This window comes from Macaca thibetana, chromosome 9 (assembly GCF_024542745.1).
Source record: "Macaca thibetana thibetana isolate TM-01 chromosome 9, ASM2454274v1, whole genome shotgun sequence".
Taxonomy (NCBI): domain Eukaryota; kingdom Metazoa; phylum Chordata; class Mammalia; order Primates; family Cercopithecidae; genus Macaca; species Macaca thibetana.
Window position 1 is genome coordinate 106,337,117 of NC_065586.1, and position 144,179 is coordinate 106,481,295.

Here is a 144,179-nt window from a genome sequence, read left to right on the forward strand (position 1 = left end):
CAGCAGTTAAGGGGCCTGCTTTTGTATATGCATCTGCATGTGTATGCCTGGGTATGAAATAAGTCCTATGAGGTTGGAAGGTTTTGGCTGTTTGCTCACTGCTGTGTCCCTGCACCTAGAACAAGCCTGGCACACAGGAGACTCTCAATATCCTCTGATGGAATGAATTAACGTATATGTAGAGTATGTGCTCCTGGATCTGTTATCCCTGATAAACATACTCACTTCAGTGCTCATCAACTTTTTCACCCATGAAAATTGTGCTTTGGATAAGGAAAGGGAGAGGGACAACTTATAGGCTACTGGTAGGAGAGACAGAAAAAAGAAAGAGAACATAGACTTCAGAGGTGAGGACAGGGTGGGTGGTAGGCAGGTGTCCAGGCAGAAGGTCAGGAACTAGAAGCAGCAGATTTTGTATATCCTCCAAAGTTGGATGGGGGGCTGTCTTCCAGATTATTCAGTCCAGGCGTCCTGGGCCCCTAGACTAGAAATGAGGCTACTTCAACTTTCCTTTCTTTCTTTTTTTTCTTTCCAAAAAAGAACCAATGGGAAGCAGTCTTTTCCAGAGATAAGGCAGATTGGGTGACCTAAAATGCCAATCTTTTTGCCTTGGGCTAGAATTTTACCAGCTCGGTGTGGTCACAATGGTTCTCCCATGCTGTTCCAAATACTTCTGGGCAGTGACATCCCAGTCTGTGATTCATGAACATAGGAGAGATGAATTAATGAAGCTTTCTGGAATAGTGGAGAGAGGCAGACTCTGTGGCAATGGAATACCCTCTTCATCAGCAAGGACACTGAGGCACCAGATGATGAGATTGTTTATTCAAAATTACACAGTAGTTCAGTAGAAGAGTTGGCCCAAAGCCCTGGTCTTCTAATTTCTTCTCCCATCTTCTTGTCATTTTTGGTTTTGTTTTCCCTAAAAATCCTCCAGGACTTTTGTAGCCTGATTCTATCCTGACATGCGAACCTTTGTGTTTTTGTTTTTTGTTTTTTGAGACACAGTCTAGCTCTGTTGCCCAGGCTGGAGTGCGGTGGTGTGATCTCGGCTCACTGCAACCTCTGCTTCCCGGGTTCAAGCAATTCTCCTGCCTCAGCCTCCCGAGTAGCTGCGATTATAGGTGCATGCCACTATACCTGGCTAATTTTTTTTGCATTTTTAGTAGAGATGGGGTTTCACCATCTTGGCCAAGCTGGTCTCAAACTCCTGACCTTGTGATCCGCCCCCCTCAGCCTCCCAAAGTGCTGGGATTACAGGCATGAGCCACCACGCCCAGCCACGCACACTACTCTTTACAGTTTCAAAAGTTTCTTCATGTATACCCCTTCAGCAAGGCAAGCATTGTTCTTCCCACTTCGTCGATGATAACACGGATTATCTGAGAGGTTAAGTGACTTATACAAGTTCAGCTAGCTAATAATCAGGAGGAAAACCCTTTGCCACTTGCAAACTACCTTGCCCTTTCATCTCTTGATGCCTAATATTTTACCATTAGAACGTTATTCCTTAAAGCTTAAGGCACTGGTCATCTTTAATTCCAAATGCCTCCAGGGAAAGTCATATTTAAGCTAGTCTGTCACTGATACCTGCCACTTTAATGTACACAAATTTAGAAACTTTTGCTGAATTAATTAAAAAATAAGGAGATGTTAAAGGAACCGGGTCCTGAAAGACTGAGAAGACACCCTAGAATGGGGGAGATGTGAGAAAAGCTCCATCTGACTTCTAATTTAGTCTCAGGCCACTGCCTTCACCGCCTGGTGATTCCTGAAAATTCTCCATTAGAGGCATCTTATAACACAGGAGACCCATGTTGTCACCAGATCTGTCACCAGCAGTAAGGACAGGGGAAAGGGCAGCTGAGTCTCTGCACTTTTTTGTAATGGAACCTCAACCATCTGGCTCAATGGGTTTCTGGCTTCTCCACGGAGACAGCATTTAGATATTTAAACTTTAATGTGAGTGACTCAGGAATAGTTTTGCAGACAGCATCAAATGCCTCTTCTCACCACTGGAGCAAGAAGCCATGAACGGCCAGCACCGAGGCTCTGACCAGGCAGGGAAGGGCATTCAAGCCTTTGACTTGTGACCTAAGCCCCAGTATTGTGCCATGCATGTGCTAGGTGCCAGGGCCTGGGGATTCTAGGAGGAGCAAGGCGTGCTTCCTGCCCTTGATGAGCTCATAGTCTAATGAGCCCTCTAAGTACTGGGTGTTGGACAGGAGAAGCCCAGGAGTCTGCTGAACCAGGAAGAGACTGCCAGACTCACAGTTCTAGAAGAAAGGAGGGCAGAGTCCAGGAGAGCTGAGATAATGCCTCCAGGAGCAGGTGACACCCAGTGAACACCACTGTAGGGTGGAGGCTACTTATTGCCTGCCCATGTCTATACCCACTGGTGAGTGTGTGGGTGGTGGTGGGGGGTATGGGGAGTGGTTAGAGGAGGCCTGGTCAGCACTTTTAGGCCAGTGGGAGAGAGTCTCACTTGCTCCTGCCATTCTGCTTGTGTCTTACAGTTCCTAACCCTCTATTCTTGGGCTTTCTACGGGGCCACTCCTTTCTAACAAATGAAGGCAAGAGTCAGACCTCCAAGGAGAAGGAGCTGTGAGCCAGTTCCTCATCTAACTGCTGGATGTTTCTTTTCCAAAGGGGAAAGGTACCCTGGAAAACTGTGACTGGGAAAGCTGTGAGAATTAGGACTCAAGTGACAAGGGAGGGGACAGAAGAGCTCTTCATGGTGTTTGCCAAGTCTGAGTACAAAGACCACAGGGCAGAGAGCAAGAAAAAACCTGACTAGGACATTTTGGCAAGGTCCAAAGGAAAACTAGAGGGTGGAAGAGTGATAGATTTAGGCAGAAAAGGCTGGTGAGCGGGGAATAGATGAGGCAGGAAGAGCAACACTAACGAACCCAAGAGAGCCAAAATGGTCCATGACAGAGGGAAGAGCATCCCATCCCAACGCAAGGTGGGGAGGTCTCAATGGCAACGCATCCATCACCTTCTCAGTAATTAACCAGCCTCTGTGTACATAAAGACATAATTATAGGCAAAACAACTCCTTTGATGTAAGAGTATAGAATGTCTGGGGGGAAAGGGGCAAATAAAAGAATGAACAATCTTGCTTTAATATACAAACAAGGTCCACGGAAAGGTATTACCAAACAAGCAAATAAGCCAAACAAACAAATGAACAGAATGTTGGGAAAGGAGGACCCAGGCTGACTGGGCACCCAAGATATCCTGGGCCCTCTGAGAGCATTCTAGCTGACCTCATTGGGCATTTCTGCTTTTCTTTCAAAGAGTTCATGTCTTTTCATTAGAGTGGCTGTATTCGCATCCCCTACCTGTTCTATGCAGAAATTATCAGCATTTCCAAAGGGGCTGGTTTCCTTCTGGAATGAAAGCCCCAAAGAAAGGGGGGTTGCAAAGGGTTTGAATGGCTCCTCCTGGGAAGCAAATCTAATCGGGAATGGAGCTGAGCTTGTAACCCAGCATCCTGGATGCCTGTCCTGTGATATAACCCCTGAAACACCACTCTTTCTGTTGTGGCCAACTTTATTAGAGAAATCTGTTAATTGGGGAACGGAGGGGGAGAAGGGAGAGAGCAATGGGACGTTAATATGATTTAACACTTGATGGGCTCTGAAAACAAATAAGGAGGGGGCTTGGCACATTCGTCATTCCACATATGTGTTACCAAAATGAATATATGCAAGTAAACTATATGCGAGACTCTGGGGGCACAGTAACACAGACTTTATGAAACAAAAAGGCATTTCTCCTGCTTCCACTGTGTCTCTTGTGGTGCCATTGTCTGATGCTAAGAACTCACATAATAACAAAAAACAATGCCCCTATGATGGGGGGAAAACTTGATTTGGCACCAGCCGTGGTGTTTTCCATGGGAATGATGGTGGGGGCTGTGGCCGACTGTGGGAATAGTGCAAATCAGCACTTTTTTGTAGATTTTCTTCAAGCCATTGTTTATTTTGGCTTTGGTCAGATCCGTGGCCCAGCTTGAAGATTCCCACTGGGCTTTCTGAAACTCGCAGACCTATGAGAGATGGAACAGGCATAAATAAATAATTACAAAACACCCTTCCCCCACCATGCCACTCATGCACGCGTGTGCCTGCCTTGGTGGTGCATATATGTTGCAGTACTATATATCTGACCCATGCCACCACTGGGCAATTAAAGAGAAAGCAAGGTTTTGTCTGGGCTTAGCTGGTTCATTGTCTCAGTACCATCTTTCATTTGGGGCAAGAGAGATCAGAGCTGTTTCACACAAGGGCCAGTTTTTGCAAAAATGGCATTGGAGAAAGCTGGTTTGAAACTGTGCATACATGAGGTCTTCCTAACATTTATAGATGTTTACAGGCGTTTCAACATGAATAACTCAGGTTGTGGTTCTCACAGAAACAAAAAAGTCAGTCATTGTTCTAATAATGGAAGATAAACTTTTATCTCCAACACTTAGAAGGTTCTACCCTATCGTAGCTAAAGGATGCAGCGATCACCCAGGCAAAATTTGTCACAAGATGGAAAATGAGCAAAGAGTATGTGTGGTATAATTATATTATGGTCCAAAATGAGAATACGTCGGCTTTAAAATGACAATTGCTAATTGTTCCTCTCATAGCAGCAACACGTTATTATGTTTTTAAAAGTGCACAAAGGCTTTCTTGAAGGCTCTGGGAGAGTGTGTGCATGTATACATATTCTGTAAGTTTTATACAGAGTATTTCACAAAGAAATGTATTTTCCTTTTTTTAAAAGAAAAGTTTCCATGACCTGTAAGAGTTTTTCTTTCTTTCTTTCTTTCTTTTCTTTTGAGATGGAGTTTCACTCTTGTTGCCCAGACTGTAGTGCAATGGCGTAATCTTGGCTCACTGCAATCTCTGCCTCCTGGGTTCAAGAGATTCCCCTGCCTCAGCCTCCCGAGTAGCTGGGATTACAGGCATGCGCCACCACGCCTGGCTAATTTTGTATTTTTAGTAGAGACCGGGTTTCTCTATGTTGGTCAGGCTGGTCGCCAACTCCCAACCTCAGGTGATCCGCCCACCTCGGCCTCCCAAAGAGCTGGGATTACAGGCCTGCGCCACTGCGCCTGGCCATCAAGAGTTTTTATGACAATGTGTATGAAGCTGCCTCTGAGTAGGGTGGCTGCATCGCACACCTCCAGGGGGCAGCATTGTCTTTGTCCTTTATATAAATGGTTTCCCTGGAGGAAAACTCCAGGTGACCTTGCAAAGTAACCATATTTAGATGGGCTTGTCATAGAGATATTTTCCAAGGAAGTGCAGAAGAGTATTGTTCACTACATCTTGTTCCTTTCTTAGATACAAGTTACATCAGAATAGGGGACTCAGGCCCTTGCCTGGGTCTGGATTGGAAAAAAAAGATCTTACCATGGGCCAGTCTGTGCTAAGTCAGATACAATTTAGTATACAAGCATCTGTTTTTTTTTTTTTTTTTTTTTTTTGAGACGGAGTCTCGCTGTGTCTCCCAGGCTGGAGTGCAGTGGCGTGATCTCGGCTCACTGCAAGCTCCGCCTCCCGGGTTCACGCCATTCTCCCGCCTCAGCCTCCCAAGTAGCTGAGACTACAGGCGCCCGCCACCACGCCCGGCTAGTTTTTTGTATTTTTAGTAGAGACGGGGTTTCACCATGTTAGCCAGGATAGTCTCGATCTCCTGACCTCGTGATCCACCCGCCTCGGCCTCCCAAAGTGCTGGGATTACAGGCTTGAGCCACCGCGCCCGGCCGTATACAAGCATCTTATCAGACATTTCAGTGATGTGGAAACTTAGGCCAAGAGAAGTTAAGGGACTTGTCCAAGCTCACACAGTCTGTATGCAGGAGCGCTGGGATTTGAACCCTTTCCTATGGCACTCTAGAGCAGCCTTCAATTATCCCCTGCCGCCTCCAGTACTTCCCAGGGCTGGAAAGCATCCATGATTGCTGACAGCAGCGGCAGTGAAACAATGTCAGCTGGGGAAGGGGTCTTCAAAGGCAAAAGGTGGAATTCAGTTGGGGAGGAGGGTGGTTCCTGAGCTGCCACTTCTGCCTTTCAAATAAAAGGGAGCCAGGTGTGGAGGCATCCTGGTGTGAGCTTTGCACAGCTGAACCACGGCTGGGGAGACGAGTGTGGAGAGGGATGCTGACATCTCCTCCTACTTCTGAAAAATAACTTTGCATTTGAAGGAAGAAAGGAGTGAGTAAATCTGTAACTCGGATTTGGACGGCCTGGGATTTCATTTGGCTGTGTGAAGGCACACACAGGTGCCTGCAAGTGTGTGCATGATTACGTATGTATGTGTGTCTGTGTGTAGGAGTGTTTGTGTTGGGGGTGGGGAGATCTCCTGGTTACATACTGGTTCCCTTCTTCCCATTTGGATTGGGGGCTTTTATTTAAGTCATAGCAGCCACCATGTATGGAGACCTAACTATGTGCCAAGCATTGTGCTGGACAATTTTTGAGGTATTATTTTTCTGTGAAAAAAGTAGTTTGTTTTTTTGCAGGTGCACCCAGAGACATCAAATATTTTTTTCCATTCCGGTTAAAACAGTGTTCTACTCTGTGGTAAGTCTTGAAGAGAGGCAGGGAAGGCTGCGGGGACGGGCAGGGGCGGTCCCGGCCTCGCTAGTCTCCACCTTTTATTTTGACCGGTCCGATGGCGACAGTCTCGCACTAGGACCCAGGCGCCAGAGCGCCTCCGTCTGTCCTGTAGGTTCATTCAATCTCCCATACACACAGACCCACTGCGAGACCGACACACACTCCCATACACTCACACACACAACTGCAGGCAGCGAGGCTCGGGAAGTCAGGCCGGCTCCTCGCCCCGGCGCCTTCTCCTCTCCAGCCGGCCGGGTCTCCCTGGGGGCCCGGAGCTCGGCCGGGCAGCGCAGCCCCGTTAGAGGACGAGCTCGGCGGACCCCCGTTGCTCCATGGGCAAACGCGGGCGGCCGCGCAAGGAGGCGCGCTGCGAGGGCGCGGGGCTGGCCCCCACCGCGCCCCCGGTTGTGCCCCCCGCCACGGCCGCGCCCCAGCCCCCGGCCCTGCCCGAGGAGCCTGCGGGGGCCAAGCCCAGGTGCCCCTTCTCGGACATTTTCAACACCAGCGAGAACTCGATGGAGAAGCACATTAACACTTTTCTGCAGAACGTGCAGATTCTGCTCGAGGCCGCCAGCTACCTGGAGCAGATCGAGAAAGAAAACAAAAGTAAGTTTGGGGGCCCCTGCTCTTCCTCGGCGCCCGGCTCTTTCTTTCTCCCCCACTTGGGCGACCCCTGTCGCGAGCTCTGCCCGTGCCCCCCCCCCCCCCCCACCACACACATCCAGCCCTTGGCAGTAAAGCCGATGACACCGGAGAAAGGACACGCACGCACAAAGCTGCTAAAGATGTAACAAAGACGGGCAAGGGGGAGAGAGGGGCCTGTCGGTGCGTCGGTCTGTCCGTCTCCGGCGGGCTGGGGCTGGGAGGATGGCCCAGCGGAGGAGCGGGGGAGTGGTGTTGTTTGCTGACAACTGAGCCGAGAGCTCATCTCTTTGAGGTCGCCTTTCTTCCTTTTTTTTTTTTTTTCCGGAGCCTTCTCAGGCAGACAAGTGTTGTTTTTCTGTCGCTCGTTCCTGGGTGGGGTGGGGATTAGAAGCCGAAAGTTGGAAACCATAGGCAGAGCTCAGAGGTTCCAGAAAGAAAACACAGACACACACTACAACAATAACAACCAAACAGCTCTCTACGGCGTGGGCTCGGCTCTGTCTCTCTCTCTCTCTCCCTCCTACTTCGCCTTTTTCCTTCCCTCTCGCAGCAGGACTGGGCTCAGGCCATCACGTCCACAGACACAGTCCCCCAGTTGCCCTGGGGTGCCACCGCCGCCCCCCCAAAGAAAGAGGCCGGCGGGGCCAAGCAACGCCAGCAGCTCGCCCCGGACACGCCGTCCTGAGCCCGGGAAACTTGGCCGTGGGGACGCGGCTAGAAGGAAACTTTGGGATCTTGGAGAAACAATAGTTGGGGAACAAGGTGTGGGCTGTTGTGTGCTTTTTCTTTATTTTCCGGGAGACGGCTCCTGAGTGAGCGCGCAGGGCAAGCAAGGCAAACGCCTTCCTGGTCGATTTCTACCTCCCCCCCCAACCCGCCCACCCCCAGATTCACGTGGAGAATAGTGCGTGGGTGGGGGTGTGCTGGGAACCCCACCGTGGCCTGGCCTCTTTTTTTTGTATTTATTTGTTTCATTTTTGCCACTACCAGCCAGGTCCCCCAGCTTTCCCCAGGCAGTCGACTCAGCGCCCTAACGGGGGCACGCGTGTGCAGCGTATCCAGCACGGTCCTCAGAATAATAGCTGTGAAAAGGAGGAAGGGAACTAGGCAGACAGACCGACAGACAAGAGGAAACCGGGATGTTTAATGTGTCCGAACAAGTAGGAAGATCAGTGAGGTGCGATTGTGTGTGTGTGTGTGTGTGTGTGTGTGTGTGTGTGTGAGAGAGAGAGAGAGAAAGAAAGAAAGAAGGTCCCGATTGCAACGTGTCAGATCTTGCAACCTTCCCCCCACCCAACACAACAACCCTCAGACACAAAAACACCATTGCTGACCGACACCCCAGGTCTTTAGGGTTAAAGTAACCGTGTGTTGGCAGCGCAATTATGCAGACGCTGTAAGGCCAAAACAAGGATTTGTGTTGCGAGGTCGGTGGTGCGTTCTTTTCTTTCTCTTCTCGCCTGTTTTCCCGGAGTGCTTGGGTTGCGAGAGAGGCGCATCGCAGGCTATGCAGCCGAATCGCTTCGCAATTATTCATGGGGGGGGGGGGGGGGGGCGGGCGGCGGAGGGTGGGGGGAAGCTATGTGTGCATTTGTCTGGAGGGTAGTTTCTGAAAAGCCAGAGCTGGTGGGGAGCTGGGTGAAGACATGGTTTTGTTTGGTGTGTTTGCTTTTGTTGCAGGGGGGAGGGGCGCGATTTCTTTAGCTACCCCTATCCCCGGCTCCCAGTTCTCTGGAGTCTGTCCCGTGGCTTTGACTCTAACTAGGGGTACACCCCATGAGGGCACCTTGGCAGTGTGTGGCGAAGCTGGCTTGTCCCTCCACCCCAGCCCCCCACCCCCGCCCGCCAGCGAGGTGTATGGAGGAGGCGGTCGGAGCTTCCTCAGCGTCCCGCCCCCACTTCGCACCCGCTCCGCAGACAATCGGAGACCTCCCCCCGCCCCACCCCGCCGCCCTGGCCGCCGCCACCTCGTTGTTTACCCCGTGCCGGGGCTCCGGCGTGGCCACCAGTCACGTAAGCAGAGAGCCAGGCGCGCTGGGCTCGGGCTGCCCCGCGCGGGGCGGGCCCGTGGCGGCGTAACCGGGCTCCAGAGGCTGGTGAAGCCGAGAGGCTTCCTCCCAGCCCATCTCCCGAAGCGTCCGCCCTGCAAATCTGCCGGCCCCCGAGAGGGGTTTGGAACCTTAGCGCCCTAGTCTAAGTCAACTTCGTGTGCGTAATAAGTCCCTCGGCCCCGCAGCCCCCCTCCTCCGGCCGGCTCCCGGAGGGAGTATTTTTAGCTCTCTCGCCTCTTTTCGCCGCTGCTGTTTGGCTCTAAATGACGTGATACCAACGGCCCCCAGATTTCCCCGAGAGCTTGGGGCGCTGCGCTGTGCCCACTTTGGCTGCAGAGACCCTGCTCCAGGCTCTTGCCCGTCTCCAACAGCTCGGACAGGCTGGGGTGACCTCCGGCAAACTCCGTGCGACCACCCGCCAGGCCCTCCGTTGTTCCCCTCGCAAAGAGAGGCGGCCCACGGGGGCCACTTTATCCCACCCACCCCCTCTCCTCCCCTCCTTCTGCCCGGTCTAGGTCTCTGGGTACGGAAAACGGCGGGCCCTACATCTGCCTCGTTTTATGGGGGGCGCTTCTTCGCGCTGGCGGCGCTCGTCGTTGTTTTCTGCTCGCTGCACACAATGCCCGCGCGTCACGGCAATCCGCGTGTGCACAGCAATAACGCGAGTTGGGGGGCGGGTCGTGCGTGCGCCCGGCTCGGGCACTGCGGGTCGTTCTGCGCGCGCGGGGCTTGTTTTGCTCCAGAGCTCTGCTTTCCGAAACGCTTACATCATTCAGTCGTTGGGGGAGGGAGAGGGATCTGGGCGTTCCGATAGGATTCCAGCATCTACCGGGTCCCTGGTTTCTGGAAGGCAGCAAGGACCCTAGCTTTTTAGTTATTATTATTGGGGGTGGGGTGAGGTAGTTTGTTGTGTACTTTTTTATTTTTTTTAGGTCACTACTGCAAAAGGGCATCGCTGGCCGACTCAGGTGCACAACCTCCCCGCCTTCATTTCAGCGAGTTCCCCTATAATCACTTGATCTCGGTTTCTCCGCCTTCTCCTCCTCCCCCTCCCGGCTAGAGACACATGGTTTCCACATGGAGACAAACTTCTTTCCTCCGACTGGACTTGACCTAGCTGCGTCATTCAGCCAATCGGCAGCTCCAGCCTCTTCTGACGTCACGCGTTGCTGAGGCCGGAGGCTGCGGGGGTGGAGCCAGGATGCAAGCCAGGAAATCTCCCGGAGCTGTAGTGAGGCCAGCTGGTCCAGTCTCTTCTTAAAGGGACGCTTTTCTCTCCGGAGATGAGTGTCGGGCCCCGATTCTCCATTTCGGGTTCGGTGAGACCTTTCTGAGATGCACGGTGGACCCTGGTCACGAGTTAACACGTTCCATTTTTACTGCTGTTTGCAAAGTACTCACTTGGCAGGAGCTTGCCTTATTTTCCATCGTAGCCAGAACTGCTTTTCTTTCCCTTGTTGAGGTTTCCGTACTGGTAGTGTTCACCAAGTTGTGGCCACATTGCTGAATTATTTCTAGTGGAGAGGTTGAGTTTTCTTGGAGGAGGGGTTCAAATTAAGTCACCCGTTGTTGACTGCTGTGTGCAAGGCAGGGGGATTCCCTAGGAAAGGCAGGTACATTCTCCCAAAATTCCAACTGATGTGAATCTCTACGGATCACAAATTGAAGGCCTCCAGAAATATTAATCAAGAAGGCTGTGACCCTGTTACCATAAATTCAGAAATTATATGTAAATAATCTCTGACATCACCTATACGCATTTTGAGTCCAGTGGAAGGGTGGGAATTAAGGACTGACTCATAAGTAGAAAAAGATTTTGGAAAAGGTTAAAACTAAAAGAGAAGAAGAGATCCATAAAGGGATGTTATGTGCATAAGAGCTGACTGGCAGGTAAGTGAAAGAAGCTGTGAGAGCAGGTAAGGTCTGGAGGAGAGAAATGGGCTTCCTAGTGTCTGGGGGAGGTTGCTTTGGAGGCAACACTTAAGATAGGGAAGGGCGATCAGATGAGAGTAGAAAACCATAAGGCTCCTTGGAGTGGATCACCTGGGTTTGAGGGTGGGGTGCTTTCCTAGGGGCATGGAGAGCCCAAGAAGCAGCCTCTTCCTCCTGGCAGGGGAAGCTGCTGTTGTGTGGTGTCATTTGGCCCCACCCTGCCTTCCTGACTTCATCTCCTTTGCCTTGCCCTGAAACCTCTGTGTCTGTCCGGCAGATCCACCAGCAAGCAGGCTTCACAGTCGAACCTCTGTGCTCGACTTAGACTCTTCTACTGTCTAGAATGCCTTCATTCTCTTATTCCCCTAGGGATATCTGTATCCTACCTTCTCTTCAAGACTTAGGGCAGTTCCCACCTCCTCCAGGAAGCTGCCCCTAGGTATTTCAGCCCATTTGGCTCTATTTCTTAAGTCATTGTACTTGAGAGAATGAAACCTTTGCAGTCACATGGAGCAGGGCCCAGCTTGCTACTCTACTGCTTACTGGCTTTGTGACTTTGTACACAACTTACTTAGCCTGAGGTTCCATTTCCTTTTTGCAAAATGGGGACAACAATAGTATGACCCTCATATCATTGTCAAACAACTAAATGAGGCACTGCACTTAAATATTTAACATACCTGAAATATAATAGGTGCTCAATAAATAGCACCTTCTCTGAGCTTTGATAATCAGTACCATGCACTTCTCTACTTGCTTCCTGTGTGTTAGCTTTATCTTTACAAGGACATTATTAGTAACTTAAAAGATCACTTACAGTATTCAGTGTATGTTACCCATTGCATATAGCACACCACTGGGCATACAGTAGTAGATCCTTAACGTAAAGTTTTTGATTGGTTAGATTTGTCATTTACTAGCTATGGCACAAGGATCAGGTTTGGAGGCCAGGGAACACATGACAGCCTTTCTGAGATTTGGAGAAGAGTCAGAAATACTGTTCTCCAACTCCCTTGGGTGATGAGACCAATCCCTGTAAGAAGATGATAGTTGAGACCTGAAGAGCTGAGACTGCATCCTGTGAACAGCTGTGACCCTGAGAACAAATAAGAAAGTAGGAGACTAGAGTGACTTCTGCTGAAATTGAGGGCTTTGACGGCAACTAATGTTCAAGCTGGTTGCATTTTTGCATGGCAACAATCTTATGATGAATTCATACATTTTTCAAATGTACATTGCACGTCTACTATGTGCAGATGCTTCTTTCTGAAAACTCTGTAGGTTGAAATATGGTGGGAGTGGAGTAGGGTATTTGTCTTTAGTGGAGTTATGTGAAGAGCATTCTTACATCAGGCCCTATTTCCTCTGCATCCCAAATTATGTTCCCCAGATTTAACTTATTTTTTCCAGTTTTAAATATGATCTCTGCTAACTGGTAAATACCAGAAGGCGGCTTTTTTGAGGATATTGTTATGGCTTTCAGAGTCACAGAGCTCCCAAGGACTGCATGCCCTGGAAAAGGGGATCCAGGGAAAGGGGACAAGGCCTTGGAAGTTAGAGAAGCTGAATTGAGCCATTCCTGGTTTGGGAGCAAAAAGGAGGCTCCATTAGCTACCAAGGCAAAACAGTAGCTGCTCATCCATCTCTCGTCTCTGATCAAAACACTCTCCCACGGACACATCCAGAAATGGGGATTCATCTGGGGATGCCTGGGCAAAAGTCTAGAGGTGAAACTGAAGAAAATGAAGAGGGTGCCGGCATGCAGCAGCAGCAACTAATTGTATGGCATAATATCAATAATGGCTACCATTTATTGAACACTGACTATATTGCAAGTATGAGGCTATGCATTCATTATCTCCCTCGATCTTCATGCTAACCTTCTGATGGATGCAATTTTATTACCCCCTTTTACGGAGGAGGGAACTCAGGAGCTGGGATGCCAGGTAGTTTGCCCAAAGGACATATAGCTAGTAAGTGACAGAGCTGAGTTTTGAACTTAGGCCTCTAATTCCAGAGCCTGTGCTCTTAACCATATACACATGTACTCATTTTACAGCCAAGGAATGAAGTCCAGAGAGGTGAAGTGACTTACTCAAGGTCACCCAGGAACCTGAAGCAGAGCTGGTATTTGAAACACCTTGTTTATTGTCCAAGGTCTTCTTGTACACACCTTGCTTAGAAAAGGTTTAGAAGTGAGGCTGGAGACAGAATAGCCAACCAGAGAGTTTTTTTTTTTTTTTTTTTTTTTTTTTTTTTTTTTGGTCTTTCAGAGTTGTTCAACTCTCCTGGCCTTAACTCAAGTTTAGGGCTCCTAGGAAACACCACCCCCTCCTACTGCCTTTCCCAAGTCTGTCCTCTGGGCATATTAGAGGACTTGGGGCTGTTGCTATGGTACTGGGGCCAACAGCAGGTTCATCAAAAGCTGGGTCTTTTGCCTTTTGAAAAAAAAAACCAAGCCCTGCAGAAGCGAATTGGCCACAAAGATTTGCATCAGTCATTGTGGCTTGTTCTGTTTTAGATCCCCCTACCTCCCTACCCCACCCCCTCCTCTCTACCACTACCACTTTCTATAAATACAGTTGGATAAATATTGATTTAAACTGGGTTTCTGGAGGAGAAGCACATGCTTGCCTTGGCTTGGTCTTCACTTAGATACCACCAGTATGTCAGGCCTGACACACCTAACCCCTGACAGCTCTGGCTTCCAAATGTCCTGTTTTGGGGAGATGAATTGTGGTTTTGTGGCTTTTGAGTTTTTTTTTTTTTTTTTTAAGGAGAGAAAGAAAAAGAAATAAAAAAATAACAACCCAGCAAGAAATGGGAGTTTTCCTGCAGAATGAGGCAAGCAGTTTTCAGCATGCAGAAATGCAGGAGCTTTATGGTAATCTGGCCTCCTAAACTATTCTTCTCCCTTCCAATGTTTCTTTCCGGTCCACTTCAGGTTTTTTTTTTTTTTGAGATGGAATCTCACTCTGTTGCCCAGGCTGGAATGCATTGGCACAATCTCGGCTCACTGCAACCTCTGCCTCCTGGGTTCAAGCGATTCTCCTGCCTCAGCCTCTCAAGTAGCTGGGTCTACAGGTGGGTGCCACCGTGCCTGGCTAATTTTTGTATTTTTAGTAGAGATGGGTTTTCACCATGCTGGCTAGGCTGGTCTCGAACTCCTGACCTTGTGTTCTGCCCGTCTTGGCCTCCCAAAGTGCTAGGATTACAGGCATGAGCCACCGCTCTGGGTCCAGGTTTTGTTTTTAAAGGAGGCAGGTAGTACCACAGAGCATCAGGTCCAGAAGGAGCCCCAGAGGTCACAGAGCATCCATCATCTGTACAGTCATGGAGTCTGAGACCCAGAGAGGGACACTGGCTTGCCCAAGATGACACAGCAGAGGCAGAACCAGGTCTTTCTGGGCTGTGTTCCCTCCCACCTGATATGAGAATCAGTTCCAGGTAGAGTCCCAACCTGGGCATTTGTTTCACAGGTCCAGTGCTCGTAAAGTCAGCAATTTTCAAACCTGGTTTACTGATCCCAGGGTGTGTCTGGTTATTGCAAAGGTCGTTGCAACATTCTCAATAGTCTTTCAAAATGAAGCTAATTTCAATTTGCCATACTTAGAAAAATACTGTCTTTTACATTTGGGGGGTGGGAGGAGGGAGGAGCTAGAAGGTGGTGGCAGTGTCCAGATGGCTATCCCAAGCCTTGACTGAGGAGGAGGAATTCAAGTCTCAGGGGATCCTGCTGGAGGTCAAGAGTGGAGCTCTAGACTCACAGTGGGGAGAGAGAAAAAAAGAGAGGGAGGGAGGACGGAAGGGAATGGGAGAGGCTTCAATTCCCCAGGGACAGACACCTGCTCTCTGGCTCTTCTAACTTAAAGGAAGCAATTGTCTCTGATGTCATTGTATCCGAGTGGCCTGGCTAGAGGTGTTAAAGCTGTCAACAGCTGACTTGATCTTTGTGGTCAAAAATAATGGGCATTTGCCACCATCATGCTGAGCAGGAGGCTCCTTCTTTGCTTCCTCATCTTGGCAGAATGTGTGCTGGGCCCCTTGCTTATGAAATGTTTTGAAAGTTCAGGTGACCCTTGCTTTGAGCAATACACTCTAGGAAATATATGTAAACAGAATTCTTTTTCAAAAAAAATTTAGAGAAACCTCTTGAAAAGCCCTTGTGGCAACTATTTTAGTAAGATGTGGAATTACGTTGTGAGCCATTTTCCCTAAATTTGTGTTTATTCATTCATTTATTAATTAAAACATAAAGAGTACATACTTGCTTAATGGGAGGCACTGGGCTAGGTCTTGGAGGTAGAGTGCCTGCCCTCATGGAGTGTATTATTGTAGTGCCAGGTTTTAGAGGTAGAGTTCCTGTCCTCATGGAGTGTACGATTCCACTGCCAGGTTTTAGAATTTCACTTGTCTTAAAGTGAACCCCAACAATGCAGGATGGCATTTGACTTGAGGTTTTCTGTCTTTGGTTCTAGCCATCGTTATAGACTGAATAAAAATTTAGCCTGAGCTTCCTAAAGGAGTAGTTCCTTCCCTCCCTGTCTCTTCTATCTATGTTTAAAATATATACATATTTTTGGAGACAGGGTCTTGCTCTTTACCCAGGCTGGAGTACAGTGGCACAGTCTCAGCTCATTACAACCTCTACCTCCTGGGCTCAAGCAATCCTCCCTGCCTCAGCCTCCCGAGTAGGTGGGACTATAGGAGTGTGCCACCTTGCCCCACTGATTTTTTTACTTTCTGTAAATACAAGATTTTGCTATGTTGCCTAGGCTGGTCTCGAACTCCTGGGCTGAAGCAGTCCGCCAACCTCGGCCTCCAAAAGTGCTGGAATTACAGGCGGGAGCCACTGTGCCTGGCCTACAATCCTTTGTGTTTTTGTGTTTGTCCTTGTAATGTCTACAGATGTATTTTTTTTTTCTTTTACTGCCTGAGCTTAGGAAACTGTAAGCAACATTGTAAATAAATACATTCCACTCTCAGTTCTTTACAGATAGGGGCCTTCTGCACTTGGAGGATTGTCCACACCAGCATTCCTCCCAAGTCCACTCTCCTGTACAATATGCTCTTGGCCACAGACCTCTAATACCCAACTCCTGTGTCTGTAAGGAAATTTAGACACAGCAAAATTAGAAAGATAAACACACGGTCCTGAGGGAGAGGGAGATTGAGAAATTCAAACTAAAGCCAATAAAAGGGGATTTGGATTACCTACTATTTGAAATTTCTTTTTCTGTGTCTTTATTGCCATTAGCAAGGATACTTGAATAAAGATGATTTGGAAGTAGGAAGGCTATTGTATTGAAGTGGAGGGCATGCCCAGGGTTGCTCTGGGCAAGTGAAAGCTGGTGTGGACTTTGTTTTTATTTCTACAGGGGCCCAGAAGTACCTTATGGTGCCCGTGTGTTATTTCCCTCTTACCTCCACTACAGCCTGACCGTCCTGCCGTATTTCTTGGTGGCTCCCAAGACTGTGCGTGCCTTGCATACAACCTTCAATTTTTTCTACCAGTTGTAAAACTGAGCTAAGTTCAACAAATAATTTCTAAAACCTGCCAGAGAGCCAAGCTCTGTGCTTGGTGCTTCCAAAGTGAAGCATGTATGATCTCCAGTTCCATGTCTATATTCTAGTTCAAATGACAGACATAGAAATCAGTCAACAATTTTTGTCTGTCTTCTGGGAGTGTGATAACCTGTCCCCAAGAGAGCTGCTGACAAGCGCAATGTCTTCTCTGTTTTCCAAAGGAATGGTGATAATGGCCTTCTGTTATTGAGCATTTACTATGGGCCAGCACAATGCTACACGCTTTATATTAAATCCTCACAAACATCCAATATGCAGGTGCTGTAATAACCCTCATGTTGTAGATGAGGAAAGCCTTAGCTTTAGCAAGGCTGACTTTCCTAAGGCCACAGGCTAATAAATAGTGGAGTAGAGACTAAAACCTCAGGGTTTTCTTTCTTCCTAGAGAGACCTTAGGGCTCTGGGAAAAGCCCTGGGGAGTAAGAAATGTGCAAGAGGCAAGAATTGGAATCTGGAGGCCGGGCGCGGTGGTTCACGCCTATAATCCCAGCACTTTGGGAGGCTGAGGTGGGTGGATCACAAGGTCAGGAGATCAAGACCATCCTGGCTAACACGGTGAAATCCCGTCTCTACTAAAAATACAAAAGTTAGCCAGGCGTGGTGGTGGGCGCCTGTAATCCCAGCTACTCAGGAGGCTGAGGCAGGAGAATGGCGTGAACCCGGGAGGCGGAGCTTGCAGTGAGCCGAGATTGCGCCACTGCACTCCAGACTGGGTGACAGAGCAAGACTCCATTAAAAAAAAAAAAAAAAAAAAAAAGATTTGGAATGTGGAATGTTTTAACTTAGGCTGAGGGTCTCCTTGGGGATGCCTCCCTGGAGCGACTTCCTTTTCTCCCCACTCTTGCTAGGGTAGAGAGCAGGCTGTCAGAACCTCCAGGGCCCTTTGGGTGTTGACAGTGGAGCCAAATGGCTCCTTTCTCTAGACAGAGATGGTTTAGGGTGTCACTGCTTGCACGTGCAGTAGTACCTTGCCCAGCACCCCCTGGGGAACTCACCCAACCAGTAGGTCTCCTGTGGTTCTGCATACGAGGGTGTCAGGGTGTGAATCCACACCCTGTCAGGCTGTATTAGGCTTCTGGAGGCGCCCGAGCTTGTAGGGCAACTGGGCTGGCCCATACATGGAGCCAAGGGCTTCTGCCAGGGAAGCCAGAGGAGAGAGGCAAGTGTGAGCTGCAGAGATGAGCATTAGGTCCTCGCTGCCACTGTGACAGTGTGGGTCAGCTGGTTCCGGTCAGACAATGACATAGGCCAACCTCTTCCTCTCGCTGATCCAGAGCTAGGAGATAAGAGGGATCTTAAATATAACTGGGTTTGGCCGGGCATGGTGGCTCATGCCTGTAATCCCAGCACTTTGGGAGGCCGAAGTGGGTGGATCACCTGAGGTCAGGAGTTCGAGACCAGTCTGGCCAACATGGTGAAACCCCATCTCTACTAAAAAGTACAAAAATTAGCCGGGCATGGTGGCAGGTGCCTGTAATCCCAGGTACTCGGGAGGCTGAGGCAGGAGAATTGCTTGAACCTGAGAGGCGGAGGTTGCAGTGAGTCAAGGTCGTGCCACTGCACTCCAGCCTGGGCGACAGAGTGAGACTCTGTCTCAGAAAACAAAAACAAAAGCAAAAAAACCCAAAATGTAACTGGGTTTCTGTTACTTACTTTTTAAAGCCCTTCAGTAGTTTCTTTCCTGCCTCACTTAAAATCCGAACTCCTTGCCATGGCCTTCATCATTGCCGTTCAGAGTGAGTGTGATTGGAGGATGGAGAGCCTTGGTACCTGCTGGGAGCTTGTCAGAAATGAGACTCCAGATCTGCTGCAGCAGGATCTGCATTTGCCACAATACCCAGGTGATTTGTGTGCTCCTTAAAGTTTGAGAAGATGTCCTAAACAGTCTTTGTGATCATCCCAGAACTCCTCACCCACCCACCTAAACCTTACCCCACTTTTATCATTTATCCTGTATTCTACTCATCACAATTTACACTTACTCTACTTGCTTATTGTCAGTCTGGAGGGCTAGAATATAAGCACATAGAGGACAGGGACCATAAGTAGTTTTGTTCATTATTTTATCTTTGGCATCTAGCTTAGTGCCTGGCACATAATAGATGCTTAAGGAATATTTATTGAATAAATGATGAGTTTTCTGCCTTTATCTTTCTGACCTAGTGTTTCTCAACACAGGAGCTGTTGGTGTGACAGTTCTTGTACAGATTCGTCTGGAATATGGCAGGATTTAACATCCTTGGTTCCCACCCACTAAATGCCACTGGAAACCCCCTAGTCGTTGTGACAATAAAAAAGACACTCCTACAATGTTTCTAACACCTCTTAGTGTGATGGGATTGCCCTTGGTTGAGACCATTGCTTTAACCAATTTCGTCTGACCTTATGCGATTGAACATAACATGATGTATGCTGTAGGGTCCAAGAGTCAGAAAATTCAGGTTCAAATCTTTTCATAGCCTTTGTGACCTTGGGCAAATCACCTAACCTTTCTGGGTCTTATTTGTAAAACAGGAATCTCAGAGGCGTGCTGAGGATTAAATGAACCGACTAGAGGAGCAGCAACGTGCATGGCAGCCCTAGTTACGTGGCAGCTAGTAGGCAAATGGATGCGTGTTGTTCTAGGATCTAGGGACAATCCCAGCTTCCTCAAATCAAACCACTGTTGGCTGGAAGAGCTGGTGAGATCAGCTACACCTTGGACAGGCAAGAGAATGTTATTTTTATTATAAGTGCTGCATCTGAGACTGAGAGAACTCAGATACAAGGTGGCAGGAGCTGGTTGTGTGGTTTGGTGTTCAGGGCCTGGCTGGACCTAAGCGTGACCTCCACAAGTTTCTGCTGCCTGGAGAAGGGTGGTGATGCCAAGGGGTGGGGGCAGGGCAACTCAAGGCCAGCTCCTGGCAGGGGAGGGAAGGTTACCCAGGGCTTTGGCAAGAATGTGGGGCATCCTCTCAGCAGCAGGAGAAGGCCTCTGGCAGTCTTTTTTATTTTTTAAGGCTTTAAAAACGAGTTATATCTAACTTTGAAAGAACAGACTATTGCAATACCAACATCTAGTAAACACAAGAAAAAATACAGTTTACTTTTGCTTTCAAATATAGATGCAGAAATCCTAAACAAAAATATCAACTCTTGGAACTGAACAGTGCTTCAAAAGAATCACACACCATGACTGACCAGGTTATTTGCCAGATATTGCTGAAAGTCACAAAATCTACCAGCATAAATGATTACAGGCACAAATTAAAGAATAAATGTGATTACACTAATAAATGTTGAAAAGTATTTGGGAGGCATTTCTAATGAAGAAAACTACTTTGACACAGCAAAGATTGTTTCCTGTGGTGGTCTTTTAATTATAGTGGAAGGGTGAGGTTGGGCCCAAGGCTTGCGGTCATCACCAGGAGTGAAGGAGTTCACTCTGATGGCAACATTTCCTTGGGGAAGAATGAACCACGAACAGAGAAAACAGCACTCGGATCCTTTGGGAATGTAACTTGATCTTGATATTTAAAGGATTGGGCCCCACAGGTTTAAAAAGCTTGAGTTCTAACCCTTATTCCATCAGTTTGATAGACAGCTGTTGGCCTTCTGCCAGTTACCATACCTCTCTGAGCCTGAACTTTCTCAACTGAAAAATGGGGACTGTATTGAGAAACAAACTTAATAACACAAACTTCTATGACATAAACCTTGAAATGTTATTTGGGGAAATATTCACTTGGCATGGCCCTAGCAAACTCCTCCCAAATACCTTATCAGTAGCACCCTGGTGTCACCCCAAGTGGGGTGCTCCAGAGTAAGCAAGCCACTTAGATGTGCATGTTAATTGAGTCCTGCAATGCAGACGTCTTGGATCCAAGTTCATGCAAAAAAGAAGGAAAAGGACATTTGAGAGATTAACACATCCATTATAATCACTGAAATAGGCTGCTGTAATAAGGGCCATTTAATAAAATGTAAGAAGCCCTTTTCTAAGAGGGAAGAGATGGGTCAGGATGGAAGTCAAGTGCAGCTGTTTGAGCCTTTGCCAGTGGTCTGATCTCACCAGTAAAACTGGAGTTAAAAAACAACAAACTTCCAGATTCAGCCGTCTCAGATAAACACTGCCTCCCCCTGGCGTTCCACCCACCCCAAGTCCTTTCCCTTCCTCCCCAGCTCGGGCAGCACCTGAGTCGCTTGGTGCGTTTCCGTGTGGTTGGGATGTCAGCCGGCAGCCCTGGCGACCGGAGCCCTGGGAGGCGGCAGCTACCTCTCGGGTTTAGCATTACGTCATCCCTTCTAGGCCCAAATTTATCTCGGCTGCACAGAGACCCGCAGCTCTGAGCTGCCGCTGACTTGAGGAGAGCTTACGCATGAACTTAGGCAAGGCTGACTCACCGGGCGAGGGAAAGGTTTTCTGCTGTTCTTCACGTTTCTGGGCTCCGGGGGAAGAGGAGGGGAGGAGGCTGCGGTAGTCATTTTGGAGTGGGGGATGGAAAAATGTGTAACTGTTACGGTTCTCACTTAAGAGCTTGTAGTTCACCTCCCCTGTCCCCAATGTTGAGTATTTGAAAACGCCCATCCTTAAAGATAGTTGCAGAAAACAGTGCCCTAGTCAGTAAACACTTTGCAGTTTCAGGGAAGTTTTCCAGAGTGCAAGGTGTCATCAACACAGTGACTTTGGACTTGTAACTTAACCTCATGGCCCCTTCCTCTCTCCCCATCTCTCCTCCCTAAAGAAAAGATACAACACATCAGCCTCCATTGTTTATGAATCTGCAATAAATCACTTGGAAATTGTCACTAAGTAAACTGTGCTGAGAAAGGACCCTTAAGAATTGAGGGCTTTGCCTGCCTCCTTCAGAAGGCAGATTGTCCCCATCTGTGGCTGTGATCGTTATAGGCCTGGGGGATTCTGGGGGACTTTTTCCATTTTCAAATGACTCCCTTGAGAGAGATACATACTTTAGGGAGAGGGCAGAACAGAGACTATGGGTAGGATTCCAGGTTCTTATATCAGTAGACTTCGGAAGCCTTGCTTTTCCTGTTTCCCCATCTGCATTTGTAGTGGAAACTAATTCATTGGAGCAAAAGAAAGGCCATGGCTGCCTCTGGGTTCCTCTGGGTTGAGACCGTTGCTGAGGGATGGTTTGTGGGTAGCATTACTTTCCTGTGGATAGAGCCCTAAGCTTTGCGCTGGAGAGGCCCTTATAGCTGATATCGTAGGAAGGACTCCAGGAGGCAGCCAGAGCAGGGAGAAGGAAGTGGTACCTCAGTTGCTTTTGGAAAAGGCTGGAGATTTCTGTACATGAACCAGCCCTTAATACTGCCCACCATGATCATCATCTCTCCTCTTCTTCAATGCAGGTGGCCTTTTGGTGAGTCTCGCTCTACTTTCCATGTCCTCATCTCCCTCTTGGCCATGGCTCTAGAAGAAGGGCTCTAGATTAGTTCACCTGGAAGTCAACTGTGGAAGGCCATGCATAGGCCCCAGGCCTCTTGCATGTAGCCATCTCTTCCTGACCAGCTATGGCTCTGTGACCTCTGGAATTAAAGCCATCTTGAATTCATGTATATTTTCAGTTTGTACTACTTTTCTTGATTGCTTGTCACACAAGTTTACCTCCTATTAGGAAAAGTAGAGTTGTATTTGTCCTGACCAGGCGCAGTGACTCACGTCTGTAATCCCAGCACTTTGGGAGGCTGAGGCGGGCAGATCACGAGGTCAGGAGTTCGAGACCAGCATGGCCAACATGGTGAAACCCTGTCTCTACGAAAATACAAAAAATTAGCTGGGCATAGCGGCAGGTGCCTGTAATCCCAGCTACTTGGGAGGCTGTGTCAGGAGAATCGCTTAAACCCGGGAGGTAGAGGTTGCAATGAGCCGAGATCGCACCACTGCACTCCAGTCCCGGTGATAGAGTGAGACTCTGTCTCAAAAAAAAAAAAAAAAAAAAATTCTACCCTCAACTAACAGATGTTTTTTTTTTTTTTTTTTTTTTTTTTTTTGAGGCGGAGTCTCGCTCTGTCGTCCAGGCTGGAGTGCAGTGGCGCGATCTCGGCTCACTGCAAGCTCCGCCTCCCGGGTTCCCGCCATTCTCCTGCCTCAGCCTCCCGAGTAGCTGGGACTACAGGCGCCCCACCACGCCCGGCTAGTTTTTTGTATTTTTAGTAGAGACGGGGTTTCATTGTGTTAGCCAGGATGGTCTCAATCTCCTGACCTCGTGATCCGCCCGTCTCGGCCTCCCAAAGTGCTGGGATTACAGGCTTGAGCCACCGCGCCCGGCTAGATGTTCTAAATGAATGATATTTTCTGTAAAATAATCCACTCCCACCCCTACCCAACATGGCCCTTGTTAAGGGTGGAGGGTAGTTGTTACCAACACCCAATGGGAAAGCTCAGATCTGAAACGACCTAGTCAACAGCTAAAAAAACAGTCCCTTTTTCAAAGCCTTTACAAAAAAAAAAAAAGTGTGGCTTGTGAACACCTCTCATTTTGGGTCTTCTTGGATTTGATGGAATATCTATTTGGTTTTAAATGTGGTGCCAAGTGTAATATTTAAAAGGACTGGCAGAATTTTGCAGCTTGTGACCTCACTGGAGATTTTATTCACTTTAGAAAAAAAGAAAAAGAAAACAAAAGGTATGAGGGAAAGGTATGTTAAAATGCAGCATGAAGCCGTTAACATTTTTAAGAGGGTAAGAGTTCCGTCTCAAGATGGTATTTTCTGCAGGAGCCAATGGAATGACCACGGGAGGGGGAAATTCTTCCCTCACCAGGAGCTTCATGTTATTTTGGATGTGATATCAACCAGCAGGTTAAAACGATTGGGGTGGAGGCCCGGCGCAGTGGCTCACGCCTATAATCCCAGCACTCTGGGAGGCCTAGGCAGGCAGATCATGAGGTCAGGAGATCGAGACCATCCTGACTAACACGGTGAAACCCCGTCTCCACTACAAATACAAAAAATTAGCTGGGCATGGTGGTGGGTGCCTATAGTCCCAGCTACTCGGGAGACTGAGGTAGGAGAATGGCATGAACCCGGGAGGCGGAGCTTGCAGTGAACCGAGATCGTGCCACTGCACTCCAGCCTGGGTGACAGAGCGAGACTCCGTCTCAAAAAAAAAAAAAAATAAATAAATAAATAAAATAAATAATTGGGGTGGAGAACAAACAGTTATGGGTATGTTTGCATGGTTCCCAGCTTGCTCCTAGAGCATTCAACAAGTACGATCCTCTTGTCCTTCCTCTCCCTAGATCCCTTGTTCCCAACTGGGGGACAGGGGAGGGATTTTGTGCCCCAGGAGACATTTTTGGTTGTCACACCGGAGGGGTAGTGGTGTGCTACTGGCCTCTAGTGGGTAGAGGCCAGGGATGCTCCTAAGCATCCTGCAAAGCACGGAACAGAGCTCCTGCTCCAAGGAGGAATTACCCAGATCAAAATGTCAATGATGCTAAAGTTGAGAAACCCTAGTCTAGACTTTGAGAATTTTTTAGATGGAGGACTTAGAAAGAGAGTGGCCATGAGAGCAGTCAGGGGCTTTTTTTTTTTTTTTTCTTTTGAGACTGAGTCTTGCTCTGTTGCCCAGGCTGGAGTGCAGTGGCGTGATCTCGGCTCACTGCAACCTCCGCCTCCCAGGTTCAAGCGATTCTCCTGCCTCAGCCTCCCAAGTAGCTGGGATTACAGGCACCCGCCACCATGCCAGGCTAATTTTTGTATTTTTAGTAGAGACAGGGTTTCACCATGTTGGCAAAGCTGGTCTCGAACTCCTGACCTCAGGTTATCCGCCCACCTCAGCCTCCCAAAGTCCTGGGATTACAGGCGTGAGCCATCGTGCCCGGCCAGTGGCAGTCTTTTAATGTGGTCTCTGCTCTCTTTAACTAACTCCCCTTTTAGCTACAGAGGACAGCGTAAGAGAAAAACATCATCATCGCTTCTATTTACTGAGTGCCTAGTATATACTGAGTGCTGGAATTACTGCATTTAATCTTCGCAAAAAGCCCTACTGAATACATGAACCTCGAGAGCAGGTCTGCGTCTGTTTCTCTTTTACTATGCACACTAAGTCTAGTACAGTGCCTGGCACATGGCACGCGCTCAAGGTCGTGGCTATGATCATATCCATTTTATACATAAGGAAAATGAGACTGAAAGAGTTCACACTGTCAGTGTAAGTAGCAGAGTCAGGATTTGAATCAAACTCTGTTCAGCACCAGGGAGAATTTTCTGGCATCTAAAAGCATTAGTGAGGGACTGAGGGAGGAGAAAGTTTTTAAAAGTAAGATAACTACTTGTCTGTGTGCAAGCTGAGGTGGAAGAAGGGCTTCATGGAAACCCTCTCTAATGAAATCATCCCTCGTTTTTGAACAGCAATTTCGGCTTTTCCAGTTTCTGTGTGCGCTGTTGGTGCAGGTGTGTTACTCTTCTCATTTTGCAGATGAGGAAACTGAGGCACATACGTTACATGAGAAAGTAGGAGATAAACGACTGCAACATGATATTTGGAATAAAGCGTGTCTCAGCCCCTGGGCAACCGCAGGGAGTCGCTGAGAAACAAGTTTCCCCGGGAGTAGACTCCCAGCTTGCTCAAATCCTTCCCATTCCACATCGTGTCTGGAGGGGGAAAAAAAAATCCTTCCCTCCCAGAAGCAAAGTCCCACAACTTCTTAGGCTTCCCTAGAGACAGGAAAGGAAACCCAGCGGGACTACACCTTCCGACGACCTTTGCGAATCGTGCGGAACGCAGGCGCCCTGAAACGGCGTGCGCACTACGATTCCCGGCAGCCGCGGGCGGGGGCGGGACTACATTTCCCAGGGGGCAGAGGCAGGGGCGGGAGGGGGCGGGCCGCGGCGCTGCTCCCGCCCCTCCTCCGTGCTCGCGCGGAGAGGTAAACAAACCACGCGCGGGCTGCCGGTGGCACGGCGGGCGCGGCTGGCGCGGCTGGGGCGGCTGAGGCAGCGGAGAGCGCGCCGAGCCGCGGCCGGGCTGGCCCGCCCGCCTGCCGCACATGTTCCGGGACGGCGCCTCGCCGTAGCCGCCTGCGGCGCCTCCTGTCGGCCCGGGAAGGGAGTGCAGAGAGGCGCCGATCGCCACCCGCGGTGCCCATGGAGCGGGTAAGGATGATCAACGTGCAGCGTCTGCTGGAGGCTGCCGAGTTTTTGGAGCGCCGGGAGCGAGGTAATGGCTGGGCGCCGCTGCGTGAGCCCGAGCGCTACTAATCTTTATGGGGAGTGCGGTGCGGCCGGTGAGGGAGGGCACGCGTGTGAGGTGCGCGCATGTGAGGGAGAGGTGTGCGTGCGTGTAAGCGTAGGGGAGCGCGCGTGTGAGGGGTGGGGCGTGTGGGGAGGGGAGCGGGCGTGTGAGGGGTGGGGCGTGTGAGGGAGGGGTGCCCGCGTGTGAGGGGAGGGGCTTGTGAGGGAGGGGTGCACGCGTGAGGGGAGGGGCGCGCGTGTGAGGGGGGGCGTGTGAGGGAGGGGAGCGCGCGTGTGATGGGAGGGGCATGTGGGGAAGGGAGCGCGCGTGTGAGGGGAGGGGCGTGGGAGGGAGGGGTGCGCGCGTGAGGGGAGTGGCGTATGAGGGGAGGGGAACGCGCATGTGAGGGGAGGGGCGTGCGCATGTGAGGAGAGGGGTGCGCTCATGTGAGGGAAAGGGCGTGTGAGGGGAGGGGAGGGGCGTCTGCGGGTAGGGGAGCGCGCGTGTGAGTGAGGGGTGCGCGCGTGTGAGGGGAGGGACGTGTGAGGGAAGCGCGCATGAGGGGAGGGGCGTGCGCATGTGTGAGGGGAGGGACGTGTGAGGGGAGGGGCGCGCGGGTGTGAGGGGAGGGGCGCGCATGTGTGAGGGGAGGGGTGCGTGCATGTGAGGGGAGGGGTGCGAGCATGGGGGGTCGAGCATGTGAGGCGAGGGGCGCGCGCATGTGAGGGGAGGGGTGCGCGGGTGTGAGGGGAGGGGCGTGCGCGTGTAGGGAGGGGCGTGTGAGGGGAGGGAACACGCGTGTGAGGGGAGGGCCATGCGTGTGTGTGAGGGCAGGGGTGCGCACAAGTGAGGGGAGGGGCATCTGAGGAGAGGGGCTCGCGCGTGTGCGAGGAGGGGCGTGTGCGGGGAGGGTCGCGCGTGAGGGTGCGCGCGTGGGAGGGATGGTGCGGGGGAAGGGGCGTGTGCGGGAAGGGGCGTGTGCGGGAAGGGGCCTGCGCGTGTGGGAGGGGCGCGCGTGCGTGGGAAGCTCGCGCGCGTGAGGTGCGCGTGGGGAAGTGTGTGTGTGCTGAGATCGTGAGTGGAGGCGTGTGTGAGAGATCGTGCAGGTGCGGGGGGAGGTGCGAGGGTGCGCCCGGAGGGTGGGGCTGTGGGTGTGCGGGGAGCGGGAAGGAGACCGGCGGAGGGGAGTTGGAGAGAGGACGGTCCGGGACTGGAGAGAGGGTGACCATGGAGAAACCAGCAGGGCCTGGAGTGGGAGAGGGTGCTGGGAGTTAAGAAGAAGGAGGAACGCGGATGCTGGGGGTGTCTGGGGAAAGCCGGTGGAGAGTGGGCAGAGGACTGGCAGCGTGCGGAAGGGGCCTCTGAATACCTGCGGGGTGATGAGATAGGGCCCCTTTGGCGGTGGCAGCCCAAAGGACTGTGGAGATGGGGCAGGAAGAGCAGGAACTCGGAGATTGTTGTCAAGAGAGAAAATGTCTCTGTAAGACTTGTTCGAAGTACGCGAAAATATTGGGCTTAAAAGAGACTCTTTAGAACAGAGTTGAAAGTAAAGGGGAATTTTTGAGTCAAGTAAAATCAATGAAGCGAATGGTAACTGGTCAAAAAATGTTGTTCTAAAGCATCTGAAATCTCAAAAAAAAATTTTGGGGAGAGAAGGATTTTGGAAAGGGGGGATAAATTATTTGGTTTAGAGGAGGTATCAAAACACCTTCCAGCTGATGGGGTGTCACAGGATTGATGTCCAGGCGAGGGACATTAATCTTCTAACCAAAAAGAGTGGAAACATTGTACCTTTTTTTTTGCTTTCAAAAACCTGTTACTGCAAAGACCTTGGATTTGTGGTTCAATGGATTTGGGTACTATATTCTTCTTACTATACCTTTTTTTCTTGCTCTCTTCAGAGTGTGAACATGGCTACGCCTCTTCATTCCCGTCCATGCCAAGCCCCCGACTGCAGCATTCAAAGCCCCCACGGAGGTTGAGCCGGGCACAGAAACACAGCAGCGGGAGCAGCAACACCAGCACTGCCAACAGGTAGCAAGCTGGGAACGCTTAGAAGAGGGAACTGGAGGGAAGGAGCACATTTCTCCTGTAATCCCAAGTCTGGAGGAGCAGCACTTGATGGGTTTCTTTACCACTACCCTGGGGTGGGGATTTGGCCCTTTAATAAAGTCTAGAAATCATAACCTGGTTTTACATGGAAGGGAAGGAATAGAATCTGGAAAGACAACCAAAGAAGTTCTTGCTGGGATTATTAAGATGGCTATGACTGAGAGGACAGTAAGTTGAGAAACTTGGCAGCATGTGTCCATGCATGCAGCCACCTGCTAAAAGTAATTGTGGGGTGGCTTTTAATAATCTGGTCAAGTTTAGGACAGTCCAAGAAGGTTAAAAAAAAATCAGAAATAGGTCTGGCAGGATATAAAGCAGAATCAAGGGCTTTGTTAAAGGAATAAAAATATTTAGGTAGAATTGGTAGTGAGCAGGTATGGTTATTTGTTTAAGGAGGAAAGGGAAGACCGTACTATGAAAGTTTTGCCTCTTTAAATAAGATCCGATTGGTTGGTGGGCTCTAAAAGCAAAAATGAAAAAAAAAATCTGCTTATCTTTCAAGCAGAATAGATCTTTTAGAATATACTTGTCTAGATGTACTTGGAAAGGATGGGCCTAGTGGCTCTCACCTGTAATTCCAGCACTTTGGGAGGCTGAGGTGGGAGGATTGCTTGAGCTTAGGAGTTCAAGACCAACCTGGATGACATAGTGAAATTTTGTCTCAAAAAGAGAAAAAAATAGACGTACTAAGATGTAGTTGACTTCCATTTTTGAAAACTCTGAGTAGTATCTGGCTGTCTCTTCAGTGTTTTTATTCTGGGGAGCCAGTAAATTCCTAGGATTCATCTCATAAGAAGTTTTCAAAAGGCCTTTCTTAACAGAAGATTAACAGATGGCTGCCTTTTCCATTGATAAGGGGAATTAAATGAGACCTTTATTTCTGTTTCCCAGAGCTTTGTCTAGAGAGTATAATAAACATTCATTTTGGGGAGGACAGAGCAATCCCTGGGTAACCAAATTTCCCTGAAGGCTTTGGGGAGCTTCAGTCAGGTGGTTGGTTAGTCATTTGGAACAGCAGATTGGGACAGAATGGGGCTCTTGATGCAGAAAGCCTGAGGCTTCTATAGATAACAATTGGAACTCATGAGGTTGGATCATCCCACTCTGTATTTCAGACATCTCCGAGGAAAAACTAGGATTCACTTTTCTCCTTTGACTTCTCCGTAGAGCTGCATGTTCCCTTTTTTAGCTACTTTTCATTAAGACTACTATATAGTTTTTAATTTCTTAGGTTATAAAAATAATTAACCATAAGCTTGATGTACTATATGTGTTATGTGTAGGTCTAGAGATTTTGTTGTAGTATGGTGGAGATGAAAATATGTGGTATGATACACAGCATTTAAAAAAATGTACATTTGCTTGCCCTTACAGTTTCAGTGTTTAAGCTATCAAGAATTAAGACCTATTCAGGAATTTATGTATGTTTCAATCCACATAGATTAAAAAAACTCTTTTTTTCAACTTGGAGACATAGTAAGAGTACACATAGGAAACCAAACCTGAGTTCTGTCATGCTGCAAGTATTTAAGCCTTTCCTATTTTCTAGAAATTAGGTATATAATTTCAGTACATTTCCCATCCCTTACTATATTCATCTGTAAAATGAGATGTATTAGATTCTCACCAAGGTCCCTCATTATCCTGAACTTCTGTGACTCTGATTTATTGACAGTTTTAGAGATTGGTTACTATGTTAGTAATTTAATATGTCTCCCATCATTGCAGATGTGACATTTTTAGGAACTCAAGGATTGTAGAGGCATAAATAAGATGCACATTCCTAGGTTTTTATCAATTATGTTACCTGTCATTAATAAGAAACTCTTAGTCATCTGTTGACTTACACTTTGCTCAGCTTGGGGTTTGGGCTAAGTGATGTTTCTCTTTCATGCTAGCGTTTCTGTTAGGATTCTAATATTATGTGTGGGACCACAGTGCTAATTACTGTGTTTTAGCATAGCATGTCGGAAAATTTGTAAAACTGCAAGCATGCCATAGTGTTCTGATAGTGCCCAAAGGAGAATATGTGAACGTTAGACCACCTAAAACAAAAGAAGGTACTTTTATATGGGAATATAAGTAGCAAGAAAGAGAGAGAGAGAAATAAATAGATTTTAGAATGTATTATCAAAAGATCCACAAATGTGTGGGGTTTGGGCTGGGGCCTATGAGAGAGAACTAGTATGTTAAAATGAAAAACTAGAAATTATTTCTCCTTAGCCTCTTATTTAAAATGCCTGCTTCGTGGAATTAAGGAGAGCTGAGGTAGAAGTTCCAATACTGGGGTATTTGGACAATAGTGTTGATCCATTTCAAAGAGGACTCTGTAGGCTTCTTCTTAATTTTAAGTTTACTGTTGGATTTTAATAGAGATTTTATTATGCTGGTTACATAAAGCAGAAAGAAGACTTACAGAAATTTCCATGTGTTTATCATCTGAAACAAGGAAAGGAATAGAGTTCATAAGTATATGTGTCTTATTTTTACCTGATCAAAAAGCTACTAGTGTAGAAGTAGCTTTTATTACTATACATCGTGAACATTGATGTATGTTATAAAATGACATTTGTTTCTTTGACATCATAGCATCTTTAAGATATAATGGTGATTGACTCTTTTACCCCTGATATTCTCAGGTATTATATGGTATGCCTGACAAAAATGTTACTTTAGGCCAGGTGCAGTGGCTCACGCCTGTAATTCCAGCACTTTGGGAGGCTGAGGTAGGTGGATCACCTGAGGTCAGGAGTTTGAGACCAGCCTGGCCAACATGATGAAACCCTGTCTCTACTCAAAATATAAAAATTAGCCGGGCATAGTAGCGTGTGCCTGTAATCTCTGCTACTTGGGAGGCTGAGGCAGGATAATTCCTGGAATTTAGGAGGCGGAGCTTTCAGTGAGCCGAGATTGCGCCATTGCACTCCAGCCTGGGCCACAGAGTGAGACTCCATCCCAAAAAATAAAAAAATAAAAAGTTACTTTATAAATTTATGCTGAAAGTTAACTCCGAATACTATAAATTCCTATTCCCCTTTCCCCCATGCCTTAAAATCTTATTTTCACAGAAGTACAAAGGAGAGAAAATAAATGATATAATGTGATATTACAGATATGTTCCTTGCAAATACCAGTAATTTTATCATTTGGGATGGTTCTGATAGTTGGAAGTGGGACCTATAATATATAATTATTTTTAAAATAAATGCTTGATTTTACTGTGGTCTTGGTCACAGCCTTCTGGCACACTTCCAAAAATCAACATTGCTAAGATGTTACTGCTGTTAGAGAATGTGGCTGCAATAGCTATCTGGCTCTTTGGGGAGCATCAGATAAGCTCAGATTCTAGCTTATTTACTATTTGGTATCACAGGTGAAAAAATCTCAAGGTCTATCATCCTTAAAACTCTACTAAATAAGCCATGGCTGCAGTGTAACACTGATTTCTTCCTAAATATCTCTTCAATCGGCCTTCTTTCCTGTTATCTTCATTACTGTCCTCCTAATCTCAGCTACCATCATCTCTTACTTGGACGACTGCAGTAACTTATTACCTGGTGTCCTTGCAACCACAGTTCTTTTTTTTTTTGTCTTGCTCTGTCACCTAGGCTGGAGTGCAGTGGTGCGATCTCGGCTCACTGCAAGCTCTGACTCCCGGGTTCATGCCATTCTCCTGCCTCAGCCTCCCATGTAGCTTGGACAAAGGTGTCCGCCACCATGCCTGGCTAATTTTTTGTATTGTTAGTAGAGACAGGGTTTCACTGTGTTAGCCAGGATGGTCTCAATCTCCTGACCTCATGATCCTCCCGCCTCGGCCTCCCAAAGTGCTGGGATTACAGGCGTAAGCCACCGTGCCCGGCCAGTTCTTATGAATTATATTGGTCAACCTTCTTTGGATACACGTTTTCTTCTACCTCAAGATCTTTGCATACTTTCTTCCCTGCCGGAAATCATTTTTCCTCCCCCTTTGTTCTCTCTGTTGAACAACACTTTTCCTTCAGCTCAATCATAAGTTCCTCAGGAATGTTTCCTCATCTGTCATAGTAGTAGATCAGGTCTTCACATACTTCATGGCACCCCTATTTTTCCTTCATAGTGTTCATCACGTTTATAGAAATACTGTTATCCAATTCTTTCTTAAATTTGTATCCTATTCACTGGATTAAAAACACTGTGAGGCGGGCAGGGATTGAGTCTCTTCTGCTTAAACATTTATCCCTAGTACTTACCACAGTGCCCCGTACATAGTATGTGTTTCTTAAAGAATGGAAGGTTTTCAAACTCCAAGTAGACTGTCTTAAATTGAGTTTCTTTTTTGTGCTGAGTACCATATTAGACTTGAAGGAAGGATGATAGAACCCCTGCTTTGGCAAACTCTAATTACTTTGTGTTCTAAGGGATGTTAATGATACATTTGGAAAAACAGTATGTAGTATTTAAAGAATAAAAATCTCTAAACTGTCAATTCTTTTAAACAAGTAGGCTACAGAATGCCACAATTTTGAAGAACGTTCAGTGTCATCCTGTTTCGTGAAAATAAAATAATATAAAAACTTGCGTATTGAAAGAACCAGAAGTCTGTCAAATATTGGCAATAAATATTCGTATGAGCCTGTGACACGCACATAGTAATTGCATTGTTTTAAGGTAATCTGGGAAGTAGTAAATAGCCAATTTATGCTTTAATTTCAAGTTGATATATTTCTTCTCTTTAGTGTCCTATAGATACTAAAGAATCTCATAACAGCAGTATTTCAGTTCCACCTTCTAAGATTGAGGACACTAAAAAACAACTTCTCTGTTGCTTATAAGGCTTTAGTTTAATTTTTCTTAAACTATAGAATAAAGAAATGTTTTAGTCTTATTTTAGATAGAATTATTGTATTGTTACATTTTTAGCTTTGCATCCTTATCGGCTATCTTCATGGATTTTTAGTTTTTCTGCAGGGAGGGATGGTGGTGAATTATTTTCCTAGGATAGTTACAAAGGATTTTTTCCAGTAGTAATTTGAGATGCTTTATCTTCTCTTTATTCTACATGAACCTATTTGTTCACAGAAGAATTGAATGAAGCCTTATTTTTATTTTTGTGTAATGTCTTTCCACTATTCTGTTTCAAAGTTTTTTATTTTAAAAAATAGTTTCTGGGTCTTTGTCCCATAGAAAACTCCCAAAGTTTCAGGACAAAAATGTAGATTAGTACCAGTTAAACTCTTAATGATGTTGTTATTATTCTTCAGTATTTTCTGCATTTTGAGTGATTAACACTTCCAGTGAAATGTGTTTTGTGATAGTCTTCCACGAAAATTGAGTTAAATGAAAAATTCCCAAGAATTATATGCTTTATACTAAAAGAACTCAGGCTTTCCTTTAAATGCTTCCTTGAAGTGTAAGTTTGCTTCCTTGAAGTGTATGCTATTTTTTTTTTGAGAGAAGTCTCGCTCTTATCCCCTAGGTTTGAGTGCAGTGGCTAGATCTCGGCTCACTGCAACCTCTACCTCCTTTAACAATTAACGATTCTCCTGCCTCTGCCTCCCAAGTAATGGGGATTAAGTCGCCTGCCACCACGCCTGGTTAATTTTTGTATATTTTGGTAGAGATGGGGTTTCACCATGTTGGCCAGGCTGGTTTGGAACTCCTGACCACAAGTGATCCGCCCGCCTCGGCCTCCCAAAGTGCTGGGATTATAGGCGTGAGCCACTGCGCCCGGCCTGCTATTGCTGGGTTTCTTAAGGTTATATTCCTCATGAAGGAGACTTGTATGATCATGCCTTGTAAGTCAGTAGGACAGTTGTTTCTGTTCCCATTCGATGAAAGGCATTTTTGTCAAAATATTGAATATGTGATGTAGAAGATCACAAAATGTAGAAAGGGAATGCTTCAGTACGGTTCTCTGTTTTATGAAGACAAAATATTATCACTCATTTTATGGTTAAAGCACATGTGGCTTAGAGATGGTGATTGCTTAAGCCTTATAGCTGTAGATGGTGGCTGACTTTATTGTCAAGCTGGATTTTAAGCAATACATGCATCACTGTTGTAATCAGGCAGTACTGTTGACTCGAAGAAAGCTTTCTCTTCTAGATTTCTCCTTACAAATGAAAGAACATTGCCTCCTTTTGAATATGGCATGATTCTTTGTCATTTTTTCAGTAAGGAGAGTTTTCTAGATACTAATCTAATCAAAGAGGTTTGATAGTATGCTTTGACAAAGTATATTTCCAGGTCCCATTTTTTTTTTTTTTTTTTTTTTAATTTATTTATTATTATTATACTTTAAGTTGTAGGGTACATGTGCATAACGTGCAGGTTTGTTACATATGTATACTTGTGCCATGTTGCTGTGCTGCACCCATCAACTCGTCATTTACATCAGGTATAACTCCCAATGCAATCCCTCCCCCCTCCCCCCTCCCCATGATAGGCCCCGGTGTGTGATGTTCCCCTTCCTGAGTCCGAGTGATCTCATTGTTCAGTTCCCACCTATGAGTGAGAACATGCGGTGTTTGGTTTTCTGTTCTTGTGATAGTTTGCTAAGAATGATGGATTCCAGCTGCATCCAAGTCCCTACAAAGGACTCAAACTCATCCTTTTTTATGGCTGCATAGTATTCCATGGTGTATATGTGCCACATTTTCTTAATCCAATCTGTCACTGATGGACATTTGGGTTGATTCCAAGTCTTTGCTATTGTGAATAGTGCTGCAATAAACATACGTGTGCATGTGTCTTTATAGCAGCATAATTTATAATCCTTTGGGTATATACCCAGTAATGGGATGGCTGGGTCATATGGTACATCTAGTTCTAGATCCTTGAGGAATCGCCATACTGTTTTCCATAATGGTTGAACTAGTTTACAATCCCACCAACAGTGTAAAAGTGTTCCTATTTCTCCACATCCTCTCCAGCACCTGTTGTTTCCTGACTTTTGAATGATTGCCATTCTAACTGGTGTGAGATGGTATCTCATTGTGGTTTTGATTTGCATTTCTCTGATGGCCAGTGATGATGAGCATTTTTTCATGTGTCTGTTGGCTGTATGAATGTCTTCTTTTGAGAAATGTCTGTTCATGTCCTTTGCCCACTTTTTGATGGGGTTGTTTGTTTTTTTCTTGTAAATTTGTTTGAGTTCTTTGTAGGTTCTGGATATTAGCCCTTTGTCAGATGAGTAGATTGCAAAAATTTTCTCCCATTCTGTAGGTTGCCTGTTCACTCTGATGGTAGTGTCTTTTGCTGTGCAGAAGCTCTTTAGTTTAATGAGATCCCATTTGTCAATTTTGGCTTTTGCTGCCATTGCTTTTGGTGTTTTAGACATGAAATCTTTGCCCATGCCTATGTCCTGAATGGTACTACCTAGGTTTTCCTCTAGGATTTTTATGGTATTAGGTCTAACATTTAAGTCTCTAATCCATCTTGAATTAATTTTCATATAAGGAGTAAGGAAAGGATCCAGTTTCAGCTTTCTACTTATGGCTAGCCAATTTTCCCAGCACCATTTATTAAATAGGGAATCCTTTCCCCATTTCTTGTTTCTCTCAGGTTTGTCAAAGATCAAATGGCTGTAGATGTGTGGTATTATTTCTGAGGACTCTGTTCTGTTCCATTGGTCTATGTCTCTGTTTTGGTACCAGTACCATGCTGTTTTGGTTACTGTAGCCTTGTAGTATAGTTTGAAGTCAGGTAGCGTGATGCCTCCAGCTTTGTTCTTTTGACTTAGGATTGTCTTGGAGATGCGGGCTCTTTTTTGGTTCCATATGAACTTTAAAGCAGTTTTTTCCAATTCTGTGAAGAAACTCATTGGTAGCTTGATGGGGATGGCATTGAATCTATAAATTACCTTGGGCAGTATGGCCATTTTCACAATATTGATTCTTCCTATCCATGAGCATGGTATGTTCTTCCATTTGTTTGTGTCCTCTTTGATTTCACTGAGCAGTGGTTTGTAGTTCTCCTTGAAGAGGTCCTTTACATCCCTTGTAAGTTGGATTCCTAGGTATTTTATTCTCTTTGAAGCAATTGTGAATGGAAGTTCATTCCTGATTTGGCTCTCTGTTTGTCTGTTACTGGTGTATAAGAATGCTTGTGATTTTTGCACATTAATTTTGTATCCTGAGACTTTGCTGAAGTTGCTTATCAGCTTAAGGAGATTTTGGGTTGAGACAATGGGGTTTTCTAAATATACAATCATGTCATCTGCAAACAGGGACAATTTGACTTCTTCTTTTCCTAACTGAATACCCTTGATTTCTTTCTCTTGCCTGATTGCCCTAGCCAGAACTTCCAACACTATGTTGAATAGGAGTGGTGAGAGAGGGCATCCCTGTCTTGTGCCAGTTTTCAAAGGGAATTTTTCTAGTTTTTGCCCATTCACTATGATATTGGCTGTGGGTTTGTCATAAATAGCTCTTATTATTTTGAGGTACGTTCCATCAATACCGAATTTATTGAGCGTTTTTAGCATGAAGGGCTGTTGAATTTTGTCAAAAGCCTTTTCTGCATCAATTGAGATAATCATGTGGTTCTTGTCTTTGGTTCTGTTTATATGCTGGATTATGTTTATTGATTTGCGAATGTTGAACCAGCCTTGCATCCCAGGGATGAAGCCCACTTGATCATGGTGGATAAGCTTTTTGATGTGTTGCTGAATCCGGTTTGCCAGTATTTTATTGAGGATTTTTGCATCGATGTTCATCAGGGATATTGGTCTAAAATTCTCTTTTTTTGTTGTGTCTCTGCCAGGCTTTGGTATCAGGATGATGTTGGCCTCATAAAATGAGTTAGGGAGGATTCCCTCTTTTTCTATTGATTGGAATAGTTTCAGAAGGAATGGTACCAACTCCTCTTTGTACCTCTGGTAGAATTCAGCTGTGAATCCATCTGGTCCTGGACTTTTTTTGGTTGGTAGGCTATTAATTGTTGCCTCAATTTCAGAGCCTGCTATTGGTCTATTCAGGGATTCAACTTCTTCCTGGTTTAGTCTTGGAAGAGTGTAAGTGTCCAGGAAATTATCCATTTCTTCTAGATTTTCCAGTTTATTTGTGTAGAGGTGTTTATAGTATTCTCTGATGGTAGTTTGTATTTCTGTGGGGTCGGTGGTGATATCCCCTTGATCATTTTTAATTGCGTCGATTTGATTCTTCTCTCTTTTCTTTCTTTATTAGTCTGGCTAGTGGTCTGTCAATTTTGTTGATCTTTTCAAAAAACCAACTCCTGGATTCATTGATTTTTTGGAGGGTTTTTTGTGTCTCTATCTCCTTCAGTTCTGCTCTGATCTTAGTTATTTCTTGCCTTCTGCTAGCTTTCGAATGTGTTTGCTCTTGCTTCTCTAGTTCTTTTAATTGCGATGTTAGAGTGTCAATTTTACATCTTTCCTGCTTTCTCTTGTGGGCATTTAGTGCTATAAATTTCCCTCTACACACTGCTTTAAATGTGTCCCAGAGATTCTGGTATGTTGTATCTTTGTTCTCATTGGTTTCAAAGAACATCTTTATTTCTGCCTTCATTTCATTATGTACCCAGTAGTCATTCAGGAGCAGGTTGTTCAGTTTCCATGTAGTTGAGCGGTTTTGATTGAGTTTCTTAGTCCTGAGTTCTAGTTTGATTGCACTGTGGTCTGAGAGACAGTTTGTTATAATTTCTGTTCTTGTACATTTGCTGAGGAGTGCTTTACTTCCAATTACGTGGTCAATTTTGGAGTAAGTATGATGTGGTGCTGAGAAGAATGTATATTCTGTTGATTTGGGGTGGAGAGTTCTATAGATGTCTATTAGGTCTGCTTGCTGCAGAGATGAATTCAATTCCTGGATATCCTTGTTAACTTTCTGTCTCGTTGATCTGTCTAATGTTGACAGTGGAGTGTTGAAGTCTCCCATTATTATTGTATGGGAGTCTAAGTCTCTTTGTAAGTCTCTAAGGACTTGCTTTATGAATCTGGGTGCTCCTGTATTGGGTGCATATATATTTAGGATAGTTAGCTCTTCCTGTTGAATTGATCCCTTTACCATTATGTAATGGCCTTCTTTGTCTCTTTTGATCTTTGATGGTTTAAAGTCTGTTTTATCAGAGACTAGTATTGCAACCCCTGCTTTTTTTTGTTCTCCATTTGCTTGGTAAATCTTCCTCCATCCCTTTATTTTGAGCCTATGTATGTCTCTGCGTGTGAGATGGGTCTCCTGAATACAGCAGACTGATGGGTCTTGACTCTTTATCCAGTTTGCCAGTCTGTGTCTTTTAATTGGAGCATTTAGTCCATTTACATTTAAGGTTAATATTGTTATGTGTGAACTTGATCCTGCCATTATGATATTAACTGGTTATTTTGCTCATTAGTTGATGCAGTTTCTTCCTAGCCTCAATGGTCTTTACATTTTGGCATGTTTTTGCAATGGCTGGTACCGGTTGTTCCTTTCCATGTTTAGTGCTTCCTTCAGGATCTCTTGTAAGGCAGGCCTAGTGGTGACAAAATCTCTAAGCATTTGCTTATCTGTAAAGGATTTTATTTCTCCTTCACTTATGAAACTTAGTTTGGCTGGATATGAAATTCTGGGTTTAAAATTCTTTTCTTTAAGAATGTTGAATATTGGCCCCCACTCTCTTCTGGCTTGTAGAGTTTCTGCTGAGAGATCTGCTGTTAGTCTGATGGGCTTCCCTTTGTGGGTAACCCGACCTTTCTCTCTGGCTGCCCTTAAGATTTTTTCCTTCATTTCAACTTTGGTGAATCTGGCAATTATGTGTCTTGGAGTTGCTCTTCTCGAGGAGTATCTTTGTGGCGTTCTCTGTATTTCCTGGATTTGAATGTTGGCCTGCCCTACTAGGTTGGGGAAGTTCTCCTGGATGATATCCTGAAGAGTGTTTTCCAACTTGGTTCCATTTTCCCCCTCACTTTCAGGCACCCCAATCAGACGTAGATTTGGTCTTTTTACATAATCCCATACTTCTTGCAGGCTTTGTTCGTTTCTTTTTCTTCTTTTTTCTTTTGGTTTCTCTTCTCGCTTCATTTCATTCATTTGATCCTCAATCGCTGATACTCTTTCTTCCAGTTGATCGAGTCGGTTACTGAAGCTTGTGCATTTGTCACGTATTTCTCGTGTCATGGTTTTCATCTCTTTCATTTCGTTTAGGACCTTCTCTGCATTAATTACTCTAGCCATCAATTCTTCCACTTTTTTTTCAAGATTTTTAGTTTCTTTGCGCTGGGTACGTAATTCCTCCTTTAGCTCTGAGAAATTTGATGGACTGAAGCCTTCTTCTCTCATCTCGTCAAAGTCATTCTCCGTCCAGCTTTGATCCGTTGCTGGCGATGAGCTGCGCTCCTTTGCCGGGGGAGATGCGCTCTTATTTTTTGAATTTCCAGCTTTTCTGCCCTGCTTTTTCCCCATCTTTGTGGTTTTATCTGCCTCTGGTCTTTGATGATGGTGATGTACTGATGGGGTTTTGGTGTAGGTGTCCTTCCTGTTTGATAGTTTTCCTTCTAACAGTCAGGACCCTCAGCTGTAGGTCTGTTGGAGATTGCTTGAGGTCCACTCCAGACCCTGTTTGCCTGGGTATCAGCAGCAGAGGCTGCAGAAGATAGAATATTTCTGAACAGCGAGTGTACCTGTCTGATTCTTGCTTTGGAAGCTTCCTCTCAGGGGTGTACTCCTCCCTGTGAGGTGTGGGGTGTCAGACTGCCCCTAGTGGGGGATGTCTCCCAGTTAGGCTACTCAGGGGTCAGGGACCCGCTTGAGCAGGGAGTCTGTCCCTTCTCAGATCTCAACCTCCGTGTTGGGAGATCCACTGCTCTCTTCAAAGCTGTCAGAGTCGTTTGCGTCTGTGCAGAGGTGTCTGTGTGTCTTAGTTTACTGTGCCCTGTCCCCAGAGGTGGAGTCTACAGAGACAGGCAGGTTTCCTTGAACTGCTGTGAGCTCCACCCAGTTCGAGCTTCCCAGCAGCTTTGTTTACCTACTTAAGCCTCAGCAATGGCGGGCGCCCCTCCCCCAGCCTCGCTGCTGCCTTGCCGGTAGATCACAGACTGCTGCGCTAGCAACGAGGGAGGCTCCGTGGGTGTGGGACCCTCCCGGCCAGGTGTGGGATATGATCTCCTGGTGTGCCTGTTTCCTAAAGCGCAGTATTGGGGTGGGAGTTACCCGATTTTCCAGGTGTTGTGTGTCTCAGTTCCCCTGGCTAGGAAAAGGGACTCCCTTCCCCCTTGCGCTTCCCAGGTGAGGCAATGCCTCGCCCTGCTTCAGCTCTCGCTGGTCGGGCTGCAGCAGCTGACCAGCTCCGATCGTCCGGCACTCCCCAGTGAGATGAACCCAGTACCTCAGTTGAAAATGCAGAAATCACCGGTCTTCTGTGTCGCTGGCGCTGGGAGTTGGAGACTGGAGCTGCTCCTATTCGGCCATCTTGCTCCGCCCCCAAGACTCCCAGGTCCCATTTTTAGTGTGATTTTATAGTGCCGATGAAATATAAACATGCATTTTTTTGTTAGATTGTTTTTTTATTTTGATTTCCTACATTTTAAAACACAGTCAGCGGTACCATAATTAACAGCATTACCCATAATATCAAGTCTATTTTTGTGAAGTTGCTCCTAATTTTTATATTGTTATTAATATACTCACCTCCTCCCCATAGATGCAAGTGTTATACATCTATAGGACCACTCATTTTTCCCCCAACAATTATTTACTGAGTATTTATTTCAGGCCTGACTCTTTTTTTTCTTTTCTTTTCTTTCTTTTTTTTTTTTTTTGAGACAGAGTCTTGCTCTGTTGCCAGACTGGAGTGCAGGGGCACGATCTCGGCTCACTGCAACCCCCACCTCCCGGGTTCAAGTGATTCTCCCACCTCAGCCTCCTGAGTATCTGGGACTACAGGTGCGCATCACCATGCCCAGCTAATTTTTGTATTTTTAGTAGAGACCGGGTTTCACCATGTTGGCCAGGATGGTCTTGAACTCCCGGCCTCAAGTGATCTGCCCGCCTCAGCCTCCCAAAGTGCTGGGATTACAGGCATGAGCTCGCGCCCAGCCAATGCCTGACTCTTTCTTAAAATGATTACCTTTGGAAGTCAGGTGAGTTAGGAAATTGCTGATATTTTCTGTACTTTTAAAGGTTTTTTAGAATATTGCTCTGTAATAGAATTTGTTGTTAACCAATGAAGTAGTTTAGATAATTAGTGGTTTATCTTAATGTCTTTTTAAACTTTGAGAATATGTTTAAGACCAGTTATTTTAACCTTCAAAATTCTCTGTAGTTTCTAGTGTTGCTCCCTTACCTAAGAAGTATTATTTTACAGGGTCGGGCGTGGTGGCTCACACCTGTAATCCCAGCACTTTGGGAGGCCACGGAGGGCGGATCATGAGGTCAGGAGATCGAGACCATTCTGGCTAACATGGTGAAACCCCGTCTCTACTAAAAATACAAAAAATTAGCCGGGCATGGTGGCGGGCGTCTGTAGTCCCAGCTACTTGGGAGGCTGAGGCAGGAGAATGTTGTGAACCCGGGAGGCGGAGCTTGCAGTGAGCCAAGATTGTGCCACTGCACTCCAGCCTGGGCGACAGAGCAAGACTCCGTCTCAAATAAATAAATAAATAAATAAATAAATAAATGAGCTCTGTTGGCCAGGTGTGGTGGCTCATGCCTGTATTCCCAACAGTTTGGGAGGACGAGGCAGGTGGATCTCGAGGTCAGGTGTTCGAGACCAGCATGACCAACATGGTGAAGCCCTGTCTCTACTAAAAATACAAACATTAGCCAGGCATGATGGCATATGCTGGTAATCCCAGCTACTTGGGAGGCTGAAGCAGGAGAATCACTTAATCCTGCATAGTGGAGTCTACAGTGACTTGAGATCACGCTACTGCACTCCAGCCTGGGCAACAGAGTGAGATTCCATCTCAAAAAAATTTTTTTTCTTCTCTATTTTCTTCTAGCAGTTTATGTTAGGTTTTACATTTAGATCTAAAATTCATTTAGAGTTAATTTTTGCAGAGGGGGTGAAGTAAAGGTTGAAGTTCATTTTTTTTTTTTTTTTTTTTTTTTTTTTTTGCAAATGGACGTCCAGTTGTTCCAGCATCATTTGTTGAGAAGACTATACTTTATTCATCAAATGGCCTTGGCATCTTTGTGAAAAATCAGTTGACCACAGACTTGTGCATCTTATTTCTGGATTTTCTGTTCTGATCCTTTGATCTAAATATTCATCCTTATTCTAATGCCACACAGTCTTAATTATTATAGTTTTTCAGAAAGTTATGAAATCAGGTAATGAATGTACTCTGACTTGGTTCTTCTTTTTCAAAAGTTCCTTTGGCTATTCTGGGTCTTTTGCATTTTTATTTTAATTAATTTATTTTTTTGAGACAGGCTTTCACTCTTTCACCCAGGCTGGAGTGCAGTGGCATGATCATGGCCCACTGCAGCCTTAACCTTCTTGGGCTCAGGTGATTCTCCCATCACAGCCTCCTGAGTTAGGAGCTGGGTCCACAGGTGTGCACTCCTACACTTCGCTAATTTTTGTATTTTTTGTAGAGGTATGGTTTCACCATGTTGCCCAGGCTGGTCTTGAACTCCTGGGCTCATGCAATCCTCCCACCTCTACCTTCCAAAGTGTTGGGATTACAGGCGTGAGCCACTGCACATGGCCGGCATTTTTACATAAATTTTAGAATCAGTTTGTAAATTTCTACAACAGAGAGCCTGCTGGAATTTTTATTGGGATTGCATTGGATCTGTAAATTAATTGGGGGAAACTCGATATGTCTTAACTATTGAATCTTCTAGTTCATTAACATGGTACGTCTATTATTTGGATGTTTTCAAATTTCAGCAGTATTTTTTAGGTTTTCAGAGTGTGGGTCATGCACATACTTTGTTAAATTTACCCTTAAGTATTCTTTGATGCTATTTTAAATGGCAATTCAATTTGGCATATTGGTTTTGTGAACTGACTTCGCTAAACTTAATTGTTCTAATAGTCTGTATATTCCTTAGGATTTTCTTTTTTTTTCTTTTTTCCGAGACGGAGTTTCACTCTTGTTGCCCAGGCTGGAGTGCAATGGCGCAATCTTGGCTCACTGCAACCTCCACCTCCTGGGTTCAAGTGATTCTCCTGCCTCAGCCTCCTGAGTAACTGGGATTACAGGCATGCGCCACCACGCCCGACTAATTTTTGTATTTTTAGTAGAGACAGGGTTTCTCCATGTTGGTCAGGCTGGTTTCGAACTCCTGACCTCAGGTAATCCACCTGTCTCAGCCTCCCAAAGTGCTGGGATTACAGGCGTGAGCCACTGTGCCCAGCTTCTTTAGGATTTTCTAAATAGACAGTAATGTTGTTTGCAAGTAAAGACATTTTTTTTTTCCATTTCCTTCTCTGTGTTTCCTTTTTTTTGTTTTATTTCACTGGCTAGAATCTCTAGTACAGTGCTGGATAGAAGTGATGAGAATGGACATTCTTGCCCTGTTCCTGATCTTATGAAAAAATGCATTCTTTGACCATTGAGTGTGACTATAGTTTTTCTTAGATGCCTTTTAGGTTGAGTGAATTCCTTTCTTCCCTTATTTGCTGAGTTTTTATCATGAATGGATGGTAAATTTTATTAAATGCTTTTTCTACATCTATTGAGGTGATACTGTCATTTTCTTTTTTATTCTGTTAATATGGAGGATTATATTGATTGATTTTTGAGTCTCTTAAACCTGCATTCCTGAAGTAAATCCTACATAGTCATGTTGTATTGTGTACTGTTGCAGTACCGATACTAACAACCGAGAGCTAAAACAAACTTCACAGGTTTAAGGATTTAGTTCCCAACATGTCTGCCCTCGCTACAGATGCCAGCCGTAAGTTTAGGAGTCCTCAGGCCACTCTCACATCTGACCAACCGGCTGCAAATTCAGAGGTTCCTACAGCCCCTTCAGGTTTGACAATTTGCTAGCACTACTTGTAACTCAGGAAAGTGCTACACTTTGTCTGTTTTTAGAGACAGGGTCTCACTGTCACCCAGAGTAGAGTGCAGTGGTAAGATCATAGCTCACTGCAACCTCAAAATCCTGGGCTCAAGGCAGTCCTTCTGCCTCAGTCTCTCAAGTAGCTAACAGTACAGGCATGCGCTACCATGCCCAGCTGCTATGCTTATAATTGCAAGTTTTATTGTAAATGATACAGATCAGGACCAGCCAAATGCACAGACACAGAGAGTGAGGTCTGGGAGGAACCTGGACACAGAGCTTCTGTGCCTTTTCCATGGAATCAGGATGCATTACCCTCCTGGCACATTTATATGTTTACTAACCATGAAACTCACCCAAGTTTCAGGTTCCAGAGTTTTTATTGGGATATTATTACATAAGCATGATTGATTGAAGCATTGGTTATATGGTTGTCAGTTCCCAGTACTTCTCTCCTGGCCAGAATCAGTGACTCAAAGCCCCAACCCTCTAATCACATGGTTGGTCTTTCTGATGTGACGAGCCCCTATCCTGAGTTCTCTCTCCTTGGCATAAACTCAGGTGTGGTCCAAAGACTCACCATGAATAATGAAGACACTCCTAATTACTCAGAAAATTTCAAGGTTTTAGAAGCTCTGTCCCAAGAACTAGGGTACTTTCTTTATATTATTAGGTTCAATTTGGCAATATTTTGTTAGAATTTTTGTGTCTACGTTCATGAGAGATATTAGTATTTGTTTTGTTTGTTTTCTATGTAATTTCTTTGTCAGGTTTTGGTATCAGGCTAATACTGGTCTCATAAAATGATTTGGAAAGTGTTCCCTCTATCTTTATTTTTTCAAATATTTTATGTAGGATTGGTTTTATTTATTCCTTAAATGCCTGGTAAAATTTGCTAATGGAGAACTTACAGGCCTGGAGTTTTCTTTGTGGGAAGTTTTTTTTTTTTAATTATGATTTTAATCTCTTTAATAGGTGAAAGGCAATTCAGAGTTTCTGTTTCTTCTTGAGCTAGTTTTGATCATTTGTGTCTTTCAAGAAATTTGTTCATATCATCTAAGTTATCAAATTTAGATGATCTGGGCAATTGTTGGCATAAAGTTGTTAATAATATTCTCTTATCCTTTTAATGTATGATGTATGTAGAATCTGTAATGATGCACACTCTTGATACTGTTTTTGTGTTGTAATTTTTGTCTTTTATTCTTCATCAGCCTTAGAGGTAGTTTATCAATATATTGATTTTTAAAAGTCAGCTTTCAATTTTACTGATTTTCACTATTTCTCATTTTCTATTTCTTTCATTCCTATCTCTGGTTTTTATTATATTTCTCTACTTCAGTTTCTCAGCGTTAGCAGTCTTGACATTTGGGGTCAGATAATTCTGTTTTGTGCATCTTAGGATGTTTAGCAGCATCCCTAGCATCTCCTCACAAAATGCCAGTAGCCTCCTCCTAGCTGGCATAACCGGAGTATCTCCAGACATTGTCAGATGTCTTGATGGGCAAAACTGCTCACAGTTGAGAACCATTGCTCAACTTCTTTCAGTTTAGTTTGTTCCTTTTTCTGCTTTCTTAAGGTGGAATCTCGGATCATTGATTTTGGACACTACCCTCCCAACAGAAGGATTTAAAGCTAAACAGTTGTGTTTAAGCACTGCTTTAGCTACATTCAACAACTTTTGATATGTTGTGTCATTAAGTTTAGAATATTTTCTAATTTCTCTGCAATTTGTTCTTTGAGCTGTGATTTATGTTCCAAATATTGGGATTTTTCTAATTAGCTTACTGTTGCTGATTTCTAATTAAATTTCATTGTGATTGGAGAACTTACTGTGTATGATTTCAGTACTTTTAGATTTGTTAAAAATTATCCTTTACAAAGCACATTTCTTTGAGATGTTTATGTAGTATGCCAAAAGATTTGTCAAGGACTTACATTAGGGTGTTTGCTATATTTGAAGTAAGAATTGATTTTTAAAGAATTCAGTCTGTATGCTATTAAAAATTTTTTTCCTGTTTACCAAAGTAAAATGTACATACAAAAAAGCATACAAATTTTGTGTACAGTTCAATGCATTTTTACAAAAGCAAAGAAATATTACAAATCTCAGAAACCCCCTCCTGACTTTTCCAGTCACTGTCACCCCTTCCCCAAGGTAACTGCAATTCCAACTTTTTTTTTTAATTCTAACTTTTTATGCCACAGTTTAGTTTTACCGGTTTTGAACTTTATGTGAATGGAGTTATGTAGTGTGTACTTTTCGTGTGTGTTTGGCTTTTTTCATTCAAATTATGTTGAAATTGTGTCGATTAATCCATGTTACTGTACAATAGTTGTAGTTAGTTTATTCTCATTGCTGTATAATACTACGTTGTATGAATGTTTCACAGTTTATGCATTCTACTATTGATGAATGTTTCCAGTTTGGGGTCAGTATGAATAGTTCTATATGAGCATTCTTTTGTATGTCCTTTGGTGAACATGTAAACATATATTGGTTTGGTATATGCCTGTAAGTGGAAATACTTAGTTACGAAGTATACATATATCCAGCTTTGATATGTAAGTTTTAAGGAAAAAGGTTTTTGATTGTAGTTATTGTTGTGCATCTTGTTTAGATACTTGCTGTTTGGGGCTTAGTTCTTGTGGTGGTAATGGTTTTGTCATTGTTAAGAAAGAAGCAATATATTTCTTATGAGGCATTTTTTCTAAAAGTTTACAGTATTCAACTTTTACTGTTTTTAATGGTTTTTAAAATGAGATGTACTTTTTGATGGAAACAAATGCACAAAACTACCATCTTAAAAGAAGAGTAATAATAAATAGAAGTTTTACTGTTCCACTAATCCCAGTATATTTTCAATCTCAACCCCTTTGGTACATCCTTGAGAGATACCTGCTCTACTGTAGCTGAAATTTTCTGTTTTTCTTGCCCTCTACGTATATGTGTAAGAATTGTAAGCTTTAGGATACCAATTAGAATTTAGCTTCGTAGAATGTGTTCTTTTCATTGTGTGGAGGGCAACATGTGTGAGGCACTTCAGGATTAGAAAGTAAGTTAAATGATAATGTTAACAAAGTGTAGGGCTTTGGCTCATTAATTCATCAAAATTAGAAATCTTTTCTTTTGCTAGAAGAGAGTATTGGAATTCTGGAGTAGGGGTTTTTATTTTCTTTCCACGATGGTACTGCTCTTGAGCCAAACTGTACCATTTCGTATAGTTTCAATTCTATGGTTCATTTCTTTGACTACCACCAAACTACACCCTAAATAATCACAAGTTTATGTATTGGAGCTATGTTGTAGTCAATGAAAAGTCACATATCTGGTTAAGGTAGTTGCATTTCATAGATAATGACTCCCATTCAAATAGGGAATACATTAGGATGCCTCTCTTAAAGGGATGCTGTTTGTGAAAAATATTACCTGTGATTCAGTGATAAAATGATAGACATGTCTTTTTCTCTGTCATTGGAAGTTGTTAAGCATTCAGGGTAAGGGTGTTTGAAAGGAAGACACAGTTCATTAGTGTTTGCTCTCAGAGGTGCATTTTATTGGGAGAAGAAAAGTGGGCTAACTAGATGGGTTATTCAGAACATCTCAGCCTTACACAGGGAATTTATCGTAATTGAATATTTCAGTGGAACATTATTGGAAGGGCTTGGGTGGACACATAGCTCAGAGAAGCAAAGGGGTTGTTTCTGAATGTGCTAGCGTGTGATGCGTTTAATTACTTGTTTATCGCCTCTGCTGTCTGGATTACTTTCTCTGTGTACATATAATTAGGCATCTCTCTCTGTAATATACTCCTAAACCTTGTACTGTCCTCACAGCTGACTAAATGATCAAGTAGCTTCAGTCACCTATCGTTCAGTTTCTCTTTCCATCATTATGGTTGTCGTTTGCTTATTTCCAGGCTAATTCTGTTATTGAGAATCTATCAATTTGTTGTCCCATGTAGTATAGTTAATAACGTTTTGGGTACCATAATTTTAGTCTTTTAAAAAAATAATAAAAATATTAACAGCTAACAATAGCTAACGTCTGTTAAATGTTTATTAGGAGCTAGATGTTTTTATATATGTTTCTCTAATTCTCACAGTAACCTGGCTGAGGCATATGTAATACTCCAGTTTTACAGATGAGGAAACTAAACCAGAGAGATTAAATAATTTGTCCCAAAGTTACACAGCTAATGTGAGTGACAGAGTTAATATTTAGATTCAGGACTTTCTTTCTCTAACACCATGGGTCTTTATGATCTCTCTGTGTTGTTTGCTGGTTTTGCTTTGGACTTCACAACTCGACTTGTTTGCTTATCTTATCCCTTCCACTTGGAATGGCATCTCCTTAACAGTTTCAGACTCTACCAGTAGCCAATGTACCTATCATTTAAGCCTTAGAACAAATGCCACCCTTTTCTGAAGTTTTTCTTACAGTGCCATTTGGAAGTAAACTGTCTCTTTTGAACTCCCATAATACTTTGTACCTTTCTTTGTATATTTATTTTGCCTTCAGTTATAATTATTGCTAAACATATCTTAATTTACCCAATGGAGACGGTCTTTGATTTCCTGCACTGTAAGACAGCCTTGAACACTGAAGCTTCTCAGTATTTGTTGACTTGATATTACAGGTAAAAACCCATCAAAACAGAAGTAAACACTATTGATGCTTTTTAAAAAAAATTGGAAGAACATGGCAACATGGTAATGATTTGTATATTTATGATCATTTTTGCTTCTTGTTATTTGAAAATCTTGCTAAATTTTGCTGGTGGTATAATTAAATGTGGCATGCATTTCCTGGTTTAGTGAAAAGGTTCATAATCTTAGCTATCATTTTCTTTAAAAAAAGATAATAAAGAAATGTCTGTTTGACAGGCAGGAAGAACCCGCTGTTTTAATTTTGTTCACAGCAGTGGGTCAGATTATGATCTTTTGGAGCTAGCTTTGATAATAGACTCAATATAATATTGGAATTCAACAATTGGTTATTGTCAAGTATATTATCTCTTGCACTGATGGCTGTCAGTGCGATTGCCAGACTGTTTAGAATAAGTTTATGGCTGTTTAGAATAAGTCTATGGCAAATAGTCTACTCTTCTCTAAATACAATGTTTCCATTTATTACTTACTGTAGTATTTTATATGTGCATTGTCTTTTTGTTTTGTTTTTAGTTTTCTTCTCAGAGAGAGGCAATTAAACCAAAACTTGCTCACTAGTGGGGGTGGGGAATCTTATTATTGATTCTTTACTCCAATTTTGAATGATATTTTTTCTTCTAAACCTCTTTAAATAGGCCTTTTCCCTCTTCTAACTTAACTGATTTACTTTAACATTTAATTCAAACAAAGATTAACAAAATTTTAAATAAACACTTTTATAGTGATAAAGGCACACTGTGGTTGTAATTTATTGAATTTTGAGCTCCGAGTCGCTGTTAAACTAGGATTTCTGACTATGCTTTTATAGTTTCTTCTATCTGAATTCTTGAAACATCGTAAGACTCTATTTACTTCCCTCAAAGGAGAAGTCCTTTTGTTAAGATAATATTTTTTAAAATGAGTATCAGTCTTTTTAAAAAATCTCATGTCTCTTAGACTTTATGAAATTACTCATGAAGCAAAAGGTGGATAGGAGACAGTAACTCAGAGAAGTCTTTTGGCCCTTGAGCTAAGACAGTGGATAAAATTTACACAAATTACGAGACCAGCAAAAGCACTCTTTTTTTTTTTTTTTTTTTTGAGACGGAGTCTCGCTCAGTCGCCCAGGCTGGAGTGCAGTGGCCGGATCTCAGCTCACTGCAAGCTCCGCCTTCCGGGTTTACACCATTCTCCTGCCTCAGCCTCCCGAGTAGCTGGGACTACAGGCGCCCGCCACATCGCCCGGCTCGTTTTTTGTATTTTTTAGTAGAGACGGGGTTTCACTGTGTTAGCCAGGATGGTCTCGATCTCCTGACCTCGTGATCCGCCCGTCTCGGCCTCCCAAAGTGCTGGGATTACAGGCTTGAGCCACCGCGCCCGGCAAAAGCACTCTTAATTTTAAGGTTTGAGGATCTGATTATTAAATATCCATTGAAATAATCAGATTAAAGCAGTCAATATTCTTTAAGCATTTGACATTAACCAGAATCTACAAAATGATGAAAGTTTTAGTTCTAGTGACAGGAATTTAAATTGTCCTTCACAAAATTCCTATTGTTGTTAATGTTAAGTTATTGCAAAAGTAACACATGTTAATTCCAGGGAACTAGTATAATTCTAATAGTAGCTAACTTTAGAGTTCATTGTATTTTGCTATTTAGTGTAAACCTGTTAATCCTTATAACAATGATATGAGGCAAATACTGTTATTTTTCCTATTTCACAGATGAGGAAACCGAGCACAGAGAAATGGAGGGACTTTACTGAGGCCATACAGTATTTGAACTCAGGCAGTTTGGCCTTAGAGTCTGTGCCCTTAACCTCTATTCAGTATTGCTTCTCACTGAATGGTTAAGATTTGGGGATTATTAAGATAGACCTGGATTTAAATCATGGCTGCCACTTTATACTCTTGGGATAGGAGTATATTTCTTGACTTCTCTGAGCTTCAGTATTCTTGTTTATAAAACAAAGGTTGTTTTAGGGATAAAATAAGATACATTAACTGCTTATCCCACTGTTCCCCATATGCTGTGCTTGTTCAATAGATGGTATCATTTAAAACAATGAGAAGCAAAATGAAAAAAAGGCACCAAAACAAAACAATAACCATTGCTAACATTTCAAATTATCCAGTCTTGTAAAATATGTTTCTTGATTTTATTAATATATTTTTTCTTATATTAGTATATTTTTCTTTCATGTATAACTTTTTCTTGTTTTTGTTTCACAAAATAAGGTGGGAAGACTTGGATTTGCCTCTATCACTTAGCAGTAAGGCAAGCCTTTTTTGGCTTTTATGCTAGCCAAAACTTTTTTTTCTCTGTTTAGAAGTGGGTAGATGGAGATAGAGGAGAACATGGAAGTACACACACTTTTTTTTTTTTTAAACAAAAACAGGATTATATTTAAAATTTCTTATATAACATCTACAGATCAACAAAATCTAGGATGCTAGAAGTAGGGAGAACATGTGCTAGTATTACTTTTATTAAAATAACAAACTCCAGTTTCAGAATATTTAGAGTTGTTAACTGAAAATACTATATTTGAATAAGCAATCTTAATGAATGTAGACTATTTCCTCTTGATGAGTGAGCTTGTAGAAGTCTGACCATATATTGCATTGTTAAATACATTCATTGGGTGTAGCATAACCTCCTGTCTTTCTATAGCTTTTATCAACAAAGCATGGCTAATGCTTTTTTTTTTTTTCTTTTAGATCTACACACAATGAGCTGGAAAAGAATCGGTGAGTCAGTGATGAGGTGCAGCTTTCACTTATGTTTAAAAGCAAACTCACCATTTTACCTGTGAAAATAATGTAATAGTGCATATGTAGTTGTAATTTTACTTTTCAGATGTACAGCCTATTGTGAGTCTGATACATATGTATTTTCTCCAAAAAATGACTTAAATAGTAAGCTTATAGCAGCTAGAAGATGTAAATACATTTTTAAAGCTTATTCGAATTTGAGTTTTAGGTGTAGCCTTTATTTCTGTCTCTGAAAACGAGTTAATTATTAAAAGCTCATGGTTTAAATGTGGTTTTGCTAAAGGGTAGTATTTCTAAAGAGTAGGTAATAAGCATTACAAATTGGAGGGTATTGAATTTTTCTTTCTTTGTAATTTGTTCATTCATTCATTCAATTTATTCATGCATTCAACAACTATTTATCAAATATGAGCTGTATGTCAGTGCCAGACAGGCAGAATGCTTTATATAGAAAATATAAGAATATATAAGATAGTTTTTATCCTTTCCTTAAGGAATTCAGAACTTTGTAAAGGAAAGACAGGTAATTAAAGTACTATATAATGTGGCAAGTATGGTAATGGAGAAGCAGAAGGTACTGGACGTACTGAAAGATATTTTGGAAGGTCACCTGATTCCTTTTTGAAGGGAGTCTTGGAAAGTCTGCAGAGGATGGTGAGTGAGCAGTGTATACTGAGGAAGCTGCAAAAGGGTTCAGGATGACTATAAAAGATTGTAACATGAAGTAAAGCATGCCAGGTATTGAAAAGTCTTGTCTACCATGCCGAACGAAGAGTTTAGACTTCCTGAGATCCATAGGGAGCAGTTAAATAATTTTAAGGTGGTTATCATTTGATCAGCCTGTTTCTTGGAAATATCATTCGGCTACAGTTTGAAGAATTGGTTGGTTGGGAGAAGGGATACCAGAGGCATAAAGACGCTTTTTAAGGCTGTGCAGTAATTTAGGTAAGAGATGATGGTGGCCATTGAGATAGAAGTAGACAAAGTAAAGAGTATGGAATGGAGTCAATAGAAATTGGTGATTAGTTATGGATAGTTGAATCTTAGATGGTATTACTATTAATTGAGGAAAGAGAAGAAGAGGACAAGTTTGGAAGAGAACATAAGAATTGTAAGAGTAAAATACTTTCTTTTTGGTATAGCGATTAGGTTAATAGCAGCCAGGCATGGTGGCTCATGCTTGTAATTCCAACACTTTGGAAAGCCCAGGTGGGAGGATCACTTGAAGCAAAGAGTTCGAGACCAGCCTGGGCAGCAAAGTGAGACACCCTCCATCTCTACAAAAAAATAAAAATAAATTAGCTGGGTGTGGTGGCATGCAGTCCCAGCCACTCAGGAGGTTAAGGCAAGAGGATCACTTGATCCCAGGAGTTGAAGGCTGCAGTGAGCCATGATCATGCCATTGCACTGCAGCATGTGTGACAGAGTGAGACCCTGTCTTAAAAAAAAAAAAGAGATTAATAACAAACTGAAATCATATGTACCAGCTGTTTTTGACAAATAAGATCTCATGACCTTCAACTTTCTGTCCTCTCTTTAACACAAAATAGATTGACTAGCCTAACTGCCTCCTTGCAAGTAAGTTTAAATGTCAAATCCCCTTGAAAAGGCTTAGCATAGTCTTTTAGGCAGACTCAGTGGCTGTGACTACTTTGTTTGCACGATACTCTGTTCTTGTCTCCTATTGTAAGGCTGAATAGTTAGCATTGTAATTATTTGTTCATATGTCTCTTTCTGCCAAATGACTATGCCCCAAATGCAAAGATTCTGTTTTGTTCAATTTTGTATCCTCAGTGCCTAGCATTTGAGGCATGTATAGGAGACAGTGGCTCTCATATTGAGTGAAGGATAAAACTGGAGCTCAAAGTTGAGTGGTCGAGTCAAAGACGTTTTGGTAGTTAGTGGTAGAAACTCCTTCGTTTTAAAGAATCTCTTTTCTGCTTTTAATTTCTGATTTATTAAAGATCTGGATAGATAAAGGAAGGACATATCTGGCTATGTTAAACATAACAAAAAAGACTGAGAAATGAAAGTTCTGAGGATCCTAAAAATAAAACCTTAAATTGAAGTTTACTCTAAATTAGATCATAGAGTATGTTTTGGGCCCATGGATTAAATATTGATAAACATGTGGCTTTTATAGTTACTTCATTTGGATGTGGTCCTTGGGAGACCCTCATTGGAAACCTGGCAAAAACCATGAACACTGGAGTAGAGACTCTTTTTAGTAACTATTTGGAATGGAGCTTTAAAAATCTTTGATTCAGTTTTGTTGAATGTATTTTGCAGATTCTTTCTGACTCATTGATAACCTTTTTAAAAACCCTCACAGAAGATGTGTGCATCACCCATAGTATTACTTTGGTATGCCATATAAGTTGTTTAATCTAGCATCTAGCTGTGGCACAGGTATAACACGTGTGGTTTTATTACCTGGGCTGTGTGTAATCTCCAATAAAAGTCATTTGTTCCTATTTTATTTACTTAGATATAAGACTTTTAGACTGGTTTCTTACCCTACCTTACTTCACTTAAGGCGTGATTTCCTTATCTTCTTCTAATAGCTTTGGAAGTGCTAACAGATATTCTTTATTAGCCCAGAGGACTAATAGACATTGTTTATTTCTCAAATTATTTCTTCCCCTCTCTCTTTACTCCTTTTCCTTTCGCTGTTCCCTGAGGCTTCATTGAAAGATGATATAGAATTAACTTTTCCAAGATATATTTGTTTTTAAAAGGGATTTTTATCAACAAAAATAAAACTCAAATTTAGAATAATAATCTGTACCCCGCTTCTGGAAAGTTACCAGTGGTGGTCTGGCAAAAAACAAAAATACTGGTAGACGTAGGATAGGGGAGGTGGTTTAGCAAGAAGGTGGCACAGGAATATTTTTAAAATTTAAGCCTATGTTGTTTTTATGTTTTAAAGCCCCCATCCAGTTCTGTTTAACAGTCCTCTTTACCAAGGCATCATTTTTATTTGACATGTTAAAGAAAGAAAAGTTAATCTAGCTTTGGCATCCTTTAAAATAAATAGAATTTTGGCTTTACCTTTGATATGCCTTTGAGTGTGATGTTATATGAAGACAGTAACTCACTATCAAAAGATTAGTTTTGTCTTCATTCTGAAAGACATTCCTGAAGTAATTCATATTTTTTAAAATTTGTCACTTTATATAACATATTCGTGTCAGAAATTACTTTTTTCCTTTTTAGCTTGGTTCTGAAATCTTGGATATAAGCTTCTCTGCGTCAGTGTTTTTTTTTTTTTGAAACGGAGTCTTGCTCTGTCACCCAGGCTGGAGTGCAGTGGCGTGATCTCAGCTCACTGCAAGCTTTGCCTCCCGGGTTCACACCATTCTCCTGCCTCAGCCTCCCGAGCAGCTGGGACTACAGGTGCCCACCACCACACCCGGCTAATTTTTTTTCTATTTTTAGTAGAGACGGGGTTTCACTGTGTTAGCCAGGATGGTCTCCATCTCCTGAGCTGTGATCCACCCGCCTCGGCCTCCCAAAGTGCCGGGATTACAGACTTGAGCCACTGCGCCCGGCCTGAGTTAGTGTTTTTTTATTGGAGCAAATGCAGTGAGATTTGGAGTAGGTGATTTTAAATTGCTGATGAATGGCTAAGTAATTCCAGATAGCTATCTCAAACAAAGCCCTAAAATTGTTGAAGCCCTGGGATCTGGCCTAAAGGATATAATAGCCACCAGATGTTGAGGTTCATACTACCAGATCTCCAAGGGAAGTCTAGTGATGGAGTTTGGGTTTTGACAGGCCCAGAGTAGTTGGTTGTGATCCACAATTACCCCAGGATTCCTATAGCCCATTAGGGAGCTCTAGGTAGTTTCAGGACTGATAGAGAAATTCAGATTTTCTTCTTGGATAGGTCTTGGGAGCTGTTTTCTGCCCAAATCCTTATTGGTTATACTGAGTCTGCTCTAGATGGTTCAGAGCATTTGTTACCTGTGTACCAACCCTGTCCGCCTAGGCCCACAACAGGTCATAATAGGCCTTGGAGATGGAGGGGAAGCAAAATACTTCAGATGTTCTGCATTCCTCAGGAACCTATGTGAAACATCTCATAGTAAACTTAATGAGACTTTGAGATTGAAGAATTAAGATATTACTTTGCCCATTGGCTTATCTTACAGGTTGGGTCCTTTGTCAGAGAAGACACAATTCAGTATCAGTACAGATTTTAGATTGCCTCATTGTTTTTTCATTTTTTTAATTCAAATTGCTGATGATGTTTTAGAAAGAATCAAAAACTCTGGCCAGGCATGGTGGCTCATGCCTGTAATCCCAGCACTTTTGGGAGGCCAAGGGAGGTGGATTGCTTGAGGCCAGGAGTTTGAGACTAGCAGGGCCAACATGGTGAAACCCCGTCTCTACCAAAATTACAAAAATTAGCCAGGCATGGTAGTGCATCCTTGTAATCTCAGCTTTTTGGGAGGCTGAGACACAAGAATTGCTTGAACCTGGGAGGTAGAGGGTGCAGTGAGCCAAGATCATGCCACTGCATTCCAGCCTGGGCAACAGAGCAAGACTTGTCTAAAAAAAAATAAAATCAACAACTTTAACAGGACTCTGATGGTCAAGAACCTTAGTGCTAGAAGGGCCAAAAGAGAACACTGGACTAATAATGTCTTCCTAGGCAGAGGAGAAGTGACTAAATATTTGTTAAAATAAAATAAAATAAAACAAAATAAGAAAAGGATGTCTAGTGAGTGGTAATAGGTGTTCTCCATATAGGGACTTTCACATACCTCTGAGGGAAAAATGGAAATTAGCATTTATAGAGTTCTTACTGTGTTCCACCACTGTGCAGGGTTGTTACATAATTCTGTAAGGTAGAAAGGCTGAAAGTTTGAGTCAAAGTGTCAAAAACTGGCCATTTTATCATCATAGCTACAATTTGAAACAAGATGGATATGAGCACAAAACAGTTCTAATCATGATCCTTTTTGATCATGAATATGAGAGTTATGGTTAATATCAATCTTTCTCTTCAGCAACAATTAATAAATACTATATGTGGCATCATGATAGATCAAATGAAGTATAAGATACCCTATTCTATTCTAAGGTTAAGGTCATTATAGTTTGGTATTTATATTTCATCTTTCAATATCATGATCTAGTTAAGTTACCAGTAAATGTCTAGAAGGGTACACTAATAGTGTTTTTCATACTGAAAATTGAAACTCACTAGTGGTCTATGTGATCATTTAGTGAATCATTTTGAAAAAGAAATTGAAGAAAACACCGAAGTACACTGCATGAAGTAAAGTTAAATATGGAATTGTGAAACTTGTGTATACTGGATTGTGATATAAAATACTGTGCGTCATAGTCAAAACCTACTACTGTGGGTAGTTAAGGAGAATGTATACTGAGCCATGAAGAAGAGAGATAATTTGAATATAAGAAAAGAATACGGAAAGGAGTCAGTGTGAGTAGAGCCGTGGAAGCAGGAATGTAGCATCGTAAGCTGTGTTCAGGAAGGAGTGAGTAGACCATATTGAGTTAAATAGCAGAGTCTTACCAGATTAGTAGTGGAAGACGAGGCTGAAAAGGTGGTTTGGAATTAGACTGTGGAATGTTACTGAATGCCAAGGAATTTGGATTTTATTTTATTGGCAGTGGTGAATTTTTGAGGCTTTTGAAGCAAAGAGATAGGCATGTACAAAGCATTAAAAAAAGTACAATCTAGCTCTGGAAGCCGGGAGACCAGTTTGGATGCTTTTTGAAGTAGTCCATATAGTAAAAAGATATGAGTCAGCACTCAGGAAAGGAAGACAAAGGTCTAAGAAACACTGTAAATAAAAAATTATTTTCTGTTAATTGGTACTACTTATTTCTTCACATAGCTGCAAAAGTTATCTTGTATCAGTGCCTACTGCAGCAAGGAAAAAAAAATGATCTTCTCAAAGAATATATCAAATTGAGTCATTTCTCTGTTTACAGTCAGCTTCTCACTACAATTAGATAAAGTCTGTGGCCTGCAAAGTGCACCACTCTATCCCTTATCTCCTGTAGACCTTCTGACATTGCTTCCTCTCTTTTCTTTAAACACAGCATGATCATTTCCATCTTAGGACTTTTACACTTGCTGTTCCTTCTGCTTGGAAAGCCCTGCTCTAGTTCTTCATCATTATTTAGTTCTCAACTCTCAGGTCATCTGATTAGAGAATAATAATCACCTCCTGGTCACACTCTATTGCATTAGTTTTTATGTCACCTTAACATGTATATCTGCCTGAGTTATTTATTCATTTATATTGTCTGACTTCTTTCACTAAAATATAAGTTTCAGGAAGGCAGGACTTTGTCTTATTTACCCGAGGACATAGCAGTCATTTAGTAAAAATTCATTGAATAAAAAATTATATGTGATAGTAGATTTATAATCAACATGTTTTCACATTATAATGACTTCAGTGAAAAGTGATGAAGATACATACTCTTGAGAGTTCAGTTGACCTAATAAAATAATTTTATAATAGGCAAGTAGAAAATTTAATGAATTCTTAAAATGTAAATAAATTATATGAGAAAACTTGGTAAGTGAGAACAGCTTAAAGGATTTTTACCATGCCAGAGTTTATCCTACTTTTTTAGAAGTGTATGGACTCATTTAGTCCTTTAGGATATCATACAGTACACTAAGATAAGGATAGGTAATTTTATAAAGGAGAACACTTTATCTGATGAAGTTTTTGCTATACTTGTGGGATCTTTATTCCTTTCTCATCCCATGACTTGAAAATGGTAAGCATTTTTACGAGGAAAAGATTTATTTATACTTGTAGACAAGAATCCTGTAAAAAATTTCAAATTTTTTGTGTTAGAATTTTTGATGGATTAGTTCTGTTTATTCCAATTATTTGGACATGATAATGAATATAATTTTTTTTTTTTATCTATACTGCCTATCATGTCCCCATTTTACATGGATGTTTTAACAGAGTGATGGTTTTGGTCTACCTTATCTTAGAACAAATGTAAAAGTAAATCTTTATGACTGAGGTTAGGCAGTGTTTTCTCTTGGTACATCATCAGACTAATTTAGGATTCCTTGGCAGGAAGAGCATATCTGAAATGGTTTTCACTGCCTATTTTTTGTGCTTTTAAGATACTTGTTTAAAAAGGACCTTTTTTTTTTTTTTTTTTTACATGGTGTGCACATTCTAGAAAAAGAATGTTCACTTGTTAGTAGGAAAGAAATAACATTGGTTTGGCAGAACTTTCTTTAAAACTCTTACCTCAACTAATAGTACTTAAAGGGTATTTGCTTGCATTAAAGTCTAGTTGCAGGGTTAGAGAAATCAAACCTTTATTGTAGGTTTGAAATTAACCTATAACTTCAGCTGGATTAGAAGTCTGTGGTTTTAGATTGGGTACTGTAATTTTGGAAAGTTTAGTCAAAATCCCATTTTAGCCTTGAGTTTTACTAGGATGCAAAGGGTATTAGTATGTCTCAGTTTGAAAATACTTTAGAGTAACTTTCTCAACCTGATAAACAGCGTTAATGACAAACTCCCAGCTTATGGCACTTGTAATGGTGAAAAACTGAATGCTTTCTCCCTAAGATCAGAAATAAGGATGTCAACTTTCATGACTTAATACTCAACATTGTACTGGAGGTTCTATCCAGGGCAGTTAGATAAGAAAAAAAAAAAATAAATAAAAGGCATCCAGATTGGAAAGAAAGAAGTAAAACCATTTCTGTTTGCAGGTATCATAATCTTCTGTACAGGTATACTTCGTTTATTGCACTTTGCAGATACTGCATTTTTTAGCAATTGAAGGTTTGTGGCAACCCTGTGTCAAGCAAGTCAGTTTCCAACAGCATATATTCACTTCATGTTTCTATGTTGTATTTTGGTAATTCTTGCAATATTTTAAACTTTATTATAATTTTATGCGTTATGATGATCTGTGGATCTGTAATCTTTGATGTTACTATTGTAATTGTTTTAGGGTGTCACAAACCATGCCCATATAAGATGCAGACTTAATAAATGTTGTGTGTGTTCTAATGGCTTCACTGACCGGCTGTTGCCCCATCTCTCTCCCTCTTTTGGTGCCTCCCTATTCCCTGAGACACAGCTATATTGAAATTAGGCCAATTAATAACCCTACAGTGGCCACTAAGTGTTCAAGTGAAACGAAGAGTCACGTGTATTTCACTTTAAATTTAAAGCTAGAAATCGTTAAGCTTAGTGAGAAAGGTATGTCAAAAACCACGACAGACTGAAAGCTAGATCTCTTATGCCAAATAGCCAAGTTGTGAATGCAAAGGAAAAGTTCTTAAAGGGAATTAAAAGTGCTACTCTGGTGAACATCCAAATATGAAAGTGAAACAGCCTTATGGGTGATATGGAGAAACTTTTAGTAGTCTGGATAGAAACCAGCCAGAACATTCTCTTAAGCCAAAGCCTAATCCAGAGCAAGGCCCTAACTCTATTCAATTTTATGAAGGCTAAGAGGGGAGGAAGCTGCAGAAGAAAAGTTGGAAGCTAGCAGAGTTTGGTTCATGAGATTTAAGAAAAGAAGTCATCTCCATAACAAATGTACAAAGTGAAGCAGCAGGTGCTAAGGTGGAAGCTATAGCAAATTGAGAATATCTAGCTAGAATAATCAGTGAAGGTGGCAACAGGTTTTCAAAGTAGACGAAACCACCATCTATTGGAAGAAGATGTCATCCAGGACTTTCATAGCTACAGGCAGAAGTCATAGAGAAGAGAAGTCAATGCCTGGCTTCAAAGTTTCAAAGACTGGGCTGACTGTCTTAATAGGGGCTGATGGGCTAATGCAGCTGGTGACTTGAAGTTGAAGCCAGTACTCAATTTACCATTCTGAAAATTCTAGGCCCTTAAGAATGAGGCCAGATCTCCTCTGCCTGTGCTCTGTAAATGGAACAATAAAGCCTGAATGACAGTACATCGTTTATAGCATAGTTTACTGTTTGAAGCCTACTGTTGAGACCTACTGCTCAGAAATTTTTTAAAAAAAATTATTGCTCATTGACAATATACCTGGTTACCCAAGAGCTCTGATGGAGATGTACAAGGATATTAATGCTGTTTTCATGTATGCTAACACAGCATCCATTCTGCAGTCCATTGGACCAAGGTATGATTTCAACTTTCAAGTCTTTATTATTTCAGAAATACATTTCATAAGGCTGTATTTCCCATAGATAGTGAATCTTCTGATGGATTGGGCAAAGTAAGATGAAAATAATTACATGTACAATAGCATCCAAAAGAATAAAATACCTAGGAATAAATGTAACCAAGAAGATGAAAGCTTTGTACACTGAAAACTATTAATACAAAATACTTTCGAAATAAATTAAGGAAGACCTAAATAGATGAAAAGATATCCTGTGCTCATGGATTGGAAGACTTAATATTTTAAGATGGCTATACTCTCCAAATTGATCTACACATTCAGTGCAAGCCCTATGAAAGTTCCAGCTTCCTTTGTTTTTTTTGCAGAAATTGACAAGCTGGTCTTATAATTCATGTGAAAATATAAGGTACCCAGAATAACCAAAACAATCTTGAAATGAATAAAGTTGAAGAGCTTGCATTTCCTGATTTCAAATCTCACTATAAAACTACAGCAATCAAGGCAGTATGGAACTGACCAAAGAATAGACTTACTGATTAGTGGAATAGAGTTGAGCGTGTAGAAAGAATTTCTGACATTTATGGTCAACTAATTTTTAACAAGGATCACAAGACAATGTAATGTCTTTTCAACAAATAGAGCTGACACAACTGGATACCTACATACAAAATAATGAGGTTGGATCCCTACCTCATACCATACACAAAACTCAAAATGGGTCATAGACCTGAATTTAAGAGCTAATAAAATTCTTAGAATAAAACATAAGTGTAAATCTTTGTGGCCAGGCACGGTGGCTCAAGCCTGTAATCCCAGCACTTTGGGAGGCCGAGACGGGCAGATCACGAGGTCAGGAGATCGAGACCATCCTGGCTAACACGGTTAAACCCTGTCTCTACTAAAAAATACAAAAAAAAAAAAAAAACTAGCCGGACGAGGTGGTGGGCGCCTGTAATCCCAGCTACTAGGGAGGCTGAGGCAGGAGAATGGTGTAAACCCAGGAGGCGGAGCTTGCAGTGAGCTGAGATCCGGCCACTGCGCTCCAGCCTGGGCGACAGAGCGAGACTCCGTCTCAAAAAAAAAAAAAAAAAAAAAAAGGGTAAATCTTTGTGATGTTGCATTAGGCAATGGTTTCTTACATATGACACCAAAAACACAACCAACAACAACAAAAAGATACATTAGAATTTATCAAAGTGAGCCACGCACGGTGGCTCGTGCCTGTAATCCCAGCACTTTGTGAAGCTAAGGCGGGCAGATCACCTGAGGTCGGGAGTTCAAGACCAGCCTGACTAATATGGAGAAACCCCGTCGCTACTAAAAATGCAAAATTAGCCAGGCGTGGTGGCACATGCCTGTAATCTCAGCTACTCGGGAGGCTGAGGCAGGAGAATCACTTGAACCTGGGCAGCAGAGGTTGCAGCAGAACCTGAGCTGACATTGTGCCACTGCACTCCAACCTGAGCAAAGAGTGAGACTCCGTCTCAAAAAAAAAAAAAAAGAAATGGCCAATATACATGTGAAATGCTTAGTATTAGTAGACATTAGGGAAATGTGAATCAAAACTATACAATACCACTTCACAATTACTAAGAGCAACCCATCTAGGGTTGCTCACCAACTTTGTAGTCATCCATTCATCATACCAGTTACCACTGATCGGAGAAAGGTCTTGAAAAGTCCATTGAGTTTGCAGTTTGGCACTTAAAAAAACTGATAATCTCATCATCAGCTGATGGCACTGCACAGATGGCTCAACACTTTGGAATTACTGAAGACATGTAATTAACCACAGGTAAGTTTTCAATATATTATGTGGTCCCAGTATGTAATGTGGTATGAGTATTTAATAATGGAGAAAGATTAGGCTCAATTTAGCATATAAAAAGAATATACCTTTCTTTTAGCTGGAACTACCATCTTCCAGTAATTTACCAAAATAACAAACATAAAGGGAAAGAGGAGAGACTCCTGATATATGTTCTCTGGGTTTTTTAGAAAACATGAAATTGTTCCTTTGGCCACAGACATGCGATTCTGCAAGAAAGATGATATTGTAGACCTCAAAGGAATGGGTACTGTTGAGAAAAAAGTCCACAAATGTTACCATGGCAAAACTGGAAGACTGCGAGCATGATATTAGCATTGTTGTACACAAACAAGTTAAGGGCAACTTATTTATTTATTTATTTTTTGAGATGGAGTCTCACTCTGTTGCCCTGGCTGGAATGCAGTGGTGCAATCTTGGCTCACTGCAACCTTTGCCTCCCAGGTGGTCCAAGTGATTCTCCTACCTCAGCCTCCCAAGTAGCTGGGATTACAGGCACCCACCGCCACACCTGGTAGTTTTTGTATTTTTAGTAGAGATGGGGTTTTGCCATGTAGGCCAAACTGGTCTCGAACTCCTGACCTGAAGTGATCCACCTGCCTTGGCCTCCCAAAGTGCTGAGATTACAGGCATGAGCTACTGCGAAGGGCAAGATTCTTGGAAAGAGAATTAACGTGTATTGAGCATATTTTTTAAGCACTTTAAGAACTGAGGTAGCTTCCTGAAATGCATGAAGGAAAACAGAAAAAGAAGCCAAAGAGAAAGGTTTCTGGGTTCAGCTGAAGCACCAGACTGCTCCATCCAGAGAAGCGTACTTTATAAGAACCAGTGGAAAGATGCCTGAACTGCTGGAACCTATTCCCTGTGAATTCATGGCATAATAGGTGTTTAAAAAACAAACAAGCAAACAAAAACCCTCTGGACTGGAAAAAAAATGGGGGGGTGGTATAGGTTTCAAGGATTTCTAAATAACAGTGAAATCTAACAAAATTAAGACCAGATATTGAAAGAATTTACTAGTTTTATAAATTTCATTTAAGATGTAATGGAATATAACTTGATTATATTTGTTATAACAACAAAATTAAAGGAGTATAGTTGTGGAGGAAAGGAGAAGCAACATTGTCCAGTGATCAGGAAGTAGCTACTGATCCAGTTTTCTGGATTTTATTTCTGGCAGATAAAAATGGTGGTTACTTCCCATTTTTAACCTAAAGGTAGAAAACTGACACCCATACTTTTAATTATTGCAAAAGTCCTGAAGAAGATAATTGTATTCTTTGCACTTTTTTAGACAGTAGGAGTCCAATTGCAGGGCTTAATTATAGAGGGTTACTGTAGAACACTTAAAAAGTGACTATGTCTTGGAAAGTAGGGATCCCTCATTTAATTGAATTTTCTTATGAAACTCCAAGTAGGGGACATTCATTTACTTGAATTTTCTTAGGAACCAGATAAATATGTAAATTAACATCAAACAGTATGAAGAATAGGATCATCTGTCAGACAGACATATAATTCATGTATTTCTTTTTGTATGCAAGTAAATGAATATTTTAACTAATTTCTATAGGGATAGGAATACTGAAAACTGTAGACCAACTAAAAATAGTTGTCAGAGGGCAGAGATAGGCACCTGTTAGAGTTATAATTGAATGCTATATGAGATAAAGATGAAGTAATATGCAGCTTTTAGAGATAAAATAGAGGAAATGTAGCCAGGATAAAATTACACATCTAAAATGCAGTCTGTACAATGAAGTCGTGGCAGTTGTGTCTAGATAGATTCACAGTTTCTATACTGACCTTTGTTAGAAATAGTTCATTAAGACTAAGTTTTCTTCTCCCTGACCTAGGTTACATATACAACAAGGTGACAGAGGCTCATTCAGAGACAAAGACTGAATTGTAGGAACCAAGTGTTCTTAGTATTTCAGCTATCCAATTATTAAAGTTTAAAGCAATTCTACAACTGATGTGTGGGAAGAAATAAGATCATGAGATCTTAAAAAATAATCAGAAGTATTATAACTTGAAATTCAGCTTCTAAAATTATGTATAGAAATAAATAAGTCAGACCTTGAATTATTGACATGGTATATTATAGCGAAGTTGAGGTAGCTTTTTGTGCAAGTGATTGCAGAGTGCCTAACTTAAGCTGTAACTTGTTTAGGAAAACAATTCTTCTCAAACTATGAATTTGTAATTTAAAAAAACAACAGGAAGAGTTTAATTAATAGATTTTCTTGAGATATTTTAGATGATGCAATATAAATTTATTTTATATGCAGCTTTGAGGAATGTGTTTGATTCATAAACTGACTATACCTTTAGTACTGATGCTTGTAATAATTACACAGGAGAATCCTACTAGACTTTAAGGCAGTATGTTATTTTGCCAGATTCTTTTGCTGCATATTGTAAAGGAATTTGTCCATTGTAAATGCTGTGATAAATATTGAAAGTTGAATAGTAAGCACAATTCAAATAGTTTTCCTTAGACTAGAATCTTTTTCATTTAAAGATAATTTCTATTCTGGTACAAATTTTGGCAATTAAAGCATGCCAAGAGGAAAATCAGTAAGAAATCTTGTCTTTTTATTAGATGGGAGACTTTGTTAGTATCTTGCATTTATATTCTAAAAATGAAGAGATTCGGATTTTTTGATATATTTTAGCTGTTTTGAGGAAGAGGGTAATTCTTTTCTGCTTGCTTATCTTTTTCTTTTTTCTTTTTTTTTTTTTTTTTTTTTGAGACAGAGTCTTGCTCTGTTGCTCAGGCTGGAGTGCAGTGGCCGGATCTCAGCTCATTGCAAGCTCCGCCTCCCGGGTTTATGCCATTCTCCTGCCTCAGCCTCCTGAGTAGCTGGGACTACAGGCGCCCCACCACGCCCGGCTAGTTTTTTGTATTTTTTTAGTAGAGACGGGGTTTCATTGTGTTAGCCAGGATGGTCTCGATCTCCTGACCTCGTGATCCGCCTGTCTCGGCCTCCCAAAGTGCTGGGATTACAGACTTGAGCCACTGCGCCCGGCTTGCTTATCTTTTTCTATTTATTCTAGTAAATAATGTCAATCCCATGACAGTGAAAGTCCTGAGTTACTAGTGAAAAACTTTAGGTCTAAACTAGGATTCAATAATGACAACAGAATTTCCTAATCTGATTACTAGCTAACCAGTTCTTTAAGGCAAATTTGTTTGGAAAATAATTAATCAGCACTATGACAAACACATGACATATTGCTTATACTCACATCTTCTAAATCAAGAAAAGTTGGAACTTAACTCATAAGTAAATGACTTCCTTGTTTTGTTGTTATTTTGGGAAACGCCAATGGAAAGACAGTTTTTAATACTAAACATGATTTTGGAGCCAAATTGTCAAAAATGATACTCAGAATCCAACACAGATGACCCTTGAGAGATATGTAATGCATTGACTTGAGTGTCATACCAGAAGTCAGAAGACATAATTTTTCCATCCATCTCTACTGCTGATAGATTGTGAATGTTGTATAAGTTATACAACTTCTTGGGGTCTTGCTTTTCTTGGCTATTAAAGGAGGAGCTCTAGATAATCTTTGAAATCCCTGCTTACATGTAAAGTTTTGTACAGTTTTGTGAATTTTTGAGTTCAGTTATTATTGGCATATTAGAAACTTAGTTGTTACTCTACTGTTTCTGAAGCATTTTCCTTGATACAGGTGTGTGTGTGTGTGTGTATATATATATAAAATATATTATATATATATACACACACATACATACATATACACATATATATGACACTTAAGACACACATACACACGAAATGAAAGACCAGCAGGAAAAATCAGCTTAGAATCTTACTTCATTTAAAATTTGGTACTTTGTAAATATCTAAAGATTATTATAATACATGGTACTGTAGCTATAATAAGGTTTTAATTTATAATGAAGTACTTTGATAAGTAGTAAATATATAAGACTAGAATTTGCCCTAAGAAACATATATTTGTGTGTATATTACAAACACATTCCTCAAAGCTGTGTGTACACATATACACACTCATATGGATAGATACGGATACAAATTCTGAAGTTTAAATGCTCAGGAACATTCAGGACCCTGTCCCTTTTGGAAAACTGCTTACCACTGACTTCTAAGGACATGTAGTTAATCTGGTAAACATTATTGTGCTATAACTTCTGGCCACTTTTTTTTTTTTTTGTATTGTCTGACAAGTTTGTATTTGCTCAGGCTCCAGAAATCTGGTTTTGTGGTTGTAACTGTATTATATTATTGTATCTCATCAGTCACTTTAATAGGCTCCAGTGATCACTGGATGGAGTGAGCCATATACCAGGAGGAAAGAGCACACTGCTCTTACACAAAACAAGGAGCTCAGCTTAGCTCATCTAAAATATTTGTCTATAAACAATCTGAAGAGAAAGTAGCTGCAGGTCAGTATGTTGGAATCTTTCTTCCTAACCATTTAGACAATAAAAGTAGCTTTTAAGTAATGTCCTCACTGCTTTGATAATCTGCCAAGCACCATTCCTAATTCTAGGACATGTCTGCTGTTTATGTTTTGCTTGCAGAGTTTCTAAGCGTTGGAAATCAGAGCTGTGCTGACTGAGTCCACTAGATAGTTACGCTGTGTTTTAATTGCAGCCTTTATGGATTGGCTATTTTCACTTCTCATTGTCCCCTTATAGCATTTATCATAATGACTATTCAAACCATTTTTTTTTTTTTACCCCTCCAAGAGAGTGTGAGGCAAAAGCCAAAGCTTTAGGGGTCATCAAATTATATTGTAGTTTACAGACAGGACCTTAGTTCCTCTAAAATTATGTGATAGAGATGAATATCTTTTAAGATTTCTTCGAGACTAAAAATTTCCGCTATTTGAAGTACCCAATCCCACTTTTTACTCTTAGATCTAGTTTTTGATCCAACGGCTAGGACCCGTATCTCCCATCTCCTAGTCTAAAGGTATTTCCAGTATCCTGTTGTGACTCTTCATTTCTCCCTTTGCTGAAAATATGGATGCCTGGTCTGAGCTTTTTCATCTTCTCCTATATTTTCTACCTTTATAACTTCAGCTCAGATTGACTATATACTTCCCCTGCTTTTTGAACTTCTACTCATGCACAGATAGGCGTGAACAAGAATAACAAAAGAGTTTATAATAACAAAAGAATTAGAAGTAACATGAATTTCTCCTAACAGGGGAATGACTAAATAAATGATGATACATCCATACCATGTAGCAAGTAAAAAGAATGATGTAGATGTGTATATGTGTATGTGGAGAGATTGCCAAGTCATATTAAATGAAAATAAGCAAATTGCAAAATAGCATTTCAATATGATCTCATTTATGTTAAAAAATAACAAAGCAAAATCACATATAGTTGGCTCTTGTATCTGTGAACTCCACATCCATGGATTCAAATGACTATGGATTGAAAGTATTTGGGGGAAAAATTGCATCTATGCTAAACATATACAGACTTTTTCCCCTTATCCTTATTCCCTAAACAATACAACAACTATTTACATGGTATTCACATTGTAGTAACTATTATAAGTAATCTAGAGATGATTTAAGGTATAGAGGAGGATATACATAGGTTATATGCAAATATTATACCATTTTATATCAGGGACTTCAGCATTTGGGGATTTTGGTATCCCCCATTGATACTGTGGGATGATTATATTTCTATATGTACATGTATGTGTATATAAACGCATAGGAAAAGGCACACCTCAAAAGAGATGTCAAACGGATACACTTTTGTTACTTCTGGGGAAAGGAGTGAGATTCAAGGGGAAATGATCATGTTGATTTTATTGTCATAGTTTCTGTAGTAAGAGTGCATTAATTTGTGAACTTAAAGATTTTTTTTGAACCACTTAGTTTACAGTACTTTAAAGTAAGATTTTAAAAAAGGCAATAGGTGTATTCTGTTCATACATTTCCACAGACAATAAAGGTGGGAGAGACCTTAGAAGATCATCTAGTAGAGTATTGAAAATCTAAGTCCCTTTAAGTAATATGCTCTGCCAGTCTGGTTAATGACAAAGTCAGGATGAGAAACTAGGTTTTCTGATTCGCAGACCAGAGTTTTTTACACTACCTTCAAGGTGCACAGCTAAGATACATAATTTTTCACAAAGTGTTTCCTGATTATCCAAACTGATCTCTCTAAATTCCTATCTCAGATTCACTGTTTGTATCACTTGTATGAATTTTAACCCATACTACTTTATAGTGTTATTTCCTCCCTTTCTAGATCATTTATATTCTTGCTAGAGCATGTATATTCCATGAGGGCAGAAACTGTAACTTGCTTGTCTTTGTATCTGACACAGTGCCTTACACTTAATACTTAAGGTGAATTAGTAAGGAACATTTCTGTAGCAGGCTCTGCACCTTTCGTTAGATTAAGAGAAAAAAGTTGACTGCCAAGTCAAATAAATAGCTGAATTTTTTTGTTTGTTTGTTTTTGTTTTTGCTGGTAAAACCTGCCATGTCAAGATAGAAAATATTTTAGGAAGGCACATACTGAGATATTTGCTACTCTGCAAATATATTCCCTTTCCAAGGAAAATAGTTTTGTTCTCCACTCCTGCTTCAAAGAGAACAGTTTGTCCCCATAGAATATTCTAGGTAATATGACCCACTTAGGAAATATGTGGTGATTGTGCTTCATAATGGGACCTCTTTGCTAAAGTCGTACCATGAGAAAATGCCTCTTGAGTGCAATGGTTTTACAGATGAAAGTACATTTTTTTCTGTATTTGAATTGGTGCAGCAGACCAAGAAACTCCATTGTAACTTGAAGTTTACTGTAATTAGCATAGAAGCTGTGACAGATCTTTTTTGTTACGAAAACATTCCTCAGAATTTTGGGAATTTATACAAATATCTGGCCCTTGAGGTGTTGTTACCCTGTTCTGTCTAAATAGCTCTATAATTTGATATAGCATCTTAGATTTCAGCTTGCTTTTTGAGATAAACTCTTTTCTACGATTTTCATCTGCAGTTGTGTTAATCCTATTTTCCTTCTGTTTTTTTGTTTCTTCTCACAACTATTTAATTTGACATCATTTAAGGCCTGTAGAATTATTTACAGAAATACAATCTTTCATGGAAGTTTCCATGATCTGCTGGAACGCTGACCTTGGACAGAACCTTAGGAAGACCTATTCCTTTTTGGAAAGCTAATGTCTCTCTTAGTTTAGAATTAATAGCTTTAGGAAAATATGTTAGGATGTGCTAAATTTCCATACATGCTGCTAGCTACAGAGATTATTATTGAAATGGCCAATGGGTTCATCTGGAGCCACTTTTCTGTTGCCACAATTTAAAAGCGTGTATGAGAGAGACACATATGCACATCTTTTTTTCCACAAAGGTATATGAGTTACATATATGTGAGTTCTGAGTTTGATTCATTTGAAGGCTGTGAAGCAATTAAAGTAGAGATAAGAGGTTATTAAAAATAAAGTAATTTGGCTGGGCGTCGTGGCTCACACCTGTAATCCCTGCACTTTGGGAGGCTGAGGCAGGCAGATCACGAGGCTAGGAGATTGAGACCATCCTGGCTAACACGATGAAACCCCGTCTCTACTAAAAACATAAAAAAATTAGCCGGGCATGATGGCGGGCGCCTGTAATCCCAGCTACTCAGGAGGCTGAGGCCGGACAATGGGTGTGAACCTGGGAGGCAGAGTTTGCAGTGAGCCGAGATTGCACCACTGCACTCCAGCCTGGGCAACAGAGCGAGACTCCATCTCAAAAAAGAAAAAAAAAAAAAAAAAGAAAAAGTAATTTATAACTATTTTAGTGAGTTTCAAATATCATATACCAAAACTTGTTCCTGCTGTATTGGGCATTTTATTAGAAAATTTGAAAATAGTTTTGTTTAGCACATTCTGATTTGCTGTGCTTAGAAGGAAATATATTAGTGATTTATTTATTTATTTATTTATTTTTTGATATGGAGTCTCACTGTGTCACCAGTCTGGAGTGCAATGGCGTGATCTTGGCTCACTGCAACCTCTGCCTCCTAGGTTTAAATTATTCTCTTTCCTCAGCCTCCTGAGTAGCTTGGATTACAGGCACCCGCCACCACGCCCAGCTAATTTTTATATTTTTAGTAGAGACGGGGTTTCACCATGTTGGCCAGGCTAGTCTCAAACTCCTGACCTCGTGATCCCCCCGCCTCAGCCTCCCAAAGTGCTGGGATGAGCCACCACACCCGTCCTAGTAATTAATTTTTAAATATTCTCGAGATCATAAAATTTTAAATTTCATCCAGATAAAGATTTCTTATGTAGATTAATTTACTCAGGCAAATTCCTGTTAACTTTATTATTTTTTAGATTTTAACTGGGTTTATAATTTGCCATAATAAAATTCCATTCATTTAAAATTGTAGTCAACAATGTTTAGTAATAGTTGAATGGAATAGAAAACAATTGATTTTTAAACATTAGCTTGAGGCTACTGCTGTTTAGTGCTTTATGTTAAAAATTTTGTTTTTTCAAATGGTGGTCCTTGATGGAGAAATGTTTTCTAGAAATGGTATAGAGAACTGTATTCTACTTCTATTTAGGATTTTTTAGTTCGGATATGGAAAAGCTGGAGCTCAAACATATTGTTTGAGTTTGTCACCTTCGATTTGCAAAATGGACACATCTTTCTTGGCAGGTGAAGATTTTGGTAGAGCTCTTGAGTATGGCGGAGTTAGATGCTAGTACAGGTCCAACAGTGGTTAGGAATAAATAATAGTTAAAAATTGTTTATCTTTTAACAACAGTTTTACTGTTTTCAATAAAGTACAATTTGGCTCCTCTCTCTGACTCTCTTCCCTTCCTCACCCTTTGCACTTTTAGATGAGAGAACAAAGAAATATGTTAAAAATTTAGATTTAGGGTTTGTTTCAAACTTCCTTGATTACTTGATCTTGAAAATTTAGGATTTATTTTGAACTTCCTTTGATTATCAATCTAGGGTGACTTACAAGTAATGGGTAATTATGCTGATGTCTCTTGACAGTCTTACATACCCCAAGATGATGTTTTCTGATTTGAAATTTTTGGTGGAAATGGGAGTTCTTTTGAAGTGGTATAGATCCTAACACTGACAGAGGACTTCTAAAGATAATTACAAATCAACTGACAAGCACGTATAAGGCATTGACCGTGTGCTAGGTAATGGGGATAGGATAAAAGAAGTAGAAGTCCTAAGCCCTGCTCTGGAGACTTACAGTCTAGGTAGAAGACAAAAGATATTATAAGCTTCTATAAGCAGCATATAATTAAGTGCTAAGTTGTGTGTGTTTGAGATGGGAGTTGAGGTAAACTCATAGCAGGGGTTATCCCAGGCTGAAGCTAGTATGAACACCTTAGACACGAGTGGTTATTCCTCTGCATGGTTCTGTCTTGGAGTTTGCCATAATTGGTTTTTATCATGTTTTCAGTATGTTTAAAAGGGCTTTCAGGAGAAATACTACATCTGAGTCATTTTTGCTCTTTTAATCATTATAGTTGTCGCCTACTCTGGGGTGAAAGTGAGCTTGCAGCTTTTCAGCATGGATAAGATAGATACAGGCCTGAGAGTACATTTGGAGAATGTGATACAACCTTCTTATTAATTTATAGTTGCTTTCCTGGTATGTCTCTGATGACAGCTAAAATACAGTGTCATTTTTAATGGCTGTGTTTTCTATGAAGGAGTGTCTACAATGGTTCTCCCTCTTTTTGTGGTGGCAATGTTGGTGAATGCCCAAATGTCTTGTGAAAACAACCAAAAGCCTCAACGGGACAGATCAATCTATCATTACCTCTAAGTAAATAAGGATAACTGAACATCCGATTCCTTAGCCCTCCATAATTTTCTTTTTTCTTTTTTTTTTTTTTTTTTTTTTTGAGATAGAGTCTCGCTCTGTCGCCCAGGCTGGAGTGCAGTGGTGCAATCTTGGCTCATTGCAAGCTCCGCCTCCCGGGTTGATGCCATTCTCCTGCCTCAGCCTCCCAAGTAGCTGGGACTACAGGTGCCTGCCACCACGCCCGGCTAATTTTTTTGTATTTTTAGTAGAGACGGGGTTTCACTGTGTTAGCCTGGATGGTCTCGATCTCCTGACCTCGTGATCTGCCAGCCTTAGCCTCCCAAAGTGCTGGGATTACAGGTGTGAGCCACCACGCCCAACCAGCCCTCCATAATTTCTTAGAGGTCATTCTGTTTTGGAGTACTATTGAAGATGTCAACTTTATTCTAGTAGGCCCTATATGATGAAGAGCCTAGTAACTTTTGAGATCATGTATTTCACCTTGTACATTATATTTTATCTGAGTGCTTCTCATCCTTTAATAGAGAAGCCCAAGCAAGATGTTTGCATGGGAAATCCTGTGCCTTTTTAAACTTTCTGCCTGCTTTAGTGCATCAATCCGTGATTATTGATTTTTAAAAATTTTAACCCATAACCTATCTCTTGTAAGCTTCCCTAAAAACTGAGGTTAATAGGGGATTTTATGCCATTACAGAAAAATCTATGTTTCATAGAATGCATTATTTTCTGATACTTTTATCCTGAAGTAACTAGAGCAAAGCCGTCCCTTTAAAATCTAAAATTAAATGAGAAAGATACAGGTTTTCTAACGTTGAAGTGTAATGGCTGAATTAAGATAAGGGAGAAACCCAGAAATTAGGAAAAGGTACACTTAGATTTCTTCTTCAAAAATCATAATGACTAAAATGAGGGTGTCTATTCCCTTTGAATCTTAAAAGAGGAATTCTCAAATTAAAAAAAGTCTTAATACAATGTGTGGTAACTATCTTACTACCCTAATAAAAATAGAAATAAAATCAAACCAAGTTTAGATCAGTTCTTTGATTAAATATTGCTATTGGGCTTTAGTAAGGAGATGTTAGGCATATGTTTCTGTAATATATTGGTTACTGTCATGGAGGACAGCCATCATAGTTTTTTCTGAGCCATCTGTTGGTGTCATTGTCAATAGTGAACTCTTTGGCATTTGGACCATTGATGCAACCAAATATGTCATTTTTCTTTAGAATTGTTATGTTTGTAGGGTTTTTCTATCTTGATTCACTTTATTCCAGCCTGATTCACAATTACTCCTTTTCAGAACAGCTTGTATTCGACAAAGCTGTGAAAAAAATCACTCTTTTCTAAATAAGGTTCTTTTTTTTTATTAGAAATTCCATCTTTGCAGTTAAAACATTTGTAAACATAACACAATTTAGATAGAGCTGATTGACTTTTCAAGACTGCTATTTTTATAATGGAAAATGATTTTTCTTAAAGAAGCAATTTGGTGATATGGGCCCTTAGGACTTCCTTGAAAACAGTTGGAATTTACTGTTAGCATATATTGGGTCAGATGAATGAGGGAACATGGGTTTGCTGGTTTGCAATGTTCAAGAAATATTGATATTTTAGAAGAAAATACAGAATATATGTTGGGTCTTATTTTCTACCATGTCCAAGTATCCTTCATATGCCTTTTGTTCTGTGAGATAACAGTTGTTGGTGATCCTGAAAGATGTTTTAGAACTTTCATCCTGCAATATCTGAAAGGAAATGTAGCCAAGATTGGAAAATGTAACCTCCATACTCTACTGGCTTCTTTAGTTGGAGTAATAGTCAATATGTTCTTGCTATTGGAATATACTTAGGCAAGAGAGCCACACAACCTGCCTGATGAACAACTAAATTATTGATTGGCAATAATTGAAACATGTTCCCCTCCGCCTGGCTCTTCCTTCTTTTCTCAAATCCCTGGAACTGTATAGATTTTTCAGGGCTGTTCTCCTGAGCTATTGATGAAATGAAAATAATAGCACTTGTGTAGCAGTCCTTAGAAAATTGTAATGGTATTGAGCTGAGGCTGGAATCATATAAAATAAATACTAGAGCTCTGATTCCTGTCTCATTTAATCTTTTCCTGGGCTTTTCTAGAGGAGAGTCAAACTAAGATTTAGACAAATATAAATAGAAGCAAGTCACACAGTGTAATGTTGCAACCCAGATATAACTTGAACCCAGTCTTTTACTTGATAAAGAGGAGATAATTGTAATTGGTGTTAATCTATCAAACCATCTTTCCCTTTTCAGAAGGGTTTTAAAAAATAAAGTAGTTCTTAGGGTTCACTTTCTATCTGCCTAAAAGTGCTAATCTGTAAGTGCCCTACTATAACACTGAGAAAATTTCTGCCTTATCAGAGGAGAGCATGCCCAGGATTGGTGCCAGGTGTTGTGTTATGCTAGGCTGCCTCCAAAAGTTACTCTCAAAAACTACTCTTCAGTTGGGCCCTTTGTGGTCAGGAAAAAAAAAAAAAAAGTGATACAGTATAATGAAAGAGAGCTCAGAACAATTAAGTAATTTAGAAATAAAAAGACATACCAAAACATCGATTCTCTATTATTATCGGGGACTATGGCATATTTTAAATTCTGTGAATTTTATTTTTCCAGAGGTTGCAAATGGCCTGTAAATGCCTCAGTTGTTAACAACGACAACACCACCACATACACATACACATTGGCCAACAGTTCACTTTGTTACCCTTTTTCTACCGCAGATTTTATGTCCTCCTCACCAAAAAACAAACTGCATTTTGATTTTGGGAAAATTGTTCTAAAATGGGACTTTAAAAATAATTCCTGGCTGGCTTAACTGGATTGGCAGATGTCCAGCAATGCCAAATCATTTGCCATCTGCCAGTAGTAAGCATGGTTACCACTTTTAATCGTTTAACTCTCTATTTCAGGTTACTCATATTCAGTACAAATTATGAATATTCGCCTTCTGGGGTGAATTAATTCTTGGGTCAGATTATTCCTGTTCCATTTAATAAAATGTCTTTCCTCCTACATGAATATATCTCCTTAAAATGAGCTATTTTACAACTCACATCTTATTAGTAGGGCCATTTTTAAAGGTGCTTTGCTATTTTCATTTTACGCTTCTAGATGAACAGCTATATTACAAAGCATTCTTTAAATGTGCTGTTTTGTGCTATGTAAGATCACCATTTTAATTAGAGATCAGTAACAGTATTTCATCATTTCCCTCTTCCATCCTGGACAATAATTTGATATAATAAAGCAATTATACTGGGCTCTGGGTAGGAATAGAGCTGTGAGAGTTAGATTTAAACTTTCATAGAAGAGTAGACTTAATTCTTGCATTTTGTATATAAAACTAGGTCAGTGTCTTATAGAACGTTATCACTGTATCTCAGATCTCACTTGCCAGCACGTAGGAAGTTTGTTTTGGTTTCAAAATGTACTTTACCCCATGGTGGCTGGCAGGGTACAATACTATTGACATCACTGTGTTTCAAATAGAAAATTAACAAGTAGCTACTGTTGTGATTGCAGATTGCCTTCCCAGTCCCTGTGAGAGAATGCTTTTTCTTTTGGACAGCAACACTTCTCAGCCCCTTGGTACCATTAAATCAGCCAATGGGGGCTGCCAGAATAGGGATGAACACCAACAAAAGGCCAAAGAATAGAAAAACTGTTAATAAGGCAGAAATCTTTAATCAGTTTCCAAATTGATGTGAAAGATAATTAAAAAATATTCTCTCCCATCGATGGCTAAGTTTTGACAGTAGTCCAGGTTCAGAGCCTGATCTCTCTAGAGAGGAGTATCCCTTTCCGTCCACCCAAACCCCTGGAAAGTTGCCAAAGGAAAATAAGCTATTTTGTATTTAGAACAAATTGCCACTGTTTTCTCCAGTGATGTAGCCCTATTTCCCAGACTTTGAAACTTGGAATACAGAAAGTTCTTGTGTGACTAAAGAAGAAATATGGTGAATGAATGATCAAGTTTTTCTTTTTAACTAAATCCTTATAAACAGATAAGAGAGGGTTTTGGAAGTATGCATAGAAACTAAATTTAGCACAGAATGGATGTCAAGTGAGCAATTTCTGTTAAATCACTTTGGAGACTGGGTTCCTTGTGGGAGTTCCAGTCAAGAACAAATGCCTCTGGAACAAGATTTAATTATTATTATTTTTTTCAAATGAGGCTGTCAAAAATGAAGTCTTCCTTAGACATGAATGCAGGATAATTAAAAAAATAGTTGTTTATATGTTCTGCACTATAGTCTTCAACTTAGCAAGCAGTCCATGGATCTTGTAGGCCTATGCATACACTAGTTTCTCATTTATCACATGGGACTAAGAACTGTTGATTTAATTTTTTTCTTCTTTGCATTGTGGAATATTTCTTTCTGGACTTTCCCTTCTCATACCTTGGTTTTCTTAGCTGTTTCTTTTCTGTTTTCCTAGTCCTAGGCCCCTATCACTGTAAATACTTTGATAAAGTCATTCTGTCATAAAAGCTGCAGTTCTTAAACTCTGCTTCACTATTAAAAAAAGGTGTTGGCCGGATGTGGTGGCTCATGCCTGTAATCCCAGCACTTTGGGAGGCTGAGGCGTGCTGATTGCCTGAGCTCAGCAGTCCGAAACCACCCTGGGCAATACGGTGAAACCCTGTCTCTAGTAAAATAAAAAAATTAGCCGGGCGTGGTGGCACGCACCTGTAATCCCAGCTACTCAGGAGGCTGAGGTGGGAGAATTGCTTGAGCCCGAGAGGCGGAGGTTGCAGTGAGCCGAGATCGTGCCACTGCACTCCAGCTTGGGCAACAGAGTGAAACTATGTCTCAAAAAAAAAAAAAAAAAAAGTGTTGACTCTCATGAAGAGTTAAGTTGGAGACTGTTGGTTACTCTACATGTAGACATCTTTGGTGGTGTGCACCTTAACATTTGCTGGTGACTTCAGTTGCACCAGAAAACAAAAAACAATAAACAAACAAAAAACGGTTAAGAGTTCTGGCATTCATAAACAGATCTCTCACAAATGCTAGCCTGGCATCTGATTATACTGTTTGGAGGTCCTAGTATTGATTGTTACCTCAACTTTGGTGAGTTTAAGAGTCCCAGAAACATCCACTAGACATATTACATCTCTCCTCCCCACTGTGTGCCAGTCATTTTGTTTATTTGAAAAACAGAAATGACTGAAAGTATGGCTTCAGTCTCAATTGAAATACAGTGTGATTAGTATAAAATCAAGTATTATCTGAGGAAGGAGTATCCCTAGGATGATCTTGTGGAAGAAATTGTTTGGCCATGGCCTGAAAATGAGTTAGATGCCCACCAGGTGGACATTTGGAGAGAATGGCATTCCAGGTAGAGAAATTGGCAAGTATAAAAAAGCACATTTGGTTATGGAAGAGGTTTGCAAGGGTATGAGTTATGGGAAATGAGGCTGGAAAAGTGGTAGGCAGAGGACTAAATTACAGTCTTCAAACAGGTAAAGATTACTGACAACTTGAAAAATCGTTACAGCATTTAGCTCAGTGGTATAATAGGGCACTGTTGTTTACTGATGATAATTGTTACTGACTGAGTAACACTTCATGTTCTTCATATTTCTGAGTTGTAAAGACTAAATAACATTTCAGCCTATGTGGAATCTGTGTAGTTTGAGAAAGAATATGCTACTATTTTGTCATCATTAATTTACATCTCCCTTTCCTCTCTCTTCCATATCTTCTCTCCCTTCTCCCTTGTCCCTTATTTTTCCCTCTTCAAACCTTTGAGAGACATAATCCCAGCCATGAGTCAAAAATGATGTTCCAAAGTCTATAGTCATGTGTAGTGATTTGCTCTAGCAGTCTGAACATAAATTCCTGGAGATCCTGGGATGTAGTACAGGTTGAGCATCCCGAGTCCAGAAATATGAAATGCTCCAAAATGTGAAACATTTTGAGCATCAACATGACTCTCAACAGAAGTGCTCATTGGAGCATATCAGATTTGGGATTTTTGGATTTAGGATGCTCAGCTGAATATAATGCAAATATTCCAAAATCCGAAAAAATGAGAAATCCAAAACACTTCTGGTCCTAAGCATTTCACATAAGGAATACTCAACCTGTCTGAAATAATACGAAATTTGAAGTCTTCTTTTAAAAACATATTTTGCATTATCTGTGCTTGTTTTTATATACAATGTTTTTCTTCCAAATTTTTGAAAAAAAATTAGGACTTCTGGAAAGGATAGTATAACCCTGTGGCTTCAAATATCCTCTGGCTCAGTGTTGAATACCTCTAGCGGTATATATAGCCTATGCTAAAAACTATTTAGATTTTATTGAAAGAAAGTGGTTTTAAAAAGTCTCCCAAGAATAAGTAACATGCATCTCAACCATTTTAATTCTTATTTGTATACAGATAAGCCCTTTCATGCTGAGGCTGACAATGTGACAGAATAATTTATATTATTATATATTATATGTAATTTGTATAATTTGCAACTTTATAATAACACTTGATATTTCTATTTGATTATTTTATAAGATACCAATTAAGACTATTTAAGTGAAAGCTGCTTCTTTTTGAAAAGTGAGAAGAGAGTCCCAGCTATTTTCCTAAGTTTTTATTTCTGTCATCATTAAGTCCCATGACTACCACAATCAGATCTGACGCTAGGGACATGCCACTTGCCAAGTTACTACCTGGGAGTTAACAGTCTGTTTATTTTCTGTGAATTAGAGAATATATGAGTTGTAGGTGAAACATACAATTATCAAATGCCATTTTGTAGAAATAGCTTGTTTAGCTTTTTTTTTTTTTTTTTTTTTGTGAGATGGAGTCTCACTCTGTCACTCTGGTTCGAGTGCAGTGACGCGATCTTGGCTCACTGAAACCTCTGCCTCCCAGGTTCAAGCGACTCTCCTGCTTCAGCCTTCTGAGTGGCTGGGACTACAGGCGCGTGCCACCACTCCTGGCTAATTTTTTGTGTTTTTAGTAGAGACTGGGTTTCACTGTGTTAACCACGGTAGTCTCGATCTCCTGACCCCGTGATCCGCCCGCCTCAACCTCCCAAAGTGCTGAGATTACAGGCATGAGCTACCATGCCCGGCCTTTGTTTAGCTTTTTTATTTCATGAACAGAATAAGCTGAACAGCAGAATATGATCGTACATGTTTTAGTAAATAAAACTCAGCCACAATATGCTTTTGATATATCAGGATCCATTTTTAATGTCATTTTTCATTAGGAAAACAGGCAGGCAGGGTTTTTTTGGGGGGTAAATTTGGGTTTTCAGAAGATTCTCAACACATTAAGTTTTAGAGACACTTTGGTATATAGAATGTGTAGGATAAGTAGCTAGCTGCTGTCACATGCAGGAGTGTGTGTCGGGAGTTGGGAAACTTGGCCACAAGCCACTGCAGCTTTGAAGAATGTGGCTCATGGGAGGACTCATAGCCTATTACGTAACATTCAGCAGAGAGGAAAATATAAGCACTGTCTCCATCACTTGACTTGCTTTCCATTTTGATTTAGTTACCTGGTAAAGTCTAGGTATCCTATAGTGGAAGAATGAAAGACAAGCAGGTTCCAATGAAGGACCATGCCTCCAAAGGCATCTGCCAGTGGATCATCTGTGGGGCCAGGCAGGGGTTAGATTTATTATTGTTGGACAGGGGCATTAGAGTTTTAAAGACTACTTGAAAAACATCATCAAATGATACTCGGTTTGTTTCTGAAAGGGTATTCTTTCCTCTCTTTTCCCACAACAGTGTACGCTTCCTATAGTTGATACACCTGTGCTTTAAAATAGCACAGCTACTAGTGGAGCCATTTTATAGCAAAATCATTTCCCCTTCATGTTCTGTGGTACATCAGTTTGGCAGTAGAGGTTACAGAGTTTGAAATCAAAGGGAGCATTGGTTCCTTCAGGGAAAAATGATCCCAGTCTTCCAAAATAAAAGCCAAACAGACTCTAATTGTTCTTTATCCCACAAGGGGCTTGCCCTTTTTTGAAGGTGTGGTTAATTTTGATAGGACTCTTCTCTCTAACAGGGTTAGTGGCTGGGAATTACCTTTTCCCCTGGGCAAAACCCACTTTAAAATCTCATTTTAAAACAGAACTCAAAGTGTCTTTGAAAATAAAAGTACTTTGGGAACTCTTCATTCTCCAACCCCCTCCCTCAGCAAGGCACCTCCAGTTTTCTCACAGGGCACTTCCTGCTGCAGTACTTTAATTCTAACTTTGTTTTACTATAACTCATGCTAAAATAGGAAAGGTTTCAGTTTTACAGTTTTTATTAGCTGTTCATGTTTTTTTAAAAAGGTATATGTTAAATAAAAGTAAAGTAAATGTCTACCAAGGAGCTACATGTTTTAAAAAATCAGTTTCCATTAAATGTAGTTCTATAAATGTTTCAGTACCAGGTTTTTTCTACTTGCTGTTTGTCTAGTGTTCATCATAATATTCAGAACAGCAGCCTTAACTTTCCCCGTCCTTCTTTCCCTTCTTTTACTAGAGGTGCAGGACCATGCCTTTCATGAATCCTTATTCTCTGTGTCAGCTCTTCTCTCCCTTAGAGACTTGAAAAACATCATCATATGATAGTTGCAATTTTTTTCCTCAGTGAATAAGGAATTTTTTTTTTTTTTTTTGGTGGAGTCTTGCTCTGTTACCCAGGCTGGAGTGCAGTGGCGCGATCTCAGCTCACTGCACCCTCCACCTCCCGGGTTCAAGCAATTATCCTGCCTCAGCCTTCTGAGTAGCTGAGATTACAGGCATGGACCACCATGCCTGGCTAATTTTTGCATTTTTAGTAGCGTCGGGGTTTCACCTTGTTGGCCAGACTGGTCTCGAACTCCTGACCTCAGAAGATCTGCCCGCCTGGGCCTCCCAAAGTGCTGGGATTACAGGCGTGAGCCACTGCACCCAGCCCGTGAATAAGGATTTTCAAATCAAACCAAGCTATTTTCTTCTATTGCTTGTCTTTTTTCCTTCCCCCGAAGTCTTACAGCATCCATGATTTGGCAACCTCATACAGGAGGCTCTTGAGCTACCAGTCACATGAGAATGAAGGCAAGAAAAGAAAGGACCAGATGGCATCAAAAGATATGCCTTTCTAGGTCACTGGTGGTTAAGCTCGCAATCTGGTTACCAACAGGGAGACTTATGGGGGAAAGGGTGGAGAGCAGCACCATTGAAAAGGAAGAATAATTTTGCCATACAATTGCTGTTCTAAGAATTTGTAGGAGAGAAAAAAACTTACACATTGAGGAGAATGGATTTTTCTGATTTAACTCTTTCCAGTTTACAGTTACAGGGCATCCATTGCTCTTGGAAGGGTACATTTACCTAAGTGGCATCTAAGGACATGTGATAACTGTGTGCATTATTTGGATGGGACTCTCCCTCTTGGTCAGCTGCTGTTCAACTGCCATTAACCATTTGTTATTCTACTCTCCAAATGCCTGTTTCATTTAAATACAAAAACTTAAGGAAATGACATTTATCTTCCACAGGTACACCTCTCTCCACAAGAGCAGAGGAAATAATTCACTGTTCATCCTTCATATTAATATCAATTTTGGAGGACTGTATTTACAAAATATGAAGAATGGCATCACTGGCCCTTGTGAGAGATCTCAGGGTGTATTTTCTTGGTGTAAGCTGTATCTCAGAGCAGATGAATAATTATTTGACAATAAATGTTCAGTAGTGGCTAATAAAAAATACCTTATAGAGCATTCTGCCTTCCCTGTTCATTTAGGCATTTTTCAAACTTTGGTCTGGGTACCTCCTGATTTGTCAGTGCATTGCAGATCCTCAGACAGCTGAAACTAGCTGATTATTTCCTTATAGAATTCCAGCTCAGTTGTTTTCCCTTGAAGGAGAGAAAATAAGGCATTTAAAATTTTATGTTTAAACATGCTCCCCCAGTTTATAAATTTAGGTCCTTTACTTTTTAAATTACCTGGAGAATCCTTGCTTTTTCATAGACAAATTCAATATTCTTCAAGTCCAAAGTCAAATTTCAACCTCTTTTTCAAGTCTACCTCCTCTGATTACAATCTCTCCATTTATTCAAATTCTGTTGTCCTTGATATCTGTATGACTCATTCAGTGTGGACCAAATGATACAAAACGGTATGTTTCTTTCTGTAGTCTAGAACGTAAACTCTTAAAGTTAACATTTCTTTTTTACTTTTCTTTCTCAAGCAGTTATCTGAAACAGTGCTGAGTATGTAAAATCCATGTAATAAATACATGGAATGATTAAAGAGAGAAAAAATTTTAATATGTTAGTTATTTTCATTCTAGGTTTTAGCAAGTATCACAAAACGGAAAATAGACCCACCTTTCTTTTCCTTGATATGAAAGTTTACGGAATCATTTTGATCTCCCCTCCCCTCCCCTCCCCTCTCCTGTTGTTCCTGAGGCAGACTTTCACTCTGTGGCCCAGGAAGAATGCAGTGGCGCCATCTCGGCTCACTGCAACCTCCATCTCCTGGGTTCAAGCAATTGTTGTACCTCAGCCTCCCGAGTAGCTGGGATTACAGGCATGCGCCACCATACCTGGCTGACTTTTATATTTTTAGTAGAGATGGGGTTTTGCCGTGTTGTCCAGGCTGGTCTCGAACTCTTGGCCTCCAACAGTCCGCCCACCTCAGCCTCCCAGAGTGCTAGGATTGTAGGCGTGAGCCAGCATGCCCAGCCCATTTTGAAGTTTCTTAAAAACTAAAAAATACAAGATAATTCTTACATATACTGAAGTTTTGGAGTTAATTCGAACAAAATTGACAAGGTATTCTTGTGGTAATGTGCTTAACTTTACTAGTTGCTTTGTTGAGTTTTTTAGAAGACTGAATTTAAAGCTGGAATGTCTATTAATGTAGCTGCCAGTCTCTGTTTCCACGCTCCAGTCATATTATATGAGTGCAGTTGTTATATGCCATAATTATCTTAATGAAGAGTTTAAAGGCACTTTTTACTCCAGTGTTTTGTTGTTGTCGCTGTTTGTTTGCTTTTTCTGGTCTGCTGAGCAAGAGTACTGTGGTCACATGGGAATCCTCACCTAAGAAATTTTCCAGTTAAAGATAAAAATTTAGCTAAAGGTTCCATGCATTTCAGTAGTATAGTAGGGGAGGAAAGTGACTTTGAAGTTGTTAAATATCATTAAGGAGAATCCATTGATACACCTTTAATTTAGGGATTCCTTTATCCACATCACTTATGTCAGGTTTCAGCCTGGACCCAAATATTAGACTTGAGGTACTGAACTCAATAAAGAAATCTGAAATGGAAATACTGTCAGACCTTTAACTATAGTTAGGTTAGTAGGTGCTAAAAGAATCTTAATTCATCAGCCAAACCTCTGACCTCATTACCTTTAATCATCCTTGTTTATCATGACATAATTGGCTGCTTATTGCCTTCTCCTACCTCTCTTTCAAATTGCTAGCCTTTTAGAATTTCACTTGACATTATTTCTTGTCTATTAAGACAGAGAAAGCACATAGTTTGGTGTATGAATTAGCAAAACCATTTTGGTCCTCTTTCAGAAGAGAATGGAGGGTATGTGTTTTGTTCTTGACGCAGTTAAGACAGTTACTGAAAGTTCAATTATGGGTCCTTAAGGAGGAGGGGTAAACTATGAACATATTTGTGGATTTTCTTTTCAGATATGCTGTTAACTGCTGGATTACCTTATCCCTTATGAAACACAGGACCAAAGATGTGGACTAGTATTGTTTTAGGATGAAGTTAAATATTCAGAACTCTCTCATCACCATGATCGTAGTTCTTTTAGGGCACAGGGAAGGTAAATCCATGAGGTTCTCTGCTATCATTTCTAGGAGAAATTTCTGTCAACTTTCCCACAGAAAGGGTACATTAGAGAATGCAGTGACTTTCAGTAAGTAATTTTTGTCACCTGTTGTCCTTGTGGATTGGAGGCAGGTAGTGAGAGAGAGGAAGAGAGAAAAATAAAAAAAAATTAAGCTAACAAGCTAGCACACTTAGATAAGAAGCAGGGGGTTATTTTCTGGGTTATTTCTGTGGCTAGAATTGACCACAGGACATATATTTTGTCTAATCCTACCCTAGCTGGTCACAGAATTTTGCTTTTTCTTTTGTATTGGAGTATAAGAAATCACCATTTTTATAAGTGAAAAGTGGTTGAATATCAGAAATTTCATATGGTTCAAACTAATATATAACAACATGTAACACACTGTAGGATGGCTACAGTTGTAGAGAAGTAGGGTGTGTGTGTGTGTGCGCGCGCATGCCCACACATACATGTGCAAACAAGTAAAAGGTGGGAGGGAGGAAATAGAAACTTGTGAGCATTTTATACTCCCTCGGGGTACCACAGCTGAAAACCTCTCCTCTCGCCTGTGGTTTTAGTTATTCAAGATCAAATACAATTGTCCTGGTATGTTTTCACACTTCCCTATTATACAGTTGAGACAGTTTATGGGGTGAGTTAAAAAATAAACCATCTTGACAGAGATTACCATTGGGGATAATAATCTAAAGTGACTGTTGTCTAAAGAGTACAACAGAAATAGAGACTGAAATGCAGCGAAAGTGGAGAATTAGGGGTGTAACATCTATCCTGTGGGCTGAATAGATGCAAATTATTGTTTATCTTAAAATAGATTTTATGATATTTCTAGTGAAATATCCAGACTGTGCTGATTTGACTTTTTGTCTTTCTTAGACGAGCTCATCTGCGCCTTTGTTTAGAACGTTTAAAAGTTCTGATTCCACTAGGACCAGACTGCACCAGGCACACAACACTTGGTTTGCTCAACAAAGCCAAAGCACACATTAAGGTGAGAATTTTTACTTTCAGATTTGCACAATTCACTCGGTTCTGGTTTAATTATTGGCACTGATTCCTATTCATATATATCAGCTAGTTCACCATGCCCTTCTTAGTAACTGACCTCAAGAGAAGTCTTTCTAAAAACTTATCAGCTAATCTGATGGGAGCAACATAACCTGATTAAACTAAATTGTTTTGACAGTGTGGCCATTTGAAGAGCTGGGAACACTAGGAAAATAACAATTACCCTCTTCATACTCAGAAGGAAGGCAGTTGTGCCCTCTGGTGGAGATGACTTCATTTGGCTGCGTCCTTCAGTATTTTTCCATCAAATACCACACTACAGAGGAAGTTTCTCTGTGGAGATTACAGACTTTTAGAAGTCCATCTTGTTCAGTAACATAGCATTCATTACATACACACAAAAGTAAAGACAAAACTATTTTTCATTTTTAAAAATACGTATTTATATGCATTCTCATTTCGGAGGCTTTAAAAATGTATTTATGTATTTTTATACACACACACACACACACACACACACACACACGCGTGTATATTCATTCATGTTTTCTCTGCCAAAGAAGGAATCATTTTTTTTGTTTGTACTGGACTATACACAAATGTAAAAATCATTTCATCATTTCAGAAACTTGAAGAAGCTGAAAGGAAGAGCCAGCACCAGCTTGAGAATTTGGAACGAGAACAGAGATTTTTAAAGTGGCGACTGGAACAGCTGCAGGGTCCTCAGGAGATGGAACGAATACGAATGGACAGCATTGGATCAACTATTTCTTCAGATCGTTCTGATTCAGAGCGAGGTAGGCAACTTGCCTCTTCTTTAACGAAATACTAAACATCTCTGTATCTGGATTTAGGGAGGGTATGTTGGGAGGCACCGTATTTGCTTTCTTTTTAGCGAACAGTGTAACATTGTAGGTTTTATGCAATCATAATATTGTCTGGCAGAGCCAGTGTGGGCTATTAAACTTTTTGGTTTTTTTTCCTTGAAAAAAAAATATATTCATATTTATGTATTTATATTATATATTATATAATGTCCCTCAATATGGGTTTGTCTAATGTTTTCAAATGATTAGATTGAGGGTATACAGTTGGGGTAAGGAATATCACAGAAGCAATGTTGTGCCCGGTGGCTCACGCCTATAATCCCAGCACTTTGGGAGGCCAAGGTGGGTGGATCACGAGGTCAGGAGATCGAGGCCATCCTGGCTAACACGGTGAAACCCGTCTCTACTAAAAATACAAAAAATTAGACGGGTGTGGTGGTGGGCGCCTGTAGTCCCAGCTACTTGGGAGGCTGAGGCAGGAGAACGGCGTGAACCCGGTAGGCAGAGCGTGCAGTGAGCCGAGATCATGCCACTGCACTCCAGCCTGGGCGAGAGCGAGACTCCGTCAAAAAAAAAAAAAATAATAATGATGTGCCCGTGTCAGGAAGATACATGATGTCAAAGTTTTTATTACTGGTGATGTGAATTTTTATATGTAGATTTTAAAGTACAACACCCTTTATTTTGCTTTCCATCTATCCTAGAATATTTGTCTTTGACAGAATTAAAGAACAGAAGTCAACCAAAAAAGAATGGTTTGAATTTTACTGATCATTCTTCTAAAGCTCCCACCACATCAGGCTTCATATCACATTAAAAGATCCCAGAGGTGAACACTGGTGATTTGAAGCCTTACATTTGGAGAAAGGAGCTCATGAGCTCTTCAGGATTCTAAACATGAGACAAATGACAGGGTTTTTTTGTTTGTTTTTAGGACTCTGATTTTGTTTTTTGGTTTTGACTTTTTTAAGTGGAAATTTTCAAACATACTTAGAATAGAATAATGAACTCCTGTATACCCACCATTCAGTTTGAATAGCTGTCAACTTGTTTCATCTGTTTTTCACTACCCTCACTCTCAGTATTTTTTCTGGAATGCTTTAACTCAAATCCCAGATAACATCATTTTGCCCCTAAATACTTCAGTATGTATCTTGTTTTTTTTGTTTTTATTTTTTGAGACGGAGTCTCGCTCTGTCGCCCAGGCTGGAGTGCAGTGGCCAGATCTCAGCTCACTGCAAGCTCCGCCTCCCGGGTTCACGCCATTCTCCTGCCTCAGCCTCCCAAGTAGCTGGGACTACAGGCGCCCGCCACCTCGCCCGGCTAGTTTTTTGTACTTTTTAGTAGAGACGAGGTTTCACCGTATTAACCAGGATGGTCTCGTTCTCCTGACCTCGTGATCCGCCCGTCTCGGCCTCCCAAAGTGCTGGGATTACAGGCTTGAGCCACCGCGCCCGGCCTTCAGTATGTATCTTGAATAAATAGGATTTAAAAAAATGTAATTATAATGCAATTATAATACCCCACAAAATTAATAAAATCAGATAATCTTATTTAATATCATCTAATATCCAGTCTGTGATAAATTTTCTCCAGTTGTCTCAAAAATGGTATTTTACCATTGGTGTGTTTAAATCAGGATCCAAAGGCCACATTGCATTTGTTTGATGTGCCTTTTAAGATATTAATCTATAATAATTTTTCCTGTTCCACACCATTTTGGTAGAAACAAAAACTGATTTCTATACAACATCTCAAAAAGACTTCTTTGGCAGAGAAAACATTAATAAATATATAGGTATAGATCTGTGTGTGTATATATGTACATTTTTTTTTAAACATCAAGAGACTGAGTCATTTTTCTTACAGAATTTCCCACATCCTAGGTTTGTCTGGTTGTATTCTCATGGTGTCATTTAATATGTTATGTCCTTTATGTTTACTGTAAACTAGTTGGTAGATGCAGAATACTTCATAGGTGGTGCTTTGTACTTCCTGTTAAGTCAGTATTGTGTCTAGTTGTCGCACTTTTAATATTAATCAGTAGGTTCAGGTAAGGTCATTTTAATACATTTATATAAATGTATCAGCCTTTAACTTAATAGTTTTAGCAATTATTGCCCTTATTTCATTGAGGTGTCATAAAATAGTGGTTTTCTAATTGTGTCATTCCTCATGTACTTATTAACTGTTTTTCTTCTATAAACATTTTCTCAACTTTTCCGTTATCCTGAAATAAAGTTCATACAGGGAAGGTGGGATAAATGCTTGGTCTTGTTTTTTGCTTTATCAGTTTCCCAAACAGAGCTGGTACCATAGCAACTTCCAGAAGTAACAAGTTTTGGTTTTACTGGTTTTTGATTATATCATGAACTCACGTTTTGCTGTACCGAATGTGTTCCAATCCATTGCAGTCATCCTTTTAAATTCTTTTGAATGCTCAAACTGTCCCAGATTTGGTGAGTAGGAGCCTTTCAAATAGTTTCTTCATCCTTTTTAACACAACCCTAGGAGTTCTTGTTTTTCTGTTCTGTTATTTTTCTATGTAAAAGTTTATTTTTGTGTGGCACTCAGTTTTCAAGAAAAGTCTACCAGAGGCAGTAGCAAGAACCTGAAGGACATGCTGCATTTATAACAGTGAAGTATAGCAGAAATAACCCTGAATTAGGTATAGCAGAAATAACCCAGACCTTGGTGTCCTGGTCTTTCCTCTATTGCTAACTAGTGGAAACCTCTTCTTAGGTCTTTAGGTTTTAGCTGTCCTTCCTGTTACCTCCTCCTTGTACCCACCCCAACTACCTCCAAATTTCAGAGAGGAGGGTGTATTTCATCACTATAGCTCTCATATTTTTTTTTAGTGTTCCCAGTGTACCTTACTTTAGTAGTACCTTACCAAGTACCATCCTTATCCTGAGCTGGCAACCTCCTTTTTGTAGTGTTACAGGGGCTTTTAGTTAACATCTCTGGTACACTTGGCTAAAGCAGTTTCACATTTTTTTTTTTTTTAATTTTTAAAACATTTTTAAATTTTATTAAAATAGAGATAGGCCTTGTTGCCCAAGTGGTCTCAAACTCCTGGGCTTCAAGCAATTCTCCCGCCTTGGCCTCCCAAAGTGCTGGGATTACAGGTGTGAGCCGCTGTGCTGGCCATCATTTTACTTTGTTTTGACTGAGTTCAGCATGCTCTTTTGAATAGTGTGCCTTGTTATTATCTTCTACTTGTAGGTTGGATGAATGTTCAGTGGTGTGGGGAAAAATGGTTTCTGAAGCAATATGGATATAGAGCAAATATATGAATTAATAGATTATTTGGATAGCTGCCTACATTTTAAAAACACAACTCTAGAATCTCTAAAACTTTTGAAGCAACAAGCCCTTTTGAAAAGTATATTCCTGGAAATAGCTTCACCCTGTCCTTTTGGCCTCACAAGAATCCACTTTTTTTTTTCTTTTGAGACAGAGTCTCGCTGTGTCTCCCAGGCTGGAGTGCAGTGGCGCGATCTTGGCTCCCTGCAATCTCTGCCTCCCAGGTTCAAGTGATTCTGCTGCATCAGCCTCCCAAGTAGCTGAGATTACAGGCGCGTGCCACCATGCCCGCCTAATTTTTGTATTTTTAGTAGACACAGGGTTTCACCAAATTGGTCAAGCTGGTCTTGAACTCCTGATGTCGTGATCCACCTCCCTCGGCCTCCCAAAGTGCTGGCCGCACCTGGCTGAATCCACTTTTTTTTTTTTTTAAAGCAGTTGTGATTAGTGTGACCCCTTAAAGTCAGTGCCAAATGTGAAAGAAACATCAGGCTTTGAATTTGTTTTAAGGTAACTGAAAAATCCTGGGTTCACTCTAGCTCTGATGGGAGAAAACAACTTTTTAACTCCTTTTTGTTTTTAACGTGTATTGCTTTATGTATATTATTGGTGATTGAATATCTAGTATTTAACAATTAAGATTTTTTTTTTATTTGTAAGAGACAGGGTCTCACTCTGTCATATAGGCTGAAGTGCAGTGATGAGACGTGGGCACACTGCAGCCTCAACTTCCTGGGCTCAAGAGTGATCCTCTCACCTTAGCCTCCTGAGTAGCTGGAACTACTGGCTCACCCACTGTACCCAGCTAATTTTTGTGGGGTTTTTTTTTTTTTGGTAGAAATGGGGTCTCACTTTGTTACCCAGGCTTGTCTCAAACTCCTGCGCTCAAGCGATCCTCCTGCCTTAGCCTCCCAGAGTGCTGGGATTACAGACACTGCATCCAGCAACATTATCTATTGATAGCTGAGTCAAATATTTATTTATTTATTTTTTTTTTAATGTTTGGTTTTTAAGTCTGTGTACTACCACCAAAATGGATCTCACTATAATCTGAAGACTTTTAAGTCTCAGGCCCTTATTTCAAGCTATATTTGATGCAAGAAAGTTAAATCTAAGACATATCCCTCAAACTCTACTTTATTATGACTTGTTTGACTGACTAGTTGAAGATCTTTATGATGAATCCTAGAAGTCTGTTGAACTATCTGTAGAATGGCACCAACAAAGGCCTGGATGGGTAAATTTTCTAGTTTGCCTATATTAAGTTTATGCTCCTGCCCACCATTTAAGGCAACCCTGATTAATAAACAGAACTGAGAATTAGTTTGTGGTTTAATGCAAAACAGATGTTTTTAAACCACTTGGGGGTTAGGACCTTTTAATATTAAGCACTAATTCCCAAATACGCCAAGTGGTTTTAGTGGGAGGTCCAGACGAACTGGCGTCAAAGGATTTAGTAAATTTGCTGCCTAAATTCAGACCACCACTGTATGTCAGACATTCCCCTTGGCAAAAAAATATTCCTGTCTCTTCACCTTCAGTTCCTCTGTTCTCCAGGGATCACTGATAATAGGCTTGTTGTATTAACATTTCTTATACCTCTTTTCCTCATGCCGTTAGTTTTTGAAGGTGTGCTATACTTGATTATTAATGTTCTTTTTTTTTTTTTTTTTTTTTTTTTTCCTTTGGCAGAGGAGATTGAAGTGGATGTTGAAAGCACAGAGTTCTCCCATGGAGAAGTGGACAATATAAGTACCACCAGCATCAGTGACATTGATGACCACAGCAGCCTGCCGAGTATTGGGAGTGATGAGGGTTACTCCAGTGCCAGTGTCAAACTTTCATTCACTTCATAGAACCCAGCATGACATAACAGTGCAGGGCAAAATACTCACTGGGCCAATTCAATACAAACAATCTCTTAAATTGGGTTCATGATGCAGTCTCCTCTTTAAAACTAAACTATACTTGAACAAAAGGGTCAGAGGACCTGTATTTAAGCAAATACTTAGCAAAAAGTGGGGCAGAGCCTCCCAAGGAGAACAAATATTCAGAATATTCATATTGGAAAAATCATAATTTTTAATGGCAGCAGAAAACTTGTGTGAAATTTTCTTGATTTGAGTTGATTGAAAAGAGGACATTGGAGATGCCATCCTCTTTCGCTTTTCTAGTTTGCTCATACTACATTGAGTAGACACATTTAAGGATGGGGTTATGAACCCTTCCTGAGCTTTATGGTCCTAAAAGCGAAATAAAAAGTATTCAAATGAAAAGACAAGAAAATCAGGTATTAATCTTGGATAGCTAATGAGCTATTAAAACTCAGCCTGGGACAGTTTATCATGAAGCCTGTGGATGATCAATCCTTTATTATTATTATTATTTTTTTAAAAAGCTCATTTCATGCTCTGCAAAAGGAGAGACTCCCATGAAGCCTTTTGAAAGGGATCATCATGCAGCTCAGCTTTCTGTTGGATTCCATGCTAAGCAAGCTAACCTTATCCTGCATTGTTAGCACTAGGGCACCCAACTGCCAGCTCTCCATCCTGCTGCCCTTAGGCCACATGGGAGCAGTTCATGCATGACAGCCTCTATCCTACAAGGCCTATGAGTATGGATTGGGGGGCCAGAAGGAAAAAGCTCCACGTGCCTCTATGTCTGCGTGGGTCAGAAGAGTTGTGCACGCAGACTAGTAGGCCAAGGTCTGAGCCACAGCAGCATTTTTATTTCAGATTTTGATAACTGTTTATATGTGTTGAAAACCAAAATGACATCTTTTTAAAGCTTATCCATAAAAAAAACATAGATGTCTTTTATAGTGGAAAAACACATGGGGAAAAAAATCATCTATTTTGATGCAGCATTTGATAATGATAAAACACCTCACACCTCACTCTTTATAGTGCACAAAATGAATGAGGTCTGGGCTAGGTAGAAAAAAGGTCAATGCTATTTTTGTTTTTAGAATCATTACCTTTTACCAGCTTTTAACCATCTGATATCTATTGTAGACACACTATCATAGTTAACATAGTTAAGTTCAGCACTTGTCTCATTTTAATGTAAAGATTCGCTTCCATTTTCCTACAGGCAGTCTCTCTCTTCCTCACAGTCCCACTGTGCAGGTGCTATTGGTACTCTTACGAATATTTTCAGTAATGTTATTTTCTTCTAAGTGAAATTTCTAGCCTGCACTTTGATGTCATGTGTTCCCTTTGTCTTTCAAACTCCAAGGTTCCCCTGTGGCCCTCTCTCTTACCCTGGGAAGGCCTCTTGGAGACCTTACCCCTGGCTGTTTGGACTTTGTATACTTTAAATAATTTAACTACCCTTAATTACTTAAAAAAAAAAAAAAGCTTTATGATTTTCATAACTTATTGCTGATTTTAATGGATTGTTAATTTCAGTCCTGTAGTTTTATTTTATGTTTAGATAGGGCTGGGCAAGGAAAAAGAAAATAAAGACAACCATATTTAGCAGTGCAGTTGAGTTGTGTGTTAATGTTAGACTATCCCTTTGTAAGTGGCACATAACAGCATTCACTGCTTCTATATATAGTGTACCATCTTGGTCATATGTTACGCCTCAACATATACTTGTTCTTGTGCTCTTCCTGTGCCTCTGGAAGTTTTTCCTTGATTGTGCTATGTTTGAGTGGAAGAAATTCTTTGAAGTAGATGTGAGTGAAAAACTGCATGCCTTTAGAAGCCCAGTATCAGAATTTGCTACGTTTCAGGTGCTAGGGACTTAATGAAAAACATGACAAAACAATTCATTTTTGTGGCCCAGGTAAATTATTTCTGCTTTCACTTATAATTACTACTGGCTGAGTGAAGATGTTGCCTCTGTATTTGCTTACTCTTGACCAAGTGTGAGACAGTTTGAAGAGTGTGCTACCATGGAAATTGAATGAAGCCAGTGACTAAGCTTCTGTTTTATTATTCTCATGGCCTTCGCTTGCATTATTTGCCCTAGGGCATTATTTGGGCCTTCATTCAGAAGAACTTGAGGTGCTGCCATTTCGTTGTATATGTACAGGATTATGGGCTGGAAAGCATTTGTTATAAACCTATAGTGCACATTTTAACTGCCCCCTAAATTATTCCTTCCCTGGGTTTGTTTTCTTTGGGGTGGTGTAGATTGTATGACGAGTAAGAAGTATTAATTTTTTAAAAGACAAATCAACTTTGAAGACACAAAAGTTAATTGGAAGAAATAAAAACTGTGAACGAAGAATACCCGAGTTCTTTTTGTACCATCCTTCTTTATGAAGGCAAAAACATGAATAGGTATCCACACCTAAAGAGTTAACTATCTCCTAAATGTCTATTTTGTTACCAAATCAGTATCAATGCCAAATCGAATAGCAGTTTGAATTATAATTGCCATTCCTGTTCTGCAATTTCAACAGGAGCCTGACTTATAACTCCATATAACCTAACTGCATGTGGTTTAATGTGCCATACTAATAATAATCTTAACTGCTTCAGGTAGGACACAAAGCCATTGTCATGATCTGTTCTCTAAATAACGGGAGCATCCCTTTAGCTACACTATTACTCAAATTGCAAACACAAGTCTGGAAGTTCCACTAACCTTAGTCTTCACTAACCTTATTTAGGGTACCCTATTTATAAAACACCTGAGTGACATTTGTATTAAAAGGTACAAGTAGGCCAGGCGCAATGGCTCACACCTGTAATCCCAGCACTTTGGAAGGCAGAGGTGGGCAGATCACTTGAGTTCAGGAGTTTGAAACCATCCTGGCCAACATGATGAAATTCCATTGCCCACTAAAAAAAAAACCTATGAAAAATTAGCTGAGCGTGGTGGCATGCGCCTATAGTCCCAGCTACTCAGGAGGCTGAGGCAGGAGAATCACTTGAATCCGGGAGGCGGAGGTTGCAGTGAACTGAGATTGAGCCACTGCAGTCCAGCCTGGGCAACAGAGCAAGACGCTGTCTCAAAGAGGTACAGGTAAAACCTATAGTGCATTATGACTAGAGGATTCTGAAGTCATGGCAACTCAAGTTTCTGGTTAGAATAGGTATGAAAACTCCTATTTTCATACCTTTCTAATCTCCCCGACAATGACTACTTTTAGCGTTACAAAGGAATTTTTTTTTTTTTTTTTTTTTTTTTTTTGAGACGGAGTCTCGCTCTGTCGCCCGGGCTGGAGTGCAGTGGCCGGATCTCAGCTCACTGCAAGCTCCGCCTCCCGGGTTTACGCCATTCTCCTGCCTCAGCCTCCCGAGTAGCTGGGACTACAGGCGCCCACCACCTCGCCCGGCTAGTTTTTTGTATTTTTTAGTAGAGACGGGGTTTCACCGTGTTAGCCAGGATGGTCTCGATCTCCTGACCTCGTGATCCGCCCGACTCGGCCTCCCAAAGTGCTGCGCCCGGCCTTACAAAGGAATTTTAAGAGGCAGTGAGAATTATTGAGGCAAAGTTCCTGACCAAAATCAGGTTCCCAACAGTTAACCCAAAACAGTAAAATGTGGGAAAAGCAAGTGTTTTAATTATACTTTAATCCCAGTTCCAACATTTGCTGACCCTGGTTGTTACTTAATTTCTTCATGGAACCTTTTTCCTCCTGAAAAGCTATTATAAGTACTACCTCTATCTTGAAAGGTTGAACTTAACCACCCCACTCCCCGACTGCCATCTAGGAAGATGTAGGAAATTAAAAGGTGTGTGTTTCTCTAGTTTCTCTGTTGAATGCAGCCTTCTAACGCATACTTAATCCTGAATTTTAGTTACTCTGACTAGGTCTTGCAGAAAAAGACTGTTTCTAAATATTAGTTCACTTAAGCAAAATTCCATGGTAGGTAATACTTTAATAAAGAAGTCATTTGTTATTTCCTATAGAATTTCTGTCACGCAGGCTGTAGTGCAGTGGCGCGACCTCGGCTCACTGCAACCTCTACCTCTTGGGTTCAAGCAATGCTCCTGCCTCAGCCTCCTGAGTAGCTGGGACTATGGCATGTGGCACCACACCCGGCTAATTATTGTATTTTTTAGTAGAGAGGGCATTTCACTATGTTGGCCTCCCAAAGTGCTGAGATTACCGGTGTGAGCCAGTGCACCCAGCCTCCTACAGAATTTCTTAAATGAAGGCTTTATATAATGTAGCATCAGTTTTAGTGATTATTTGTTCTAAAAAAAAAAAAAAAAAAAGGACTAACCTCAAGTTGAACATATTGTATACTGATAGTAATGTGCCCTAGGTTAATATTTAGTGTTGACTTTGCCAAGAAAGAGAAACAGCAGCTATCTCCTTTCCTATGTATCAGATCTAATAGGAAACTGGTTTCCTTGTAGAATATGTCAGATTGTTTTAAATAGGCAGCGTAGTTCAAAATAAATGTACTGGCTGATCACTTCCTGTTCTGTTTTACCTTTCTATAGTCATAAATTAGAGAAAATGGCTTCAAATGAAGTTCTTTTAAGATACTGCCAACTAACTTACTGTAGTTTTGGAATTGTTTCCATATCCTCAAGCTCATAGCTCTTTGCCATGGGGAATACTTTAAAAATCTTTATTGGTAGAGTAATAATTGAGATACTTATTTTAGATGCTCACACCAGGGCACAGAATAGCACTGTAAAAATATAACAAAACCTATAAAAGTACCTCTAAAATTTATAAGAAGAGTATAAATTTAAGATCATCAGTCATTTCTAAATTAGTAGCTTCATCACACTTAGAAACCTAGGTCAACTAAACCTGAGGGTGATTTTGGAGGGAAAAACTCCAGGCAAAAGAATAAAAGGGATACTTACTCCTTCCTGCTACTTCTGAGCAATGAACATTTGGACAGTTACCATCTATTAAAGTGATTACTAGCCTAGCTTCAGATCTCAGGCTTCAACTCTAGTTTCCCAGGATATGGAGTCAAGTGTTTCCTCCAAGCCTGAATTCTTTGTTTCTCTGGTCAGAAATTCACTGCATCTTGCTAAAGTAAGTACACGGCTTGAAAGGGGAAAAAACAAAAGCACATCAGTTTTACCAAGAAAGGGAAAACCCTGAGCCAGCAAAACCACCACCACCTTAACTTTCAGCCCCAAGTTGAGAAAGTAGCTCTTCAAACAAAATGCCAACTTTCTCTCCTAGTATCACCATGGCTCTTTCAGCTGTATTCTTAAAAAAAAGACTAAGTGGAGAAACAAATTACGGTTTAAATAATTCCAGTGACTATACTGGTTTTGTTTTAAATAACTGGTAAGGTGTGTGGTGGAACTAAGTTTCCAGTTTTTATTGCCTGGGAACTGAAAGATTAATTAAATATCCAAAACTTCGTATGTTTAGCTAGTTCAGCTGTCAACTACCACAAACCCTTTATTCTCAGTTCTGCTTTACCCCAGTCAAGGCCACAAAAGAACCACCTTTATATACATAAGTTAAAAGGCAATTAAAACACCTCACAGAAATCTAACACCATTTTGTTTTGTTTTATTTAGTTTGGCTAGGCCAAAACAAATGATTAAAATGTTCCAACTAGAAAATTGATTTCTGAACCTCTTAAGATGTTTCTTAAGAACCTAACTATACACATATATAGGCCTTTTAAACGATGATCGGGTAAAGGGTGCCAATTACTTGGGTTTTTCTGTTTAAAATACAATATTACCTGTTATTTTGCCTGCTATGCTCTTCCTCTCCACTGCAGTAAAAATTCAGTTTAACTTGCAACTCAAAAATCCTAGATACAAAGAATGTTTACATTTACTGTTGAACTTGTAAATTGCCATTTATACTAATTGATTGCTTCGTAGTACCATACAGATACTTAATTCAGCTGATATTTATCGAATCAAGATTTTAACAAATATAAAACCTCATTGGTTTTAATAGATTTTATTCCTTTATATTTTCAGTTACTACCCAAGTTAAAGCAAAAAGCTATATCAAAGCTTTAAATGTTTTTTTTCTTTGGTTGAATTTACAACCGGTAGTTTTAATCTTATAAAAATTGTAATTATAAAATTATAATCTAGACACACAAGAGTCACAAAACTACAATTTTCCTTTATGTTAACCTGATGGTCTCCTTTGCTATTTTTAAGGCAGACATTCAGCATCAGAATTGCATACTGGAAACATACACACCCTTCAATGTGACACGCAATTTTTTTTAAAAAAATGTGTTGCTACAATAACTGATGCATCTTGTTTTGGTTTGATGCCTAGTCTTCATGATTAGGCTAAAAGGTAATTTTTCTTAATTTCAAAAGTCAAATCTTTATAGTTAACAAAACAGTTCTCAGACGGGGTTGCACATCAGGATCACCTGTGGTGTTCGTCAGACAGACATACCTTGGCCTGGATAAGTCTAAGGTTGGTCCCAGGTCCACAAATTCCTCTTTAATTTTAAACAAGCATTAGGGGTGACTTTTATTATAACCTTCACCCCCTTCCCATTAAGAAAACATGCCCTAGTATACAAATTAGTTCAAACATTTAACTAGGAATACTAAATATATCTTACAACCTTGGTAATTTGGTAACACTTCAATAATGGTTATAATTGGATGCCTCAAATCATAAACAATGGGTATTGTTATCCATTGTAATGTGGATTGCTGTTGAAGTTACAGAAAAAATACCAGATAATTCACCATTGCCACTCTGCAGAGTAATAGCAGACACTTCTATAGTGCTTATGCCAGACACTCTTAAGCTGTTTACACATTTGAACTCAATCCTTAAAACTGCAACAGATTTTTCCATTCTACAGCTGAGAAAAATGAGTCAGAGGAATACACAAGTAATAAATGGGAATACACAGGTAATAAATGGTAATAAACACTCGTCTGGTTCTAGAGTCCTTGCTGTTTTCCAATATGCTCTGTGGCCTCCCTACATGTTAATTAAAATAGCACTTGTTACCTGTGATTACTACTAAAACTAAACATTTTGGTTATTAATTTCCGGGAGGTTAGAACTGTTCTTTCCTTGAAATGGTAACAACAGTCAAATGTCAAGCTTTGGTAAGTTACATGCAACCATTTCTACTTAGGGGCCCATAACTCAGTATTTAACATTTCAGTCTGTCACAGTTTCAAAGCTTCAAGTCTCCTTTCTTAATGGGGAAAACTCCACATTAAATTTTCTAACAAAGCTTTTTAAGGTCAATGTTTATATTTCGTTTTAGAATAGAGAGCTTAACCACCTTCAATTGTAAAATACTGTTGGTATCATGCTTCTCATTGAGCGTCTTCTCAAATTCAGTATCACACTGACAGGTAGTCTCCCCAGGAGTCCTGCCTTAGTTCAGAGACACAATCATCCTGACACTAGGATTTTCCAAAGGGCCACATCTAGATCTTTGACACAATGGTTGCTGATTTCATTCTAAAGGTCTATTTTCAAAATGGATTTTTTTTTTTTGATAAGGTCACTTTTATTCCTTTTCTCTCTCCTACTGCAAAGTCCTCTGGGAAAACTAAGGCCCCCAGGGTCAAAAGAGGGACAAGACTGTTAACAGTCCTGCCTACACAAACATCAGGTGAATTACTATTCTAACACCACCAAGGTAATCTCAACAACCATTTTCTGGGGTCACAATGACACCAAATTTCTTCCCATTGCTTTTAATTCAAAGGATTCTCTTGCAGTCCATCAAGGCCACTCTTGATTATTGATAAGCTCTTAAGATGTTACAATAAGAAACTTTATTTTATTTAGAAGTTTACAGGCTTCAAAGAGCCCTTTTTCTACTGCAATTTGTGCCTTTCTGTCCTTTGTGTCCTACCCTGTGGCCACGAATTATATGAAGAAAAAGTGACCCTCCTGGGTTGAGAGGGGTTGGGGGTGGAAGGGAGAGATGAAGAATTCTACCTAACACTGTCCTAAGTTTCAATTTATAAAAAAAATTAAAATTCATGAAATAAAAACTTATTTTCCCTTTCCTCCAAAAATCTACAAACGCCCATTAAAATGAGAACATCCTATAAACACATGCCTAGTTTGCCCTTTAAGATCCAATTTCTTCTAATGGAAGGAATACTTAAGGATTTACTGAAACCTTTCTCTCACACTCAATATTCTCTTCCATGGCAATGCTGTGTGCAAGTTTAATCACTGTTAAGTGCTGACAGCTAAAGAGCTTACCCTTTTGTTAACACACCCTGGAGATTTTAAAAACACTTTATTTAATAAAAGTTAAACATACAAAACTGAAATAATACACATCCTAAAAATTACCTTCTTCCATTAATAGGAAGACCCTTTTCTATGCATGTATTTGGCTTAAACTCAACTCAGGATAACTGTGATGTTCATTTACACCAACAAATGCAGACAACTTGATCTAATTAACAAAAATTACAAACAGCTAAATGAACATAATATACAGGGAAATTATGGTCAGATTAATGCACAAGAAATACAAGAAATTTTTAATGATGAAACATTAAGTACTCTTGTTCATTAATTTAGCCTTGTTTTTTTACAAAAATAGTATCTACACTGTATACAGGGCTATACATCAGCTTTTTGTTCTCCCATATAAACATTATACATCCAAAACATGGTACCACTGCCGTAAATGAAAAAAACAAAAAACAGGAAAAAAGCAAACATACAAAAAACAAAAACACCTTAGAAAAGGGAGCTCATCCTAAGGTTTCTTACATAGAACTAAGAGTACATAAAAATAAAACACATCAATTTTAAGAGATGGCCTAATAGGCCTAGGATACAAGTTTTTGAGGAAAAACCTCAAAACAAACTTTGCCATTTACAAATTAACCTATCTTTAGGCTTAACTGAACGACAGCTAAGTTTTAAAGTTGAAAATAAGAAAAATGAAAGGATCTCTTTAGCTGGTTGGTGTTTTTGCCTTGGTGTTCCAATGAATTGCCAGAATATGTGTCAAGTTCAAAGCATCTGAAAATTTCAAGTTACAACTTACAAAAAGTACATACCATAGGTTAAGTAGGCGCCTGATATTAGGAAGATCAATAATTCATCTAAGTGCTGTATGAAACAGCATCTACAAAAATTGCTTTATTCAACAAACTTTGAGGGAACCGTGGTACTGATAATGAGAAAAGTTAAACAAATAGCAGTTATCAAATGCAATTTCTTCACGTTTCATTCTACTGAAGTCAACCAATGACGACAATGGTATCTTGCTTACTCATCTAACAAATAATTTACCTTTAGAAAAATATAAGGATAAAAAGGTAAATGTAAAGCCCTGCAGAGATGATATCCAACAGTTTTTCTGATTATTGAGGCATCAAATGCCTGACATTGTATTTAGAGGTATCTTGATATTGTGTCATAGGTTTATCGGCAATTCCACAAGTTCCTACTCCAACTTTGCCAGTCACACTCTCAGGTGAAGCAAAAATACTCCTCTTTACCTAGGGGAAAGAAAACAGAAACCATTCCTATTAGTATTGGAAAAAATAAAAAATTTCAAATTTTAAGTAATGTTAAAATATATTCTGGTTTCAATGTTTAAAAGAAGAAAAGCATATTGCCTTTGTTCAGTGTTAAAAAATGGGTACAGAAGTGGTCCCATGCTGGAAGCCATTTACTCTAACTTCTAAGTTGAGGAAAATATCATTAGACACTAATACTCATAACACTTGCTTTCTGATACCTCAAAATTTTAGTTTTGCAAACTCAAATCCTAACTTCAGCTGTGAGCGAGCCATTTTAGCATGATTAAAGCTCTGGCTATATTGCGGTTTACTGTGGGGCCTGTTATGATATCTAAATTGTGAAGTCCCTTGGCCTTTATTTGTCACAAAATAAACATCTTTATGAAAAGGAAGCACTTCTTTCCAGAAGCCATGTCCATCAATGGAAGGCCTACCTTGATGGGAGTGACGAGTAATACATGGGTGAAAGTCAGGCTATCCTTATTCTCAACTTCCTATATGAATGCTACAGTTTTTTTCTACCCAACACACACTTAGAAAGATAAGTGTATCAAGGGAAACTGAATGTACTTTTAAATAAAGTCTACCCCCTAATGCCCAGCATGAAGGCATGTTAACAAAGCAGGTAGAGTGAAGCACACTGCCTCCAAGTAGCAACCATTTTTTCAAATATTAGTTTATTAAAGGAAAAGAACATAGACCTTTTGTAATTCCTGATATAAATTCTCTCATTTGTAATATTTTTATGCAGAGACGATGGCTAACATTTTTCAATAAGCTAAATTGAGCATCAACAAGGATTCTGAATGCAAAATCTGAGTTAATCATACTTTAAAAAAATCTACATACTTCTCTTTTCATTTTAAAGTTAGTAAGTCACATTTCTCAAATTTACAAAGTGTCATAAAAAGATTTACCAACCTGGCCTTTTTTGTTTTTGGAATAGGCTCTGTTGTTGAATTGTTGCCATTTCACTTTCTGGTCCTCTCTTTCTTGCTCAAGTTCTTTTATTCTCTGAGCTTTTTTCAAAGCTTTCTTCTTTTTATATTCACGCTGCTGGGCAATCATTTCTTTTCTGCATGAAAAAAAAGTTAAATGTCAACTGTTGAGACTTATTATACAAGAATGACTTCCTTGAAGACACCGGCAGTGCCAAAAAAAAAAAAAAATCAAACATATACAATGGTCTATGAATAAAAAGTACTAACTCATTAAAATCAGTACCAATCACCCAGAATTACTAAGCAATTTTTTTTTTTAAATAGCATCCTTGGGAGCTTTCAAACATAAGTATAATCTATTTACCCATATAAAGTAAACATTCCAACTATAATTTATTTTTTTATTTTGCGTTAGAGTCTTGTTCTGTCATCCAGACTGGAGTTGGAGTACAGTGGCACTCTCGGCTCACTGCAACCTTCACCTCCTGGGTTCGAGAGATTCTTGTGCCTCACCCTCCCTAGTAGCTGGGACTATAGGCGTGTGCCACCATGCCCAGCTAACTTTTGTATTTTTAGTAGAGATGGGTTTTTGCCATGTTGGCCAGGATGGTCTTGAACTCCTGGCCTCAAGTGATCCACCTGCCTTGGCCTCCCAAAGTGTTGGGATTACAGGCATGAGCCACTGTGCCCAGCCTCAACTATGACTTTCTATTTTACTTTTGTATAGCTGTTGCCAGTTGTTTTAGGAATAAGTTGAGTTTCAGTATTAATGGGTATCTAAGCCTTCATCTACTTCCAAATAGACACAGTTAACAAGTATGGCATTTAGAAAAAAATGTATGAAGAGATTCAGTGCAGATAAAATATTTCACCTACATTGGAAGAATGCAGCAGCACAAAGGGAAATCATAGCTAACAATTCTCATCAAAACAAAACACCTGGGGGTTTCAAAAACATTCTAAATAAGATTCTAAATAGGATCAGAGCCTATAACCCCCAATAATTTCTGCTCAGTTAACACTGACTTCTCACCAAAAGGATGAAAAAAAGATCTTTAGGCTGGGCGCGGTGGCTCAAGCCTGTAATCCCAGCACTTTGGGAGGCCGAGACAGGCGGATCCCGAGGTCAGGAGATGGAGACCATCCTGGCTAACATGGTGAAACCCCGTCTCTACTAAAAAATACAAAAAACTAGCCAGGCGCGGTGGTGGGCGCCTGTAGTCCCAGCTACTCGGGAGGCTGAGGCAGGAGAATGGCGTAAACCCGGGAGGCGGAGCTTGCAGTGAGCTGAGATCCGGCCACTGCACTCCAGCCTGGGTGACAAAGCAAGACTCCGTCTCAAAAAAAAAAATCTTTAAGAGGGGCATTATCTAGACTCCCTGGTACCGTATTACCACCATGAAGCTATGGCTTTTTACACAGATGACAAAGACGTAAAAAATATATATATATATAAACACACACACACACTCAATTGTTCTAGAATTGGATTTTATTGGGATGCTTACGTTAATATATAATTTTTGCATATTCCAATAAAAATATGTAGCAACTAAAGTTTTGAAAACTCTTGACAAATCAAAAGACTAAGTTGTGGCAAATACGCAGAAGTTCACCAAAATACTGTTAATTCTGCCTCTTAATTTTCAAAACTGCATAGTTCCCCATTGCCATTGCTACTCCCTGGGTTCAGGCCATCATCTTATACCTGGATCACAGCAGTAGTTGCCTCTCCCTACTGACAGTGATCATTCTAAAGCTCAAATGTGATTACATCATATCCCCTCTACTTAAAATATTATCAGTGGCTTAAAGCTCTTTATGTTCTGGACTTTACCACTCTAATCTCTTCTCAGACCACCCACTTTCCAAGTCCCAAGTTTCTACCACAGGGATCTGTTACTTTTACATGCTCACCCCCTCTTTAAAACTTACTAAGCTCTTATTACTACATGTAAAGAACTGTTACAAGCTTTACTAACACTTATCATTTGAATCCTCACACCCAATAATGTACGGCCCCTATCTTACAGACGAGGAAACAGAGTTAAACAGCTTATCCAAGGTCATAGTGCTCATTAATAACAAAAAATTCAATCCTAGATCAAAGTCATATCACCTTGTAGCTTTGTACTTGGTTATCTCTTATTCTTTTCAAATCTCAGTTTAGATGTCGTTTTGTCAAAGAAATCTGCCCTAATAAAAGTGTAGGCTGAGTACCTCTTGTTCCCTTACAGTATCTGTTATAGCCCCTTTGTAATGTTTACACTCTATTATTAAAGCACTTCATTAATGATGAGTTTTCTTCTCTAAATATAAACTCAGTTGGGACAAGGCCCGAGGTGGTCTCCTGTGGTGTAGCCCCAGCACCTGGCTTATAAAATATGCTGGGAAGATGTTCATTGTACATAGTATCTTCTTAATATTTACTGAATGCCTAAATGGGAATCAAAATTATCTTCACTTAGGCACATTTATACAGACAATGTTGACCCTTTGTTGCTAATCTTCAAAACAACAGTAAAACAGTATTATAACTTTCTTATGCATAGATTCTCTCTGCAGACTACTTCAAGTATCCAAGTGGGGAAGATTACACCTAAAATGGAAAAGTCAAAGTCACTTACTTTGACATGGGTTTGTTGCCACTGTCCTCCTTTGCTTTCCTTCCTTCTTCTACAGGCTTGAGGTTCAACAGTGGAGTCACTTCAGCATTGCCATAACCAGCAAAGGTGATTGCAGCGGTGCCATTTTCTTCATCTATCTCTTCAATCTCCGCTTCATAACACCTGTAAAGATATCATGGCTGTAAGCAGGTGAGTAAAGGTTTAGTACTCAGCCTACAAGACTTATACTGTAGTGATACAATTATTACATGTGTCTATAATGAAACTTCTATAATCAAATGGTTGTTTTAGCAAAGAGAATACAAAAGAGTGGTTGAAGTTAGTTGTATTTTATCTAAAAAAAAAAAAAAAAAGACATCCTAATCAAAATATTGCTGGGAAAGTCTCTTGCGTGTATCTACCCAATGTGCTTTAATGTCTTTGAGAAAAGAGGTTTCTTTTCTTTTTTGCGACAGAGTCTCACTGTCACCCAGACTGGAGTGCAGTAGTGCAATCTTGGCTCACTTCAACCTCCGCCTCCCAGGTTCAAACAATTCTCATGCCTCAGCCTCCCAAGTAGCTGGGATTACAGGCACACACCACCATACCTGGCTGATTTTTGTATTTTTAGTAGAGATGGGGTTTCACCATGTTGGTCAGGCAGCTCTCTAACTCCTGATCTCAAGCGATCCACCCACCTCAGCCTCCCAAAGTGCTGGGATTACAGGCATGAGCCACCACACCCAGCGAAAAGATATTTCTTATAGGAATGATTTCAGTGTATGCTCTTCACAGAATTCTCAGAAAAACCAGCCGTTCACTTAATTTTCAATTTGAGGAGAAAAGAATTTAGATTATTTTAGAAAACACCCATTCACTGTCCCGTTTTTCCTTCCTCTAGAATCCAAGTCATTCTTATCCCCGAAACTTAATCTAAAGCTAAAACTAAACTGTATTAATGGCAACCACCCAAGAATCAAATTGGCTCTATGAATCATACTGCCTAATAGAAGTAAAGATTAAAATAGGGTAGTTAAAACTGAATAAAAACTTCTTACCATTGTATTTTATTATTTCATGTTACAGTTAGGGTTTTTTTTTCTACACTTACTGTCCATCTTCACTCCAGATTGCCATACACTTGTCTCCTACTTTCCATGAATGAGTAGGTTGAGTAGAAGCAAAACTGTCTGAACTTGCAAGCGTCTCAGAAGGTTGAGTTGACAGAAGGTCTTTGGTTAGTTCTATAACTTCCTAAAAAAGAAAAACAAAAACCACAACATTATTTTCGTAATTCTCACTGTCAACTTTGTTTTTGATGACAGCTTTCATACTGTACGCTAAGTACTCTCTATATATTTCATTTGCAGTTCATAACACTATTAAGCAAGTACTGTGATTATCCCCATGTAGAAACTGAGATACAGTATTTTCTACGAGTTAAGTGGTAGAGCTGTGATTTAAGCCCATATAGTTGCCTTTCAACTTAACCACAAATACTAATGAAAATGTAAGACTTGAGCTTATACCATTTCTAAGTGCCTATTTTAGCTGAATAGATCTCTCTAAAGATGAGAAAGTCAAGTATGAAGAACTGAATTAGATATTCTTATTGTAACGTATTTTATGCAACTGTACTGTTTTATAGGGCATTACTCAGCAGTATTAACTGCCAAACAATTCCAAAACAGTTTAAGCAGCTTTATTAGTAACAAAAATGTTCCTACTTATACATATCTCAACTAAAATACTATAGGCATATGTAAAAGAAACCAGTGGTCTTCCTATTCAATTACTGTAAAACTCACCCCATCTGGGTAAGCAAATTACCAGATTAGATTTTAAATGTTCCATACCTTAATGTTAAGCACATCAGCACAGCTTCATTTAAAAGGGGGGAAAAAAGGTAACACACATAGGCAATGCCTTTCTGTGTGGCAAATATTTTTTTCTAATTCAGGCTTACATTTATTGGCTTCATTCAAAGATGTCTGGTGTAGGGATGGCTAAAAAATTGAGAATAGTACAAACTGACAGATTCTGCTACCTATCTACTACATTTTTACTCTAATGAAGATCCACACTATGCATCTTATCTGATCTAAGAACTGGCGTAGCTGTTCACCCACTGTTGCATTTAAAACATCATACTATGTGTTTGGGGAGAAAAATGAACAAAATTAAACTATGTACTGAGTTTCTTCTAGTTCCCACTGAGGTTTCATAATAGTAAATCCGATTCAGTAGCCAAGAAAGTTAAATATTACCTCTCTTCTAAAGATTCTAAATCTTCCTGGCTATTTCTGAAAAACCTAATATTTGAGTATTAAATCTCTTCAAGAAAGGTTAGTTTTATAAATAAATAAACAGAACACTTTGGGTTGAGTTAAAAATTTAGTAGGAATAATATCTCTAAGTTTTATTAGTTGCCAACTAGCCATTAATTAAATCTTTTTAATTAGATAGTCCTTTGCAAATAAAGCAAAGAAACTTCCAAATAACTAGATCAAGTAGTACACAAAAGAAGAGTAAATTATCTGGTCTTACTTTTAACCACTTTTAGGGGTAGGAATGTAATCCAGTAAGCCTGACTCAAGAGCCCACACAAATCTCTACCATTAAATATTTCCAGATCCACCTAGGGATCATTTAACTTAAGCACAGACATGAATTCTGCACTTGCAGGTTTCAGATTTAGAACTCTATTTCTTTTAGGACAGAACTATTTTCCAAATCCACTTTGTTAGAGAAATATATTTCATCAAAGAAAAGGGTCCTGAAAAGCTGTGCATATTAGTGAATTCAGAGGCCTGTGCTGAAATGACCTTTTTTTAGAAAAAATCCAGAGCATTTACTCCTCATGTCCTCTAACTTTGCCATGGTTTTATATAACCCTCCCAACAAACTATGAAGAACCTTCTAAATTTCTATTCTTCACATGTGCGTATGGACCAAAGTATTAGAAAAACTATTTTATGTATGAGGGGGTTCTTGAAGGTACATACCATTAATTACTTTTCCTCCCTCAAGTCTGAGTTCTGAAACTGCTCCTTCATCGACAGATGGGCAGCAGTTACAGTAATCGGCAATTCCAGGAAGCATCAGGTGTTGTGATCTACATATCAGCAGGTCAAAGGGGGTGCACTCAAGCACTCTGCTTACTGAAGGAAGGCGTTTCGGGGATGCAGAGAGCCACTGTAATATATGAGACAAGTGACTTGACCCCTGCCTCCTTTAGAACCAGCTTATTCAGCAAAACAGCCTAATAAATTGACTATCTGTGATTATCATAGACTGCCCGGGGAGCTAGTCAGCTAGCTAGCCTGGATTTTATTACACCCACTTTTTTTAAGTGAAAAAAGAGAGGCAGGACTTTAGTAGATTATTTTGCTGCCTGCTGAATAACTTTAGTCTCTATGAAAGACAGTACATGAAAGAGATAAACATAGAAACCTTACTGGCAAAATGAAGTCATTGAAAAGATGCAGAAAAAGTATTTTGTCATAAATCAAAGGGCAAACAAATTAATAACCAGGATAAGGATCTAATTCTATAGAGGAACACAAGAAATTAGAAACCATATGGTCAAAAAATATTAATATGAGGAAGCCACAAAATCAGTCTGAACAGACTTCTCACCAAATGTAACAGGCTGAATTAAATACCCATAGCATGAGATACATCCCAGAAGGCAGAGAAGGAAAAAAGAGGTGAATGAGCGGGGGAACCCCCATAGCTAAATAGAAGCTGTAAGTATAGTCTCAATGGAGACAACAATTACTGGGTGGAAGCATACAGCCAAATACTTTTCAGAGTATTACCTCATCTTAAAAGATGGTTTCCATTTTTGAGTAGTTTTCAATTCAAAACAGACCTACCTTATCTAGTGACCAAAATGAAATTTCTAATGATAGAATAAAATGGGAAGAAACTTTGATCAAGACTGGTCAGGAAAAATATTGTTATTACTATCTGAAGTATGAGAACTTACACTTCTAAATTCTTGCCATCCAATATGGTAGTCACATGTGGCTAATTAAGTTATATTAAAAACTCAGCTCCTAAGTAAACCTAGCTGTATTTCAAGTACCCAACCAAATGTGGCTAGTGGCTATGGTACTGAAAAGCAGATATAGAACATTTCCATCATCACAGAAAGTTCTACTGGACAGTGCTGTTTTAAATGGTTATAGAAAAGAGGATACTTTACAGAAAAATGATTTCCAGGTCATTATTAACTGAACCCCCGCAGGCAAGCCTTTTAGGGGCTTACTACAATGTTTATCACAATGGTTTCCCCCTACAGTACTTTCCACTACGATGATCATGACATGGTAAGGCAGTTCTGCCCAGACTCTAATGATGAATTAATCTAGAAATACTAAAAAGACCTGATGATAATGCTATTTCTAACTCCACTCCCAACTTCCCCAACCCAACCAGTTCAACAAATACCCCTCCTCCCACTGCCCAGGAAGCAATATACAAAACACTGGCACCCAATGTTTTATTTTCCTAAAAAAGGACTGCTTAAGTTGGTAAAGGTAGTCGAGGCATCTCTCTTTGGAACAAACAGAAAGTGCTTTACAGAGTGTAAGAAAAGAGGTTGGTGTACCTCTGCTGCCTCATCTTCAATGTATACTCACAACATGTGAGCAAATCAAATGGACAGGTGGCAAACCATTGGGTTATTTTTCACTTAAGGGCCTGGGAGTGGGAGAAAATGCTCCCAAAACATCTTTTTCTTATTGACTGGCACCCTGAAACCCACAGGCCTGGCTTCCACGTATCAAAGAGGGGTCTTGTTCATATTGAAATTATCCCAGATAGTTTGTGTGTGTTTAAAAATAACATACTACTGCAATTTTATTCTAAATCTAGAATTTGAAAGTATTCAACTCATTTTAATTATGCCCAGATAAGCAGTTCCAGAATCCCAAATCTGGACCCTATTTCAGTTAAGTTTGTCTGGAGTTGTGATATCCCCAAAATAGTAATAGTTTTAATGGACACTGGAATAATAAAGGGAGGGAAATAATTTTTAGACAGGATACAGATTCAAGTTTAGTACTCAACTGGTAAAGCAATCTCTAATCAAAACACCCTTGAAACTTTTTAAAAATCAGGTTCAGAATTTAAAGGAAGCTCTTAAAAGTCATATGTATTTGTAAATTATATATGGCATTTTTCTGAATCAGTCCAGTGTCCTGAGAAACAAAAGGTATTTACTATGAAGGCTCTGTCTTGAAATCCCAGTGCAGGTTTTTAAAAAAAGGTTTTCATATCTACTGGACTTGACAAAGATCTCCTTTTCACCACATAGTTCAATTTCCCCAAGTGTCACCAACTTTACTGTAAAACCTAGCCTTAAGTCCTAACATCTGTGTAACAATTATACAGAGCACATGTCTCTCTCTAGGCATCTTTGCAGTGTGTTTTCAATACAAGATATAACCCGTAAGTTTTGGGGCGGGGGGGAAGTCACGCATTTTCAAAGAATCTTGTGGTATTAAAAGGAATCTTAAGGTTCTATTTTTCTCCTTCAATCTTTGTTACTTTTTGAACTAAATTTCATTTTCCAGGTCTTAAAAAATAAAAGTATTTTTCATTGTGAAGTTACATGTACCTCTCGTCTTGAAAATCTGACAGACTTAGAAATTTCTACCAACTTTTGTTTTTAAAAATCATGTAAGTACACAAGATTTATATAACAAAGAACAATATGTCATTCCCTCTGATGTACAGAAACCTGAGAACTGGGGAAACAACCCTACCTCTACAAACCACAGTACCTACACAATTTACCTATATACGCAGGGTGGGGTGTAACCCCTCAAAAGGCGCTTTGAGTACTTAGGGATTCAAGCAATAATTTGAAAAACAGAGAAAAAACTACAATTGCCTACCCATACATACTTGTAAATCTTTCTTCAATTTTAGCAAATCTTCATTTTCTCCATTTCCAGATAATGCAGCTTCAACTTGCTGGAGCTGAGCTTTGTAGCTTGCCAGCTGCTTTGCTAAATCCTCTGACATCTGGGGAAAATAAAAAGGATTAGACCACGAAAACTGAACCAAAAATCAAGGCATAAAAAAACTAACTTCCCTGTCTGCCTGAATTACCAGTTTTTGCCTCCAACTCCTTCTAACACTGCAGCTTAATTCACCACCATTACCTTTACTCTCAGACTTCACCTAAACCACAAACTTAAAGGCAACAGCTTCCGAAGATTATAAACTTGAGATACAGTCCATACTTTAAAAAAGCACACAGATACAAAGAAATTTCTAATTTTCTTTAAACTCCTATCCACCGGGTAGGTGCTGAGTTCGGCTCAATAATCGTTATCTTTTTAAAAAGCACTACTCTGCTGGAAAAGTCGAAACTTTCAAAAACAATCCAAATACTTATTTTTAAGCACTAAAGTACGCTTCCAAAGTCAAACAAGTACGTTTTTAACTTAACTACACAAACAACTAACTTTACGTGAACTATTCAATAAAGAGTGTATTTAAAAGTGCTTCTCCAGAACAAAAATCTTTCGCCCAGTCGCTTAACTATTTATCGCTGCATTAACTTCAGCAAAAAGAACAGCACAGGTACTCTCCCATTTAGACGTTCTAAGGAATGAGCCTTATCGCCAAATCCAGCTCACTCAGTTTCCTGAAAATAAGACACTAATTAACCCTTTTTGATGGTTTATAAGCAAATGTACGACGTTTCCGAGTACTCTTCTCTCTCGTAAAATTCCCGTCCAACCAAAGGCTGGGAGCCGGAAAAGGCCCCCAAGAGTTACAGCAACCCAGGCTGCTCTCCTCCCCGCCACGCAGCGCCTCAAAGCCCGCCACAACTCGATCATTCGGACCTGGAAATCCAAACGCCAGCTCAGGACCACCGCCGGAGCCCCGCTGTGCTCCAACAGGCAAGCTCCACAAGGAGCCGCGCGGCGCCCAGCCCCACCCGACCCGGTCCCCTGCGGGCCGTGTTTGCCGCCGCAGCACGGAGGCCAGCGCCGGCCGGGCCGCCGAGGCTCAGCTCTGGCTGGGAGACGGCCATGGCTCCGGGCTCCAGGGCCAGAGCCTGGGCGTCTCCGGCGAGGCGGGTTCCTCGGCCTTGGGCCTCCGCTTCACCTCGGGAGGCACCCGGGCCCGGCCAGGCCTCACTCTCTCCCTCAAGGGGGTTGTTACCTTGTGTGGGGCTGGGGGCGGGGCAGCGGGAAGGGGTCGGGGCAAATAAGCCCAGTGGTAGTGGTGGCGGCAGCAGCAGCAGCAGTAGAAGGAAAATCTCCGCGACGACGAGACGACTCGGTCTGAAAAGGAAGAACTCGGTCGGCGGCGAGGGGGGAGGGGAGGAAAGCCGGGCACTGGAAGGAGGAAAAGACAGAGACGGTGAAGTCTCGCGAGAAATACAAACTCTCGCGCGAGTTCGCTCGACTCACGTGACTCTACGCGCCCTCTAGCCTGTCCCTGGCTGTTAGGGACGCAGAGTAGGCGGGGCCTAGGACGGATATGGCGTAGCTGGGCTGCGCCAGGCGCGGAATGTAGGTTATCTTCCTGGAGTTCCGGCTTGGAATTTATTGGAAATGCAAATTCTCAAGCCCCACCCCAGACCTCCTGAATCCAGAGACTCTCTTTTAACAAGCCCACCGATGATAGCAATGTCTGCTGACGTCTGGGAACCACTGCTTTTCGGGAGCGGTGTTGGTGGGGGCTCTCCTTATGTTGCCCTGGCTGGTCTCCAACTCCTGGGCTCAAGCGATCCCCCCGCATCGGCGTCCCAAAATGCTAGGATTACAGGCGTGAGCCACCGCGCCCGGCCTGAGAACCACTGCTTTATATAATACAAGGCTTGGTAGCAACAGAAAGCTAATTAAATCGTGACAGAAATAACCTATTGGAGAGGAGATTGATTTCTTTAAAATCTTTTTTGTTAAAACCTACTTGATTTTAATTTAGTTGGGTTAATCTCGCCTGATAGGGAACAAAGTCCAAGTTAGTCTAGAATGGTAAACAGAGTGGTAGGAATACTGACATTTGTGTTGAAAAAGAAATGCCCCTTGTGTATGTTTGTAATAATATATACGCGTTCTGGACAGATACACAAACCTGTCCAGAGGTTTGGAATGGAAGCCAGATGTTTTATTGATTGCCTTCTTTGCTGTTTACTCTTTTTCCTTTTCTTCTTCTTCTCTTTTTTTTTTTTGAGACGGAGTCTCGCTCTGTCGCCCAGGCTGGAGTGCAGTGGCCGATCTCAGCTCACTGCAAGCTCCACCTCCCGGGTTTACGCCATTCTCCTGCCTCAGCCTCCCGAGTAGCTGGGACTACAGGCGCCCGCCACCTCGCCCGGCTAGTTTTTTGCATTTTTTGGTAGAGACGGGGTTTCACCGTATTAGCCAGGATGGTCTTGATCTCCTGACCTCGTGATCCTCCCGTCTCGGCCTCCCAAAGTGCTGGGATTACAGGCTTGAGCCACCGCGCCCGGCCCTTCTCTCTCCTTTTTTTTTTAACCACATGTATATAATTTTGTTTCAATTGAAAAAACAATAAAGGCCTGAGACACAAAGAGTTATATAGATGCCAGGAAGCAACCTTTCCTGGGAGGTGGGGAGTTTGTTGCTGGACCCATAAAAAGGCCCACTTCTTGCGGATCACCTGAGGTCAGGAGTTTGAGACCAGCCTGACCACATGGAGAAACCCCGTCTCTACTAAAAATACAAAAAGGAAAAAAAAAAAAAAAAAAAAGCCGGGCGTGTCCGAGCTACTGTAATCCCAGCTACTCGGGAGGCTGAGGCAGGAGAATTGCTTGAACCTGGGAGGCGGAGGTTGCGGTGAACCGAGATCATGCCATTGCACTCCAGCCTGGGCAGCAAGAGTGAAACTCCGTCTCAAAAAAAAAAAAAAAAAAAAAAAAAGGCCCACTTCTCAGATGGGATCTTTTGAACTGTACCAACATCTTTAGTTCCTTGCTTTCTTTTCAAGGAGCCTTCCCTTTTGTTGTCTACATACACACACGTAACCCTTATAGTGAGTCAGATAACCGGTATAGATGGAAACTAGGTCAGGTTTGTGTGATTGGGATGGCAGTCAACTTAGAAAGATTGAAATTGCAGCAGAGTGCAGCAGTGTGTAGCTAGAATTAAGAGGGAAGACAAACCAGAAAGCATGTGCTTTTAAATGAAGAGATTTGTTTAAAATAAAATGTAGTTTTGGAGAACTGCTGTTACTGTAATTGTGTGTTTTAAGAACCGATGCGAGGAGGAACTTCCTTGAATATAAAGTAAACCTTATTGTGTAAAAATCTCTTAAATGAGAACTTTTCCTGAACCCCATAGATCAGAAAATCGGGAAATACTCATTATCAGTTCCATTATAGATTTCTATACTATCTTAATAATTTTGTTTTCAGGATTGTTTTTATCTATGCAACATTCATTTATAAAGAAAAGCTGTATTGAATTTTAATTTTCACAAAGAAATAACAGTTTGTATGTGCCAGATACCATTCTAATCACTCTACACATGTTCCCTTAATTTTCACAATTGTATGCAGTGTTTCTCCAGACAAAACTGGAGCAGACAAAACTAACAGCAATACTTCAGATAGGCTTTCTGAATTAGTACTTCCTTTGAAGTGTCAAAATTTACTTTCAGTGTCTGATTTTTCTTAAAACATTTGTGTTCAAACTTAATCATGTTTATTCAAAAAGCAATATCTTAAACCTTCAGTTTTGAAACATGATTTTTATTTTATTGAAAGACGGTAAATAAATAAAATGTAAAGGTTCCAAATTGTCATCAGAATATACAGCTATTTCTACTAAAGAAAATTAAAGTATGGCACCATGGCACCCAGCTACTTGGAAGGCTGAGATGGGAGTCTGGAAGTTTGAGGCTGTAGCACACTCTGTGCCTGTGAATAGCTGCTGCACTCCAGCCTGGGCAACATAGTGAGATCCTGTCACAAATTTTTAAAAATTAATTTTTTTTATTTTAGATGGATTCTCGCTCTGTCGCCCAGGCTGGAGTGTAGTGGTGCGATCTCAGCTCACTGCAACTTCCACCTCCGTGGTTCAAGCAATTCCCCTGCCTCAGCCTTGTAAGTAGCTGGGATTACAGATGTGTGCCACCATGCCTGGTTAATTTTTTTTGTATTTTTAGTAGAAATGGGGTTTCACCATGTTGGCCAGACTGATCTTGAACTCCTGACCTCAGGCAATCCGCCCGCCTCGTCCTCCCAAAGTGCTGAGATTACAGGCGTGAGTCACAGCACCCAGCCTAAATTTTAAAAAAATTTTTTAAAGTATAGTTTTCTTTGGAAATGTGCCACCCCACTGCAGAGCAGAAGAATATGCAATGAAGTAATACATATTGGTCAAATAGGTTTGGGGTTTTGTTTTGTTTTGTTTTGTTTTTGAGACTGGGTCTTACTCTGTTGCCTAGGCTGGATTGTAGTGGTGTAATCTCGGCTCGCTGCAACCTCTGCCTCCCAGACTCAAGCAAACCTCCTGCCTCAGCCTCCCTAGTTGCTGGGACTACAGGCACACGCCACCATGCCTGGCTAATTTTTGTATTATTATTATTTTTTTTGCTAGAGACAGAGTTTCGCTATGTTACCCAGGTTGATCTCAAACTCCTGGACTCAAGTAATCTACCCACTTTGTCCTCCCAAAGTGCTGGAATTACAGGGTGAGCCACCTCCGTGGGGCAGAGACTGCATTCTTTATCTCAGCTTTTATTGTATCATTTCCTGACTAAAAGGAGCCCCAGATTTGGTTACTTTTTTTCTATTTTGACAAAATGCCAAAGGTAATGGATTAGAGTTGTGTACGTAATCATAGTAATTGTTTTATGCTCCTTTCCTTAGTCCTAATAAGTGATTTGAATCTTTGCATAATTTGCTGCAGGACAAGCTACTTACCTTTTTGTGCTTATTTGAGTGTTTTTGGATACACTGCATGGAACACATGTATCCTGGGATGAAGCTTAGGTGGCATCATCCATTTAAAGTTGATGGAAAACAACCTGAAAATGGTGTTGGTCAGTGCAGGTGCTCAGATATTCATCAGTCATAGCAATACTGAATTGTTTGCTTAAATTTGTATGGCACAGCTAGCCTTAGGATGTGCGTTTTCTTTTCTTTTTTTTTATTATTGTTATACTTTAAGTTCTAGGGTGCATGTGCACAATGTGCAGGTTTGTTACATATGTGTACATGTGCCATGTTGGTGTGCTGCACCCATTAACTCCTCATTTACATTACGTATATTTCCTAATGCAATCCCTCCCCCTACCCCCACCCCATGACAGGCCCTGGTATGTGATGTTCCCCATCCTGTGTCCAAGTGATCTCATTGTTCAGTTCCTATCTATGAGTGAGAACATGCGGTGTTTGGTTTTCTGTCCTTGCGATAGTTTGCTGAGAATGATGGTTTCCAGCTTCATCCATGTCTCTACAAAGGACACGAACTCATCCTTTTTTATGGCTGCATAGTATTCTATGGTGTATATGTGCCACATTTTCTTAATCCAGTCTATCATTGATGGACATTGGGGTTGGTTCCAAGTCTTTGCTATTGTGAATAGTGCCACAACAAACATACGTGTGCATGTGTCTTTATAGCAGCATGATTTATAATCCTTTGGGTATATACCCAGTAAAGGGATGGCTGGGTCAAAAGCTATTTCTAGTTCTAGATCCTTGAGGAATCGCCACACTGTCTTCCACAATGATTGAACTAGTTTACAGTCCCACCAACAGTGTTCCTATTTCTCCAGATCCTCTCCAGCACCTGTTGTTTCCTGACTTTTTACTAATCGTCGTTCTAACTGGTATAAGATGGTATCTCACTGTGGTTTTGATTTGCATTTCTCTGATGGCCAGTGATGATGAGCATTTTTTCACGTGTCTGTTGGCTGAGGATGTGCATTTTCAAGTATTCTGTGTTTTACATGTACCATTGAGGAACAGAAGACTGTACCACTAAAAAACAAAAATATGCCACTGAAAACAGAAAACAAGAATTTTTTGAGTTTGAGAAAAGATTATAGTCTAAGGCTTTACAGGATAAGAAATGTCAGGGTTTTTTTTTTTTTTTTTTTTTTTTTTTTTTTTTTTTTTGAGACGGAGTCTCGCTCTGTCACCCAGGCTGGAGTGCAGTGGCCCAATCTCAGCTCACTGCAAGCTCCGCCTCCCGGGTTTACGCCATTCTCCTGCCTCAGCCTCCCGAGTAGCTGGGACTACAGGCGCCCGCCACCACACCCGGCTAATTTTTTGTATTTTTTAGTAGAGACAGGGTTTCACTGTGTTCGCCAGGATGGTCTCGATCTGCTGACCTCGTGATCCACCCGTCTCAGCCTCCCAAAGTGCTGGGATTACACGCTTGAGCCACCGCGCCCGGCCTTGTTTTTTTGTTGTTGTTTTTTTTTTTGAGATAGAGTCCCACTCTGTTGCCCAGGCTGGAGGTTGGCGTGCAGTGGCACAATCTCGGCTCACTGCAACCTCCACTTACTGGGTTCAAGCAATTCTCCTGTCTCAGCCGCCCGAGTAGTTGGGATTACGGCCATTTGCCACCACGCCTGGCTAATTTTTGTATTTTTAGTAGAGACGGGGTATCACCATGTTGGCCAGGCTGGTCTCGAACTCCTTATCTCAGGTGATCCACCCCCCCTCGGCCTCCCAAAGTGCTAGGATTACAGGTATGAGCCACCATGCCTGGCCAGAAATAGCAGTTCTTTTTTTTTTTTTTTTTTTTTTGAGACGGAGTCTCGCTCTGTTGCCCAGGCTGGAGTGCAGTGGCACAATCTCAGCTCACTACAACCTCCACCTGCCAGGTTAAAACAATTCTCCTGCCTCAGCCTCCCAAGTAGCTGGGACTACAGGCGTGTGCCACCATGCCCAGCTAATTTTTTTTTGTATCTTTAGTAGATATGGGGTTTCACCATGCTGGACAGGCTGGTCTTGAACTCCTGACCTCGTGATCTGCCTGCCTCGGCCTCCCAAAGTGCTGGGATTACAGGCGTGAGCCACCGCGCCTGGCCCTGAAATGGCAGTGTTTTACTACTTATTTAGAAGTAATACTCCAACTATACATTCTTAGTGGTTTATATTCTGAGAGCAAAAAGAACGAAAACAAGCAAAAGCCCTCAAACACCACAGATTTATTGCCAGTAGTGGTATTGGTAAATTTTGAAACTCTTAGGCCTACTATAAAACAAACAATAAATTTATTAGTAGAAACTCTAAGAGAAAAGAAATACAAATATCCTTTTTGTATTGTATAAAAGAAGATCCACCTTCTTTTATATTTGTACTTCTTTTCTCTTACAGTGGGAAAAACTGATGTTAAAACCTCTGATATTAAATTGAATTAGAATTTTTCATATGTATATTTCTTAGAAGCAATGTCACCCCACTAGAGAATGCCCACAGCTTGGTATCAAAATGCTAATCCCCACTAAAAGGAAACAGTGTTTCTTAGAGAAATGGCTAATTTCCGGTTTCAGGCCCATAAAGTACAAAAAAAGAAAGTTAAGCCTGAAATACCTTGCCAGAAATCATGGAAGTGGCCCAGAATGAATAAGGTCAAGTTAAAAGCCCACAGAGCCCAGCTCAAGTGGGGTCCACTAGCCACATATGAGACAATTTGGCCACTAAAAAGAATAATTAATAGATCATCAAAGCCTTCAATACATTTTAAAAATCCATTAAGTCCAGAGTGATACTCAAAGAGTTTGGGAAGGGAGTTTCTCTTTAAAGAAGAATGTCAGCCAATTCATATAAATAAAATGACAGAATCAGAAAAATCACCATTTGCCATTTCCAATAATTCAGGCAAGTATCATCAGAAGCTAAAACCCATCTGGTGAAAGGAGGTGGGGAAAAGGAAGATGCTGGTGTGATGTCAAAGTATCACACATACATACAAAGTATCCCCACAGACTATTCCATAATTACAAAGGGGAAATATATCTTACTATGATAAAATTCAGCTGTCACCAACTTAACCCAGAGATCAAGTTTAGTACTGCTAATTGTGGAACAACTTGATTTTATATGCCTCTTGATTTGATGCAACATGAAGCAATAATAGCATTACCTGTGAAGGAAGGCTGCCAAAAATGCTTAACCTGAATACAATCAAGCTTATTGACCCAACTTCCAGTATACAAGAAATATGGGCATAAAGGAACAAGTAAATTGAGCATGAGGGAAGAACTACATCCAGAATATGGGACATTCTATAAGAAAACACCTAAATTCTTCCAAAGGTCAGTGACATTGAAAAGTGTGGGGAAATGTTCTAGATTAAGAGGTAAACAGATGTAACAAGTCTATGGATAAATCTTGATTGATCTTGGTTTCAAAAAATAAAGCTGTAAAAAAATTTAGGGACCCCTGGAAAATTTAAGTATGGACTCAATATTAGATTACATTAAATTATTGCTAATTGTATTAGATGTAAAAACTATTTTATGGCTTCTTAGGAGAATGTCCTATACTGACTATAGAAGTGTTCTATAGAAGTGATTGTTTCAAATTTTTCAAAATGAAAAATATAGATAGACTAGCTAAAACGCCTTTTAGAATCGTTTTGGGAGGTGTGTGTGTACGTGTGTGTTTGGGGATGATGGGGAAGAGCAGAAGGTAGTTGCAGGGAACTCTGGGCATTAGCAATAGTTTAACAAGCTGAGAAGTAATATAGGAGATTACAAAAGCATTGTCAGAAACAAAAGACAATAGAAGGCCAGATAGGTCAAGGTTTAGCAGGAAAGATGTGGGCAGTGGAGGCTGAAGCAGTCACCAGGAGCTCTTTGAAGGGCAGGAAGGAAAGCATGATTAACATGTGAAAGAATTACTTTGACTTCCCCACATGCAGGAGAGTCCAGTGGGTCTTCCCTTCTGATGTTGTGATAGGACGTTTTTTTTCATCTTTTGGCCCAGTTTAACTTCCTCGTATAGCAGCTCCAGCAGCATTAAGACAGTCTTTTAAACTCGGAGTTCAATGGGATTCATTTGCATCACAGTCCCTGAAAGTACCCTTCTCATCTGGATATTCCCCACCCCATATTCATGTCACTTACAGATCATTTATCTTAGAAAAAAGAGGAATGGGGTGAATTAGTCCACATTATTTGTATTGCACAGTGGATAAAAGAGCAATATTTTAATGAAGGTTGGTTAAACCAAACAACCATGAGTGGCAGGGGATGTACGTTCCCAAATGTAGACAGGAAAAAATAAGACAGTTAACTTGACTTTTTCCAAAAACCAAAATGAATCCCAGAGTTTTCCCCCATGAAGACTAATGGGCATAATTTGACATGGTCACATTTAGCCATTTTGTTGATACTATTTATGTCAGCAGTTGAAAAACCCCCGAAAACTACACAATGAAGACCTTAATGCTCAAAGATTCCATTAGGTGGCAGTCACGATACAGGAATCTTTTGATGTCTGATTGTTTTTTTTTTTTTTTTTTTTTTTTCCCCCCCACCCCCACCTCCTCCAGCCTTAGTGAAGGAATATTGCCAGGTAGTGTGGTAGGGAGAGAGGAGTTAGGGAAAAACAAACAACCCCAAAAAACTATGGCTCGCAGTATCCAAATGACAAAGAACAGCAAGTTATCTGTGTTCAACTTCCATTTTGGTTCTAATATATTTGTATTTATTTGACCTTGCTGTGATTCCTTCCTTTATAAATTATTTTATATCTAAAGTCCTTTATAGACCACTTGTAATGCTTTTCACATCCTGTGTTATTAGTCTTAGAGCACAAGTAGGAAGTGTGGCTCATTTTCTTAAAGACCTATAAAAGTTCAAGGGACTTTCGTAGTGACGGGGTTTCACGGAGAAAGGACTCTAAGATTTCTGTGCGAGAGGTAAAGTTTTGGAGAGTGCCCTTGGGAACATCACCTGTGAGGGCTGATGGGCAAGACTGCACAGAGGAAGGTGAACTGTTACGTGCTTGCAATAGGGACCTTAATCAGTCCTGTAGAAGCTCTGGAACTGGGATGGCCCTTCTATATCTGAGATGCCCCTGTCCCTTAAGTCAAGGAGCCAGGGCTTTATGTTCACCCATCATCAATTGACCAGCCAATAGATGGGGGCTGTCCATGTGAAAGGGGCTAAGAACAATTCAGCTAACAGCTGTCAGCTATCAGCACTCCCAACTGCTAGGAGAATGAGTACCTCAGTCCTAAAGAGGGAATCTGGGAAGCACACCATAACATCTGCTACAACAGGGGGAAAAGGCATACTTTTTGAGTATCACCCCTATTTTTGGTATCTCTGACATTGTTTCTCTTGCAAAAGCTACCCATATTAGAGATCATGAAACATCACCTTCTCATCTTGTTTTCCTTTGATTAAAACTAATGGAGAAATGCCTCAGCACTTCCTGCAGATGTATGTCTGTTTCAAATTGATTTCTGATACATATATTTTATGCTGTATGAGAGTTTGCTTATGCAGAAGCATCTCAGACACAAAGATTAAGCATTTCCTCTGTTGCAGAATACTCCAAAATATTTTGGCACAATCGGTGATGATTTACTCCATTCCCTCAAAAAGCCATTAAGAGTGAGTTTTATAAAAAGAGAAAGAAAAGGAAGAATAAATGATATTTTCTGAAAATAGCCTATTTGCAGGTAGTAAATATATGATTGGCTAGAAAGAAGATTTTAAATTGATATTTTTGCCTGACCTTGTCTTTTATTGTATTTTGTGACACTGATGCTCTTCCTAATTTTTTTTTTTTCTAGTTTTAGCTGAAGGAATCACTTTCCTCCCTTATGGTCATTTAACTAGTTTTAAGGTCCCTCTGAAAGCCTTTTGGATGTATTTCCTTTCCTCTATCCCCTGTGTTGCAAACCAGGCTGTCATCATTTCTCACTTGGTCTAATGCAATAGCCTAAGAATGAATTCCTTCCCTGAGACGCATCCTCCACTCTTGGTTATCAGATTGATCTTCTGGAAACACTAATCTTCGCATGCCCACACCTACTCATTGAAATCCCTTGTTAGCCCACCATATAAGGCCATTGGTGATGTTGTCACAGCCTTAGCACTGGCACATACTCCATATGTAAACCTGCCCTGCCTTTTCATGCATTACTGCCTTTGCTCTAAGTGTCTGCTCTACCTCACATGCCTTTCCCCACTTCCCTGCCTGGAAGAATAACTTTAAAGACCCAGTTCTTTATTTTTATTATTTTTATTTTATTTTTGGTATAGAGTCTCACTGTCACCCAGGCTGGAGTGCAGTGGCCCAATCTCAGCTCACTGCAATCTCCAAACCTCCACCTCCTGGGTTCAAGTGATTCTCCTGCCTCAGCTTCCTGAGTACCTGGGACTACAGGCGCCTGCCACCACTCCTGGCTAATATTTTTCTGTGCGTTTTTAGTAGAGATGGGGTTTTGCCATGTTGGCCAAGCTGGTCTCAAATTCCTGACCTCAGTCTCCCAAAGTGCTGGGATTACGGGTGTGAGCCACCATGCCCCACCAAAAGACCCAATTCTAATGGGCATTGGTGACAGCTCACCAGCTTTCATGAGTAGAGCTCCTTGCTTCTCTTTTCTGCTCCCTTAGTATTTTTATATCTGTTAAGAGAACCCTGGACTACTGGGTTTAGAACTGGGAGCCTTGAGACATTATATCCAAGGGGGTAGGGGGTAGTCACATCCTGTTCTTTGCGTCTTCAACACCTGGCAAGATGAGCCTCCTTGATAACGTGACTGTTTAGTTGGAATAAATTTGATCTCCCTGAGAACACAGAGAAAGTATATTTTTGGTATCAGTGAACACTATATTTGACTTTGGCAAATATTCTAAAGATTTCTCGGAATTGGTGTTATATTTCTCTAACACTCGGACACGTGATAGCAATTTCTTCATAAGTTTGTTGCTATAGTAAGAAGTAAGGAGTGAACGTTTTAGGCATTTTCATTATGGAAAGAACTTTTGATTAATCCTAAGGATAGCATGTTTTTTACAGGCAATTGAAAGTGATTTTTACATTCATGTGTGCTGGTAAGGATATAGATATGAAAAATGAGAGCTGTAGTAGCAGCTTGGTTGTGAGCAATTTAATCAACATAGCTCTGGTTTATTTTTTTCAGCATTACTGGCTTCTCAAGTTTGATGCTTTCTCTACAGGCAACATTAAGTAGAACCAATTAACCTGGCTGGCAGTAGAAGAACAATATTCATGTAACTGAGACAAGAAAGTAGCTATGATGTATAGACACATGTGGCCAGTGATCCTGTGACTTATGAAAGTATTGAACGTGTTCTTTGTGTCTTATCTAGAAAAAAAAAATGAGGATAACATATTTCCCTATATCCTTATAAGACAAACAAATGGATGTGAATATAATAGCTGTTTCTAACAGTTTCTGTGCCACATTTAATGGTCATGGACTTTTTGGGGTGTTGATGTTCTGTTTTGACTAATTAGTTTTTTCTTCACATCACTCTCAAAACTATTTTACCATCAAAGGAAGACATGTCAACATTCTTTTTTTTTTTTTTTTTTTTTTTTTTTTTGAGACAGAGTTTCACTCTTGTTGCCCAGAGTGGAATGCAATGGTGTGATCTCGGCTTACCGCAACCTCTGCCTCCTGTGTTCAAGCGATTCTCCTGCCTCAGCCTCCTGAGTAGCTGGGACCACAGGTGTAGCTGGGATTACAGGCATGTGCCACCACGCCCAGCTAATTTTGTATTTTTAATAGAGACAAGGTTTCTCCATGTTGGTCAGGCTGGTCTCGAACCCCTGACCTCAGGTGATCCGCCCGCCTCGGCCTCCCAAAGTTCTGGGATTACAAGCATCAACCACCATGCCCAGCCCTCTTTTTTTTTTTTTTTTTTTTTGAGATGAGGTCTCACTCTATTGCCCAGGTTGGAATGCATTGGCACAATCATGGCTCAGTGCAACCTCCATCTCCAGGGCTCAAGCAATCCTCCCACCTCAGCCTCCTAAGTAGCTGGGACCACAGGTGTGTGCCATTGTGCCTGGCTAATTTTTTGTATTTTTGGTGGAGACGGGGTTTTGCCATGTTGCCCAGGCTGGTCTTGGACTCCTCAGCTCAAACAATTCACCCAGGTCAGCCTCCCAAAGTGCTGAGATTACAGGCATGACCTGCCATGCCCGGCCCCATGTCAACATTCTTAATGAGCAGGTGAGACAGCACCCTGGATGGGAATCTGTAGTTCTAGTATGGATTCTGCCTCTCACTAGCTGTGAGACCTTCTGCAGAGAGACCTTCGGTGTGCCTCCATTTCCTTACTTACGTTAATTTTTCCCCCACATTTAAAATTTGTTTTTATTTTACCTGAAATTACAAGAATAGTTATTCCCAACCTACTTTACCTCATTGCCTTATGTAGAATATCATCTCATGAACATTTTTTATTGGTATAACACTTAAATGTGATACAGATAGATAGATGTTTTCACTGTATACGTCTATTTATTATCTTTAAAAATAATTTCAGACTTTATTAAATGTAGTTTTAAACACTTTTAAAAATGAAGACATTTAACCAAGAGTAGGAATTAAAGAAAGTTGTTAGCAAGTTTTTTTCTGGATATATGTCATATTCTTTTACATAATAAGATCATTTAGACAAATTAATTTGTGTGCACATCACATTCATAAAGTGAAATACCTAGTTTTATGGAATTAGTCACTTCTGATACTGTTAATATTTAATGAATTCAACCTAAGACATATTTAGTCAAAATACAAAATTGTTACTTCTTTTATAACTACTATATCTAAATCTCCTTATAAAATATTTATATGAAAGCTATAGATGATTTTTCTTCCATGGTCAATTGACCACCAGTTATCTATTAATTTTCTTTAATGAAACGTCCCACGATTTAAAAAATTTTAATGGTTTTAAATAAAAAATATAAATATATAACTATAAATATATACTATATATAATACGATGGTTTAAAATATAAATGTAAAAATGCCTTTTGTAGGCATAATTTCAATATAATTTTATATATTATACTTTAATATACTTTTTCTCCTTTCATTAACTAAGATATTATCCATGAATACTCTTACTTATGTTTCTTTGCAGCCTAAGACTCTGTGATTCCTAAGTGTCCAGGAAGTCATAAAATTTGACATACAGTCTGCCCTGATGAATCCAGTCCATAGACAATTACTCAATCCTATCCCAATCTCTCCTTCCTCAAGTTTCTACTGCAGTATTTCAGAACTACACAGTCTAATGCTTATCAGTCCTCTGATGGTAAGTTCTACTAAGGCAGGGTTCCATGTATGAAATCCTACCTCATCTCCCTCCCCTCCAACCCAGCCAATTCCCAGGTCAGGCGTTTGGTGTGGACTCAGTGAATGCAAGGCGATGGAAGGTGGAATCTCAGGAACGCTACAGCTATATCCAAGAATTGTCCTCCCCTTTCATTTTACAGAGAAAAGAAAGATCATTTGGCAAGAATTTCCTAAGATATCTTCCCTCTCCAGCACATACACCTTCAGGTTTTATTCATCCTTGAAAATATTGAAAAAATATGACTATATTAAAATGTAAATCATGTATACAATCAAAGACATCCTTAAAAAGTTAAAGACAAGTCACAGACCATGAGAAGTTATCTGTGATAAATAATTAGTAGCTAGAGTAATAATAATTTTAAAAATCCTATGTATCATTTAGAAAATAGATAAATAGGCCGGGCGTGGTGGCTCAGCACTTTGGGAGGCCGAGGCAGGCAGATCACAAGGTCAGGAGATGGAGACCATTCTGGCTAACACGGTGAAACCCCGCCTCTACTAAAAATACAAAAAATTGACCGGCCGTGGTGGCGGGCGCCTATAGTCCCAGCTACTCGGAGGCTGAGGCAGGAGAATGGCGTGAACCCAGGGGACGGAGCCTGCAGTGAGCCGAGATTGCACCACTGCGCTCCAGCCTGGGCAACAGAGCGAGACTCCATCTCAAAAATAAATAAATAAATAAATAAATAAGAAAATAGATAAATAACCCAATGGAAAAATGAAAAGTAGAAGAAGAAAAAAGGAAAGTAGGAGGCTATCTAAACAAACAACTTACAAAAGAAAGAACCCCAAATGGCTGATAACATACAAAAAATACTCAAACTTATGAATAATCAGGGATATATCAACAAAAACTATAGCCCCTAAGGTAGGAGAAAATGTTAAAGTCTGAAAAGAAAACAGCAAATGGTAACACTCATACACGACTAGTGGAAGTACCTATTGTCATACCCACTGTGGAGGCCAATTTGGCATTATCTAGTGACAGTAAGGTGGGTACTCCTGTAGCCAGCAATTCTGCTCTTAGAGAAGTTCCTGGATATGTAATGAGGAGACACATAAAACCGATTACAGCTTTAATTTTACAAATGAAAACTTTAAAACAAAACCTGAATGCCCATCAATAGGAAAATGCTGGGAAAAGCATGGTATATTTATTCAATGGAGTATTGAATAAATATTTTATGAAATGAATAAAAACAAATGGACTAGAGGTACAAATATCAACATGGATAAATCTCAAAAAAAAAGTCAAGCAACAAAAAAAAAAAAAAAAGAAAGGAAAATTTCAAGAAAATATGTATAGTGGGAGACCGTTTATACACATTTTAAAGTCATGGAAAAATATTTCATGTTGTTTATGGGAACACATTGGTAGCAGAGTAGAATACCATGCATGAAAATGAAAAACACCTTCTTCAGGATAGTGGTTGTTTCCGGGGAAGAAGGAGGGGCATTGGGGTGCTACAGAAAGCTTTTCACTATGTCTGTAATATTTTATTTCTTCGATATATGATGAGTCATATGTTTAAAAAGCAGAGAAATCAAGATCTCGTAAGAGTCCTCATGGCATATTTATTTAAAAATATGTAAGTTCAATACAGGGCCACTTTTGTAAATCTTAGCAAAAGGCGATATGAGAGGGGGTGGGGAAGTGCTGTATAGAGAAAGGTGAGGTCCCTGGTGAGGACTCCACCCTCGGGCCTGTACCCAGGGACCTAAGTGAGGACAGGCATTCCTGGTTTCCTGCCCAAATGTTGCATTTTCCACGATTACCCTGGCCTGCCACACCCCGCATTGTGTGCCCACAAAAACCCAAAGATCCTAGCGGGCCCACACACAAGCGGCTGGACGCCAAGAGGAGCAGAGGAGAAGGGCCCACCGACAGACACCAGCAGACGCCGGCAGGCCATCGATGGCAGGACAATGTGGAATTCAGTGGTGGGGGCGGTTGGAAGAGTCCGGCCAACCGGAAAACAGGGCACAGAGGAAGACAGCCTTCCCACACCATCTCCCTCCTGGCCTCCCCATCCATCTCGCTGGGGGCTACTTTGCACCCATCCTCCAGGCCCACATGTGACCCAATTTTTCTGGTACATTAAAGCAAGAACCCGGGATACAGAAATCCTCTGTCCTTGCAATAAGGCAGAGGGTCTAATTGAGCTGATTGACACAAGCCACCTGCAGATAGTAAAACTGAAAGAGCACACTGTAACACACGCCCACTGGGGCTTTGGGAGCTGTACACACTCAACCCTAGATGCTGCCATGGGGTCGGAGCCCAAAAGTCCTCCCCAGGATCTGCCTGTTTGCATGCTCCCGCTAGGGGTTTGAGCAGCAGGACACCAAAAATGCAAGCCACAGCCCTGTCACATGCCTTGCGAAGGGCATAAGGGAAAACTCCTCTCATTTCAAAAGTACCCCCTCCCTTCAGCAAATGTGATGCCACAGAGACATGTTTAGCTATTATGTGAGTAAGGATGCCTCTTCCTCTGGGTTGACACAGCCCCACATCAGGGCTTATGGCTTGGAGAGCAAATGCTCTTCTCAGCCAGGGATCCACATACAGGACATGACCAATATAACCATATGTAGCAGCCCTGACTCTATATCAAAGAAACCCTTCTTCCCCTCCTCTCTTGCGTCTCAGAGTCAAAGGGAGACGTCTCCTTGCTCTTGTCCAAGGCAAACTGCTCCAGCTGAGGTAAGCTTAACTCTCCCCAACTTTCCTCTCTCATTATTCCCTCGATCCTGCAGCTTCAGCCTTACTTCCCTTCTAGCTCCTTTTCCTAGCCTTTGACCCCATGTTTCTATTTGCTGCCACTTCATAGCCCATTGTAGTCTTCCACTGTATCACTGAAATGATTGTCAAAGTCATCAAAGCCTTCCTAACTCTCAGAGAGCCACTCGGCCATTCACTTGATTTTTGCAATATTTGACACCTTCCTTACGAAAACTTCTCTTGTAAGGCCGGGCGCAGTGGCTCACGCCTGTAATCCCAGCACTTTGGGAAGCCGAGGCGGGCGGATCGCGAGGTCAGGAGATCGAGACCATCCTGGCTAACACGATGAAACCCTGTCTCTACTAAAAAAAATACAAAAAATTAGCTGGGCGTGGTGGCGGGCACCTGTAGTCCCAGCTACTCCGGAGACTGAGGCAAGAGAATGGCGTGAACCCGGGAGGCGGAGCTTGCAGTGAGCCGAGATCTTGCCAGTGCGCTCCAGCCTGGGCGACAGAGCAAGACTCCGTCTCAAAAAAAAAAAAAAAGAAAGAAAAAGACAACTCCTCTTGCGGCTTCTGTGACATTATTCTCTCCTGGATTTTCTCCCTTTGGCTGATGGAACTCTTTGTTTTTATAGGCTCTTGTTCTACCACATGGCTTGTGAATATTAGTGTTCCTTCCTTACCCAGGTTTTCATCTCACTTTGATTCAAGTAGTTTCAACATTCATTTAACAACTATTTATTGAATATCTACTCTATACCAAGCTCTTTGCTCAGTGTTTGGGAGAAAGCGGTGAAAAGGCCCTGCCCTTGCGGACCTTATACGGTAGTGAGGGGAGACAGACACCAACAATTTAAAAAGCAGATACTGGCCGGGCGCGGTGGCTCACGCCTGTAATCCCGGCACTTTGGGAGGCTGAGGCGGGTGGATCACGAGGTCAGGAGATGGAGACCATCTGGGCTAACACGGTGAAACCCCGTCTCTACTACAAAAAATACAAAAATTTAGCCGGGCGAGGTGGCGGGCACCTGTAGTCCCAGCTACTCGGGAGGCTGAGGCAGGAGAATGGCGTGAACCCGGGAGGTGGAGCTTGCAGTGAGCCGAGATGGTGCCACTGCTCTCCAGCCTGGGCAGCAGAGCAAGACTCTGTCTCAAAATAATAATAATAATAATAATAAAATAAATAAAAATAAAAAAATAAAAAGCAGATACTAGTTACGTGAAGATAAGTGCTATGGGGAAAAGTAAAGGAAGCAAGGAGATAGGAAGTGGAAAGGAGGAAAGGAGTTGTATTTGTTTTATAGCAAATGGTCAGGAAAGCCTCAATGAAAAGTTGACTTTGGGGCTGACAGCTGAAGGGAGTGAGAATTGTGAACCATGTGGATACCTGGTGGAAGATCATGCCATGCAGGGGGAACAGCAAGTGGAAAGACCCTGAGGTGGGCATGTTCCCGTTTTGAATATGTTGAATTTGAAAGGCCTATTATTTATTCAAGTGGAAATGTCAAGGCAGTTGGAAATATATTCAGACTTGGGGAGGAGCAGGTTGGCGGGAGGTAGGAATGAGGGAATGGGAGAATCAAGAGTTTAATTAATTTAGGCTAGATGAAGTGTAGGGTGTCTATCAGTGATCAACATGTAGCTATAAAGTGGGTACTTGAATCTATTCAATAAATATTTATTAAACACCTGGAATTCCATCTCTGTTAAAAGCAGAGTAGTTCATATTGGATTAGCCCTTCTGCAAATAACAATTATAAGCTCTGGAGGAAAAAAAAAATTGACCTAATGGCATTACAGAGTGACCAAACGAGAAACCAGAGGATAATTTACAATTGGAAGAAGGAAATGGTACTGGATGAGTCTGCTTTTTCTTTTTCCCCTAATGAATTTTTGCCTGAGGACAGGCCTCAGTCAGCTCTGTGATGAGATAGTTAGAATTTGGATAGAAATATACAATTTTGGCCGGTCGCGGTGGCTCACGCCTGTAATCCCAGCACTTTGGGAGGCCGAGGCGGGTGGATCACGAGGTCAGGAGATCGAGACCATCCTGGCTAACACGGTGAAACCCCGTCTCTACTAAAAAAAATGCAAAAAATTAGCCGGGCGTGTTGGCGGGCGCCTGTAGTCCCAGCTACTGGGGAGGCTGAGGCAGGAGAATGGCGTGAACCCGGGAGGCGGAGCTTGCAGTGAGCAAGCTTCACAGTAAGCTGAGATCGCGCCACTACACTCCAGCCTGGGCGACTGAGCGAGACTCCGTCTCAAAAAAAAAAAAAAAAAAAAAAAAGAAATATACAATTTTGAGGAACTGGAAGTCAGACCTTGAGGTTATCACAGCTATTGCAACAACTGGGAACTTGTTGTGGTGATGGGTATCCTAAAAATAAGAGAGCCACAGAAGAGAAACCAAAAATTCTGTGTATAAACTTTCCCCAAATCTCTAACTGTCCTCCAAATTATGCGCATAAAGGGCAGACCTCAAATAGCCTAGCTAATGACAAAAGAACTGAACAGACATTTTAACTCTTGCCCACTAAACAAGAGTAAGAGTTTGAAGTTTTAGTATAGCCAAGTTAACTGTTTTGTAAAACAAAAAATTAAAAGCTTTCCAGAAGAATAGAACAGAAACCATGGTCTCTATAATGTATAATTTACCATGTGCAGGTCACGATCCAAAATTACTGGACAATCAAAGAAAACAGAAAAATGTGGCCTATATTCAAAAGAAAAGGCAATCAATAGAGATTGAATCTAAGATGATGTAAAAGTTTGAATGAGGATACAATTATTTTAACTATTATAAACTATTTTAACTCTGCTCAAGGACATAAACAAATATATGTTCATAATGAATGAACAGAGAGGAAACCTCAGCAAAGGGACAGAAACTAGAAAAATGTACCAAAAGGAGATTCTAGAAGTAAAAAATACAACATCTAAAATTAAAAATTCACTCAATGAACTTGACAGAAGGTTAGAAATGGCAGATGAAAATCAGTGAGCTTGAAGATAGACAGACAGACATTATCAGAACAGAAGATAAAAGAGAAAAAAATGATTGAAGAAAAATTAAGAGCTTCAGTGACCTCTGGGTCAATACAGAAAATTCTAACATAGGCACACCTGTAATCCTTAATGAAGAGAAAATAATACAGAACATGTATTAGAAAATAGTGGCTGAGGTTGGGTGCAGTGGCTCATGGCTGTAATCCCAACACTTTGGGAGGTTAAGGCAGGAGGATTGCTTGAACCCAGGAGTTCAAGACCAGCCTGATAAACATAGTGGGACCCCGTCTCTATTAAAGAAAAATCTAAAAAATAGCCAAGTGTGGTGGTGCACGCCTGTAGTCTAAGCTACTCAGGAGGCTGAGGCAAGAGGATTGCTTGAGCCCAGGAGGCTGAGGCTACAGTGAGCTATGATCACACCACTGCACTCCAGCCTGGGCAACAGAGTAAGACCCTTTCTCAAAAAACAAACAAGCAAAAAAAGAAAATAGGCCAGGCATGGTGGCTCATGCCTGTGATCCCAGCACTTTGAGAGGCTGAGATGTGTGGATCACTTGAGGCCAGGAATTTGAGACCAGCCTGGCCCACATGGCAAAACTCCATCTCCATTAAAAATTCAAAAATTAGCTGGGTGTGATGGCATGCACCGGTAGTCCCAGCTATTTAGGAGGCTGAGGCAAGAGAGTTGCTTGAACCGGGGAGGCAGAGGTTGTGGTAAGCCGAGATTGCACCATTGCATTCCAGCCTGAATGACAGAGCAAGACTCTGTATCAAAGAAGAAAAAATAAGAAAATAGTGGCTGAAGTTTTTCCAAATTTGGTGAAAGACATAAAGTTACAGATTCAAGAATCTTAGTAAACCCCAAGCAGGATAAATACAAAGAAAAGCATACTTTGGCACATTTTACTCAAACTGCTAAAAGCGAAAGAAACCACAGACATTTTGCACACATGTCCAAAATGGAATTTATCCTCTTGCCTCCGAAGTTGCTCCTCTTCTTATATTTACTTTTTCAGGAAATGATGCTACCTGCTGCATTCTACAAGAGGGAACCTTGGAGTCCCTCTGAACTCATTCTTCTCCTTTCTTTTCTACTTCAATGGGACACCAACTCCATCTACTATGTCATTACATAGCTCAAGCCTCTTTCTTCTCTCACAGCTGCTGTCTTAGTACAATTCCATATTTATAGCCTGGGAGCCTCCTAGATTGTCATCCTGATCTCTTCTCTTTCTGCTGCCAGAATGGTTATTTTAAGCCCTAATTCTGACCTTGTCACTTTCCAGTTTAAAATCTTCCAGTGATTTTCCATCCCTTTGGAAACAGAATTTCTATAACATAGCATATTGCTTCAAGATCTGGGTCCTGACGTAATCTCCAGCCTTAGTTATGCCAAATCACTTGGAGGTCTCCAAAAGAGCCATGGTGTCACACCTCTGACGGCTTTGCCAATGTTGATCTTTTTTGGTGGAAGCTTATTCTCTTGTTTCTCAGGCTAATCTGTACTCATCCTTCAATCATCAACTCAAGGGTCATCTTCTCTTGGAAAATGTCCCTGACCCTTTTCCCTAAGTGGAACTGGATGCCCCCTGCTCATCCTGCATAGTGCTGTGGTATCTGTGCTTCTTTACCTTTATTACATCTGGTGTTCCATTGTACTCTTGCCATTGATTTTCCTTTAGCATCAGGTCTTATTCATCTGTAGATCTCCAGAACATGGCAAATAGCTGGGGCTCAATGTTTGTTGAATGAGCAAATGGCTGAGTGAAACAGTTTGAATTGATTCCCTATATGGAGTCTATCTGTTTCTGAGGCAGTAAGTTCTTCTTTTGCCATGATAAACCTCCCCAAATAAGATTATCCAGGTGAGAAAACCAGCAAGGAACCTGAGGCAAAGGCCCAAGGAGAGGAACTTTGTACACATGCTTAGGTAAGGGACAGTGAGGCACCTGGGCTTATTTTTCCACCAAGGAGATGCGTTGGGTTAAGCAATTCACGTGCAACTTTGTATGGTCACTAGCACATGAGTAGACCAGCAATAAGCTTAAACTAGGAGAGTGATCTTTTTCAATGAAACTCTTTTGCACTCTTTTCTGCTGTGGGTGAGAGACTACCCTTCTTTGCTTTTTATACCACTTTTTGTGGACTGGTACTCATGCCCATCATGCCTATCCCTAGGATTCTTCCTCATAAATCTTAAGCAACTCATTTGCCAAAACAAAGTCCAAATTTCTCCAAAACATTGTCTTTTGTTTGCAATCATTTTCAGCTCATCAGCATTATTGATTTTATGTCCACTCTGAAGGGAAGGCCACAGAGTTGATACCCAGGAAAATGATTATCACTCAACTTACAGACCAGCTTAAACCAAGAAAAATGGGACCTGCAGAAAGATCTGGCTGTCCCAGACAAATGGGCGTGAGTCAGGTTTAGCTCTGTCAGGAGGCCTCTCTGCTGCTGCATTACTGCCACATCAGCTGCCCTCCTACACATTCCTGCTCTTGCCTCTTGTCTTCTGGAGCTGGTTGAGCATAGGCCCAGGGACCCAGTGAGTCAGCTCTTACCTCTTTCCTCACTGGCTTATGCCAGTCCCCTCCTCTGTGACCTGGTGCTTTTCTTTCCATCCTTTCTTTTCTATCATCCTCCCAGATGATAACATTTCTCTTATAAAGATTATATTATGACCATACTTGAAATATTTGTACATATTTTGTTTATTTTCATTGCTGGAGCTAATTACCACACTAGGGCTTTCTGTAGATATCTCTTGACTAGCCCAGAATCCTTATCCTGAGTCCACTTAATAGATAACATAGGTGGGAGTCCTGAGACCTGGGAGAGGCAATAATCCTCCAGTGTCCAGCCCAAGCCATATACTGAACATCTGTTGCCAACTCTCTTTGTATTCCCAAGAAACTCCTTTCACATGAGGGAGACCCCTTCAGGGTTCACTAAAAAGCGATTTGGAAGTAGCAGAAGTAGCATCAACAAAGGTAAGTCCAAGAAGGAAAATAAGTTGTCAAGAACAGTGAGCAATGATAGAGCTCAAAACAATCAGACCACATATTTCTTTTTTTTTAATTTGAGATGGAATTTCACTCTGGTTTCCCAGGCTGGAGTGCAATGGCATGATCTCGGCTCACCACAACCTCCACCTCCCCGGTTAAGGTGATTCTCTTGCCTCAACCTTCTGGTAACTGGGATTACAGGCATGCACCACCATGCCCGGCTAATTTTGTATTTTTAGTAGAGATGGGGTTTCTCCTTGTTGGTCAGGCTGGTCTTGAACTCCCGTTGACCACATATTTCCATGTTTGGGGTGTATCCATCAAAGTGAGTGGGTGACAGTTGTCCCAGCCCAACACTGAATGACTCACCTTCTGTGCTATCAGCAAACCACCAAGCCTCTGTCTGGTAGTTAACAAACTCACTGAAGGAAACACTTTTCTGAATCTGTCACGAATTGAATTTTTAAATGTAATCCAATTGCCAGCCAATTTACAAACTTCCTCTGTATTCTCCAGGTTGTTTCCAGCCTTCCGCCTAATCACTTTTGCAGCCTGGCTGGATTTGATCAGGTTTATCTTTGTTTGCTTTGAGATGGACTTGAAATGCCTCCTTCTCTAAGAAGATGATCGTATAGCCTAAGAAGATGATTGTATAGCCTAAGAACATGATTGTATAGCCTAAGAAGATGATTGTGTAGCCTAAGAAGATGATTGTATGGCCCTTGCACACTTTGGTTAGAGCACAAGGTGATCTCATAGGGTTTTTTCCACTCGGTGTATCTGATTTTAAAAACATAAATATGTGAAAGCCCCAATGTTGCCTCTTAAAATCCCCTTTGTGCTCAAAGAGGAAGTTTGGTGAACAGTTTCAGCAAAGTATCAGGAATATCAGATGGCATTGATTCACCGAGTTCTGGAAACAAACCTCAGTTTCTCCAGTCATTGGCTCGTGATAACAAAACTTCCCTTTCTCACAAACTAATATCACAAAAAACAGAGATCAGCCTGTCCTCTGATAAAGATGACACATGAATCTGATGAGTGTTCCATCTTTTTTTTACCCCAGCTCATGCTGTGCCCTTCTGGCTACATCAGTGCCCTTGCTTTTCTACACAAGTCTTCTTCATTCTCACTCTTGCCCAGTAACCTTCACCAACATTCCAGCCTATGGGGAGCTCTTCCTTCCCTGAACTCCTCTGGCTTGTATGTAAAAATTTCTTAACATAGACGTACAGTATAGACTTTCCAAGGCAGGGACTCTGCTGAATTCTTATTTGCATACCTGTGGGTTAAGCTGCTTAGCTCACAGCCTTGGTGTGCAATGCAGGCTGGGCATCAGAACCACCCATACAGCTTTGAAGAACTACAAATGTCTAGGTTGGGTGCAGTGACTCACACTGTAATCCCAGTGGAGGCCGAGGTGGGAGGACTGCTTGAGACCAGGAATTCAAAACCAGCCTAGGCCACATAGTGAGACCCCATCTCTACAAAATACAAAATTAAAAAAATTAGCCAGGCATGGTGGCAGGCACCTGTGGTCCCAGCTACTTGGGAGGCTGAGGTGGGAGGATTGCTTGAGCCCAGGAGTTTGAGGCTACAGTGAGCCGTGTTCACACCGCTGCACTCAAGCCTGGGTGACACAGCAAGACCCCAACTCAAACAGCAACAACAACAACCACCAAATAAACCACAAATGTCCAGGCTCCACTCCAGACCTTCTGAATCAAAATCACTCCGTAGGTGACTCTGACTTGCTGCTGAAATGAGAGCCACCGGCTTAGCATCACTGGAAGGATGAAATGAGTTACATACAGACAGATACTTTGTAAACTATAGACTTTCATGACAAATGCTAGTTATGATTCGTAGTGAATGCTACAGTTGCCCCCCACCACATCCAACCCCTCTAACTCCTCCTCCTTTTCTCAAAGGTTCTGTTCGGAGGGTCACTCCTCCTCCATGCAGCCGTAGCTCCTCGCTTCAGGGAAGCTGACCCCGCCTTCCGTGTCAGGTGAGGGGCTGATTTGTCTGAGCCTAAATCCACGATTCAGGAGTGGGGATGTGACTGGCCATTGAGACCCAAAAGGACTGCTGGAGGCTTCTGGGAAGAGTTTCCCTCACTTCTTCCGGAAGCTTCACTCTCCTGTCATGATTCTAGTTGTTACTGATGGCTATTCTGGAACCTTTCTCTCTCTCTTTCCTCTCTCCTTTCCCCAAAGGTAACTGGGCTTAGGATGACACTGTGAAAATACATAGGTCTCGACCCTGAGCTGATCTCAATTTGGATTTCCATTTCTGTGTACCAGGAAATGCCTCGTTGTTTAAGGCAGCTCTGTTACTGGTGCCTGAAATATCCTCCTGGCTACATTTGCTTTTAATTCCTTCTCAAATATCACCTGACACAATGCCCTGTTTAGTAAATGCTTCAATAAGCATTTGTTGAATGAATGAATGACTTCATCGTCATTGAGTGCCTAGACTTGCCAGGTACTGGAGATACAGTAGCAACTAAAAGAAGTCCCTTTCCTTATGGATTTTATATTCTGGTAGGAATAAAACTGCACTTGTGGGTCAGGTTAGCAGCTTCCCTAGAGAAATAAACTTTATGTTTCTAGTTGTACAAACAGATCGGTTCAACCAACATTAGGGGTTAGAATGGTAACACTTGTGCTAAAGGATCACTGCTTAGGAATTCACCTGACCACCAGAGTGACTTTCTGCAGCTAAAGAAAAAGGAAATGACAAGTAGAATCATGAAGAATACTTTAGAATCATGAAGATTACTTTGTCCCTAAGTTTATGACTCAGAGGAAAAACTACAGGGCTCTTGTTTCCAGATCGCAACCCCAGAGCATAAGACAGGTCTTCGATTGCAGAAGACCAGGTGAGGAGTAACAATCCGAAAGGTTCAGGAAAACTCGATTTTAACAAATGAATGAAATTGGAAGAAGGGGAAACTGATGACCTACTGAACGTTAATATTCGAGTCAGTGCAAGGTATCACGGGAGGTAGGGATCAGCTCATCTCTAGGTCTTCTGTCTGCAAGAAAGCAGGCAAACGGAGGATGCTTCCAACTTACAGATTGTCCAGTGCAGCTTAAAATGAGGGACAGCCTTTCTTCTTTACTTTTGTATAGGATAAACTCTTTTTCAAGATTGCCTTAGATGTGTTCTTTGCACAAATGTTGGGATGATCCCATAACTTCTCCGGGGAAGTCAGTGCTAGCTAGGATGGCTACATTCACTGCTCAGGTCAAGGAAAAAGTCACCTGGCAAGTAAAATGACTGAAATGAAAAAATGTTTGGGGCAGCAACAGGCCTGGTGATTCAGGTGGGCTGGCCAGAGAGCAAATTCCAAGGGGGAGGATAGGAGGGGAAGCAGTCCAGCAACCTGAGGTAAGGGCCAAACTCAGGAAGATTAGTGATAATGCAAGGCAAAGGTAAACACTCTAGACCTGGAAGATGAGGGCTTCATGGAGCAGGGCTCAGGAACTTTAAAGCCTGGACACTTGGGGAACGAGAGGCGTGGACTTTGACCCTAAGATCCTAAGGTTAGGTCTTAGTAATAAAACTCAGCACCAGCTGACAGAAAGGACACTGACAAAGGGTATGCACTTCAAGGATAGGAGGAGTCCTACAGGCTTTGTGAGATGTGGCACACAGTCAGTTCTGTGTAAATGTTAAATGGGTGAATGAAGTCAGTAGGCTGGGCTGTGCGATGGCAGCAATCAGACTGCTTTTCATCCTTAAGCTCTAAAACTACTGGTTCTTCTGGAACTGGCAAAAGTTTCAGTAACACACTTTAGTTCCCCAAAACAGATAATTGACATAGTTTTTGTTTTGTTTTTCCCCAACCTGCTTCTATTCCCCTAGAGATAGCATTGCAGTTTTCTCTGGGGGACTGCCCCTCCTCTGCCCTCAAACCTTGCAGCTCAGGTAATGCCCTCTTTAGTAAATGCTTCAGTAAGCATTTCTTGAATGAATGAAAAAATTCAGCCGGGTGTGGTGGCTTACGCCTATAATCCCAGCACTTTGGGAGGCCGAGGCAGGCGGATCACGAGGTCAGGAGATTGAGACCAGTCTGGCTAACACGGTGAAACCCCATCTCTACTAAAAATACAAAAAATTAGTCAGGCGTGCTGGCAGGTGCCTGTAGTCCCAGCTACTCGGGAGGCTGAGTAAGGAGAATGGTGTGAACCCGGGAGGTGGAGCTTGCAGTGAGCCGAGATTGCACCACTGCACTCCAGCCTGGGCGACAGAGCAAGACTCTGTCTCAAAAAAAAAAAAAAAAAAAATTCATTGTCATTGAATGCCTAGACTTACCAAACACTGGAGATAAAGTAGTAACTGAACTAAGTCCCTGTCCTTATGGATTTTATATTCTGGTGGGAATAAAACTGCACTTGTGGGTCAGGTTAGCAGGTTCTCTAGAGAAATAAACTTTATGTTTCTAGTTGTACAAACAGGTCGGTTCAACCAACAAAAGTTGTTCAAATGGGAACCCTTGTGCCAGAGGGTCACTGCCAACCATGCTCTCCTATCTAGGAGTGGGCAAGTGGCTTAGCTAATTAGCATATTCCATTCCTCTAGACACAGTGATTAGTTCAGGGATGGGCACATGATCTAAGTTGTTCCAATGGAAGTTAATTCTGAGATTTTTGCCAGAACTACTGAGAAGGGGCCAGTTTTTCTCTACTGAGGTTGCTGAGCTATACAACGTGGAATGTAAACCCAGGGTTGGCAGGAGCCACTGCATGGAGCTGGCCTTGCAGCAAATGGAACCAACTCAGAAAAAAGCATAACTGGGGAACTGGGGGATAGATTGAAAGACAATAATTCTGGTGATATAATTTGAGTTTCTGCTGCCAGCTGTGCCTGAACAGAGGCTTACTACTGGTCTTCTCTATGACTATTGCATAAGCCAGCCTGAATTGGGTTTCCATTACTAACAACTTGGTGTCCTGAAATGATAAACAATGGAGACCGTATGATAAGTAACTGCTTTCCCATCTTGTCAAAGCTGATGAACTCCAGGCCAGGCATGGTGGCTCACACCTGTAATCCCAGCACTTTGGGAGGCCGAGATGGGTGTATTACTTGAGACCGGGAGGAGTTTGAGACCAGCTTGGCCAACATGGTGAAACCCCATCTCTACTAAAAATACAAAAATTAGCCAGGTGTGGTGGTGCATGCCTGTAATCCCAGCTACTTGGGAGGCTGAGGCATGAACATTGCTTGAATCCAGGAGGCAGAGGTTGCAGTGAGCCAAGATTGTGCCACTGCACTCCAGCCTGGGTGACAGAAAGAGATTCCATCTAAAAAAAAAAAAAAAAAAAAAGAAGAAGAAGAGTTGACAAAATCCAGCCAATCAACTAATACTTATATAGTGATTTCTATTGCTAGATACTGTTCTAAGTACTGGGGATACAGCTACAAACAGAAGTCCTTGCCCTCAAAGAGCTTATATTCCAGCAGGAGGAGACAACCATTAAAGTAGTCAACAATAAATACATAAGAAAAGTTTAGGTATCATTAAGAGCTATTAAGAAGATTAAATAGAAGCTAGCCACCTGCTCTCAGACAGGGCCAATCTCTCAGAGGAGGCAACATTTGAATTGAGGTCATAATGACAAGATACAAAGAAGCAGTTGTTCAAAGATTGGGGCAAGAATGCTCTGAGGAGAATGAAGAGCAGGTACCGAGGCTCTGAGACAGGAACAAGGCTGGCCTGCTCAAGAGACTAAAAGAAGGCATGCGTGTCTGGAATGTCTTGAGTAAGGAGACCAGTAGAGAGAGGGAGATGGGGCAGAGAGGTAAGCTGAGGCAGTCACCTAAATTTTGTGAGAATTCGAATTTTATTCTGAATGCAACAGACCCTCACTGGAGTTACTGAGACCTGATTTACCTTTTAAAAACATTATTCTAGGCTGGGCACAGTGGCTCACCCCGGTAATCCCAGCACTTTGGGAGGCCAAGGCGGGTGGATCACCTGAGGTCAGGAGTTCGAGACCAGCCTGCCCAGTATGGCAAAGCCCTGTCTCTACTGAAAATACAAAAAAAAAAAAAAAAAAAAAAAAAAAAAAAAAAAAAGCCAGGCGTGGTGGCTGGTGTCTGTAATCCCAGCTACTCAGGAGGCTGAGGCAGGAGAATTGCTTGAACCTGGGAGGTGGAGGTTGCAGCAAGCCGAGACTGCACCATTGCACTCCAGCCTGGATGACAAGAGCAAAACTCTATCTCAAAAAAAAAAAAAAAAAATTATTCTAGATGTGGGTTGAAGGTTGGACTTAAGAAATGGCAAGAGAGAAGTAAGGAGGACCTATTAGGAGATAATGCAGTAGTCCAGGCAAGAGATGATGGAGGGGCCCCCGGCCAGGGTTGGAGCAGTGGAGATGGAAATGGAGAAAGGGGGTTGCATTCAGGGTACGTTTTGGAGGCTTAGTCAATAGGATGTACTGTGGGTTAAATGGAGGTGTGAGGAAAAGATGATTTAAGCCTGATGACTGAGTTTTAGCCTGAGCAGCTAGGTGAATGATGGTGCCATTTACAAAAATGAGAAAGTCGAGGTGGGGTGGGAAGGAATCCATATTGTTGGGAGGAAAGCTGAGTGTTGGGAGAGAAGCTGAGGCAGGGCTTGCATGTCTCTTAGACTTGCTGGCTCCTTGCTTCCAGCACTCCCATTATCTCAAGTAGCCATATATTTCTAATTCACTTAATACACTGTTTCCTTTCAACCCCCATATCCTCACCACCTGTTTCTTTGTTTGATCACCAATAAATAGCATGGGCTCCCAGAGCTCACGGCCTTTGTAGCCTCTACACTGGCGATGGCCCCCTGGTCCCACTTTCTCTCTCAAACTTTTTCTCATTCCTTTGACTCCGCTGGACTTCATTGCCCCCACAACCTGATGTTGGGTCAGATCACCCCAATACATATTGCTGCCTCAGCTATGCAAGACATCCAAGTGGAGATGTCAAATGGGCAATGGGATAGAATATGCCTGGAGTTCCTTTTTTCTTTTTCTTTCTCTTTCTTGCTTAAACAACAAATTTATTTTCTCACAGTTCTGGAGACTAGAAACCTAAGTCCGAGATCACAGTGTCGGCAGGGCTGCTTTCTTCTAAGGGCTCTCTCCTGGGCTTAGAGATGCCCATCTTCTCCCTGTGTCTTTGCATGGTCTTCTCTCTGTGTCTGCATCCTAATCTCTTCTTTTTATAAGGAAGCCAGTCCTATTTGACTAGGGCCCACTCTTATGATTTTATTTAAACCTAATTACTTATTTTTAAGAAATTAATCAATTTATGGTTTTTTTTTTTTTTTTTTTTTTTTTTTTTTTTGAGACAGGGTCCCACTCTGTCATCCAGGCTGGAGTGCAGTGGTATGACCAGAACTCACTGTGACTTTTACCTCCTGGGTTCAAGCAGTCCTGCCACCTCAGCCTCCTGAGGAGCTAGGGCTAAAGGCAAGTGCCCTATCACACTCACCTATTTTTAAAATATTTTTGTAGAGATAGGGTTGCACCATGTTGCCCAGGCTAATCTGGAACTCCTGGCCTTAAGCAATCCTCCTGCCTCAGCCTCCCAAAGTGGTGGAATTACAGGCATGAGCCACTGTACTGGGCCTAATTTACTTTTTTTTTTTTTTTTTTTTTTTTTTTGAGATGGAGTCCCACTCTGTCTCCCAGGCTGGAGTGCAGTGCAACCTCTGCCTCCTGGGTTCCAGCAATTCTCCTGCCTGCCTCAGCCTCCCAAGTAGCTGGGATTACAGGCATGTGCCACCACACCTGGCTAATTTTTTGTATTTTTAGTAGAGATGGGGTTTCACCATGTCGGCCTGGCTGGTCTCAAACTCCTGACCTCAAGTGATCTGCCTGCCTTGCCTTCCCAAAGTGCTGGGATTACAGGCGTGAGCCACTGAGCCCGGCCCAATTTACTTTTTAAATTAACTTATAATTATACATATTTATGGAGTACCTAATGATGTTTTGATGCATATGATGTATAGTGCTCAGATCAGGATAATTATCATATTCATCATGTCAAACATATATCATTTCTCCATGTTAGGAATATTCAATATCCTCCTAGCTATTTGAAACTACATATTATTCAACAGAATATACATTCTTCTCAGCACCACATCACACTTCTTTCAAAATTGACCACATAGTTGGAAGTAAAGCACCCCTCAGCAAATGTAAAAGAACAGAAATTATAACAAACTGTCTCTCAGACCATAGTGCAATTAAACTAGAACTCAAGATTAAGAAACTCACTCAAAACTGCTCAACTACACGGAAACTGAACAATGTGCTCCTGAATGTCCACTGGGTACATACCGAAATGAAGGCAGAAATAAAGATGTTCTTCGAAACCAATGAGAACAAAGACATAACATACCGGAATCTCTGGGACACATTTAAAGCAGTGTGTAGAGGGAAATTTATAGCACTAAATGCCCACAAGAGACAGCAGGAAAGATCTAAAATTGACACCCTAACATCACAATTAAAAGAACTAGAGAAGCAAGCGCAAACACATTCAAAAGCTAGCAGAAGGCAAGAAATAACTAAGATCAGAGCAGAACTGAAAGAGATAGAGACACAAACACCCTTCAAAAAAAATCAGTGAATCCAGGAGCTGGTTTTCTGAAAAGATCAACAAAATAGACCGTTAGCAAGACTAATAAAGAAAAAAAGAGAGAAGAATCAAATAGATGCAATAAAAAATGATAAAGGGGATATCACCAACAATCCCACAGAAATACAAACTACCATCAGAGAACAATATAAACACCTCTAAGCAAATAAACTAGAAAATCTAGAAGAAATGGATACATTCCTGGACACATACACCCTCCCAAGACTAAACCAGGAAGAAGTTGAATCTCTGAATAGACCAATAGCAGGCTCTGAAATTGAGGCAATAATTAACAGCCTGCCAACCAAAAAAAGTCCAGGGCCAGATGGATTCACAGCCGAATTCTACCAGAGGTACAAAGAGGAGCTGGTACCATTCCTTCTGAAACTATTCCAATCAATAGAAAAAGAGGGAGTCCTCCCTAACTCATTTTATGAGGCCAGCATCATCCTGATACCAAAGCCTGACAGAGACACAACAAAAAAAAAGAGAATTGTAGACCAATATGCCTGATGAACATCGATGCAAAAATCCTCGATAAAATACTGGCAAACCGAATCCAGCAGCACATCAAAAAGTTTATCCACCATGATCAAGTGGACTTCATCCCTGGGATGCAAGGCTGGTTCAACATATGCAAATCAATAAACGTAATCCATCATGTAAACAGAAACAAAGACAAAAACCACATGATTATCTGAATAGATGCAGAAAAGACCTTTGACAAAATTCAACAGTCTTTCATGCTAAAAACTCTCAATAAATTAGGTATTGATGGGATGTATCTCAAAATAATAAGAGCTATTTATGACAAACCCACAGCCAATATCATACTGAATGGGCAAAAACTGGAAGCATTCCCTTTGAAAACTGTTACAAGACAGGGATGCCCTCTCTCACCACTCCTATTCAACATAGTGTTGGAAGTTCTCGCCAGGGCAATCAGGCAGAAGAAAGAAATAAAGGGTATTCGATTAGGAAAAGAGGAAGTCAAATTGTCCCTGTTTGCAGATGACTTGATTGTATATTTAGAAAACCCCATCGTCTCAGCCCAAAATCTCCTTAAGTTTATAAGCAACTTCAGCAAAGTCTCAGCATACAAAATCAATGAGCAAAAATCACAAGCATTCTTATACACCAATAACAGACAAACAGAGAGCCAAATCATGAGTGAACTCCCATTCACAATTGCTTCAAATAGGATAAAATACCTAGGAATCCAACTTACAAGGGATGTGAAGGACCTCTTCAAGGAGAACTACAAACCACTGCTCAACGAAATAAAAGAGGACACAAATAAATGGAAGAACATTCCAAGCTCATGGATAGGAAGAATCAATATCATGAAAATGGCCATACTGCCCAAGGCAATTTATAGATTCAATGACATCCCCATCAAGCTACCAATGACTTTCTTCACAGAATTGGAAAAAACTAATTTAAAGTTCATATGGAACCAAGAAAGAGTCCGCATTGCCAAGACAATCCTAAGCCAAAAGAACAAAGCAGGAGGCATCACGCTACCTGACTTCAAACTATACTACAAGGCTACAGTAACCAAAACAGCATGGTACTGGTACCAAAACAGAGATATAGACCAATGGAACAGAACAGAGCCCTCAGAAATAATACCACATATCTACAACCATCTGATCTTTGACAAACCTGACAAAAACAAGAAATGGGGAAAGGATTCCCTATTTAATAAATGGTCCTGGGAAAACTGGCTAGCCATATGTAGAAAGCTGAAACTGGATCCCTCCCTTACAACTTATACAAAAATTAATTAACGATGGATTAAAGACTTAAATGTTAGACCTAAAACCATAAAAACCCTAGAAGAAAACCTAGGCAATACCATTCAGGACATAGGTATGGGCAAGGGCTTCATGTCGAAAACACCAAAAGCAATGGCAACAAAAGCCAAAACAGACAAATGGGATCTAATTAAACTAAAGAGCTTCTGCACAGCAAAAGAAACTACTATCAGAGTGAACAGGCAACCTACAGAATGGGAGAAAATTTTTACAATCTACTCATCTGACAAAGGGCTAATATCCAGAATCTACAAAGAACTGAAACAAACTTACAAGAAAAAAACAAACAACCCCATCAAAAAGTGGGTGAAGGACATGAACAGACACTTCTCAAAAGAAAACATTTATACAGCCAACAGACACATGAAAAAATGCTCATCATCACTGGCCATCAGAGAAATGCAAATCAAAACCACAATGAGATAGTATTTCAC

The 144,179-nt window shown here is 41.0% G+C and overlaps 2 protein-coding genes across 14 annotated transcripts; one reads left to right on the forward strand and one right to left on the reverse strand.

Annotated features, from left to right (window-relative positions):
* Positions 1-6,673: 6,673 nt before the first annotated feature.
* Positions 6,674-92,781, forward strand: MXI1 (MAX interactor 1, dimerization protein). 11 transcript variants are annotated; one of them, XM_050804284.1, is made up of 6 exons: positions 6,674-7,226; positions 27,917-28,049; positions 51,435-51,464; positions 85,030-85,144; positions 85,787-85,958; positions 90,987-92,781. In XM_050804284.1, exons 1-6 carry the CDS (start codon positions 6,953-6,955, stop codon positions 91,148-91,150), a joined length of 888 nt encoding a protein of 295 aa, XP_050660241.1. In that variant the 5' UTR covers positions 6,674-6,952; the 3' UTR covers positions 91,151-92,781. The 11 variants fall into 11 exon arrangements, with proteins under 11 accessions (XP_050660241.1, XP_050660252.1, XP_050660242.1 ...); XM_050804295.1 differs by lacking the exon at positions 6,674-7,226 and adding an exon at positions 9,257-9,278; XM_050804285.1 differs by lacking the exon at positions 6,674-7,226 and adding an exon at positions 25,690-26,000.
* Positions 92,782-99,431: 6,650 nt separating this feature from the next.
* Positions 99,432-111,663, reverse strand: SMNDC1 (survival motor neuron domain containing 1). Of its 3 annotated transcripts, none has more exons than XM_050804296.1 (6): positions 111,430-111,663; positions 110,158-110,277; positions 105,353-105,495; positions 104,263-104,424; positions 101,616-101,769; positions 99,432-100,670 (listed from the first exon to the last, which is right to left on the reverse strand). In XM_050804296.1, the coding sequence occupies exons 2-6, from the start codon at positions 110,275-110,277 to the stop codon at positions 100,533-100,535; spliced, it is 717 nt and encodes a 238-aa protein (XP_050660253.1). In that variant the 5' UTR covers positions 111,430-111,663; the 3' UTR covers positions 99,432-100,532. The 3 variants fall into 3 exon arrangements, with proteins under 3 accessions (XP_050660253.1, XP_050660255.1, XP_050660254.1); XM_050804298.1 differs by lacking the exon at positions 111,430-111,663 and adding an exon at positions 107,247-107,436 and having other exon boundaries at positions 110,158-110,233; XM_050804297.1 differs by lacking the exons at positions 110,158-110,277; positions 111,430-111,663 and adding an exon at positions 107,247-110,146.
* Positions 111,664-144,179: the final 32,516 nt, after the last annotated feature.

Coding starts and splice junctions, on each gene's coding strand:
- SMNDC1 (XM_050804296.1), bottom strand. CDS start 110,277: ATGTCAGAGGATTTAGCAAAGCAGCTGGCAAGCTACAAAGCTCAGCTC. Junction 104,425..105,352: donor ATCTGGAGTGAAGATGGACA/GTAAGTGTAGAA, acceptor ATATCTTTACAG/GTGTTATGAAGCGGAGATTG. Junction 101,770..104,262: donor GGCAACAAACCCATGTCAAA/GTAAGTGACTTT, acceptor TTTTTCATGCAG/AAAAGAAATGATTGCCCAGC.
- MXI1 (XM_050804284.1), top strand. CDS start 6,953: ATGGGCAAACGCGGGCGGCCGCGCAAGGAGGCGCGCTGCGAGGGCGCG. Junction 28,050..51,434: donor AACACCAGCACTGCCAACAG/GTAGCAAGCTGG, acceptor TTTTTCTTTTAG/ATCTACACACAATGAGCTGG. Junction 85,959..90,986: donor TCGTTCTGATTCAGAGCGAG/GTAGGCAACTTG, acceptor TTCCTTTGGCAG/AGGAGATTGAAGTGGATGTT.